Source organism: Saccopteryx bilineata, chromosome 2, assembly GCF_036850765.1.
Source record: "Saccopteryx bilineata isolate mSacBil1 chromosome 2, mSacBil1_pri_phased_curated, whole genome shotgun sequence".
Taxonomy (NCBI): Eukaryota; Metazoa; Chordata; class Mammalia; order Chiroptera; family Emballonuridae; genus Saccopteryx; species Saccopteryx bilineata.
Window position 1 is genome coordinate 350,196,371 of NC_089491.1, and position 129,467 is coordinate 350,325,837.

General features: G+C 44.3%; 2 protein-coding genes and 1 pseudogene across 5 annotated transcripts; all 3 read left to right on the forward strand.

Moving 5' to 3' along the window:
- Positions 1–12,872: 12,872 nt before the first annotated feature.
- On the forward strand, positions 12,873–34,458 carry GOSR2 (golgi SNAP receptor complex member 2). The gene is made up of 6 exons (XM_066262708.1): positions 12,873–12,967; positions 22,137–22,201; positions 23,920–24,028; positions 24,882–25,014; positions 28,099–28,239; positions 31,775–34,458. The coding sequence occupies exons 1-6, from the start codon at positions 12,939–12,941 to the stop codon at positions 31,934–31,936; spliced, it is 639 nt and encodes a 212-aa protein (XP_066118805.1). The 5' UTR covers positions 12,873–12,938; the 3' UTR covers positions 31,937–34,458.
- A 25,747-nt stretch (positions 34,459–60,205) lies between these two features.
- Positions 60,206–117,099, forward strand: GDPD1 (glycerophosphodiester phosphodiesterase domain containing 1). 4 transcript variants are annotated; one of them, XM_066262712.1, is made up of 10 exons: positions 60,206–60,456; positions 74,393–74,435; positions 91,810–91,945; positions 100,447–100,492; positions 104,610–104,728; positions 105,265–105,354; positions 109,344–109,477; positions 112,984–113,043; positions 115,343–115,394; positions 115,799–117,099. In XM_066262712.1, the coding sequence occupies exons 2-10, from the start codon at positions 74,419–74,421 to the stop codon at positions 115,919–115,921; spliced, it is 777 nt and encodes a 258-aa protein (XP_066118809.1). In that variant the 5' UTR covers positions 60,206–60,456; positions 74,393–74,418; the 3' UTR covers positions 115,922–117,099. The 4 variants fall into 4 exon arrangements, with proteins under 4 accessions (XP_066118809.1, XP_066118807.1, XP_066118806.1 ...); XM_066262709.1 differs by lacking the exon at positions 60,206–60,456 and adding an exon at positions 60,468–60,731; XM_066262710.1 differs by lacking the exons at positions 60,206–60,456; positions 112,984–113,043 and adding an exon at positions 60,467–60,731.
- Positions 92,061–95,557, forward strand: LOC136324691 (tropomyosin alpha-3 chain-like; annotated as a pseudogene).
- Positions 117,100–129,467: the final 12,368 nt, after the last annotated feature.

Here is a 129,467-nt window from a genome sequence, read left to right on the forward strand (position 1 = left end):
AGCCGGCCAGGCCCAGCCCAGCCCCCACTCCTGGGGAAGGAGCTGCAGCATTGGTTTCTGACCAGTTCTGATGGGCGGGGTGGGAGGCAAGGACCAGAAGCCAAGCCAAGGCCTTCCCTGGGCCTCTTCTGCAGTTTGGCTCCCTCCCTTCTCCCATAAGAAAATAGACACAGGGTCAGAAAGGACTTCCCTGAACTAACAGGACAAAGCCTGCAAAAGGCCTGAGCTAGGGCCAGAAGGTGGATGGTGAACATCTCTCGGCAGGGAAGCTCGTCAATAAATTTCATTTAACAGAACACTCCTGTAGCAGGTAGCACGTGCCCTTTGTAATTATGACCTTATTCAAAGCCCACAATAACCCTATGAGGAAGGCGCTATCATTGTGTCCATTTTACAGATGAGTGGGTTGAGGCACAGAGAAGTTAAGCAGCCAGCTTGAGATTGCCTAGCCAGAAAGTGGCAGAGCCCACATTTGAATTCAGGCTGCAGAGTTGATGCTCTTAACAAATAAGCAACCCAAACAAGAAATAAGAGCACTGCATGAGTGTGTGTTAGGCATTGTCACAGGGTCCTGTCACTTGGGAGATCAGCCTATAACTATGCCACAGCTACACTGTGATTAGAGCTGTTAGGGTAATCAGAGCTACATGGTAAAGGTACCAAGGGCAGCTGTATTGTGAAATGAGAGGACAGGAGACAGAAGGAGGAACTCTATCTGATAGCAGCATACTATGTATTGTGCCAGGTGATTTCATTTATTATTTTTTGATTTATTGGTTGATTTTATAGAGAGAAGAAAAGAGAGATAGGAATATCGATCTGTTTCTGTATGTGCCCTGACAGGGGATTGAACTGGTAACCTCTGCGCTTCTGCATGATGCTCTAGTCAACCAAAACACCCAGCCCAGGCCAGGTGATTTCATTTAATCCTTGCAAAAACCTCATATGGAAAATGAAGGTCAGTGCTGTCAAGTAATTTACCCAAAAAAATGCACAGCCATCCACTAGGCCCAACCTAGATATCTCTGCTAGCAAGGCCGGATGGCTTTCCACTACATCCGGAGTATATGAGGGGCACTTGACAGTTAAGGAAACGGGGCTCAGAGAATTCAGGTAACCTGCCGAGGCCAACAGGCAGCAGGGAGCTGAGACAGGATTTGAACACAGGTCTTTTGGATGCCTAGATGAGCGAGGTTTTTGGTGCATCTTTGCCCTATTCTCAGGACTTCAGGCCCCGGGTGGGCACCCCCTGGGAGGGAAGTAGAGAAGAGAAGCCCATGTTCTTGTCCTACCTGGCAGGGAGGGCCTGACCGTGACTGTGAACACTTAGGGCACCTGGTGCTTCAGAAGGGCGAGCCAGGCGCAGGCGTTAAGCTCCCCGGGGAGGACAGAGGGTCCTCTGCTCTTAGCTGAGGGACTCTTCCATGCTCCAGCCCAGCTCTTGGCATAAACAAGAACTTTGGAGACTCCTACTGCAACCCAGATCTCCTGATTTAAAAAAAGAAAATTTAGTAAAGATAGCTTCTCAAATTGTATACTATTTTCTTAAAAGCAGGCCCCACCAATTTCTGTCTTGCCCTGGGCCCCTTAACCACAGCTCCAGTTGGGAGGGGAGGGGTGTAGGGAAGTTCAGTCTCAGCACTGTGAGTGAGCAGGCTTGGGGGGGCATCCAGCTTGGGTTGCAAACCCCTAATCCCCCACCAATGGAATGTGCTTGATTCCAGCAGCCTAAAGTTTGGGGGGTGGGAGAGCTGCAGAAGTCCCCTTTAAAAAGCCCAGTGTTCAGACAGGCCTGTGGGCCTGCTGTTTGATGGTTCTTGATGGATGAGCCTCCGACCCTCCTCACGCGCCCCCCTCACTCTGTGAGGTCTGGCTTGTGCAAGGGAGCCTGTCAGTGTTGGGACACGTTGGCCCCATGGCCTGCAGCAGGATGGAGGCCTCTAAGGGATGCCTACTGTCTGGCCCTCTCCTCGGAGGGCTCCTCTAGTCCCATGCCTCAGGGTCTTGGGCGCTTCCCCTTCAAAGCTGCAAAATGATCGCCATTAATACAGCTTGTCTCCTGAAGGCACTGACAGTGTGGCGAGGAGGCCTTAGCAGCAGATCTGGTTATTTGGGGCTGGCTTGGTGGGTGTTGAGTAAGGTTTTATCCTGTGGGAGGCAGGGGCTATTAAGACCACCCTGGGACTATGGGAAGTTCATCTATGAACCTCTGTAGAGATGTGGCCCCTGCCCAGTCCCGCTGAAGAAACCATATTCAAATTGGAGGCAAGGGGAGCGGCAGGCAAAATTCCTTGGGTCAGCCCGCATGTCCTGATAGTAAGTGCCTCCTTAAATGTGCCCTGGGAACCTGGATTGCCTTATTCTTGTCCTGGCCTCATTCACCTTCCACAGAAAGCCTGCCTTGATTGCCCTCGTATAGCACTCTGCATGTCCGGATCCGAGGGACCTCAGGGGAGTCTGCAGGGAGGGACCGTTCCATCTGGAGAACTGGGGATCCAATCTGTGCATCTACATGTGCCAGACCTGGTATCTTAGGCTGAGACAGGGAGAGCAGGGGAAGGAAGTACTATCCAGTTCCACCCTCTGCCCTCAGGAGCCTGCAGCCTCATAGGGGAGCGACAGGGTATAGTCTAGACCAGCACTGCCCCATAAAAATACAGCACAACTACAATGTGATCCCATAGTTAATATTAAATTTCTAGATGTTAACTTAAAAAAAAGGAAAAGAGCCTGACCAGTGGTGACACAGTAAATAGAGCGTCAGCCTGGGATGCTGAGGTTACAAGTTCAAAGCCCTGAGGTCGCCAGTTTGAGCGCAGGCCCATATGGCTTGAATGCAGGCTCACCAGCTTGAGCATAGGGTCACCAGCTTGAACCTAGGATCATAGACATGACCCCATGGTCGCTGGCTTGAGCCTAAAGGTTTCTGGCTTGAAACCCAGGGTAACTGGCTTGAGCCCAAGTCGTGGACTGGCAGACCAGGGTAACTGACTTGAACCCAAGGTCACTGGCTGAAGCAAGGGGTCACTGGCTTGGCTTGAGTCCCCTGGTCAAGGCACATATGAGAAAGTAATCAATGAACAACTAAAGTTCTGCAGTTAATAGTTAATGCTTCTCATCTCTCCCCTTTCCTGTCTCTCTCTGTCTCTCCCTCTCTCTCTCACACACACACACACAAAGAAAAAGAAATAGGTGCAATTATTTCAATAACATGATTTCAACATGAATCAATGTAAAAAAGCATTGAGATATTTCATGTATTTTTTATACTAAGTTTTTGAAAGCCAGAGTGTAGCTTACACTTACAGTACAAGTCCATTCTCACTCCCCACACTTCAAGTGCTCAATAGCTAGTGTGGCTAGCAGTAAGCATACTGGACAGTGGAGCCTGAGACCAAGTGGCTTGGGCCGGGGTCTGGGGGGCAGCACCTTCATTTCAAGGACAGAAAAGCACAGATAGGATGCACCAAAGCACGGCAGATTTGGGGGCCTTGGAGGTGGCTGAGAGATTCCTTCTCAGGGACTTTTCAGTCTGAGTGGGCTTCTTCACCTCCCCGCGGGTCAAAGGCAATCTGAACGCAGGGGTGGTTCCTGAGCAGGGATGGTTCCCGAGCGGTGCTCCCAGAATCCCTGTACGCAAGGCACTGCTGTGTGTGTCAACCAAGAGGCAGTGTGAGATAGGGAGCTGAGCACCGGACTGGGAGGCATGTCATTCCAACCCCAGGTGGGCTTTGAACTGTGTGATGTGGTATGGGCAGGTCACATCCCCTCTTCGGGCCTCAGTTTCTCCATGGAGAAATGAGCAGGCTGATTGGTTCTCAGCTCATTGGTTATCAAGGGCATGGAATTAAACTATTCAACATCCCTGCCTTCCACACATACCTAAAACCCCAAGGATTCATTGAATGGCGGAGATGAAGGGGGGTGAGGCAGGACTCCTGCATGCTCCAGGGAAGCTCTATAAGGCTACAGAATAGGGGCTTCTAGGCTCGCACTCTTCTCCAGGTCCTATAAAGTAGCCACCTACCAAAACCAATCCCCCCTTCACACCAGCCTTCCACAGCTTGAGTCAATTCACGGATGTATACTGATCTCTCCAGTAAGCCAGATCCTCAAAGTACCACTGCTTCAGGGGCTCACGTGGTAAGACGCCCCCTTCAGACATGCAGGGATTCCTGACGACATCCCTGTAAGCCCACTGCCTCTCCAGCCTAGAGTAGTTGAGTAGATTTGTTGAAAGACACAATGTCTTCCTCCTCAAGAAGCTTGTGATCTAACCTGGAGAGGGATTATACAAGGAGAGCACCAACATTCCCAGGAGGTGAATGCTGAGGCACAGGAGTGATAGACAGGAAGGTGGAGAGGCTGTGACAGGATGGGGGGGGGGGTCAGGAATCCGGCTGCAGGAGGGTTTGGGATCTGAGCCAGCTTCATAGAGGGGACAGATCATTTCAAGGAGCCGGCACAGGCCCACAGGTGTGAGAACGCTCAGTGTATGGACACCCTGAGTAGGATCGTGACTTGAGCCCATGGTTGGGCGAGGAAGCAGAGGCTCCAGGTTTGGGAGTGGGAGGCAGACCAGTCCAGGAAAGGTGAGTTCTAGGATGAAGAAGCATTAGCAAGGATAATGGTTCCTGAGCAGAAGACATACATAAGGTGATGTTTTAGGCAAGTGAAGGCAATGTGCCTAGAGAGACAAGCGAGCCAGAGGGCAAAAACTGAAGGCAAGAAACTCACTCAGCATGTCCCACAATCATTGTGACGATAACTAACACTCAAATCTTGTGCCCAGCTCTTCATTCCCCTTCTCATTTAATCCTCCTTTGACATGGTGAAACACATAGAGTGGGTATTAGTGTCCCCACATAACAGATAAAGAAACTAAGGCTCGGAAGAATTCATTGATTTGGCCAAAAGGACCAAGTTGAAAAGTCAAATTCAGGCCCTGTGTAGCAAATCCTGAACTCGGTCACTACCGCATGCCTCAGCGGCCCAGGAAAATGGGGGCCTAAAAGGAAGAGACAGAGACAACCAAGGAAGTCTCCTTGCTGTGTGTGGGCAGAGAGGTTAACTACACTGCTCACAAAAATTAGGGGATCAGGGAACGTGCAGATGCTCCAGTGCTTTCAGACTTTTGTGCAGTGCATTTCCACCAATGAAATCAAAGTTGGTTTTGAATCTCATTTGCATAACTGAACGATTTTCTTTGACTTGTCGGTTGCTTTTCTGATGTTTTTGGTTAATAATAATAATAAAAATCAAATGCTTCTTTTTACCGCTTCATATTCATTTTGAAATATTCCCTAATTTTTGTGAGCAGTATATATTTAGAGGAAAGTAGAACTCACTTGACCAAACATTCCTCAGAAGTTTTCACACTAAAATACTGATCTGATGCATCTGGTCCAACTGACACTGAAATGCCCCAGCTAGGAGTCAGCAAGGCCTGAGTTCGGGTCTCAGCTGGCCATTTAGCCATTGTGTAACATAGGGTACACATCAGAGAGATTTTACTTAATCTCTCTGAGCCCCAGTTTTCTCATCTATAAATTAAATACACAAGGGGTTTGTAAGGAATAATGAGATCATTAGGAGAACACAAAGAAACCAATTTCCCAATAAGTCCCACGAGTACAAATTAAGCCAACCATTGCTCCATGTGCTGGTCCACAAGACTCCTTCTTCCCTATGATTAACCAGAAGACCACCACCCTCTGCTTGCAACTGCCCCAGCCTCATGTTACCTCTGCCTTCCTCAGATCTTCTCTCCTTCCAAGGATGCCCACACACCCGCCCTGATCCATGTGGCCCCAAGGACCAGGGAGCTCAGAGGCATTTCTCTAGCCTGGCAGAGGGCTTCCTAAGAAACTGTGCTGAGCCCCATGAGTGCCTAATGACCATGAGAATCACTTAGCAAGAGGGAGAGCCAGACCTTTGCCCTGGCCCTGCTCACAGGCCATGGGGTTAGATGGGGTTAATCGGAAATTCTCTTTCCCTGCTCAGGGATGCTGGTGGGGGTCTGCTCCCCGATGACCTGGGGACACATTAGTCAGTGATAAGTGGGGCTTTCCAGCCCCTTTTATCATGTTTACAATACACTGGCTCTTTTTGGACAAAACCCTGCTCCCCTACCTTGCTCCTGGCTGTTATGGCTACATGAGACAATTTGCTGATGGACTCTCTGTGGAGGGCAGCTTCTTGGGAAACCCCACCCCACCTCCTGTAGCACCCGGGGCAGCATCACCTCCACCTGGTGGGTCTGGGCAGGGGCCACCGATGCTTGTTTTTCTCAGCTCATTGCAGCCTCTGAGTTCAGAAATGTCATCCTGTCTGCTCAGCTTTAATCGAAGAGGCTGGGGAGCAAACCCAGAGGCAGTGAGATTATGTTTCTCTGGCTTTGGTGGTGGTGGTGGGGGGGACTAGGGTTTTGTTGCTGTTCAAAGTGGAAGCTGTCAGAGGTGTCTTACTTATCTGTGGCAAGGCTCTCCTTGGTCCTAAGAGGAAGGAAGATATAGGAGCTACCCGGAAGGGCAGCCTGGACCTAGTTTCCCCTCTCCCGCTGTCAGCTTGGGAAAGCAAGTTAATTTCTCTGAAGCTCAGCATGGATGAGTGGTGCCTGTCCTGCCTCCCACCAGGTGGTCATGAGCACAGAATGAGCAGGGAATGGTTGTGAAAGTGCTTTAAAAGGAGGAGATTTGTTTAGCACTCTGCACTGATTTTAAGTGACAGCTCTTTCAGGAATGGCTCTGCTGATCAGGCAGTTTGCCTAAAAGTCAGCTTTCAAATAATCCTGAGCTTCCTTCAGGAAGGCAAAATATTTAGGAGAGTGAATTGAGTAAATGGAGTCCATTTCAAGCCAGCAGCTATTTAACAAGGACCTACCATGTACCAGTCACTCACTGAACTAGATGCTAAGGAAATGCAAGAATGAAAGATACACCTCCTTCCCTCAGGTTAGTGAACAGAGACTTGTGACACCTGTGACAAATGCTGAGGGAGCACCAGGTGCCAGAGGAGCGTGGGGAGGAGTTCCAACCCAGCCTGGGTGTCAGGGAGGTGAGACCAGAGCTGAGACTCCAAAGAGTGGGAGTTGATTAGACTTGAGGCAGAGAGGTGTGTGTCTGAAGCGCAGGGCACAGTGCATGCAAAGGCCAGAGGACACAAAGACCCTGTGAAAAGAGCTGCAGTTGCTCTAGTTAGGACAGGGGAAATGGCCAGGGATGCGGCCAGTAAAGAGGGCTTTGACTGCCAAGTGTGTTTCTTAGGCACCAGGGAGCTATTAAAAAAGGCTTGACGTATATATATGACATCAACTCTCTTTCTCAGATCTTCTGGGCAATACTGAAGAGGATGATTGGAAAGGGAAGGGAGTGGTTGAGAGATGACGAAGGCCTTTCAATAGGTTCTCAAGGTTTGGTAGAGGAAGTGGAACATATTCGCAGCTGGCACCCGTTGTTTCGGATGGCGTTTGAGCATTGGCACAGGTGGGATAGACATTAGGGCAGGGTGGGAGGTGGTCAGGAGGAGACAAGAACAGAAGGTGTGTGGAAAGGGGTGGAGCCCTGGGGAGGGGAGGGAGCACTAATGGTTTGGAGGAAAGGGTAACAGAATTACTGTACCGTATTCAATTTGCTCAAGATGGTCAGAGAGACAGAACATATTAATGTACGTAGTTTCAGACAAGAATTGTTTCATCAAATTATTATAGACAGACCAAAAAGACTCTTCCGAGGGATGTGTTCCCAATTTATCAGACTATTAAGGAAACAAACAGGCTGACTACGGATTGGTTTGTCAAATCCTGGAACTGTAGAACTGTGGGGCATCTCTTGAAGTTCAAGTAAAAGGAAAGAACATGAAGTTATGATAGTGATTTCCCTGAAATATTTTTGATTCCATTGCCAAAGGCTCAAAGCCCTCCAGACAGTCCCCAAGGCCACAGACAGAGGCAAAGCATCTTTCCTATCTGCAATACGACTTTACTTCACCATTCCGGCTTCACCTTCCTCTACAGCAGAAAGCCTGTGCTCTGGCCAAGGGGGGCCACACAGACTGCCTCTTGCGACCATCTATACCTTCCCAACTTTACCTCTCTGCTTGCTAGAAATGCAATGTGTCTGCCTCTCTATATGTCGTTTTTAATGTTTTTTAAAAATGTTTATTTTATTGATTTTTAGAGAGGGAGGGTGGGAGGGAGAGAAAGAGAGAGAGAAGAACATCCGTCTGTTCCTGTATGTGCCCTGAATGGGGATTGAACTGGCAACCTCTGCACTTTGGGACAATACTCTAACTAGCCTATCTCGCAAGGGTCTTAATCCTTCTTGTATTTTAAGGTTCAGCTGAAATCCCATCTCTTCTGGAAAGTTTTTATCATCCAAATTCAAGTGGATCTCTTCTTCCTTTTCTGCATTCTGACAGAAGTTAATTGTCTTTACTACTCATTACACATTCATATAGTCTCTTGCATTGTTCATAGGTCCTGAATCCTATTTCCCCAAGTAGAGGATAATCATTTTGATGTCAGGTATCAATTGCTGCATAACTACCCCAAAATTCAGTGGCTTAAAATAAAATCCATTTTACTATCTTTTAATTTTGTGGGATAGGAACTCAGGCAGAGGCTCAGCTGAGCAATTCTTCTGTTTCGTGTGGAATCTGCAGAGGTCACCTGGTGGGATTTAGCAGGTAGATAGACTAGTACAGAGGGTACAGAATGTCTTCACTTACATTTGTGGTGCCTTGGAGGGAAGACTGGGCTCATCTTGGCATGTCACTGGCGAACCTTCAGATGTGCCCTATTCAGCATGATGGCCTCAGGACAGTCAGGTTTTGTCCAGGATAACTCAGGGCTACAAGAAGGAGTGCCCCAAGAGGCTCAGTAGAAGCTGTAAAACTTCTTATGACTTGGTATTGGAAATCCCAGAATTTCACTTTTGCCACATTCTATTGGTCATGCAAGTCATTAAGGCAGGCCAGCTCAGATTCCAAGGAAATGGAATTAGATTCTACCTCTTAATGGGAGCCATAGCAAAGAACATGAGACCATCTTTATTCTATCCAATATTGTCCTGAGACTGAGGCAAGCAGAGTCTCTGGTCCCAGGCTCTAAGCCTCAGGGAGGTCCCACACTTTGAAATGCTGCTTTTTTCCTTTTTTAAGTCCCCTTCAATAGTTGGGATCGCCCCAGTTTGTTTCTTCTCTTCACGGTACTCTCCAACCCTCTGCCTCATGTGTGGGGTTGACCAGGTGTCCTGAAAGCTTTCAGGGATCATGTCTATGGGTTGTCTAGGGCAAGCTAGCAAGCAGATTGTTTCTTTTGGTCAGCCCAGTATTTCTACTGCGGCACTGCACAAGATCAGGCCGCCAGAATGGTACTGACTTGCTAATTTGGAGGTAATTGCTATTCACATTGGATATAGAATAAGTTCAGAACTCTGGGCTACTGACAATCCACTACTGACCCTTGGGGTTGAACCACCTGTATTGGGTCCATGCCATGGCTCTAGGCAACTTGTGTTCTGACCTCCACAGGGCTGCCTTCAGTTTATAGCACACCAGAATAATGGAAGTGGTAACATTCTTTGCCCGGTGTGGGCTCCCCACTACCCTCTAGTAAGGTTGATCACTCCACTCCACCCCCTCCACAGGCTTTGCACCACATGTTAGGCAGTCCTCCAGAGGTGACCATGCCTATCTAAACTCCACTTGAGACCACTGCTTTGTAATATCAACTTGACTTTACAGTCAATGTCCTTTCTTTCTTATGATCAATGTAGTGACCCCATGAGCCACCAGGTCAGTCTTAAGCTGGTCCAGGTGAGGATCAGATATTTCTTGCATAAATGGTACTTCTCTTCTTGCTCCACCCATTGACCCCTAACCTATCCACTGCTTCCTCTCTGCCAACTGGTTACAGTGTATGGAAGGGAGGGGTATAGTCAACACTGAAAGAGACCATAGTCTAGGAATGCAGCGATTAAGACCTACAGAATTAAAGAAAAGACATGGTTGGAAGATATATATATTTTGTACATTTGCACTACAAAACTCTGAACAATTATGATTCATATTTTCCTGCATACTCGAGGCAAAAGTTGCCATTTCCTCTACCCCACACTCATCACATAGTATTCTAATTAACTGTGTGGATCCCTCCAAGTATATTAAAGAACTTCAATGACAAGCTGATGTCTTACTCATCTTTGTAACCCAGCCCTTGCATTGTATTGTATGAACTCAGTGAGTATATGTAGGATGATTCATGAAAAGAGACCACTGGACTAAGTCAAGTGGACTCTGGTGAATCTAGAAAAATAGTTCTAGTAGAAGAAACGAGAAGTTGGAGGGCAAGTCTCTCATAGAAAAATGTCAGTAATGTAAATAAATTGATTGATCAAGTGATTTAGTCATAAAAGAAGAAAAAAATGGGATAGAAGTTAAAAGTGCAGCAAGATGGAAGGATGGAGTTTTCTTCTCTTTAGAGGAAGGACTAACCACATATAAAGCCCTAACAGACTTAGAGGTGGAGGGGAGGACCTCCGGACTTCAATTTCTTCATCTGCTTTCCCTACATCACAGGGAAACTGTGAGGTCCAAAGAACAAGATATAGGCATAAACATTCTTTGCGAAAATTTAAAATTTCTATCCAACTTCTGATAGCTTCCAACTACTATAGAATAAAAACCTATAAATTAAAATCTAAGCATAACATCTAAAATCCCCTATGATCCAGCTCCAACTTTTCTTCTATTATTGCCCCAAGCGCCCTAAACCTAGCCACAGGAGATCCATGTTCATTTCCCTTTTTGCCTTTGTTCAAGCTATTCTCTCAGCCTCGAATTCCCTGCCCTTCATCTCCACCAGGTCAATACAATAAACATTTACAAAGTGGTAGTCTGTGCAAGACACTGTTAAAATTCTATTGGTTCAGCCTGACCAGGCGGTGGTGCAGTGGATAGAGTGTTGGACTGGGATGCAGGGGACCCAGGTTTGAGACTCCAAGGTCGCCAGCTTGAGCGCGGGCTCATCTGGTTTGAGCAAAAGCTCACCAGCTTGGACCCAAGGCCTCTGGCTTGAGCAAGGGGTTACTTGGTCTGCTGAAGGCTCACGGTCAAGGCACATATGAGAAAGCAATCAATGAACAATAAGGTGTGGCAACGAAAAACTGATGATTTATGCTTCTCATTTCTCTCCGTTCCTGTCTGTCCCTATCCCTCTCTTTGACTCTCTCTCTCTGTCCCTGTAAAAATAAATAAATAAATAAATAAAAATTCTATTGGTTCATGAAGGTTCTATTCAAGTTATTTAAAAGTCCATGAATACTTGCTCTTCTCCAGAGAAATAGTTCCTTGTATCAATAATAGCACTTGCCTGACCTGTGGTGGCGCAGTGGATAAAGCGTCGACCTGGAAATGCTGAGGTCACCGGTTCGAACCCCTGGGCTTGCCTGGTCAAAGCACATATGGGAGTTGATGCTTCCAGCTCCTCCCTCCTTCTCTCTCTCTGTCTCTCTCTCACCCTTTCTCTCTCCTCTCTAAAATGAATAAATAAAATAAAAAAATTAAAAATTAAAAAAAAATAATAGCACTTATTCTACCTGATAATATCCATACCTTTAGGGCATGGAATAGCCCTCTCACCAGATAATGAGAAATTTGAGGGCTGTGTCTTACTTGTATTCCTATTCCTAATATCTGTGCCTTGTAAGAGTAGGTGCTCATTAATAAATATTAGCATAAATGGAAAAATGCTAGAAAAAGAATAAACAGATGGTCTCTAGAGACACAAAAATGGGTGGGATCCAGGATACAGGAAAATAGTAGCATCAACTTGTCAAAGGAAGAGGAATGTCTCCTCCCTAGGGAGGAACCACAGATAAGCCTAGCTGGATGGAAATGGGTTATTAAGCCTATGTGGGGAGGCTCAAGTGTCCAAGTTCTTCAAGTCCTAATTCAAATGGCACCTCTTACATTGTCTTCCCTGAATCTCCTACCAGAGCCAACTCCAGCTCATCTCAATATATTTGGACTTTATACTTTGTAGACGTGTATTTGTATACATATCTTATTTCCTTCCCTAGACTTTGACCACTTTTTGTTTTTTTTTTTACTTATTGATTTTACTGAAAGAGGGAGAAAGAGACACACAGAAACATTGAGGTGTTCATGTATGTGCCCTGACCAGGGATCGAACTGACAACCTCTGTGCTTCTAGAAGATGCTCTAACCAACTGAGCTATCCGGCCAGAGCTGACTTTGACCTCTTTGAGGCAGAAACGAACCTGGTCCCCCACCCCCACCCCCACCCCGACACACACACACACACACACACACACCCATTCAATGTGGGTTCATTTGATGGATACACACACACACCACATGACATATAGTAACCACCATTCAATGTGGGTTCATTGGATGGATGGATAAATAGTATGGGGGTGGGGTAGGTGAGCTGACAAATTTGAGATAGTAGAAGCTTGTATCAGAGCCTCCAGTGAAGAGCTAAATCTCCAGACCCACAATTACGGTAAACAGTTTACGGAGAAACCTAGCAGCAACTCTCCCTAGCGTCCTCCAGCAGGTACGAGCAGGTATCCGCCCATTCGCCTCCAACCTTGCTCTGAGGACCTCACGTCAATACTCTGAGACTGCCATTGCCAGTGCCTGACTCAATGCTGAATCCAGCCTCCCGCCAAAACCTATACCTCCTACTCTTTCATCTGAGTCCGAACCTCTACGACAGTTAACCTTCTTCTCCAGGCCTCTTTTCTTGTTCCTCTTTCTTCTCTCGTAACCGCCACCAGTACGGCATACGAAGGGGCAGTCCCGGCCGGTTAGGGGCAGGGAGGGTCCTGAGACCGGAAACCGAGAGCCGGAAGGAGGGCTGTGAGGACGTGTTCCATCGAAGCTGGAACCGGACCGGCTTGGCCGGCGACATGGAACAGCTCTACCAGCAAACGCACAAGTGAGGGCCGCGTCGGGGCATGGGCAGGGCAAAGCCGGCCGGGTGAGGCCGGCCTCCCGGCCTGGGGCTTCAGCCGTTGTGGAGGCCGAGCCCTTCCGCCGGGCGCTGCTGGGGGCAGCTCGGAAGTGCTCAGTTTTTGGCGGGATGTCCAGATCAACGGCGAACGGAGCGTCTGACCCGGGCTGAGGATGGCTCTTGGGATCTTTGAGGCCGTCAACACTTGCTGGGTAGACTAGGTGAAGGGAAAGTCGCACCTACAGGTTACAGTACTTTGTCTCGCACCTGCCAAGTCAGTACTCCAGCTTGGAAGAGCTCGTGGAGAGACAGAGCCCTACACATAGGACTTGACCGTTTAGTTGGAGAGTCAGGGAACGTACGAAAAAAGGCAATTAACAAGGACCTATCACTGGGCCAATGCAGAAATATTCCATTATAGCTCGCAGCAACTAACTGACGTCAGTCTCCACTCTTGCTTGACCCTAATCTTGTTGCTACATTGTGATTTTTTTCTTTTCTTTTGGTTTGGTTTATGCTGAAGATCATGTTTTTATGGTACAAAGAACTTGCTCTACAAATGGCATTCAGTATTACTACTTGTTATTCAAATCTAGTTACAGGTTACCATAAGGAGATCAGATTTTGATTTAGCTTCTCATAATCTAAGTTCCTTGATGGTATCTCTTATTTATATTGTCCTACAATTTTTTTTTTAAATTTGCTGAGATATGTAGTTGAGTACAATAATAGGGACCATACCTATCCTGTTATTTTGGAAAGAACTTTTATGATTTATTTCATTTTTGCTGTGGTAAAATATACATAACAAAATTTACCACTTTATCCATTTCTAAGTGTTTTTCAGTGACATTTTTTAATTTTTAAATTTTATTTTCAGTTTTTATTTATTGATTTTTAGAGAGAGGAAGGAGGAGAGAGAAATACAAACATTGATTTAATGTCCGACTTAATTTATGCATTAATGGTTGATTTTTGTATGAGCCCTGACTGGGGATGGAACCCACAACCCTGGAGTATCAGGATGATGCTCCAACCAACTGAGCTACAGGCTAAGGCTTTAGTGACATTAAGTATATTCACAGTGTTCGGTAACCATCACCACTATTCATTTCCCTAATTTTTTCATCAGCCCAAACAAACTCCATGTACCCATTAAGCAGTACCTTCCCATTCTTTTCTCCCCAGGCTCCTGGGAACCTCTTTCTACTTTCTGTCTCTGAATTTACCTATCCTAGGTATCTCAGATAAGTAGAATCATACAGTATATGTCCTTTTGTGTCTGGTTTATTTCACTTAACATGTTTTCAAGGTTCATCTATGTAGCATGTATCAGAATATCATCATCCCTTTTATGGTTGAATAATTTTCCAGTGTGTGTACAAAAACCACTCCTTGTTACCCATTCATCTGCTGATGTATGCTTGGGTTGTTTCCATCGTGAAGCTAATATGAACATTGGTGTAAACTATTTGAGTCCCTGTTTTCAATTTTTTTGGAGTATATATTTATACCAATTCTATTCAAACAATATTCAAATTTATGCTGTAGTATTATTCTGATAAAAAATTTAAAATCACACTACTACAGCTTGCAAATGAAATAAAATAGGGACCTGCCTCCCTGATGAATTCACAACAAAGGAAGTGCTCTGGAGCATTAGGAATAAGGATGGTAACCCTCTATTTTGTTTCAGTACTACTATGTGTTCCGTACCATTTTCAGTGCTGGTGGTGCAGCCCTGCCTCAAGTTCCCTTTCTTTCATGCTGCAGTAGATTCTAATTTGCCTTTCTCCTCACATATATACTAAACCAGTGGGAATCCTATTTCAAAACCTGTTTGCCTTACTTTTCCTCATCTATAAAATGATAGTTTTGGACCGGTTAAACTGTAAGGCTCCTTTCAGCTCCATAGCACTTGTGATTGAGTGTCTTTAAAAGGAAATATGCAGAGTCCTTATGAGCATCAGAAACTAGCTTCTGCAGTTGCAGAAATTAATGATTGTAGCTGAATAACACACAGTAACTAAACATATTAATTTTATCAGAACTTTGAACCCAATTTGTGGTTATCTTTTGCCATGTCTCTGAAAGTACATTGGAATTAGATAAACATTTTAAAGTTATATATCTTAAAAACTCCTGAACTGCCTGAACAATAAATGGGGAAATAATGAAAAACAGAATAAATATTTTATATTTAATGTATTAGAATGAACTTGAAAGAGGGGCCAGTAGCCAGGCTTCTAATTCTGAGATCCCAGTGTTGTAAAGTGCCCCATCTGCCCTCTCTGTAGTCCTCAAAATTTTGAGCCAGTAGGTCCGGACTACAAGGAGCTCTATTTCTTCCCTATCTATGAGTCTGCTTCTGTTTTCTCATTAGATTCCACATATGAATGAAATCATATGGTACTTCTTTCTCTGACTAGCTTATTTCACTTAGCATAATACTTTCTAGGTCCATCCATACTTTCACAAAGGGTAAAGATTTCCTTTTTTGTTTTTAATGGCCAAGTAAATTCCATTGTGTGAATGTACCACAGCTTTTTTATTCATTCAGTTACTGATGGACACTTAGGCTGCTTCCAGATCTTGGCTATTGTAAATAATGCTGCAGTGAACATAGGGGTGCATATATTCTTTTGAATTAGTGATGCGGTTTCTTTAGATATATTCCCAGAAGTGGAATCACTAGGTCATAAGGCAGTTCCATTTTTAATTTTGGGAGGTAACTCCATACTGCTTTCCACAGTGGCTGCAATCCCACCAACAGTGCACGAGGGTTCCCTTTCTCCACACCCTTGCCAGCACTTGTTTGTTGATTTATTAATGATAGGCATTCTGATAGGTGAAGTAATATCTCATTATGGTTTTATTTTGTATTTCTCTAATGATTAGTGATGTTGAGCATCTTTTCATATGTGTATTGCCCATTAGCATGTCCTCAGGAAAAGTATTCAGGTTATTTACCCATTTTTAAATGGGATTGTTTGTTATTTTGGTGTTGAGTTTAAGAATCTCTATTTTTAAATAAGCTCTTCAGGTGATTTTCATGAGCAGCTGGGTTTGAGAACTTTACCTTATGTCAAGACCAGTTTTTCCTTTTTTAATTTTTTTATTTTGCCTTTTGATAAGAAGAGGCAAAGTGGACAGGTGAAAATGACCAGACATCTGGTTTTACTTTTTTTAGGTGAAGTTAAAACAAACTTTATGGTGTTGTATAGGTTACATAGCATTTTCATACTGCATTTGAATCTGCCACCCTTTAAATAATTGTGGTTATTAGTATCCCTATTTTACAGTGGAGGAAACAGGCATCACAGAGCTAACTGACTTATTCATTGTCCCCTTAGGTACATAGTGGAACTAGAACTTCAACCCAGACCTTTTAACTCCAGCCCCTTGTTTCCATGATCTGGTGGTCAGAGGCAGCATGGATGGACTTTTAAAAAGCAATTCTGTTTTAAAATGTTTCCCAAATCTTCTACTGACCCTTTTTTAAAAGTCAGCAATAGTGACCCCTACTTACTTGCCTCTAGGTTTTTGCTTAGTTATGTTATTAGCCACGCCCACCACAGACCCCATCCTGGACAGGGCTAGGACTTTTGACTTCTAGTGTCCGCACTCCCAGTAAGACTACTGTATCATCTGTTCCTTACTGGCTTTGAGTGTGCTGCCTGCATTTCCAGTTCAGTTTAAAACAGATTTTCCACTTGGCACATAGTAGTTCCCACCATGCCATGCATACTTGCTTTGTTGTTCTGCATATAGTTCCTCTCAGGCATGAAATGTAGAGATTGGAATCACTTTATTGGCTTTATTTTTTCTAGTTCATTCGAAGCAAAAAGAGATTGGTGGGAAAAGTCAGTAATGTTTCCCTACAGCTTCTTAAAGTTTATCCTTTTTTGAGCTTAGAAAATAGTAAAAGCCAGCCGAAGAGAGTTACAGGGTTTTGTGGATATTGGCCTCATCTCCCCCGCTGTCCTCATCGAATTGAAAGAGACTAGCAGGATCTTCTATTCCACCCCCTCTGGTCAGGTCCCTTTGTAAAACCCAAGACAGTCCATGTACCCTGTGCTTAAACATGCAGAAGCTCTTTTCTTTTTTCTTTTTTTTGAAGAGATAGTTCATAATTGATTTTCTTTTTCTTGTGTTGAGCCAAAATCTGTTGAAATTTATATACCTTTAGTCCTGGTTCTCCCTTAGGAGCAGCAGCACAGAGAAGGCCCATTCCTCTTCCTATAGGGCCACTCTAGACAGTGAAGAGCACCAGCTGCTCCAGCTTTTGTTTTTTCCAAAGGACTTATTATCACAAGCTTTTTTTGACGATTTTTCTTCATGACTTGACTTCTAAATGCTTTCCCAGTCATCCTGTTCATCGCCCTTTGGAGAAAACCTTTCATGGATGGGGTTTCTTTAACAGATGGCTCCCAGAATTGAATACCATTCAATAGTATGCGTTTGACATTTTTTTCTTAATCTAAAGTCAGAATACTTTTTAATCCTTGTTTTAGCCTAAATGGAAAATGTTACATATTCATTTTGTTGCAAACCCCTCATTCTAGCACAAAATCATGTGCAAATGATTCTTTTTAAACACTGACTCTTAACATTTGAAAAAAACTTAGTTATTCTATCTATGAAATACTTTAAACATAAAAATAGAGAATAACTCCCGACCAGGCAGTGGCACAGTGGGTAGAGCGTTGGACTAGGACACAGAGGACCCAGGTTCAGAACCCCAAGGTTGCCAGCTTGAGCACGGGCTCATCTGGCTTGAGTGCAGACTCACCAGCTTGACTGTGGGTCGCTGGCTTGAGCAGGGGGTCACTCAGTTTGCTGTAGACCCCCAGTCAAGGCACATATGAGAAAGCGATCAATGAACAGCTAAGGTGCCACAACAAAGAATTGATGCTTCATCTCTGTCTCCCTTCCTGTTTGTCCTTATCTGTCCCTCTCTCTCTCTCTGTCACAACAACAACAACAAAAAATAGAGAATAATGTACCATGTATTAGCACTCATATTTAGTACAAATGCTTCAGGTCATTGATTCAAAAACTGAAGTGGAACTGAATCCAACATCCATCCTCTTCCCTTTTGAGGTCATATTTCTAAGTGGAATGCTGGGTTGTAGGATATGCACATATTTGACTCACCAGTTATTACTAAAAAGCTATTAAAAGTGTTTCTACCAGTTTATAATCCTATCAGCCATATATGAGACTTCTAGTTTCCCCACATCCTTATCAGACTTTAAAATATTTGCCAGTCTAATGGGAGAAATACGATATCGCCGTATTTTAATTTACATTTTTCTGATTACTAGTAAAGTTGAGTGTCTCTTCGTATGTTTATTGACCATTTGGGTTTCCTTTTTGTCGGTTGCTCTTTGTTTATTTTTTAAAAATTGCTTTGTTTGACTTTTTCTATTTGTAGCAGTTTGTTATATACTCTGGACCAGTGGTGGGATTTAAATAATTTTAACAGCTGGTTCTCTGCCCTAATGACCATTTTAAGTATAAAGAAACAATATATTGAAAGGTAGTTTATTATTTCATGCATTTAATACTTAAATTAGAGCCTGACTAGGTGGTGGTGCAGTGGATAGAGCCTCAGACTGGGACGCAGAGGATCCAAGTTTGAAACCCCGAGATCACCTGCTTGAGCATGGGCTCATCTGGTTTGAACAAGGCTCATCAGCTTGAGCCCAAGGTCGCTGGCTTGAGCAATGGGTCACTTGACCTGCTGTAGCCCCCCAGTCAAGGCACATATGAGAAAGCAATCAGTGAACAACTAAGGTGCCGCAACGAAGAATTGATGCTTCTCATCTCTCTCCCTTCCTGTCTCTCTGTCTCTGTCACAAAAGAAAAAACTTAAATAAGAACAATAGAAGAGGTACACAAAACTAGATTGTGAGAGTTTTAAATATTAATGAAAAAATATTAAATAACACCTGACAAAAAATAATAAAACTATTATTTAAGGTATTTTCATATTGGTTCTTTTTTTTTCTTTTGCAACAGAGAGAGAGATAAGAGAAGACAGGAAGGGAGAGAGACGAGAAGCATTAGGTCTTTGTTGCGGCTCCTTAGTTCATTGATTGCTTTCTCATATGTGCCAGACAGGGTGGGAGTGGGGCTACAGCAGAGCTAGCGACCTTGGGCTCAAGCCAGCAACCTTGCACTCAAGCCCTGTGGGTTTCGAACCTGGGTCCTCTGCATCCCAGTCCTACACGCTATCTACTACTGTGCCACTGCCTAGGCAGGCCATATTGCTTCTTGATTGATGTCCTCACTTGCAATTTTTTTCACTTATGGATGGAATGAACATTACTACAGGCACTTAGAATACACTGTTGTATGGATGAATGTTAAAAAAGAATAAGAATGTAATTTATGATTTCCACATTGGGTGGCTGTCCAGGCACCCACCTTAGATTACAAGCGCCATTTTAACAACTGGTTCACTGAACTTAACAGAAAGTTAGGTATCGATTCTGCCGAACTGGTGCGACCGGCTAAATCCCACCACGGCTTGGTACGGTTCTCCTTGTTGTCTGTGGCAGATATCTTCTAGTCTCTGCCTGTCTTTTTATATTTTATGGTGCCTTTGATGTAAAAAAAATTGTTTTGGCCCTGGCGGGTTGGCTCAGCGGTAGAGCGTCAGCCTGGCGTGCAGGAGTCCTGGGTTCGATTCCCAGCCAGGGCACACAGAGAAGCACCCATCTGCTTCTCCACCCCTCCCCCTCTCCTTCCTCTCTGTCTCTTTCTTCTCCTCCCACAGCAGCCGAGGCTCCATTGGAGTGAAGATGGCCCGGGCACTGGGGATGGCTCCTTGGCCTCTGCCCCAGGCGCTAGAATGGCTCTGGATGCAACAGAGCGATGCCCCAGAGGGGCAGAACATCGCCCCCTGGTGGGCATGCCGGGTGGATCCTGGTCAGGCGCATGCGGGAGTCTGTCTGACTGCCTCCCCGTTTCCAGCTTCGGAAAAATGAAAAAAAATAAAAGAAAAAAAATTTTTTTTGTTTTAATGTAGTTGATTGAATCAGTCTTTTTTTCTTCTGTGGTGTGTGGGGTTTGTGAGAGTAGTTTTGCTTTTTTCTTGTTTAAGAAATTTTCTTTTACAAAGTCATCGTATGCAAGCTTTTATTTTTAGAAAGTTTTAAAAGCCTTTTTATATCTAGGTTTTAAACCATCTTGAGTTTATTTTTGTATATTACGTGTGGTGTCTTTTTTCCATAGAGATAATAAACTGAGCTGTCAGCATTTATTATAGTGCATTGTTTTCCCACTGATTTATGTCACCACGTCCCCTAATACGTAGGACTGTTTCTACCTTTATTCTTCTTGAGCCAGGTTTAGGCTTTGCATCTGTTTGTCTATCTCTCCCTGCATACTACCATGTTGTTTTAATTTTTATGTCTTTGTAATAAGCTTTACTAGCAGGTAGAACAGGTCATCCCTTTCATACCTATTCAGAGTGTCTTGGCTATTTTCCACTCCCTCCCACTTTATTTTTTAATTTTGTTCATGTTCTTGTCAATAATGTCATCAATTTTCAGATTTGCTCTATTAAGCTACCATTAAAAATTTACCTCACTGCCTACATCCACGTCTTCAGTAAAGTCCTGGTTCTTCCTTTGGTTGGCATTACCATCCAGTCCTCTAGAGCTGTTTCCAGTTACCTTGATACAGATGTTCATTACTTCAAACTGCATTCCTACATTTGCCTCCATGTCTCTATGTGCCCCATTTGGAAAGTCTGGACCTAACTTCACTGAAGTAGCAGTCTGGTGTCTCACACTCTAGTAGTGATTTCTGGGGGACATGGGTGTTGCCCAGAAGCACTCTGGGAATCATTAGAAGGCTGGTCTTGCTCTGGTGCCATGGGTCATGTTTAGAAGCCACAGAAAAGACTAGAGAGACCATATTCGGGCCCCTGGCTCACATTGGTACATTTGGGGTCACAGTTTGTGGTACTCATGGTGGAGATGGTTGCTGACCTTACCCTCAAGAGTTGGGGGTAATATAAGAGCTCAGCAGGTCCTTTTCATGTGGCTCTAATGGGAGAGATTAAGTACCAGGAGGTGGTTGTTCCGGTAGCACAAAAACAATTCCAAGGACTAATCCCAGGGACCACTAGGAAGGGTTCTGAGGGTGACATTGATCAAGCCTTGGGAAGCCTCCAGAGAGTGCTCTAGCGCCCAATGTCTGGGGCCATGCCAGAGGTTCAGGGTACAGTGTTGCATTTCCAAATGAGATGGCATTTGCCTCATATTGCCAGGGAAGGATATTTACCAAACAGGAGATCCCTTTCTTTGAGGGCCTTTCTCTAGTGATTCAACTCTTGCCTTATTGCCCTCACTCTGCCTCAGCTCTCCATCAGGCAAGCCAGCCTGCCTGTGTTCCACATGACATCCTTGCATGCCTTTCTGCATGTTATTTTCTTCATATCTTCCTTCACCAAATAATGTCTCCCTTCAAAATGATGTTGAGAACTCCCTTTACCCACAAAATGTCTGCGGCGTACTCTTTCTCAGCCCTGCTCTTTGGTTCGCTGGTCTTTGCTTGGCAACACTGTGCCTAGCTCCTCAGCTTTCTGTTTGTTTATACTTACATGTGTAAGTTTTCTCTTAAATCTTCTCGGGACTCTTTTGTCCCTCTGGCCTGTCATTTCTAAGTACATTGTTTCTCAGGGACAAGGATTATATCTCTGGCCCTTTTCCTCCCTGCTGTACAGACCAGTGCTCAGCACATTGGGTCAGGTAACAGAGTGGTATTGGCTGGGTCCAGATCGAGGTTTATTACTTGCTGTGTGACCTTGAACAAGTTACATAACCTTTCTGGGCTTCAGTTGTCTTATTTATAAAATGAGAATGGTAATACTTTTCTCTAGGGTTATTGACTTTGCAGAATGTCTCAGATGTGGTAAGCACTTAATAAATACTGCCTGTCAGTATTATTAATATTAATGTTAAAATATTATAAACCATTTCAAAACATGTGGACTAAAATGCCACATACAAACATTACAGTCCAGTGATGCTGTCAATTTTAATCAGTTACATGCTGGCATCAGAAAAATTGTCTTTCCTGACTGAAGCACTATTGATTGCTCCTATCTCACCCATTTCCTCCCTCTTCCTTTGATTAGGCAGGTCCACCAGATCCAGTCTCACATGGGACGCCTGGAGACGGCAGACAAGCAGTCTGTGCACTGTGAGTAATTAACTATGGAGACCAGAGTCCTTTCTCTGATGACACGGTGCTAATGGGCTTGGTTTCCTGCCTGCATTTTTGCCTCAGGGGCTTAAAGATCGGGGGTGGAGTGAGTTTTGTTGTTAGGGTGCAGAAAACCCTAGGACACAGTCTCTGATTTCCCAGATTGTGCCCTTTGGAATCCCGCAACTCTCATTCCCCATGACCCCTCCACCTGAGATGGCCCTATGGGAGTGGACGTTCTTCCCTCCATCTGTCTCTTTTTTCTCCTTTTTTCTTTTTTTCTTCTGGAACACTGAGGTCGCCAGTTCGAAAGCCTGGGCTTGCCTGGTCAAGGCACATGTGAGAGTTGATGCTTCCTGCTCCTCTTCCCTCCATCTGTCTTAATCTAATTAACTAGCTCTAAGAGGAATGTGCTCCATAAAAGTCAGACATGTTTAACGGGAATTGGTCATTTCTTCTGAGCTGAGAACTGGCTTTTTAGGAGGATTATTCAGAAATGAATAGTAATATTAATTTGTTTAGTTCCCATACCATGATTTCGTTTGAGAAGAGGGCTGCTTTGTGTTTTTTAGTTTCTTTTCTGTCTATTGTAAGAAAAAGTCCTTTTTCTAAGTCGGTCACGCAGACACTACTGATTACGCACACACTGCAGAAGCTACTCCTCACTGCTCAGCTCTGCCCGTGCCCTTTCCTCCTGTCTCCTTTCCGCAGCTGCAAAAGCATCTCTTCTCTGGGTTCTCTGCCCCACCTTGTTCTGATCTGTATTTGTCAGCTAACCTAAAAGAGGACATTATGGGACGAAGCCATCTGGATGCCTGCTTTTGTGCACACTTTAGTTTCTGCCCATCAACTTTGTTTGCCTTCCCAGCAATCTTCGTGTTGCATGATTAGAAGTGGAAAAGAGGTCATTTAGACAGTTTATCACAGAGGAGAAGGAAAATGACTGTGTTTATCATATCTTTACCTCTGTGGATTCTTTCCTGGGCCTTTTCTACTGATATTTGGTCTATTTTGGGGACTCCAGCATCAGCCCACCATTCTTACAGTAAGCCTTAAGGGAGCTCTTCTCTGTTTCAATACTAATCTTCCCCTATGTGCTTTTTTTTAAAATTGATATTAGTGAATGAGGAAGGGGGAGAGAGAGAGAGACAGGAACATTGATCTCTTTCTGTATGTGCCCTGACCAAGGATCGAACCGGCAACCTTATGTACTTTGGGACAACACTCTAACTAATCGAGTTCTTTAGCCAGGGCTGTGCTTTTTTTTTTTAAACTTTATTACTATAGGGAATTCATTTGGCAGTTTTTTACTAGATGTTTATAATCTGTATCAGAATAATCTCAAAGGGAAAGAGACCTCATTCTGTATCAGAAAATACTGCCTTTTGCTTATAAAATTTACTTGGACAACCTTTAAATAAATACTCATTTTATTTTCTAAAGGCAGGAAATTTATTTCTATAGATTTATCTTCAGCTTTTAAAAAAATTGGCATTGTGGCATTAATAGCCATATATATATATTTGAAACAAAATTTACAGAGTCCCTTAGTATAACTTGAACTTTTTTTCATTATTCAATAGAGTATGCATTTTTCTTCTTTTGAAATACGTATTTTTGAGTCTGTTGGGTATGGAAAAAAGATATGTTTTATCATTCTAATTTAAGTTCACTATCTCTTTTCCAGCAATTATTCTTTTTTCTCTTTTGTGCAGTAGTAGAAAACGAAATCCAAGCAAGCATAGACCAGATATTTAGCCATCTAGAACGTCTGGAGATTCTGTCCAGCAAGGAGCCCCCTAACAAGAGACAGAATGCCAAACTGTGAGTGCTGTGCCACCCAAGCCCTCAATACTGGCCTTTCTCCCGGGGGGGGGGGGGGGGCTATTGAATAGTCTGAAAATCCATGTACACATTGGAAAATTGGGACTATACAAAGATAAAGTCCCCATCACAAAGGGCACAATTCTATTCGAATGATACTCTCTCCAAATAAAAATTCTGTGACATTAGTGGCTTAGGAGTTTTGTGTCTACTTACCTCATTGATGTCATTTTGAAATTCGGCTCCAGTACCATTTTTCTGTCCGAGCCCTTGGCTACTTGAAGCCTAGTGCTGCCAGGGAGTTTACCTTTGGTTCCCACTGCATTCTTGGGTTGAAATGAATCTTGCTTTAAATCACTTCAATCAGTCTAATTACAATGAAATACCGATCTAATGTTTGATAGTCCCCCATGAAATTAAAATGAAACCACTCTCACCACCTCCACCCCAGCCCCTGCTCCCAAAAGTTTTATGAAACTTTGTTGATGCTTTACTCCAAAGATGCCCTTAGGCTTCTTCCAGGAGAGTGATATAATCCGTAGAAGGTCAGGAAGAGGTCATCGAGCCTGTTTCCTGTCACCTGTTCCCTGTCATGCATCCAGAATCAGAGACCAGCAGGTATTTAAGTAAAGCTGCTGGAATCTCGTGTGCTACAACCCTACTTTAACCACAAGCTACTTCTATATTTTCAATATCATTGATCAGAGTCATATTATTTGGGGTGAGGGTGGTGGTAGCATGGAGTATAGGGAGAGATAAGGAAATGTCTTCTTTCCTGAATACCAAGTCTGGTGATCTCAAATCCTGTCACCATGGGTTCCCGGAATGTAATATCTCCCTCTATCAATTCCAGTCGTGTTGACCAGTTAAAGTATGATGTCCAGCACCTGCAGACTGCTCTCAGAAACTTCCAGCATCGGCGCTACACGAGGGAGCAGCAGGAGAGACAGCGAGAGGAGCTTCTGTCTCGCACCTTCACCGCCAACGTAAGCCAGGCGTCCGGGTGGGAGTCTGCAGGTGCTTGACAGCTTGTTGGAGGTAGAGCTCAGCTCCCTGGGCATCTTATTTTCAGGTGGTGTTTAAAGCAGACTGATGAGGAAGAGCCCAGTTGGAAATGACAGTGGACTTTATATATATATTGCCACAGAGACTATACATAGACAGGGTCCTGTTTTTCTAACACAGGAACCTGAAGAGGAAGCAGTTAACTAGAGGGAAAGGGCAGAGGTGAAAATTACCTGGTTTGACTGGTCCAGTGCAGAGAGGTCGTGGTTGACATGGTGGAAATGCTTTTTCTAATCAGATAGAGACAGATGATTACAACTGAGACCACTTCTAATGCGGGCAGTGTTTCAAAGCTGCCTTCAGGCAGTTGCCATTGTGCTGTGTCTGTGTGTGGTTCCACTGTTGGGTGCATTAAAATGTTTTTATCCCTACTCTGAGCAGCAATTTTGGAGGAATTTGTTAACAGATATTTTGTTTTAGATGGATTGCTTGACTGGAGCCTGTTTGAAAGTGGCCTGTTGGCTTGCGTGTTTGATTTTGTAGAACCCCCTTGTCCCTGCCCTTTGGTCTCAGTAGGATCGTTTTGTGCACATGGCTATAGAACATGCTGGCCTTTTTCGTGTTCTACATAATACAATATAGCCCACCAAATGGGGTGGGTTTCTTTTTATATTTTAATGGAATGTTTATTTTCTAAAGAGGTCTTAGCTTTCTAATCCTGCCATCAGAACTCACATCAGTTCACACTTTGCAGATGTTTAATTCTCTTTGCAGCGTTCACACTTGCAGCCAATTTCCCTAAGTGTTTCAGAATGCACCTCTATAGTTTCTGTTTCTCTAGAGTAAGCAGTCAAGTAACAATGATTAACAATTCAAAAATGTGATGAAGATGTGATGGTGGTATAGTAGTAAGCATAGCCTTTTTGAAAAGTGTTATGAACTATATGACACTGTGAAAGATGTTACATGGGCTTTTGATTGTTATGCAGGCATTTTTTAGGCTGGGGAGGATGGCTCAGAGTTATTTTGCATCTTCACAGCCTGATGTGATGCTGTGTGTACAGAGGGCCCTTAATAAGAACTGACTTGCTGAATGAACATTTTTTTTTTTGTATTTTTCTGAAGTTGGAAACAGAAGGCAGTCAGACAGACTCCTGCATGCGCCCGACCAGGATCCACCCGGCATGCACACCAGGGGGCAATGCTCTGCCCATCTGGGGCATTGCTCTGTTGCAACCAGAGCCATTCTAGTGCCTGAGGCAGAGGCCATGGAGCCATCCTCAGCGCCCGGGCCAACTTTGCTCCAGTGGAGCCTTGGCTGCGGGAGAGGAAGGAGAGGGAGAGGGGTGGAGAAGCAGATGGGTGCTTCTCCTGTGTGCCCTGGCCAGGAATCGAACCCGGGACTCCTGCACGCCAGGCTGACGCTCTACCACTGAGCAAACTGGCCAGGGCCTGAATGAACTTCTTCCTGGTTACTCTATGATCCAGACTAATATACATTTTTCTAAGAGATAGTGGCTCATCAGCTATACCCTTTCAGGTGGGAAAGTCTTTTTTTTTTTTTTACAGAGACAGAGAGTCAGAGAGAGGAATAGATAGGGACAGACAGACAGGAATGGAGAGAGATGAGCAGCATCAATCATCAGTTTCTCGTTGTGGTACTTTAGTTGTTCAGTGATTGCTTTCTTATATATGCCTTGACCGTGGGGCTACAGCAGACCGAGTAACCCCTTGCTCAAGCCAGCGACCTTGGGTCCAAGCTGGTGAGCTTTGCTCAAACCAGATGAGCCCGCGCTCAAGCTGGCAACCTCGGAGTCTCGAACCTGGGTCCTCCGCATCCCAGTCCGACACTCTATCCACTGCACCACCGCCTGGTCAGGCGGGAAAGCCTTTAAGAAAGATTTGTACATAAAAGGTATTCAGTAAATACTTGCCAAATAAATAAAGTGAAGTCTCTAATTGATTCAAACACTACAAGCTTTTGACCCATTGATTATTAGCTATATGTAGAACACTAAGGCGCTAAGAATCAAGTGTGTGAGAAACTGTGTGTTAGCAAGGGGGATTGAAAATACATGCATGGAAAATGATTTTGAACTTGAGCATTAAAGAAAAGGTGGTTTAACCTCTTTGTGATGATTAAAAGTGGTAAAAATGGCCCTGGTTGGCAGAAGAGTTTGTGATCACCAGGAGGCAGGAAAGAGAACAGTGTTATGTCTGGTGACAACCTGCTTCTGTGTACAGTTTACTTTTAGTGTAAAGTTAGAGCCTAGGATTGGTCTTGCTGTTCCTCCTGACAGGGTGGTTAAGAGAACAGGCTCTGCACTCAGCACTGGGATTCATGTCCTGTTGGACTTCTTACCAGTTCCGAGAGATCTCGAACAAGTTATTCCACCTGTCTAAGCTTCAGTTTCCTCGTCTCTAAAATGGAGATAATAACATTAACTACATCATAAGGTTAGGATGAGGATTAAGTGAGTTTAGGATATTGAGCATGCAAAGTGGAGAGTACTTGCTCAGTATAGTTTTGGTCTCCCTTTTTGTGCAGGCTTGTCTTGCCTGCTCAGGAGAAGAGTCCCATCTGAATACCTTTGGCCATCAATAGGAAGCACAGTCTTTTCTATGTTAGGCAGTCTCAGACTAGTTAGAGCGATAAGCTATATATAAAGTAGCTAAGGAACAAAAGCAAACATTTAGAACTGTATTAAAGGGAAGCCAAGTAAAGGAACATTTGGAACAAAATAGGTTAGTGAGTATAGTCAGAGAAAGACTTTTAGAGAAGCCTATCGAGGTCTAAAAGGAATAGAGTTTTTCCTAAGTAGGGAAGAGTAAGAGGTAGGAATTAACAACACTTGCATAGTGGAAGTCTGAGGAAAGTGAACAGAGGTCACCCCAGATCTTTGCTTTGCTTTTTCTTCTCTATCTGGTTCCTCTCATTCTTGAATGAATCCCTCTGACTCTTCTGCTGGCTTGGCCTTGGCTGAAAGGCGGAGTAGTCAGACACGGTGGACCACAGGAGCTGACCAGCAAGCAAAGTTAATCAAGTGCCTGCGTTTCTTTCACAGGACTCTGACACCACCATACCAATGGATGAATCACTGCAGTTTAACTCCTCCCTCCAGAAAATTCACCACGGCATGGATGACCTCATTGGAGGCGGGCACAGTATTCTGGAGGGACTGAGGGCCCAGAGACTGACCTTGAAGGTGAGGGCCATTCTGGGGGACAGGGAAAGGCCTCTTCTTTTGGCCTCATCCAAAAGTTTGGTACCTGCATTTACATTTTGATTATATATCCCCAAATTGTGATACTGTGATGGTGAGACAGAGCCCTTTAGTTTGGGATCCTTCCTGTTAGCATTGAATTATTATGAGTCCAGCAGGTATTTCTTGTGCTTGCAATGAATCATAAGGTGGCATCATTTGGTATCCAAGTCTTTTCCCACATACTGAACTTATGACAGTGACTACTGCTCTGAGAAGAACCACTAATAGACTAAGAATAAGAAATTTTATTATAGAATCCACTTTTGCCTGACCTGTGGTGGTGCAGTGGATAAAGCACCGACCTGGAATGGTGAGGTCGCCAGTTTGAATCCCTGGGCTTGCCTGGTCAAGGCACATACAGGAAGCAACTATGTACTATGAGTAGATGCTTCCTGCTCCTCCTCCATCTTTTTCACTCTCATTCTGTTTCTCTCTATCTCTCTTTCTCTCCCCCTCTTCAAAAATCAATAAATAAAATCTAAAACAAAAAAAATGTTTAAAAAAGAGAGAAAGGAAGAAAGGAAGAAAGAAAGAAAGAAAGAAAGAAAGAAAGAAAGAAAGAAAGAAAGAAAGAAAGAAAGAAAGGGAAGAAAGAGAGAGAGAGGAAGGAAGGAAGGAAGGAAGGAAGGGAAAGAAAGAAAGGAAGGAAGAAAAAGAAAGAAGAGAAAGGAAGGAAGGAAAGAAAGAGAAAGAAAGAGAAAGGAGAGAAAGAAAAAGAGATAGAGAAAGAGAAAGAAGAAAGAAAGACTCCACTCATGAAAAGGAAGACGTGACTGTACTTTGGCAAGTCACTCTCTGGTGTTTTCTCATAGAGCCTCTACCCTGGACTGCCTTGTAACCTAGACCTCTCTGTAATGCAGTGACTGAACCCCTAGGGTGGGGTCTTAGGGCTGCCCTGATTGTTTAGTAGCAGGGAGCCTCTAGAGCACATGCTGGTGATCCCCAGCAACTCTCACTCTCTCCTCAGTCCCAGGTATTGCTAGAAGCCCCGCCACATTGGCTGACACTCCAACCCCCCAGGAGTAGTTTACAGAAACATTACACAGACTGATGTCAGTCGTGATGTTTCAGCCTCAGCCCTTTTCCTGTATCAACCCTGATGGATAATGGGGTGTTGACTGTGTGTATTATCAGGGTGTGGTTCCCTGTGAACGAAGCACTCCCAGCTACTGAGCTATGAGAAACAGTCACTGGGAAGCGTGAGCTTTATCTGAGTTTTTTTTGGACCATGTTGAGCCAGTCAGCTCCGTGAGACTTTGGTACATTTCTGCCACCTTTACCAGGGTGGAGGTCAGGCGAGCCACAAGTGACACTTAAGCTCCTGCTGACAGCTGCAGTGCTTTAGATGGACTGAAGTGTGGTCTCTGACAGCTTCATGGAGCCCCCTTTCAGAAGGGCCACCTGCAGTGTTCTAAACTTGTTGATTAGTCCGCCCTTTCTGTAGAAAGCCGCTGCTCTTACTCCCATATCTCAGAAAAAACAGTAAAACCCTTTTAGGACACGACTCACTGTCACACTAACGTCGATCAGTGGGGGTTAGAGCTTATTGCTAAATCAAATGTTGGCTTCCTACTGAAGTCTGGTATCACTGAGGGGTGCAGGCAACTCCTGCCCCTACACGGTAACCAGAAGGGAAGTGCCAAGGAGCCTGCGGGGCAGTTGGAGGCTGGGACAGGAGGTTCTGATCTTGCGGCCTCTGCACACACTTCTCCCTGTTTTCTGCCACTTGAGTCCTGCCACCTGCCTCCCACCCTGCTCTCTCAGGGAGCTTTTCTTAACTGTTTGAAATTAGCATGGGCAAAAACATGAAGAAACTGGGCCATGGTTTGGTTGAAAATGTCTATATATTTTTTTAATTTATGGTAACTTTTAGGTGATTTTAGAAGCTTGATAGGTGAACTTCAGACAGTGAGGAAATAATCTGCACTTTCAGAGCTGAGTGGGATCTTTAGTGAGAGTCTAATATTTATCACCCCCATTGTGGACAACCAAGTCTCTGGTCTCCTCTGGCAATAATCAAGTTTGACTTGAGATGTCTCTCTTCGTGAGGCTTTTAAATTCTTGTCTGGGTGGAACATGGGTTTGACTTCCTGTCCGTGGTGCCTTGAGTCACTCCTGCTTCTCCTGCCTCTTCTCTCAGCTGCTCGCTAACACAGTGTTCATTTAGAAGTGGGTGTAGGGCCTTCGGTTAGATGCCATCCATACAGTACAGTTGCTAATGTGTGTAGAAGTAACTTGGGGTCTGCCAAACATTCATTTGTATTAGTTACTTTGTAAGAATTTGAATGTACTTAAAAATGAAAATTAGAAGGCAGAAAGGAAGGGTGGTTTGAGCTGTTGGTTTAGAAATAAAATACTCTTGTTTTTGGTGGTGGTTGGTGACATTTATATACGAGGTTTTAGGTCACTGTGTTGGTGTCTGTGAATTGTGTTTCCTTCCATCTTGTCCACTTCTATCCTTGTAAATCTGAACACTGACCCATGTGGTATACTCAGCAGAATCCTCATGATAACCCCCCACCCCACCCCCCGTCTGAAAGCTAAGACAAGGATTTTGTAACTAGGGAGAAGAGACTAAGTTTTAATATAAAATACTCTAATTTAAAATATTTGAGGTATCATGTATATACAGGGAGGTATACAGATCTTATTTGTACAGGTCATTGAGTTTTAACAAATGCATGCACCTTTGTCACTCACACTGCTATCCAGACATAAACCATTTCCTCACCCCTGAAAGATCCCTGGGGCCTAAGTCAGTCTCCCCCTCCCATCAGGCTCTGATTTATTTCACCATAAATTAATTTTGCCTGTTACTGAACTTCATATAAATGTACGTATTCATATTACCAATTTGTGTGTAGCTTCTTCCTCTCAGGAATGTTTTCCTGGTTCGTTCACACTGTTACATGTTAGTAATTATATCCTTTTCATTGCCACACAGTGTCCCATTGTCAGATATATTCTAAATTTTTTATCCATCCTCTAGTGATAAACACCTGGATTCTTTCCAGTTTTAAGATAGTCTCTTGTGTTTTCTTCTAGAAACTTTATTATAGATTTAGCTTTTATGTTTAATTCTATAATCCAGATTAATTTTTGTATATTGTATGAATTGAGGATCATTTCTTACACACAAATTATTTGCATATATATAGATACTTACATGTGATTTATACAGGACATGTATATGTGTGTGATACATATATGTGATATTTATTATATAGCCAGTTATTCCAGCACATTTGTGGAAATATTTTTCTGTCCATCTTGTGTTGCTCTAGTACCTGGATCAGAAAATCATTTGACCATATGAGAGTGATCTATTTCTGGTTAGTGCTGCCTTGTATAAATATATGCTTTAGGCATGACCAAGAGACGTATTGTTGGTAAAGCCGCATCTCATAATGACATTTGCCCACCTTTGGCAAAATGAGTTGATTTTTGTTTTGCTTTCTCTTCTTGTCTGTCTCAGGGGACTCAGAAGAAGATCCTTGACATTGCCAACATGCTGGGCTTGTCCAACACAGTGATGCGGCTCATTGAAAAGCGGGCTTTCCAGGACAAGTACTTTATGATCGGTGGGATGCTGCTCACCTGTGTGGTCATGTTCCTCGTGGTGCAGTACCTGACATGAGCCTGCTAAGCCTGGCAGCTGAACAGCATTCCCACTGCATGAGCGTGTGTGTGAGTGTGTGTGTGTGAAAGAGGGGGGTGCCTAGAGGCCATTTTTGAAATGTACGTCCATCTTAACTGTGAAAACCACTCAGAAGTAATTGTGATCTGTAACCCAGTGAGAGTTTCAAACCTGCTTTGTTTTTTATGGCATCTTGGAGGGGAAGCTAGTGTTACCAAGATTCATGGTATGTAGGAAATGAAAGAAGTACCTGTTCTCACTCTCACTGGGGGAGGAAGTGATGTAGGGTAAGGGATGAAAAAGGAAGAGAAAGGAAAAGGTGGCTTAGGTGGTTTTATCCATATAGCTAATGTGTGCCCTGGGAACGCTTTCACAGTGACCCTTGCAGACAGGACTATCCACACTTGGTCATCATCCAGCCTTTCTGGCTCCTAATGGATAGGCCGGAGCAGAAGCGAAGAGAGGAAGGAGAAGAGGTCTTTTTTTCCTGCGCCCATTATATCAAGTGGATTCACATGCTCTTGTTACTAGCCATCTCCCCCACCCCAAAATGACAAGCAGATGACTGACTGCCCATACTTGTCACCCTTCCCTGCAAGCAGCTACCTAGAGGAAACAGGCATTGGTGCTGGTGCTGACAAGCAAGATTTTCCATATTACAGCTGTTGGGTGTTTCTCCTTTGTATGGTGAAGTCACTGTTATTCTCGGGGCATTTATAGTCTTGACACTAAAGACCCTACTTACTGATTTTTTTGGTAATTAATAGAATGGTTGGCTTTTAAACTTCCAAGATTGCAGCCTGATACCCATGCCCAGGCTTTGTTGGGCCTTTGCCCCTTAGAAGGTAACTATAAGCAAAGGTTAGTGATTTGTCAAGTACACTCTCATCTCTAGTTTTAGCATTTCTAATTCTTTGGCTCTCTTCCCTTCCTTTGAAATATATTAGCAACTGCCAGCCAAGCCCCCATTCTGCTAGCCAGTGTGGGCAGACGCCACCCTAAAACCATCTCTGGTGTCCTTGTGAGCCTCTTTCCAGGGACCAGCGCCTTTCTCCTTTCCTGACTAACCCTGGATTAAGACTGTAGACCACCCGGCGTATTGTGGAATTATAAAGCCACTCTGCCTATTGATTATTGCTGAAAGTACCAGAAAGACCTGGTTAGCATATTTTTTCATCAATCACGGGCCCTCCCAATTCTGTGCTCAGTAGCCATATGGCAAGATATATCACTCACAATTTTCCAGGAAAACTGGAAACCTGGTCAGTATTACCCCCACCTTTGATTGTCTTGTCCCACCTACTGTCTTTATTTCCTGTCCCATTTCCTCTTCTGTGTGTTCCATTCTACCTCCCTGTTCACGTCCTACCTGTGTCTACAGTAGTATTGATCTTTTAGCCACATCAGTGGCATACAAAAGATCCCCTTTTGGTAAATGTTTCTTAATAGTCACAGATTTTTAATATGAGTTTCCTGAGTTCTGATTTCACACTTGGTAGGATCTCTATTGCTCTGGGCCCTGAGTGCCCAAGGAACGGGGGGGGGGGGGGGGGGGGGGGAAGGCAACACTCTTTGACCCTATCATAAAAGGATCGCGGACCCTGATAGAAAGAAAATGGTTGCCTGGAGTGTGGAGAAGGGGGCTGTGGCATCTTCAGACCTAGGTCTAACTTTGGGGAGATGCCATTTGAAATTCCCCTCACACCCAGCACCCCTGCCATCCTTGGGACCCAGCACAGGGCTCTTAGCAGTCATAAAATGAGTTTTTAAATTGAAGAGACCTGGCTGTCGTATTTACTGGGTGCCTGAAAACCCTGCCAGACAGTGCACTAGAGGAAGGTGTACCAGGAGCAGCTAAGCCGTTTGGACTTGACCTCCGGGAGACCAAAACTCCCCCAACTGTATTTCCACACTTGCCTTTATAGAGATTGTTGGCCTTGATAAGCCAGGAGTAACGCCTTCCCCTACTTTGAAAGAAAGCTTCAGAGCCTTTCTCCCTACTTTGTAATAAAAATTGTGGAGGCATTTTGTGGATCTTTACCATCCTGGGCTGGGGAACAGCAGACCCAGTATGTCTGTGAGGAACACACCTTAGCCTACCTAGGTGGGTCCTTCTGTCTCTACATTCCCTAGTGCAGGGAAGGGTCATGGGCCAGGAAAGGAGCACCTCCTAGTGGAGTCAGTGAATTATGTTGAGCTGGTGCAAGAATCTCTAGTTGACAGCCTGTCTTTGTACAGGCTTTTGGTACAAGGTTTGCCTGTTATGATTTAAGACAAGTAGGTTGTCAAGGAACTCAGGAATATCTTTCCATGGAATTTACTCATGTGGCCACCTTAAGAAAAGCCAAATTCAAGGACCAACTAAATAGAATCTTGATCTTTTTTTTTTATAGGCTTCATTGTTGGATTTTTTTTTCCTAAGTCCTTTGCCCTAATGAATTTAAAAGGGTTTGATTTGCAAATTTGGACTTAAATCCATTGTTTTTGAAACACATTGTGAAATAAAGTTGAGATTTATTTTATTTTGTATATTATGTTTTATAAAGAAATCGGACATTCATTGGCATAACTAATGACCCCCTTTTTATGTTTCCAGGCCAGATATTCTCAAACATGGCTCTGAGGCTCGAGGCTGGCCTGGCTGCCTTGGAGCAGCCGGGAAACTTAATTATAGATTCTTGGGGCCTACCCAAACCTGGATCAGAATGTTTGTCCTAATCAAAGATGACAGCATTTGAAAATGTTTGCTGAACTAGCTCAGCATATGTGTATGAAGAACAAAACATAAAGTCCCCAAAAAGTTTTGTTTATATCCTATCTTATTTCAGAAGATGTTTGAGGAGACTTATAGAAAATAACTAAAACAGTGAAATATAAAGAAGGAAGGGCCCAGAAAAATCAGTACAAGGGCAGTACCAAGAAAAAGACACTAAAAAATGAGTCATAAAGCCCTCCTGAAGTGCTCTGGGGAGCCCCTAATTTAGCTTTGAGCCCCCGCACCCAAAGTGAAGAAGGAAGCATGACCTCTTAGAGTGGGGATATTTTATTTGATATGGGGAAATTTCATACCTAGACCTTAAATACTGCTAGCTTGCCTGGAGTCCTTACTGGTAGCTAGGCATGGTGTTTTTTTCTGGGTAGCCCGTCTAATCTTCACGAGTCCTCTGCGTTAGGTGCTGTAGTATATCTCCATTGTGCAGATGAGGAGGCTGAGCTTTCGTTACTGCCAGGGTCCCACGAGTCCAGGAGGAGCTAGCCTTTCTCCTGTATGATTTTATAGCCCCTGCTCATAATCACTGTGCTGACCTGACTCCATGCTTGGGCTGAGATGCAGGATTGGGCATAGGGCTACATGGCCCTCTTTGCATTTTATATGGCAGATCATCTGTCCTAAAATGTTTTCCTAATGGATAGGGGAGAGGCTGTTTAGGTGGTGAACTTCTCAAGTGGAGAATGGGAACTGTGGTCAGGCTTTGCCACTAGGGGGCGGCAGAACCCTATCTGGTTGGTCTGCCTGGAACCCCCTGTCAGGCCTGGTGTTGGAAAAGGAGGAAACAACTGCAGATTTGGTTTGGTTCTTTTTAGGTCCAAAATTCCATGCTCAGTAGCAGTTCTGAGCTGTTCTTGGAGCAGTCAGGGTATGACCAAAAGACCTCTCATATTACAGTTCTAACTTTGAAGAATCCCAGTCCCCTCAGCACAGAGGCAGATGAATAATTGCAAACAAGCTTGGAAACCATTTCTTAAAGTGTGTTTATTCCTTCTTTCCTTGTTGTGTCCTTCCATTTTATATGACACACGGGAGAAGAGGAAAATGAGACGGGGTGGGGAGTCTGACAGGTCTGTGGCCCCCTTAGGTGCAGCTGGCAAGCCCCGTGCCACAGGGCTTCTGAGCGGGCCCTCCCCACCACCCCGTGTTCCTCTGGCACAGGTTCTCAGCCGCAGTTCTGCATTGGGCCCAGCGAGGAAGCCCTCTCACCGCCTCAGTCCTTCAGCTCCCAGCTGCCAGAGCTCTGGCATATGCCTGGCACCATGTTAGCTGTTTCAGGGCAGACAGGTTGGAAGCAACTTCTGCCCTCTGCACCTGGCAGTAATTAGAGGCAGCATTGAAAGCCCCGGATCCAGGATGCAGACACTTGTCTTCAAGTCCCAGCCAGCTCTGCTGGTGGCAGTCATGGCAGGCATCACCGAGCCTCATTTTACTCTTAGAATAGGGCAACACCTGTCCGGCAACCATCCCCTCCCAGGGTGGGCAGGGGACCCAAAAGGCTGACTGCAGCAAACTCTAGAGGTCTGCAGCATGAGTCTCAGCCTTGGTCGCACAGCATTCACCTGAAGAGCTTAATCAGTTCCCATTCTCAGTGGTTGGTTGGTTGGTTGGTTTGGGGTAGGGGTGGGGGAAGATGAGAAGCATCAACTTGTAGTTGCGTCACTTTATTTGTTTGATTGCTTCTTATATGTTCCTTGGTCAGGGGAGGGGGAGGACGCTCAAACCTAGCCAGCAGCACCTTGCTCAGGCCAGCGACCATGGGATCATGTCAGTAATCCCACACTCAACACTGCACTTAAGCTGGTGCACCTGCACTCAAACCAGATCGACCGATGCTCAAGCTGGAGACCTTGGGGTTTCTAACTAACTGAGGACCTAGGTCCACGCTGGATCCACTGCACCATCCCTGGTCAGGTGTCCCCAGAGGTTTTGAGCTACTTGGTCTGGGGTGTGGCCTAGGTTTCAGGAATTTTTTTTTTTAACTTTCCAGGAGATTCTCGTGCTGTCTGGGTTGAGAACCACTGAAGTGCCCTCCAGGCACGATGGGTTATTATTCCTGTTTAACTGGAAAGGCAAGAACTGTTCACATGGAACAACCAGAGGAAGACACAGCATGAGAATCTCCAGGGCTGAGGGACAAGAGTTAAGAGCGGCCGTGGCAGTGGGGGCTTCAACTAGGAGGGGCTTTCTGGAAGAGAGCTAGTGATCAGGGTGATTGAAGAAGAAGAGTTGGAGAAATTGTGGGGGAAGCACGGGGAAATTAATAAGCTCTAATCAGCCTTTAACTGCCATGGGCTGGGAGGGCTGCTAGCTGTTGGCTGTTTGGCTTATAGCTCCTCACACCAGTTTAGCCCATCCAAGCACTAGTTGCTTGCTGCTCAGAGGCCCGAGAAACCTAATATGGGGCTGAATCCTCAGTGGGCCATAACTCAGGGTGGGCTACAGAAGGGAGGCAGTTTCACCCCCTTTTCTTTTCCAGCCCAGACAATGGGTTCCACATCCTTTCACCCAAGACAGCTTAGGCGGAGTCCGCCGTCTGGCCCCGCTCACCTCCTGACACCTTTCGGCATGCTCTGCTCAGTTGCTCACGCTCAGGGCATGCTCAGGGACAGAGGCAAGGGGTCAGGGAGTTGGGATCTCTGTAGGAGGGGAGAATAATCACATTGTCCCTCAGACCTCTCGACCAGTGGTGGGATTCAGCTGGTTCGCACCAGTTCGGTAGAACCAATACCTAATTTTTTGTTGAGTTAGGCGAACCAGTTGTTAAAATGGCACTTGTAATCAGAGTTCTATCTTAAGTAAGTGCCTGAGCAGCTTCCCAATGTAGGGGTCACAAATTTACATTCCTTACTCTTTTTAACATTTATCTGCGCAACGGCGTATTTTAAGCGCCCATAGTAATGTTTATTATGTCCATAGGTGAAAAAAATTGCAAATAAGGATGCCAATCAAGATGCTATATGGAAATATCTTAAATAAGTTTTATTGTTTTTGTCAGGTATTATTTAATATTTTTTCATTAATATTTTAAAATTCTTTCTTATAACAATCTAGTTTTGTGTACCTCTTTTATTCGTATTTAAATGTTAAATGCATATAGGCACTGGCCGGTTGGCCTAGTGGTAGAGTGTCGCCGGGCGTGTGGATGTCCTGGGTTCGATTCTGGTCAGGGCACACAGGAGAAGGGACCATCTGCTTCTCCACACACACACACCCCTTCCTCTCCCACAGCCTTGGCTTAATTGGTTCCAGCAAGTTGGCCTCAGGCGCTGAGGATGGCTAGGTGGCCTCTACCACAAGCATTAAAAAAAAAAAAAGGCTTGGTTGCTGAGCAACAGAGCACTGGCCCAGGATGGGCTGAGCACCACCCCCTGCTGGGCTTGGTGGGGTGGGTTCCAGTTGGGGTGCATGCGGGAGTCTGTCTGCCTCCCCTCCTCTCACTAAAATTAAAAAAAAATTTTAAAGAGAGGCCCTGGCTGGTTTGCTCAGTGGTAGAGCGTCGGCCTGGCGTGCAGGAGTCCCGGGTTCGATTCCTGGCCAGGGCACACAGGAGAAGCACCCATCTGCTTCTCCACCCCTCCCCCTCTCCTTCCTTTCTATCTCTCTCTTCCCCTCCTGCAGCCAAGGCTCCATTGGAGCAAAGATGGCCCGGGCGCTGAGGATGGCTCTATGGCCTCTGCCTCAGGCACTAGAGTGGCTCTGGTCACAACAGAGCAACGCTCCAGATGGGCAGAGCATCGCCCCCTGGTGTGCATGCCGGGTGGATCCCGGTTGGGCTCATGCAGGAGTCTGTCTGACTACCTCCCCATTTCCAACTTCAGAAAAATACAAAAAAAAAAAGTTTTAAAAAGAGAAAAAAGAAAACATATTAAATGCATGAAATAATAAACTACCTTTCAGTATATAGTTTTTTAGTACTTAAAATGGTCATTAGGGCAGAGAGCCACTTGTTAAATTGTTTGAATCCCACCACTGCTCTCAACATTGTGAAAATCGAAAGATAAAACTGAACACTCTGGGATGTTGTCCAAGTTATTGTTGCTGTATGCATGGGGTGGGCGTAAACTCAGTGGCCATGGTGGTTTCTTCCAGGAAACCTTTTTCCTGCTCCCTCCTGTACCCCTGTGGCAGAGGCAGCCCCTAGAGCAGAATTTCAGAATGGAGCTATGGCCACCCCCTCAATGAGAAAACACTTTGGAATAAATTTTCTGAGGTCACTCATTTGGAGAGAATGGCACTTGATTAAAGATGTAGAGGCCTAGGATACTCACTCAAGGGGGAAAAAGCTCAACTCCAGTATTGTGTACCCTTTTAGCATAAAATATCAATTTAATAATTAGATGAGATGTTATGGGGGAATGATAGGTGTCATGCCAGTAGGGTAGATAGCAGAGACTGCACTCAGACAGAGAGGTTATCTAGACAGGGTGGGGGTCATGACAGTATTTCTTGGAGGAGGGGACCTGAGTCAGGTAGTGGCTGGATTAGTGGCACTGGAGGGTGGCACTGGCTTGAACGTGGAGAATCAGAGAGGGGAGCTGGTTTGAAGGTCAGGAATATGAGCTCAGTTCTCAGCTGGCTAGGTTGGGGAGGGGGTCTGTGGAAAGAGTGGGGAGGTATTGGGTGGGAAGCTGGACAAGGTGATGGAGGAAGTTCAGGAGGCCCTGGCAGTTATCCGGAACCTTAGCTGTCATCCTGAAATGCTGGGAAGGATCCCCCAACTCCCCCAGCCCCACATGCCCTGGACTGTGGATCCAGGAGTCCCTGCTCAGGAGGAGGATGTAGGGGCATTCCTAACCAGCCCCACCTCGGTCTGGTTCCCAGCCCTCCTCAGGATAAGTGTGCCTGGAAAGCGGGTGTGCTGGCGCTTTGGGCAGCCAGTCCCAGGAGCACCCAGCAACCCGGACTCCACAGGCCAGGTGACACCACCGAACAGGTGTGAGGGCTGGCGTTGCCACATGCTCTGAGAGCCCCCACACCTCATTTTCTTGCTGTTGACATACTAACAAGGCCTAGTGGAGACACTCAGCTCTCCTGGAGGGCCCTTAGTGAATGGAATCAAGCAAGCCTGATGAGCAGCCCTCTCCAAGTTTCTGTTCTCTTACCTTCTAGGGAATAAGTGATGCCCATTTCATGGGGTGGCTGAGAGCCAGTGAATACTGCAGTGTATTGAAAGTGTTTAGTGCACAGCCTGGGACATAAAAAGATGGCAGCTGAAGTTTTGTTAATTAGCACTGCATAAGTCAGGGGTCTCAAACTCAACTCAGCATGTGGGCCGCAGAGCAAGATCACAGCCGTTTGGCGGGCCACACTAGGTCTACAAAAGGCAACTTACGCAACACTTTTCTCACTGCAGTTGAAAACAAAAAAAAATCAGGACAACAAGCACAATCGTACATGCAGTTTACTCTGTCACAAAACGACCAGAAACTGTAGTTCGCATCACAACTGCTGTTAACTAAGCTAATATCTAGCTAGGATGCTAGAGAAATGAAAAATACAAGTAGGCCCCTAGGCTTACTTAATTTTATCCAAAATATTTTGAACTTCGTGGATTAGTCTGCGGGCCGCACAAAATTGTTCGGCAGGCCGCATGCGGCCCATGGGCCGCAAGTTTGAGGCCACTGGCATAAGTCCTGGGTCATCCTTTCTTATTCATCTGAGGTGGTTGTTAATGAAGGGCCAGCCAACATTCACTAGTTAGACTTTATGTGGGGACCGGTGTAGTGTCGTGGACATAATACTGAATTTGGCATCAGAAGACCTGAATTCAGTTCCCACTTTATTATTTACTCCCACTTGCTCCCTCACTTTCGCTTAGCCTCCGTGTCCTTATCTGTGAAATGGGCATGGCAATAGGACCTCCTTCACAGAACTGCAGTGAGGACGGAACAATCAAGTATGTGGATCAGGCCCTGGCCAGTTTGCTCAGTGGTAGAGCGTCAGCCTGGCATGCAGAAGTCCCGGGTTCGATTCCCGGCCAGGGCACATAGGAGAAGCGCCCATCTGCTTCTCCACCCCTCCCCCTCTCCTTCCTCTCTGTCTCTCTCTTCCCTTCCCGCAGCGAAGCTCCATTGGAGCAAAGATGGCCCAGGCGCTGGGGATGGCTCCTTGGCCTCTGCCCCAAGCGCTGGAGTGGCTCTGGTTGCAACAGAGCAACGCCCCAGAGAGGCAGAGCATCGCCCCCTAGTGGGCAGAGCGTCGCCCCCTGGTGGGCATGCCGGGTGGATCCCAGTCAGGCGCATGCGGGAGTCTGTCTGACTGTCTCTCCCCGTTTCCAGCTTCAGAAAAATACAAAAACAAACAAAAAAAGTATGTGGATCAATGAGAAAGCTCTAGGCTGCAAGTACCAGCAACCCCCAACTCCAAGTGGCTTAAGCAGTAAGAACTTGTGGAGCTCGGGCAGGTGGCAGGGTTGGTTGATTCAGGGCTCAGTGCCCTCACTCATCAAGGGCAGACTTGTAACTGCCTAGGTTCCCTGAGGGCCCTGGACTCTCAGGAGGGGATGTAGGAGAAGCAAGAGTGATTGATGGTTGCAAGTTCAGACTGGAATTGTCACCTGCTAAAGCTCATTCATTCATTTATCTAGTAAATACTAATCAAGCACCTTCTGTGTGCCAGTGATGGGGCTGGGCCTGAGAGTACAAACCTGATTCAGTGAGGCCCCCTCATGGATTCTGGAGATCTAGAATGAGAACAGGGCTGGCTGGGATGGCTTGTTCCTGCTCCATGGTATCTGGGGCCTCAGCTGGAAGATGCCAAGGCTGGGAGGGAGAATCATCTGGAGGTTCACTCAGAGGCTCGATGTTGACTGAGCTTGGCCGGGGCTTGCACAAGGCCCCTGTGGCAAGGGCTTCCCCAGAGCATGGTGGCTGGGTTCCCAGGGTGAGTGGCTTGAGGGAGAGAGCCAGGTGGGAGCTGTATCCTTTTTACAACCAGGTCTCAGAAATCTCAAGGCATCAGTTCTGCCATATTCCTTGAGCTCTGGCTGTCACAAGCCCCTGTCATCTCTCACCAGTAGTGTTGGCCACAGTGTTAAGAGCACTTGGGATGGGATAACCCCCCAGGTGCAGTCATCTTTGGCAAGTACAGTCTGCCACACTCCCTTTGATACTGCACACATCTAGCTCACAAAAATAAAATGCAGTAATTCCATCACCACAGGTACCAGGTAGCATCTAATTCACCTGAGACACTGGGGAAGGCTTTAGAGTAGAGTCTCAGCTGAGTCAGAGTTAACCAGGTGCAGCTTGGGAGGAAGGAAGGTCTCAGCAGAGGAAATAGTGTGAGCAAAGGGCTGTGTCCCGGAAGGAGCAGCTCAGGCTCGTTACTCTCTCTCTTCCTGCATCCCCTGCCCTTCTGCACAAGGTAGGCACTTAAATACTGATTGAAATGTGTGAAAATAGTGTGTCAAAGAAAGGAAGCCGTGTCCCAGAGCGATGCAATGGGGCCTTGTGGAGGTGGCGTGGGATGAAGACAGGCAAGTGGTCACTTTCTTACTGTGGAAACTTGAGATCTGTTTTCTTAGTTGCTGGCTTTCCAGTATTTTTCAGGTTTTCTGAAAGAGTCCACAGGAGCTAGTCTGTGAATCACTTCTCTCCCATCCCTCACCCCCAGCAGGATTTCGGGGTCATCTTCCCCACCCACTACAGACCACCCGCACTCAGCTGCCCCACACGGGGAGGAGGAGGCAGCTGGCCAAGGGGACAGGGATGGAGGTAACAGAGAAGAAGTGAAAGGGCCAGGAGGGAAGGGAAGAAAAGTAGGAGAGGAGAGAAAATTGAAACAGTATGTGTGCTCAGTGCCAGAGCCAAAATCCCGCAGTGTGAATTACTTTTTCCTTTGTAGTTGTCTCAGGGAAAAGCCCAATTAAAATAGCACCTAGCCTGACCAGGTAGATGGAAGTGCAGTGGATAGAGGGACAGACTAGGACACTGAAGGACCCAGGTTTGAAACTTCGAGGTCACAGGCTTTAGCATGGGCTCATTCTGCTTTAGCGTGGGCTCACCAGCTTGAGCGTGGGGTTGCTGGCTTGAGTATAGGATATAGACGGGACCCCATGGTTGCTGGCTTAAGCCCAAGGTTGCGGGCTTGAGCAAGGGGTCAGTGGTTTGGCTGGAGCCCCCAGGTCAAGGCACATATGAGAAAGCAATCAGTGAACAAGTAAGGTGCGCAACTGAGTCAGTGCTTCTCATCTCTTCCCCCTTCCTGTCTGTCCCTGTCTATCCCTCCCCCCTTCTAAAATAAATTGAAATAAAATTGTGCTTATTGGAAATGGAAGAGTAATTGCAACAGGCAGCTTATTAAGCCTTTCCAGGAGTGGAGGGGGGCAGCCCTCTGTGTGCTCAGACACCCCTGAGCTCAGGGGCAGGATGATCCTGAGCAGCAAAGGCCTGTGGGATGGGGACTGCCCTAGCATCCTGCCTATCTCAGACCCTGCTTAGCAGTCTGGACCAGTCTCTATGTGGGAACCCTGTACCATGGGGGAGAGTTCAGTGGGCTGAGGTGTGGGGCTAATGAGAGTCAAACTGTCAGGTTCTGAATCCCAGAACACAGGAAAAGTGGAGCTCGAAGGGGTCTTAAGGATTACCAAGCCTGACCTTCTGGAGGAGAATGACTTGCCAAGAGTCACTCAGCCAATTGGTAATAACAGATGGAATCAAAATAAAAGTCACCTACACCCAATCCAGTGCTTCTGCCATTTCATCCTGCTGCCTATGGTCATTGTCATCATGCCAGCTTGTCCTATCCCTAGTCTGTGGCTCTTGCCCCAGCTACAGTCCCATGGCTTGGCACTGTACCATGTTCCTGCCAGACACAGCTAACTCAGTGCGGTAGGAGCCATGCCAAAGGCTTTTCTGGTTTGGGAGCATCTCCCCAGGTCCCTCAGATATTGACGTCGACTGGCATGCACATTGCCAGAATGTGATGTTCCTAAGAGGTGGACAGAGCCTAAACATGTTTGGAACAGTGGGTTCTAGAGGTGCCCGCTTGCTGCCCATAGCAAAGCCTGGTGGTGGGTGAATTTCTCCACACAGGTTACCAGTTGGATCGTGTCTCATCCACCCAGATAGTTTCCATGGCAACAACAAGCTCTTTACTCACCATTTTCATCCTTAAAGATTCCCACCCTAGCTGTCTGAGCTTGGGCTCCTTGCCCAACTGCCACACCAGCCCATGGCTCTAGATCTCAGGTTTCATGGTGAACTAAACCACCAGTAGCTAGAGCCTCCTGTGAGGTGCCTGCTACTGGCATAGCCCTTGAAAATGACATAATTGCATCTTAATTGGATAAGGAACTTGCTCCCAGAGGCTCCACCTTGCTCCCATGTCAGATGTCAGAGCCACCTCCTGTGGCTTGTGTGCCAGCAGGGAGCATGGAGGAGAGGGGTGGTAACAGGTTCAGTACGTACCCCACCTGGAGGGGGCGGTAACAGGGTCAGTACGTACCCCACCTGGAGGGGGCGGTAACAGGGTCAGTACGTACCCCACCTGGAGGGGGCGGTAACAGGGTCAGTACGTACCCCACCTGGAGGGGGCGGTAACAGGGTCAGTACGTACCCCACCTGGAGGGGGCGGTAACAGGGTCAGTACGTACCCCACCTGGAGAGGGCGGTAACAGGGTCAGTACGTACCCCACCTGGAGGGGCGGTAACAGGGTCAGTATGTACCCCACCCTTGCCACTCTGAGGAGGCAGGGCCCCCATGGAGTCAGATTTCAGGGCTTTGGGGAGGTTTACTCACATGTACTCATGTAACAACTGAAGCTGATGCCGGATATTCTACCACAACTATTACTTTCCTGTACCTAAAATATCAAAGCACAGGCTTCGGACACTGGAACCCATGAAACCTCAGTCCTGTATTTCCCACTGGATTAAGAGAGAATGGGCTCGGGAAGGACAAGCTGTTTGAGCAGGGCCCCTGATTCAGGGCTCACGGTTTCAAGGCTCACAGTGGCTTTTACTTGGCTGCAGACCTTCCTCTAAAGTTCCAGGAGAAGCCCAGGGGCCCCTGTAGGGGGAAGCCCACCACTGCCCACTGTAAGGACAGAAGAAAGAACACTAACTTTTAGGGATATCAGGTTGTAGGAAAATGGGACTGGAAAAGACATTTAGGTCTTCAGTCTCCTGTCTCTTTAGCTCACAAAGGAACACCCTCTGCCCATCCCATGAGCCCAGCTGCTTTCAAGGGCCTCACCTCACTCTAGGTTCAGGTGGTGGTCTCCGGGAAGAAAGAGGAACCTGGTGAGGGCTGGAGGCAGGCAGGCCCACCTGAGGCCCAGGGGTAAGTGACCTGCCTTGCCTCTGGACTCAGCACCTTCATCCTCAGCAAAGTGCCTCAGAGGATGCTTGTTTCTCCCCTGCCCCTCCTGCCTCAAGGAGGATAGGTTTGGAGACCTCAATCCATCTGCAAATAGGAGGATGGCTCATCTCATTATAGAGGTAGTGGTAGTCATAACTAGTGTATTGTGTGTTCTTATAGTAATAATGTGATGATAAGCCTGACCTGTGGCGGCACAGTGGATAGGTTGTCAGTCCAAAGCCCTGGGCTTGCCAGATCAAAGCACACATGGGAAGCAACTACGATGAGTTGATGCTTCCCACTCCTCTCCCCCTTTCTCTCTCTCTCAAAATCAGTAAATAAAATCTTGTAAACAAATAATGTGATTACAACATACTGTTTCATCTTCCCAGCAATCCTACAAAGTGTTACTGTCCCCAGTGTACAGAAAGAAAACATGCCGCGATAAGGTGAGGACCTTGAGCTCAGCCCCAGGAGGTTGCTCTGATCTGACCCTAGAAACAGATTGGAGAGTGGGCCCCTGACAAGGATCAAGGAAGAGGTGGAGACCAAGCAGTGAAGGGAAATCTGGCTGCAAGTTGGGGAGGAGGCTCTTTATCCCACCATCCCGCCGTCCTGGTCTTGCTGCCTCCACCTCCCGGAAGACAGTCAGGTGTGCTTGGTTTCCATTGAGGTGCAGGAGGAGAGAGTGGCGGCCCTGCTCCTGGGGCGCTGGCTGGGCCCAGAGCAGACAGGAAGCCGGGACAGCATGTGTCTCTCACAGCCGCAGCCCAGCCCCAGCCCGGGAAGTTCTGCTTGATGCTCTCGGCTGGTACCTCCTCGCTTTATTGTTGAGCAGGAAACCCGCAGCGCGGGAACTGGGTGGTAGAGGAATTAGCGCCCGACGCCTGTCTGGACAAGGGGAGGCATGCTAGCGAGTGGACATCCCAAGGTGCCAAAGCCCGGCCAAAGACCCGGCGGGCGATGCTGACCTGCGTGGGGGGAGGGGGAGAGGGCGGAGCTGCGCGGGCCCAGGAGGAGGCCTTGCGGGACGGTATGCTACCCCCACCACCACCACCACAGAGGGAGAAGAGCAGCCTTACGTCCGGGGCAGGAGGGGCCCAGGCCCAGGGCCCCAGCCCCGACACAGGCATTGTGGATCGCGTCGCCAGGACACTGCGGACACTGCATATCCGGGACACTGGATACAGGGCAACCCCTGACCACGAGTTTGCCCTCGCGCTCCAGAGATCCTCCCCAGTCCCTGCATTCTTCCCTCTGTGCTCCCCCTGGGTCAGGAAAGGAGCCAAGACCCAGGTGCTTTCACCCCCCGCCCCCCAGCCCGAAACCCTGCGCTCCGGTAGGTGCCCCTGCATGGGCACCCTGCTCAGACCCTGCTGAGCTGCGCTGGGAAAGGGTCTGGGGAGGGCAGAGGTGGGTCCGGAGCGGGTATGCCTGCAGTCCGGCTGGAAAGGGCTTGTAGTTGGTGATCCAGGGTGCAAGTGGCCTCACTCGGACTAGGAACGCCCTGGGCAAGACAAGAGCCCCGGCCCAGGAGTCGCTGGGACGCGGAGTATCTGGAATAACAGACTCGGTGTGGGAGGGGCGAGGGCAGGGCGAGAGCAGGACTCTAACTTCCAGAGGCTCACTTGGGACCCTCCCTGCACCTGTCCCTACCTCATTTTTTTTCTTCTGCCGGACCAGACAAATTCATTCAGGCTCCCTGTCAACCCTCCCAGACACAGCTGCTTTGGGCTGGGGACAGCCCTCCAGAGTGTCCCTCTCCCTCTTTGCTCCCCTTACCAGCTCGTGCTACCCAGTCTCTCCAGCCTAGCCCTTGAAGCCCAGTCCAATGAGATGGCAGAGCCTAACCCAGGGGTCCTCAAACTATGGCCCTCGGGCCACATGCGGCCCCCTGAGGCCATTTATCCCGCCCCCACCGCACTTCCGGAAGGGGCACCTCTTTCATTGGTGGTCAGTGAGAGGAGCATAGTTCCCATTGAAATACTGGTCAGTTTGTTGATTTAAATTTACTTGTTCTTTATTTTAAATGTTGTATTTGTTCCCGTTTTGTTTTTTTACTTTAAAATAAGATATGTGCAGTGTGCATAAGGATTTGTTCATAGTTATTTTTATAGTCCAGCCCTCCAACGGTCTGAGGGACAGTGAACTGACCCCCTGTGTAAAAAGTTTGGGACCTGACCTGTGGTGGCGCAGTGGGATAAGGCGTCGACCTGGAACACTGAGGTTGCCGGTTCGAAACCCTGGGCTTGCCTGGTCAAGGCACATATGGGAGTTGATGCTTCCTGCTCCTCCCCTTTCTCTCCCTCTCTCTCTCTTTCTCTCTCCCCTCTCTCTAAAAATCAATAAATAAAATATTTAAAATTGTTTCTTTAAAAAAAAAAAAAAAAAAGTTTGGGGACCCCTGGTCTAAAGGTTGACTGGGCCTCCGTTTCCCTGTCTGTGACGTGGGAAGAACAGCCTATTCCAGGGCTCCCCAAACTTTTTACACAGGGGGCCAGTTCACTGTCCCTCAGACCGTTGGAGGGCCGGACTATAAAAAAAACTATGAACAAATCCCTATGCACACTGCACATATCTTATTTTAAAGTAAAAAAACAAAACGGGAACAAATACAACATTTAAAATAAAGAACAAGTAAATTTAAATCAACAAACTGACCAGTATTTCAATGGGAACTATGGGCCTGCTTTTGGCTAATGAGATGGTCAATGTCTGGTTCCATATTTGTCACTGCTAGCTGTAACAAGTGATATGACGCGCTTCCGGAGCCGTGAGGCGTGCATCTCGCGTCACCGGAAGTAGTACTGTATGTGAGCGATGCTGCCAATGACCACCAATAAAAGAGGTGCCCCTTCCGGAAGTGCGGCGGGGGGCGGATAAATGGCCTCAGGGGGCTGCATGTGGCCCGCGGGCGTAGTTTGGGGACCCCTGCTTTAGGCAAATTGTGGTGTCAGCTTGATTTCAGACATTCACCCCGTTTCTTTGAACTGAGGCTTCAGTGGCTGTAAAGTTTAACCAGTATTACCCACAGTCTCCCCCCGCCCACAAGGGATTAAAGCGAGACAAATGTTATAATCAACACCATAGAGTTAAAGTGTTATCATAACTCTATCACTGGGTGTAAGAATGAGAAGCTAAGAGATTATTTTATCCAAGTCTCCCGTTTTAGAGATAGGAAAACTTGAGGCCTGAACGCATGCAATGTGCACAGCATTTGGAGCCAAACCCAGATCTTCTGTTCCGCTGGTGAGGTGCCCTGACCCTCCCGCCTCTCCTCTTTGAGATCTACAGATAAAGGCTGCAGCCGTGATGGCGATGGCGGTGGATGTCGAGGGGGACGTGTACGAGCTAGAGGAGCACGCCTTCCAGTACAAGCGCAGCGATGCGGGCCGCGTCCTATCCGGCCTAAAGAACGCTATCGGTTGCTGTGCCGCAGAACCGAGCACTGGTGGCCCATGCAGCGCGAGCCCAAACGATGCCCCTTCTACCTTCTCGTGTAGTACGTTTGCCAGCTATTTGCTATCGGCAACCCCGAGACCACCCCCGCAGTCCCGGCAGCTGGTGACAGCTACTGCTTGGTGAGTGCGCCAGTGCCCGCCGAGCCCCGGGGACAGGCAGGCTCCCTGTCAGGTCCTTCGCTGCGCAGCGCTGCGACCCAGCGCAGCAGTCTGGCACCGCCTGTGTGCACACGCGCGCGTGAGGCCGGCGCAGTCTTGAAGAGCGAGCCACCGCCAAGCCCCCTGGCAGCCTCCTCCCGACCGCCCACCACTTCAAGGCCTGCAGTGCGGCGGGCTCCTGGCTGTGCCCACGGCCCCTGGGGCTCAGCGAGTACGGCCATCGGGGACCTGCGCGGACCGCAGCAAGAGGAGCGTCCACAGCAGGTCTGACGCAGGAAGCCGGGAGGCTGGCGTGAGGCTGCGCCCGCTCCGAGCTGGGGCGCCAGGAGGACCCACTCGGCTTAGCGTCCGGCAGTGTCAGCCAGCTTTGAATGAGCTCCCTCACACTGAACCTCACTTTCCTCAACCACGAAACCAGGGATACAGGTTCACAATCTTATCTGCAATTCTAAAATGCCAACGCTTCCTGAAGGCCAATGGTTTTTTGGTAACAAAATTGATAGCAAAATCTGACTTGAACCAATGTGAAGACATTTGTGGTCTTTATCCCATTTAGGGCGAACATTCGGGTTTTGCTAGGGATGAACTGATTACCGGGTGCTGATCCAAACCTTGCTGGGAGCGCTAGGTCACCTATGGCAGCAGGTGTGTGTGCCTTATTCCCATTCTAAAATGCGAACCATTCAGAAATGCATCTGGCATGAAATGGGAGGTTGTGGGCCTGTCGCCTTTCTCACAGGAGCTGGGGTCGCGGCAGTCAGGCGAGATAATGGATATGAAGGTCAGGGGTCTGTTTCCCTTGTTGGCTGCTTCTGAAACAATATATATTTATTTCAGAAAGAAGTACACTTATAGTTTTATGTTTTTTTTGTGGGGGGGGTTGTTTGTTTTTAATTTTTAGCTTTAGAATCCAGTTATGATAATTTGGGAAATTGAAAACAGAACACTTTTTAAAACTCTCACATCCTTGAAATTCTGTTGACACACCTTGCACATTAGGAACTTTTCAGGGAGGGGAGAGGAGGGTATGCACAGATATGTGCCACCAGCTGTGTAATGATGGTCAATTTGCTTCCTCTTTTGGGGTCAGTTTGTCCTTTAGCCCAAAGAGGGGCGGGGAAAATGGATGGATGACCCCTGAAGATTGTGCAGCTGATTTCTTTCTTTGTACTTGATATAATTACAATAAACATTGATCCCTGCCAGGGGCCAGGACTGAGTCTGGGATGCCCAGAGGAAGGAGGCACTATCCTAGTCAGCAAGCTCCTGGGTCTTCCTTCCAACCCATCTGGTTACAGTGCAAGGAGCTCAGAATCTGAGGCTAGAGAGACTCGAATTTGACTCTGCTGAGGAGCCACTTAATTCCCCCAGCCCCAGTGTCGGTGTGTGTAAATGTAGGACAATACCTAAACATGAAGGTTTTTGAAAACCTTCAAGGAGGTGAGGCATGGACTCGCCGGCCCTGTAGTAGGCGGTCTACCAAAACTGGATGGGGTCCCACTTAGTGTCTTTTACTCCAGGCCTGCACCGTCTTCGATCCAGTTTCTGCAAGGGGCAGCCCACCCCCTTGTGGCCAGTGTGGAGAACAGCATCCGGAGAGTGGAGATCAGACCCTGACTGGCTGTGGAAATGGGGGGGGGGGGGGGGTAGCGGAGGAAGAGGAAATCGGTAGGGATCATTCCTGGTGCCCGAAGCCCTTGCCAGACAGCTTCTCTGGAATAGATAGCTGATGCCAGATCTCCTTCTCTCGTAGCCCCTGCATTTCCTAGGCAGACTCCTGGCTGCATGCTCCGTGGCCTCTCTCCACATTCTCTGTCTTGGTGATGGTGAGGTGTCTGTCTGTCCCTCTGAGGTGCACATCTCCTCTAGGTAAACTGGCCTTGCCCTCTAACCCTCACGTCTGTCTGCACAGCTCCGTTCCAGAGCATGTGCAAGACTGTTGAAAGGGAGGAGTAGTGACACCGCCCTTTCCCATGAGCCTGGGCTCTGCAGGTCTGTCCAAGGGACACCACCCCATAGCCCAGGACATAGCTGGAAAAAGGAGGGAGAGAAGACCTCAAATCTGCGTACCTCCTGAGAAATCACCCCAGCAGCCAGTCACTGCAGGGTGGTATCTTTGACCCTCCTTCCTCAGGCTCCCTACCCTTGCAGTGGTATTTGGAGAAGGGTGGGGGTGGGGGAGTGCTTCTTTATGGCGGAACTGGGACATGTACCAGAGACCCGGATTTTGGCAGAGAGGCTCTGCCTGGTTCCACTTCTGGCCCCAACTCACTGTGTGACCTCAACAAATTGCTTAAAATCTCTGTAAAAAATTGTTTATCATATTTTTAAGTTTGGGGGAACTTAAAACTTATTGCTCCCCCCCCCCCAGGGGTGACAAATCTGACAGAAGGACTGGGACTAGTGGGGCTGGAGTACTCAGGGAGGCTTTATGAGGAAAGATGAACTTGAGCTGGCTTTTCAGAAATCCATAGGACTTCCACACGCAGAGCAAAAGAAGAGAATTTTAGATGGCCAAAGGCACAAACAAAAGTAGGAATGGGCATGGTGTGGCTAGGTTATGGTGAGGGGCTGCTTTGACTGGCATGGAGGGCTGCCTTGACCACTGAAAAGGTAAACAAGGTAAATTAGGTTGGAATAAGATTGTCAGCTTATTCTACCACTGTTTAGATGTTAGAACCTACATGCTGGGAAAATAAACCATTATGAAATTGAACATCCAAGCAAGAAAGAAAAATGCCTGGCAGGCAGTATGAAATAGCAGCTCAAAACACACTAACTCTGCTACTGAAAACATTCACTGGTCAAATTGCCTTTCAACATCTAATTAGACCAATGTTTAGTTTCCCAAATCCAAAATATTTAGAGTTGTGGCACCCACTGAAGAATCATCAAATTCTTCATTTATTACAAGTTCTCACCTACTAACAATCACTTATCCAACCAAACTTTGATGAGCATCTGCTACTGCTACAAGAAAGACACTTTGCTAGGAAATGCAAGGGATGTGAGAACAATATAAGGATATATTGTCCTTAATTTCATATAAACATAGAACAAGTATACACAAGGTACACTGAGTATCATTAAGAAAAACAAAATAGCATGTAAGTACATAAATATATGAATATTTCTTTTAAAAAAGGAAACCCAACCACAAATTGTAAAATTTTTTTTTTTTTGGTATTTTTCTGAAGTTGGAAATGGGGAGGCAGCCAGACAGACTCCCGCATGCGCCCAACCAGGATCCACCCAGCATGCCCACCAGGGGGCGATGCTGTGCTGCAACCAGAGCCATTCCAGCGCCTGAGGCAGAGGCCATAGAGCCATCCTCAGCGCCCCGGGCCAACTTTGCTCCAATGGAGCCTTGGCTGCGGGAGAGGAAGAGAGAGACAGAGAGGAAGGAGAGGGGGAGGGGTGGAGAAGCAGATGGGCGCTTCTCCTGTGTGCCCTGGCCAGGAATCGAACCCGGGACTCCTGCTCGCCAGGCCAACACTCTACCACTGAGCCAACCAGCCAGGGCCTACAAATTGTAATTTAACTCAGCATATACACAGCTATCAATTCTAAATATTATTTGCTAGGCCTTCAAAGAGAAGTTAATGTTAGCTGAAGAGTCCTGCCAAAATGCCCTGGGATATTTCAAATCTCCATGGATCTTTCAATTCTGGGCTCTTGGTAGAAAGGACCACATGTGATTTCTTAAAGTAAAAACTATAACTATAAAAGTTGTACTAAAATCAAGTTGGCAAGAAATGAAAAGTTTTGGCTTAGTCCCCTCTATATACAAGACAAACACTATTTCTAGCCCATAGCTTAGTTGGTTAGAGCCTTATCCCTATACAACAAATTAACATTTTTCTTTCTCTCCCTTCCTCTCTAAAATAAATTTTTTAAAAATTTAAAAATTTAAATACCTAAACACTTGTCACAATTCATTCCTTCATTCTCTAGCCAACTTCCCTCCACCTGCACCCCTACAAGACAGGCAGATGTTCTTACAGTCAGGCAGAAGTTGCCTTTTTCATCTGCTATTAGAACATTCTAAATGGGGTTACACTTGGTTTGGTACTCATACTCCAATAAGTATTTAAGCATTTAGAAAAAGCAAGCATTTAAATTTATAATCACTTCTACTCTAGTCTCCTGAAAAAACAAGTGACACACCTTACTTTTTTAAGATCCTATTTCCTCATATGCCTTACTTTTTAAGTGCTCTAAAAACTAGATTCTAATTTAGTTAATCCAGATTAACAAATGTATAAAGAAAAAAATCTTGTAGGTTATTGCTACAAATTATCCTTTTTTCCCAGTTTAGTAAGATGCAATATGTATATAATACAAAACAGCAATTGTATGCTTTAAAAAAAAATGTCTCTCGCCCTGGCCAGTTGGCTCAGCGGTAGAGCGTCGGCCTGGCGTGCGGGGGACCCGGGTTCGATTCCCGGCCAGGGCACATAGGAGAAGCGCCCATTTGCTTCTCCATCCCCCCCCCCCTCCTTCCTCTCTGTCTCTCTCTTCCCCTCCCGCAGCCAAGGCTCCATTGGAACAAACATGGCCCGGGGCGCTGGGGATGGCTCTGTGGCCTCTCCCCCAGGCGCTAGAGTGGCTCTGGTCTTGGCAGAGCGACGCCCCGGAGGGGCAGAGCATCGCCCCCTGGTGGGCAGAGCATAGCCCCTGGTGGGCGTGCCGGGTGGATCCCGGTCGGGCGCATGCGGGAGTCTGTCTGACTGTCTCTCCCCGTTTCCAGCTTCAGAAAAATACAAAAAAAAAAAAAAAAATGTCTCTCAGCACTGGTTTAAAGACACTTTGTGAGAAAATTGGAGAGGAGTCACCATGGAGAAATTCATTACAGATCCAAGAAGGACTTTTACCCTTCAAAATGAAATAAAAAGTTACTTTCTAATAAATCCCCTTATACCAGCAATTTTCTTCCCCTCCCCACTCATTTATTTTTTAAAATTAATTTTAATGGGGTGACATTGATAAATCAGGGTACATATGTTCAGAGAAAACATCTCTAGGTTATTTTGACATTTGATTATGCTGCATTCCCATCACCCAAAGTCCAATTGTCTTCCGTCACCTTCTAACTGGTCTTCTTTGTGCCCCTCCCCTCCCCCAACCGCCTCCCTCTCCTGCCCCCACCCCGCAACCCCCACACTCTTGTCCATGTCTCTGAGTCTCATTTTTATGTCCCACCTATGTATGGAATCATATAGTTCTTAGTTTTTTCTGATTTACTTATTTTGCTCAGTATAATGTTATCAAGGTCCATCCATGTTGTGTTGTAAATGATCCAATGTCATCATTTCTTATGGCTGAGTAGTATTCCATAGTATATATGTACCAAAGCTTTTTTTTTTTTTTTTCTGAAGCTGGAAACGGGGAGGCAGTCAGACAGACTCCCGCATGTGCTTGACCAGGATCCACCTGGCATGCCCACCAGGGGGCAATGCTCTGCCCAGCCGAGGCGTCGCTCTGTTGCGACCAGAGCCACTCTAGCGCCTGAGGCAGAGACCATGGTGCCATCCTCAGCACCCGGGCCATCTTTGCTCCAATGGAGTCTTGGCTGCGGGAGGGGAAGAGAGAGACAGAGAGTAAGGAGAGGGGGAGGGGTGGAGAAGCAGATGGGTGCTTCTCCTGTGTGCCCTGGCCGGGAATCGAACCCGGGACTTTCACACGCCAGGCCGACGCTCTACCACTGAGCCAACTGGCCAGGGCCTGTACCAAAGCTTTTTAATCCACTTGTCCACTGACGGACACTTGGGCTATTTCCAGATCTTCGCTATTGTGAACGATGCTGCCATAAACATGGGATGCATTTTTTCTTTTCAAACAGTGCTATGGTGTTCTTGGGATATATTCCTAAAAGTGGTATAGCTAGGTCAAAAGGAAGTTCGATTTTTAATTTAGCAATTTTCAACTGAAGATTTTTTCTTTTTCTAGTGAGAGAGAGAGGGACAGACAGACAGAAACAGATACAGGGAGAGAGATGAGAAGCATTAACTCATAGTTGCTGCACTTTAGTTGTTCACTGATTGCTTTCTCATATATACCTTGACCCCAGGGGCTGCAGCAGAGCCAGTGACCACTTGCTCAAACCAGTGACTTTGGGCTTCAAGCTAGCAACCATGGATAATGTCTGTGATCCCACACGCTCAAGCTGGTGACCTCGGGCTTCAAACCTGTGTCCTCAGCTCCCAGGCTGATGCTCTCTCCACTGCACCACCACCTGGTCAGGTTTGACTGAAGATTTTTTTTAAATTTATTTATTTATTATTTTTTACAGAGACAGGGAGTGAGTCAGAGAGAGGGATAGACAGGGACAAGACAGACAGGAACGGAGAGAGATGAGAAGCATCAGTCATTAGTTTCCCATTGCGCGTTGCAACACCTTAGTTGTTCATTGATTGCTTTCTCATATGTGCCTTGACCGTGGGCCTTCAGCAGACCGAGTAACCCCTTGCTGGAGCCAGCGACATTGGATTCAAACTGGTGGGCTTTTGCTCAAACCAGATGAGCCTGCGCTCATGCTGGTGACCTCAGGGTCTCAAACCTGGGTCCTCTGCATCCCATCGACTGAAGATTTTTAAAGATAGGCAATACCTCTTTAGTCAGGGGCAACACAATAGCTAACACAGTAGCCATCCTGTGTAACTGAATCAAAATTATACTTAACTTTCTGTCAGATTTTCAACAATTATTTTTGGTGTGCCACAGAATTTCAGTAATTAGTTTGTGTGTGTGCCATGAGATGAAAAAGGTTGAAAATCACATGACTGTGTGATTTAGAAGTTGGTCCAAAAGTTCATCTTCAGCAATTATGTCTGCATGATCAACTGTACTTCTCCTGCAACAGGTGACAAGAAACTGCGTTTCTCAGGTAAAGCAAAGGAATCAAACTCGTAAGACCTGTGTTCCTAGGACTTACTACTTTTCTTTTGAATTTTGCCAAATGACTTTGAATCGGATGAATTACGACGTTTGTTTTGGCTTTGTTTGGCTTTCCGCTTTGCTTTTTAACCAGATAAGGCTCCCGGACTAACCCAAACTGATCCATTCCCTCAACACAATTTTAAGACCACACGGCTATATGAAGAGAAGAGAAGCGTGGGTGTGTGCCAGCCACAACCTGCTGGGGCACGGGAGGAGGGCAGCGGCTTGCTCGGCTACTGCTGCCCGCCCTGGGTCAGCTCAGCCACGTCTTGACACCACCTCAGCCCAGGCGGCAGCCCATGTGCCCCAGCTGCTGCCCGGTGCCCAGAGCAGAGTAGCGGTGGGTCCAGACGTGGGTGGTGGCGAAGAGCCGAGGGCAGGGTGGCGGGGGGGGGGGGGGGGGGGGGGGGGGGGGGAGGGGGCACCTGGGGGAGGGGGCGTCCGGGTTGCAGGGGCGGGGGCAGACCGAGCGGAGGAGCCCGGCTGGCGGAAGTGAGTGGACCCATTCGAATAGCTGGGGCCCCACTCTGGATCGCCTTTAGCTGCCTTCTTCTGGCTTTTGCCGTTTCGCTAGGTGACTGGGGGAACCCTAACGGCCGGAGCGCGGTCACGTGAGCTGCCCCGCTCCCGAGCCGGGAGGAGCGAGGCCGCGGGCGGCCGCTAGGGGGAGCACGAGGACGCTGGTTTGGGGAGCGGGGCGTCCAGGGAGCCGCCGGGCAGGCGCCGGTGGGCTTCACACACGGGCAGCGGGGTCCAGAGGGGAACAGAGGGGCGCTTCCCCTTCCCAAAGTGCCCCGGACCGAAGGCCTCCGGTGATAGCTGTCTCCGCGAAGCCCACGCTGGAGCCAAACTCAACAGGGCCTCCTTCTCGCATCTTCCTTTCCCCAACTCGGGGAGGAAGGCAGGGGAGCTCCCAAATGTATCCCCCTCCTGGCTCCTGTGGGGAACTGATACTGCAAGGGCCAGAGGGTATCGCGGAGGGGAGCCGGGCACCTTTTCCTCGGGGGAAGAGAAAGGGAAAAGTTTTTTATCATACAGATGACCTCGTCTTTCTATGGGAGCCCATGTGACCGACTGCCTGCCTTACGGGTGCTTGACCAGAAAATTCCATACTGATTATGCCTCTGGGAGAGGCTGAAACTGCAGTTAGATTAGGCACTAAATCTAGGTTCTTGGGAGTAGGGGAGGAATAAAGAGGGACAAATACACGGTGATGGAAAATGATTTGACTTTGGGTGATGGGCACACAACACAATCAACAGTTGAAATGATATCGAGATGTTCACTTGAAACCTATGTACTGTACTCTTTTTTTTTTTTTAAGATTTTATTTATTGATCTTAACAGAAAGGAGAGGGGTGGGGAGCAAGAAGTATCAATTAATAATTGCTTCAGTTTAGTTGTTCCCTGCTTGCATGTGCCTTGGCTGGACAAACTCAGGGTTTCGAACCCATGACCTCAGCGTTCTAGGTGAGAACTCTATCCACTGCACTACCACAGGCCAGGCAAAACCCATGTACTCTTGTTGATCAATGTCAATTTTCAAATTGTGGTCCTGTGTTTGTTTTTATTCTTGAATGCTAAGGGGCTCGTGCCACACTTGTTGGTGAAAGGCTGATTAAAAAGCAAAGCAGAAAGCCAAACAAAACCAAAATTTTCAAAAAAATTTTTAAAAAAGAGCTAGGTTTCTTATCTTAGGCTTTTACCATGAGTGGTGCCATTTAGGCCTATGGTTTTTCTCTTTAACACTCCCTATCTACCACTTCCAGTTCAGATTAATAGAACATCGGCCTGGAATACTGAGGTCCCAGGTTTGAAACCCAAGGTCTCTGACTTGAGCATGGGTTCATCTGTCTTGAGCACAGGGTCCCCAGCTTGGGCATGGAATCAGAGATGTGATTCCATGGTCACTGACTTGAGCCCAAAGGTCGCTGGCTTAAGCAAGGGGTCACTGGCTCAGCTGGAGTTCCCTGGTCAAGGCACATATGAGAAAGCAATCAATGAACAACTAAGGTGCTGCAACTATGAGTTCATGCTTCTCATCTCTCTCCCTTCCTGTCTCTCTCTCTCTCTAAAAATAAATAAAAATTAAAAATAAAATGACATTGTCCTACAGATCGCCTGTAGATTCTTTCTGAGCCTTCTGGGGTCTTCATCATTTTCACATCCAAATAATCTGCATACCCGAGTAGCACATCTTGGAGTGGTTTGTTCTGAACAACTACAGTTATATTTAACATTTTTTATACTTATTTTTTTTCCTACAAAGTCTTTATCATTTCTTTGGGTATTTTGGTGTTAGATTAAGAAATAGCCTGACCTGTGGTGGCACAGTGGATAAAGCGTCCACTTGGAAATGCTGAGGTTGCCGGTTCGAAACCCTGGGCTTGCCTAGTCAAGGCACATGTGGGAGTTGATGCTTCCAGCTCCTCCCCTCATCTCTCTCTGTCTCTCCTCTCTCTCTCTCTGTCTCTCCCTCTCCTCTCTAAAATGAATAAATAAAAAATTAAAAAAAAAAAGAAATAGATGACTACTGATGATAAACTGATGTAAAAATCTTTTTCAGCTACCTTTTTTTTTTTTTTTTTTTTTTTTTGTATTTTTCTGAAGCTGGAAACGGGGAGGCAGACAGACTCCCACATGTGCCCTACCAGGATCCACCCAGCACGCCCACCAGGGGGCGATGCTCTGCCCCTCCGGGGCGTCGCTCTACCACAACCAGAGCCACTCTAGCGCCTGGGGCAGAGGCCAAGGAGCCATCCCCAGAGCCTGGGGCCATCTTTGCTCCAATGGAGCCTTGGCTGCGGGAGGGGAAGAGAGAGACAGAGAGGAAGGAGGGGGTGGGGTGGAGAAGCAAATGGGCGCTTCTCCTATGTGCCCTGGCCGGGAATCGGACCCGGGTCCCCCGCACGCCAGGCTGACGCTCTACCGCTGAGCCAACCGGCCAGGGCCGTTTTCTGCTACTTTTTAAGATCTAATGAAAGCCTTTATTTCAACAATCTTCTAAATTTTATATACTCCTCTTTTAAAAAGCTAGAACATGAGAGTTGGAGGTTTTTATTTAGTAAAAAAAAATTTTTTTCATTTTACAGATTAAGAAGCAGAACAGAGTCACAGATGTTTAAAAGGCGAAAGTTATGCAATCGGAAGAGAAACCAAAGTATGAACCACAGGATTTTTTTTTCCGTATTTTTCTGAAGTTGGAAACGGGGAGGCAGTCAGACAGACTCCCACATGCACCCAACCGGGATCCACCCGGCATGCCCACTAGGGGGTGATGCTCTGTTGCAACCAGAGCCATTCTAGCGCCTGAGGCAGAGGCCATAGAGCAGGGGTCCCCAAACTTTTTACACAGGGGGCCAGTTCACTGTCCCTCAGACCGTTGGAGGGCCGGACTATAAAAAAAACTATGAACAAATCCCTATGCACACTGCACATATCTTATTTTAAAGTAAAAAAATAAAACGGGAACAAATACAATATTTAAAATAAAGAACAAATAAATTTAAATCAACAAACTGACCAGTATTTCAATGGGAACTATGGGTTTGCTTCTGGCTAATGAGATGGTCAATGTGCTCCTCTCTATGACCACCAGTGAAAGAGGTGCTTCTTCCAGAAGTGCGGCGGGGGCTGGATAAATGGCCTCAAGGGCCCGTGGCCCGCGGGCCGTAGTTTGGGGACCCCTGCCATAGAGCCATCCTCAGTGCTCGGGCCAACTTTGCTCCAGTGGAGCCTTGGCTGCAGGAGGGGAAGAGAGAGACAGAGAGGAAGGAGAGGGGGAGGGGTAGAGAAGCAGATGGGCGCTTCTCCTGTGTGCCCTGTCCGGGAATCGAACCCGGGACTCCTGCACACCAGGCCGACGCTCTACCACTGAGCCAACCGGCCAGGGCAAACCACAGGATTTTAAATAATCATTTTATCTGGCCTGGTAGCTTAGCTGTTTAGAGTGTGATCCTGATACCCCAAGGTTATGAGCTTGATTTCTGGTCAGGTCACATACAAGACAACCAATGGATGCATAAATATCATAAATAGAACAACAAATCAATGTTTCTGCCTCTCTCTCCCTCTCCCCATTCCTCTCTTTTTAAAGCATTTTTCAGCTTTCTACTTCTGTGGAAGACTTGCTCTTGCCAAATTCTCTCCCTTGGCCCTGGGTTCGTTTGCATTTAAACTTTTGGAGTAGTTTGGAATGTGTGGGGGTGAAGAAGGTACTAGTTGAGGCTTCTGGAATTCAGTTTCTGGTCTTCCTAAGACTTTTAAGTAATAACCTAAGCCTTTCAACGTTTCTGTATTTTTTAAAAATGTTTCCATATTTTAAATGGACTTGTAAATCAACAAATATTTCCTGACTGCCTATCATGTACAAAGCACGGTGATTGTATTTTCATAATATAATGAGAGAAGCGTCCATTCCTCAAATATGATATTTTATTGATATATTGGTACCTTTCATGGGTATGTGTTACAATAGGGAAAGTTCTCCCTTAGCTAGCTAGACAAATGGTTGGGTTTATTATTTGGTTTAGCAGGCTTTAACTCCATCTGTAAGAGTTCTTTGCATTTCCAAGGGCTAAGTCACACGCTGGAGTCTTCCCTTTTTGATGTGGATTTTCTAATCCTGTCAGGCCTTCCTGCAGGCTGTCCTTGAACTGCTGTTTCTGCCCGAGTGATGGCGAAGGCGCTGGCACATTTTCAAGCTTTAGCCTCAGTTTGGAGCCTTTTCGAAGCGCCGCGGGCTAGACCACAAAGATAGGTGACAAAAGCTCATTACAGGTCCTCTGTGGGCTCCTACCCAGCAGCCGCAGCGCGCCTGCGTGCGGAAGCCCCTTTGTTGCTCCGGCACCGGGGTCTGGCTGCGCCTGCGTGGTGGGCCGGCGCGGGTAAGTGCGCTGCTCCGCTGGCACCGGCTGGGGGCGAGTAGACTTGGAGCAGCCGGCGCCGCCGCAGTCGTTGCGACCGCCGCTGCAGAGTTCAGAGGGCCCGGAGTGGGAGACTTCCCACACAGTGGCTGAGATGTCGTCCACTGCGGCTTTTTACCTTCTCTCCACCCTGGGAGGGTATTTGGTGACCTCATTTTTGTTGCTCAAGTACCCGACCTTGCTGCACCAAAGAAAGAAGCAGCGATTCCTCAGTAAACACATCTCTCACCGCGGAGGTGAGAGGGGTCCCCAGAACCCGATGGCGGGGATGGGGGGTAGGCTTTGGGGGAGGCCCTTTGGAGCTCCGCAGAAGGCTGGAGGGTGAAAATACGTGAGAGTCTGAGGAAGAATGGGGATGTGTGAATAGAGAGCTCCCCCGGAGGTGAAGGAGATGTGAAGGGAGGTCTCCTGTGAGAAAGGAAGGGGTCTTCAGACAAAGCCAAGGTGAGGATTTCTTGAGTGCAGCCGTGCCAGGGATTCTCAGAAGAAGGAGGACCAGGGTGAAAATGAAGGGTAGATGGAGAGTTTCTCGGCGGACGGAATAATGACCGCGCAGCGAGGCTCCAGGCGGGGAGTCCGGGGTGGGGGGTACCCGGCTGGGGAACCGGGGACAGGCTGCTCGCAGTGAGCCAGTGACTGAGCTTGTGGGGAGATCCTGGGCCGTAGTTTTCCGGAGCTGAAGAACTGCGTGCACCTGGAGCGTGCACCTGGAGCGTGCTGCAGCCCAGGTATCTGCAGTCGCTGGGGCCCGGCCCCACGCTTTCTCCCCACTGCCCCCACTCTTAGCATGAAAATTGATAAGAAAGGGAAACCGAGTCTCTGAGACAGGTACACTTTCCAAGGTCGCAATTAGAACTTAGACTGGGCTGGGACAGAAATTGAAACGTCCAGGTTCCCAAGTCTGCAAACTTTGCACCCGTTTATTTTTTTTAAAGCCCCACCCTGCACCCCAGCAATGACACGTGGATTTCCAAAAGACAGAAAGATGATTTAGTTTGTGACAGGACAGTATTGTTTAAAGAAAAAAAATAGTTTCTTTTGGAAATATGTCCTGCTAAAAGGAAACTGGATAATCTACCCTCTAATTTCCCAGACTGCAGGCCAGATCTTTGCCTCTTCATTATTGAATAAGTGTCTGTTTCATTCAAGCATGATGTATAAAATGTGAAATTGTATTATTTCAATCAACATTATTCTTTAGAGTTGAATAGTAACCAGGATAAAATTGCTTGGAATTTGCAGACTAATACTTGAAATGCTAAATTTCTAAATTTATAGCCTAAAACGTGACTTTGTACTGTAACTCCTTTTCTAACAAGAATTGGCTGGGAATAAGGGTTTAAATATCACAGAAATAATTAGCATTCTTCTGTTTAATTTTACCAGTTACACATAGTACTAAACGTGACTTCAGTGGTTACGCTAGTCTCCAACTCAGGAAAAGCATCAAAGGTTTTCAGTTGTCACCTGCTATATGCCATGTTATTTCTTATTTGGTTTATCTGTATTTTAGTAGATAGTTAAACATAGTAGGACGTACATATGACTAATGTACTAATAATATGCCTTCAACCATTAAACTCTCAAACCAACTTTTAGTGTTTCAGTTGTTACTGTAGAAGCACTTTTCAGTGGTGATGGCCTAGTCCTGAGACAGTCAGTACACACTACAGTTGTGTTTCCTGAGTTTTAAAAAGAAAAGCATTTACTAAAAACCCAAACCATACCAAGAGTCTCTAAAAAGCTATCTAAACTGTCATTATGGATGCTCTAAATTTTATTTTAGTAGAAATAATCTTGTTAAATATCTCAAAATCTGTTTTACTTCTATAATGGGCTAAAGCAGTGGTCCCCAACCTTTTTTGGGCCATGGACTGGTTTAATGTCAGAAAATATTTTCACAGACCGGCCTTTAGGGTGGGACGGATAAATGTATCACGTGACCGAGATAAGCGTCAAGAGTGAGTCTTAGACAGATGTAACAGAGGGAATCTGGTCATTTTTAAAAAATAAAACATCGTTCAGACTTAAATATAAATAAAACGGAAATAATGTAAGTTATTTATTCTTTCTCTGCGGACCGGTACCAAATGGCCCACAGACTGCTACCAGTCCGCGGCCCGGGGGTTGGTGACCATTGGGCTACAGCATTGTAGAAAGTTTCAGTGTGTTAGTGTTTACTACACTTTTGCAGAGTGTGTACACCAAATAATACAGTTGAATTCAGAGTGATAGAGGAGATATATATATATATATTTTAAAAAACCATTTTGTAATTCAAGGTACTGTTTTTTGGAAAATAATAGACTTAAGGAGTCACCTCCTTGCTTGCTTTTTATTTTTTTTCTTGGCCACTGATAACAGCAATCACTAGTCTGTGTATCACTAACATTTGGACTCTAATTGTCATAACTGATATTTCACATAAACCAGATGTATGACCATTCTAAGATTGAAACATTGATTGCTATTTGTGTTTAAAGTATATGCACTTGAATTGCTATAACTTGAAACTCTTAACGGGTACTATATTATGTCTTGCTATAAAAGCGTTATCACCTGAGTCAGCCACTGGACCTACCCAGGCCTTGGGAATAAGCCTGAGTTTTCCTTATCTATAAATGGAGAGCATTTGCCTTCTCTTTGAGTTGTTAGAGAATTAGTTGTACAGAAAATTGTAAAAATTGAAAATATAAGCATGGATACAGGGAATCCACATTTGTATTAACATTGACTGTCCTTGAAAATGGAAAATATTCTGTTTCAAAAGTTAAATGCTGTAGGTTTGCTTTGTTCTTACCCCTTTAATGCATATATTGTATTGCATTATATTGTAATAGGATATATTAATACATCTGCTTCCATTAGTAGCCTGTGAATTCCTCAAAGCCAAGTTTTAGGTTTTATTAATTATTTCATCTCCAGCCTCTAGTATAGATATTAACAAATAATTAAAATAATAGCTAATTTTCTGCTGCATGATAGATACTATACATGTGTTACTTAAATTTATTTGATCAAGAACATATAACTACAGTGCATTGATGAAATACCAATAGGACCAAAGATATACCCTTTGGATTAAATGGGGAATAGGCAATTCTCTCAAAGGCCATTTTCTTAATTTCTGTATGAAATTGTGAATTTTATTAATATATTCCCAATTGCACAAATAACTCATATTCATTGTAGAAAATTTGGAAAATACGAAAATGAGAAAAGAAAAAATGGTTCCTAAACTTTACTATCTGGACATAATCTCTGTTAACATTTTGAAGTATCTCCTCTAACTATATATTGTCCTGTATTTGGAATTATACTGTATATACATTTATTTCAGGTAGAGATAGGATAGCAAGGAAATAACTTATTTTAATACTCCCTAACCTGTCTCTGTGGACCAATTGAATTAAGCAACAGGTTTTAAAAAAGAGATCTATTTATTAGGGCTTAGTGGTCAAAGAATTGAAAAAAATTACCAACTGATCCAATCTTACCCTTCCCTTCTAATCTTTCACCCTTGGAATCAAGGCAGGGTACTGTCACAATCTGGGCGTCCTGCCGCAGGTTGATTTGGCAGATGATAAGTTTGAGGGTAAAGCTTGCTCTTGGATACTGACTGCTCCTGGGTCCTAAACTTGACTTAGTTGTTCAAGGAGGAAATTGAGGCCTCAGTTTGCGTCTCCAAGTGTCACTGGAAGTAGCAATTCTGCAGTTGCAACATGTTCCACGTCAGGGTATTGATTCTGTCTTTTCAGCTCTTGTTCCCTCTTTCTTATTTTTAAGGAACTCTTCCTCACTTCTCACTGAAAACACTTCCAGCTGCCTTGCTCATTCCTACTGATACCTTAGCAATGTAATCACTTATTTGTTTAACAGTGTTTTCCAACTTAATAAAAAAACCTCAAATGTGCTGATTTTCAGCAATGAAGATATGTATGTGTGTGTGTATATACATATATATATACATATATCTCTTAAACTGTGTACAAGTTTAGAAAAATTATTATAGAAACATTTTTTTTTTTTCTGAAGCTAGAAACGGGGAGGCAGTCAGACATACTCCCGCATGCGCCCGACCGGGATCCACCCGGCTCGTCCACCAGGGGGCAATGCTCTGCCCCTCCGGGGCATCGCTCTGCCGCGACCAGAGCCACTCTAGCGCCTGGGGCAGAGGCCAAGGAGCCATTCCCAGCACCCGGGCCATCTTTTGCTCCAATGGAGCCTCGGCTGCGGGAGGGGAAGAGAGAGACAGAGAGGAAGGAGAGGGGGAGGGGTGGAGAAGCAGATGGACTCCTCTCCTATGTGCCCTGGCCGGGAATCGAACCCGGGACTTCCACACGCCAGGCTGACGCTCTACCACTGAGCCAACCGGCCAGGACCTAGAAACATTATTGAAGTTATGACAAGATACATGATAAACCATTTACTATTAAAGAGAGCATACATGTGATGGTTAGTTGCTAAATTCTGTTTGTGTATCAATACACAGTTTGAATATCATCCTGTGCTTCTGTGCTATTGATGTGTTTAATTTTTTTCTTATATATGCAAATATAAATTTTAAAAGGTTTTTTCCCCTTGAAAGAAACAATTCTGCACTGTTCCAGGGGACCCATATCTTTTGCATATGCTAACTGTAGTTCTTACAAACTCTTTATGACCCTAAATAAATTACATACACTATTTCTAAGGCATACTGTAAATGTTGAATGAACAAATGAATTTAGAAATGAAGAAGGGCCTGACCAGGCGGTGGCACAGTGGACAGAGCGTCGGACTGGGATGTGGAAGACCCAGGTTCGAGACCCCGAGGTAGCCAGCTTGAGCGCGGGCTCATCTGGCTTGAGCAAAAAGCTCACCAGCTTGAGCCCCAGGTCGCTGGCTCGAGCAAGAGGTTACTCGGTCTGCTGAAGCCTCAGGGTCAAGGCACGTATGAGAGAGCAATCAATGAACAACTAAGGTGTTGCAACGAAAAACTGATGATTGATGCTTCTCATCTCCCTTCATTCCTGTCTGTCTATCCCTCTCTCTGACTCTCTGTCCCTATAAAAACAAAACAAAAACAAAAACAAACAACAAAAAAAAAGAAATGAAGAAGGTACTTACTTTGTTATTTGATTTTGTAAATAACTTCATTTTGAGTTGAGATAGGATATTCAAATGTTAAGATATGTTTTATTTGCACTAAATTGTTTTCCAATTTCAGAAAATATTTAATTTGGAAGGTTGTTCTTGGGCCCTGGCTAGTTGGTTCAGCAGTAGAGCATCGGCCTGGCGTGTGGAAATCTTGGGTTTGATTCCCAGTCAGGGCACATAGGAGAAGTGACCATCTGCCTCTCCACCCCTCCCCTTCCTCTCTCTTTTTCTCTCTTCCTTTCCCATAGCCATGGCTCAATTCAAGCAGGTTGACCCCAGGCGCTAAGGATGGCTCCATGGCCTCACATCAGGTGCTGAAATAGCTCCATTCAGAGCAATGGAGCAGTGGCTCCAGATGGGCAGAACATTACCTCTAGTGGGCTTGTTGGGTGGATCCCGGTTGGGGCGCATGCAGGAGTCTGTCTCTTCTGCCTCTCTGCCTCTAAATAAAAAGAAAAAGAAATAGAATGTTGTTCTTTTGTGTTTGGTGCACATTGTCATATTTGTCATTGGTTTTTAAACATCATACATGCATATATCATGTATTCAAACATGTAAATGATGGTGGTTGGGCCATACCTGTAAAACAAGCCTACAATGTTTATTTTTTTATTTTTGTTATTTTGGTTTTTTTTAAACTTTATTCATTTTAGAGGAGAGAGAGAAGAGGGGAGGAGCAGGTAGCACCGACTCCCATATGTGCCTTGACCAGGCAAACCTAGGGTTTAGAAACAGAGACTTCAGCATTCCAGGTCGCTGCTTTATCCACTGGGCCACCATAGGTCCGGCCTGTTTTTCTTTTTAGCAAGCAAGAGAGGGATATACAGACAGATGGGAAAGGAGAGAGATGAGAAGTATCAACTCATAGTTGCAGCACTTTTAGTTGTTTGTTGATTGCTTATCATATGTGCCTTGATTGGGGGCTCCAGCCAAGCCAGTGACCTTTGAGCTCAAGCCAGTGACCATGGGATCATGTCTATGATCCCATGCTCAGGCCAGCAACCCGCACTCAAGCTGGTGAGCCAGCACTCAAGCCGGTGACCTAGGGGTTTTGAACCTGGGACCTCAGTGTCCCAGGTCAACATTCTATCCACTGTGTCACCACCAGTCATGCAAGTCTACAATGTTTATGGAAAGTTTATTGATATATAAAACATTTGGGAGGTCAAAAGGACAATGAACAGATGTTTCTTTCCTTTAAATCTAATTAAAGATATAAAAAAGAATGTTTTTGTTTTTTATTTATTTATTTTATATTTTTTTATGTGCCTTGACCGTGGGCCTTCAGCAGACCAAGTAACCCCTTGCTTGAGCCAGCAACGTTGGGCTAAAGCTGGTGAGCTTTTTGCTCAAACCAGATGAGCCCTCGCTCAAGCTGGCAACCTCGGGGTCTCGAACCTGGGTCTTCCGCATCCCAGTCCGACGCTCTATCCACTGCGTCACCGCCTGGTCAGGCAAGAATGTTTTCTTTATTTTCCTATCTTATAAGAAATTAGCCAATCACAAAGTAATTGTGAAGCACTGTCTAAAACTCCATCCTAACTTTTCCCTAACTCCTTTCCCCCAAAGAGCCGACACACAAAAAAAGATGTATATTACAAAGCCCTTGCTATTGGGATTGAGAAGGCTTATAAAGAACATGGCTCACTTTCCTTTTGCAAGTTTGGAACTAATTTTAAAACAAAAGACCAGCATCAGAAAATACTAATAGAGCTGAATTTGGACTCTAATGTCCTCTCTAAATTGAACTTTACACTAAAACTGGAGGCCTTGTCCTTACACGAGTAGGGCCTGCCTTGACAAACTTTCTGTATAGATGAGCAGAAATTTTGTGCCTGCTGACGGTGGGCCACTGCAAATGAAGTGGATTACAGGGGGACAGCCAACTCTGTCTCCTAGTCAGTTCTGCTCCCATGGGGAGAACTGTGATGGAGTAAAGAAGAATTAAAAGTGTTCCTTCCATTCTTTCCCTTTTTGGGGACTAGAGTAGAATTTCCCTTCACTAGGTGGAAACAGGCCATGGGGGATAGATGTTCCCCTCAATACTTGCCTTCAAAAAGCCTTCTTAGGGTTTAGTTGAATATACCAGATGATAAAAATTATAAGACTTAGAACTAATTAAAAAAAGGTTGGCTCAGCCTGACCTGTGGTGGCACAGTGGATAAAGCGTCAACCTGGAAATGCTGAGGTCACCGGTTCGAAACCCTGGGCTTGCCTGGTCAAGGCACATATGGGAGTCGATGCTTCCAGCTCCTCCCCCCCCTTCTCTCTCTCTGTCTCTCCTCTCTCTCTCTGTCTCTCCCTCTCCTCTCTAAAATGAATAAATAAATAAATAATACATAAAAAAAAAAAAAAAAAAAAAAGGTTGGCTCAGTGTGTAGAGCATTGGCCTGGCGTATGGACACCCCAAGGTTGATTCCTGGTCAGTGCACACAAGAGAAGCGATCATCTGCTTCTCTCCCCCTCCTTCTCCTCCCTTTCTCTTCCCCTCCCACAGCCAGTGGCTTCATTAGTCTGAGCCTTGGCACAGGGTGCTGAGGATAGCTCGGTTGATTCAAGCATCGGCCCCAGATGGGTTGCCCTGTGGATCCCAGTCAGGGTGCATGCAGGAGTCTGTCTCACTGTCTCCCCTTTTCTCACTAAAAAAAAAAAAAAAAAAAGGTATAACATATGTAGTTAGTAGCACTCATCTTGAATTTTCAGCTTAATTAAAAAAAATTATATATATAGGTACACATCCAGGTAGCCACCACTTAGATGAAGATATAGAACATTTCTAGAATCATATAAGATTCCTTTGTGTTCCCTCCTCCATCCCCAGAAGTAAGCACTCCTGTTACTTTTATCATCATTGATTATTTAAGACAATGGCTTTTAAAATGTGGTCTGTGGGCTCCAGGGAGTCCCCAAGACCCTTTTGTGGTTCTGGAAGGTTAAAACTATTTTCATAAGACGTTATTTATTTATCTTTTTCACTTTGTTGGCATTTTCTCCGATGGTGCAAAAGCAATAGTGGGTCAACCTGCTGTCTCCTTAACGAGAAGGAAAGCCGCGGTGCCAAGTATGCCAGTAGCCATTGTATTCTGCACCTGCACTCACAGTTTAAAAAACAGCCAGCTGCTCTTAAGAATATCTTTGATGTGTTATTAAAAATTACTGATTTTATTCAACTTCAACCCTTGAATACACATAACTTTCAATGTTCTATGTGACACAATTGCAGAACAGTTGCTGCAACCAAAGGGGGGTGACGGCTATCTTCGGAAAAGGTCTTGTGCAGTCATTTGAGTTGTGAGCCGAATTAACCCTTTTTCCCACCGAACACCGTTTTTACTTACAAAACTGATAAACTGGTTATTCATACTTGAATATACAGCAGATCTGTACTTGAAAATGAAAGCATATCTCTCATTAGGGGGAAAAGACCTAGCTGCCTTCTTGAAGGCAGTGCCAATGATTAAATTTGAGCTTTTAAGTAAAATTTAGAATGTTGAAAGCTTGCATCCTTCGCTGTGAGCTTGATAGCTTTCCAATCTCAAAGATTCCCCTGGTGAGATTTTAAAAAAATATTGTATAATGAAACGTGTCAGCATTTACAGCTTAGCATAATTCAGTGAATCAGTATTTTCCAAAAGACTAGTGCCTGCAATTATCTAACCGTGCACAGGTGAAAGATCTGTTCGAAGTTCACAATGGACCAATGCATTTCTAGACAACAGTATAAAAAGGTTATTGATATGGTTCATATTCCATTTTAACTTTGAAAAAACTACCTCTTGTTGAATTTTGTTGCAGTATCAAAGAAGAGTCTTTTCTAACTACATATCTGTTGATATGTATGTATGAAGCAGACATGAGAATCTAGCTGCCTTCTACATATTTAGCCAGACATTAAAGAGATTTGCAAAGACGTCAAACAATGCTCCTCATTAAATTTTTTGGAAGATAGTTACTTATTATAAAATGTATGTTAACTTGGCCCTGGCCAGTTGGCTCAGTGGTAGAGTGTCGGCCTGGCGTGCAGAAGTCCCGGGTTTGATTCCCGGCCAGGGCACACAGGAGAAGCGCCCATTTGCTTCTCCAGCCCCCCCCCTCCTTCCTCTCTGTCTCTCTCTTCCCCTCCCACAACCGAGGCTCCATTGGAGCAAAAGATGGCCCGGGCGCTGGGGATGGCTCCTTGGCCTATGCCCCAGGCGCTAGAGTGGCTCTGGTCGCGGCAGAGCGACGCCCCTGATGGGCAGAGCATCGCCCCCTGGTGGGCGTGCCGTGTGGATCCCGGTCGGGCGCATGCAGGAGTCTGTCTCTCCCCGTTTCTAGCTTCAGAAAAATACAAAACAAAACAAACAAACAAACAAAAAATGTATGTTAACTTGAAATAGGTTTACTGTTATTTTTAAATAAATAAATTAATAAGTTTTAGAAGTCGATTTCTGAGGCTCTTTGAGGTAGTCAGTAAAAGTCCTTAGACCAACATAGCCGGGAACTGCCAGTTTAACTAACTCTTGTCTGTAATAAGAATCACTGTAATTTGAAGTGATAAGAAAGTACTTTTGTGGAGGAGTTGAGAAGTGAATTCATTCTGAATTAACATTAAGAGACATTGGGAGGAGGCCTGACCAGGCGATGACACAGTGGACAGAGCGTTGACCTGGAATGCTGAAGACCCAGGTTCAAAACCCCAAGGTCACTGGATTGAGCGTGGGATCATAGATATGACCCCATGGCTGCTGGCTTGAAGCCCAAGGTTTCTGGCTCACCCAGAGGCCCCCAGTCAAGACACATGTGACAGAGCAATCAATGAAGAACTAAAGTGCTGCAACCACCAGTTGATACTTATCTTTCTCCTTTCCTACTCCCTTTTCTCTCTCTCTCTCTCTCTTAAAAAAGAAAGAAAAAGACAGAAAGAGAGAGAGAGAGAGAGAAAAAGAAAGAAAGAAAGAAAAGAAAAGAAAAGAAAAGAAAAGAAAAGAAAAAAGAAAAGAAAAGAAAAGAAAAATATTAGGAGGAAATGATGAAGAGAATGTTCCAGGCTTATGGCATGTGCTTAAGACTTGGATTCTCCTCTTCTTTAAAAGTAGTGCATATTCATTTGTAGAGGGTTTGTAAGAGTATAGAAGAATGCATATTAGAAAAAATCACTTGTATTCCAACCATCTGGAGATAACTGTGATTAATTCTATTTGTTAAACTACTCGCTGCTTATTGTGCCAAAAAGCAAGGAAATTAAAAGGACACAGCTGCTGCCAGCGTGAAGGGCTAATGATGTTGAGTTTGGTCGTCTGCTTAAGGTGGTTTCTGAGAGACGTTCTCACTGTGGAGTCATACCTTTACTCTTTGTAATCAGTAATTTTGTAGGGGAGTACTTTGAAGTTAGGCCTTTACTCTGTAATTAGTAAATTTTGTAGGGAAGTACTTTGAAACTACATAAATAGCACGTTCCTCATCAAACTTTCCATTTATTAAAATGGACTGGGAATTTCCTATTTTGTTCAATGGTCTGAAATCTGTTACTATCATTAGTTTGATACTAACATGGTGTTCAGGTTTGGCTGGTCAGAGCTCCTTCAAATTCTGTATCCCTTGTTTTTGTTTGTTTGTTTTATTTTTGGCACAATAAGCAGTCAGTAATTTAACTTAACCTATTAATAACCATTTTAGCACTCTTCTCTTTTTGATAATATTTTCGAGTGCTTTGTACTTGAAATATTGATTATCGGATTATAACATATTTCTATAGTTTTTGAGAAAAATAGGCACCAACTGGATTTTTAAGTCATTTTTAACCTCAAAACAGCACTTTCGAAAAAAGTTGTAATCTCCAGTTTACTTCATCTGTTTTCTGTTGTGTATCAACTCTAGTAATGAATGTGAACACAAAATCACAGCAGCTTTTTTCACAGGGGTATGCATCCTCCTCTCTGCTCAACTGATGTTAGAATATTAGATTAATATATTTGTTTCTTCATACCTAGAGTTTCTGTTGATGACTAGGTTGCCATAAAAATAAAATTTAATAATGTAAAAGAATAAGAACATTGGCCTGACCTGTGGTGGCACAGTGGATAAAGCGTCGACCTGGAACTCTGAGGTTACCGGTTCGAAACCCTGGGCTTGCCTGGTCAAGACACATATGGGAATTGAGGCTTCCTACTCCTCCCCCCTTCTCTCTCTCTCTCTCTCTCTCTCTCTCTCTCTCGCCCTCCTTTGTCTAAAATTGAATAAACAAATAAACATTTAAAAAAAAAGAATAAGAACATTTTAATATTCTCTTAAATATGTTCAGATGATATTGTATACAAAGTACTGTAATACTAATACTTGAATAGCCCCTTAAACTTGAAGTACCTCTTTTTGTTTAGAAGAAAGTAGCTGTTTTTCCAAAGTATTTGGAAACTTATTTCCAAAATGTTTTCCCTGTGCGTTCCGTGAATTATTTAGTTATACTAAAATATTTTAGGTTTAAGTATATTAAAACGTATGGCCTGCACATTGTGCTAATTGATTTTACTTAGTTTATAATAGTAGATAATATTAGATACTTTTGCCTGACTGGGCGGTGGCGCAGTGGATAGAGCATCGGACTGGGATGCGGAAGACCCAAGTTTGAGACCCCGAGGTTGCCAGCTTGAGCATGGGCTCATCTGGTTTGAGCAAAAGCTCACCAGCTTGAGCCCAAGATTGCTGGCTCGAGCAAGGGATTACTCTGTCTGCTGAAGGCCGGCGGTCAAGGCACGTATGAGAAAGCAATCAATGAACAATTAAGGTGTTGCAACGCACAAGGGAAAACTAACGATTGATGCTTCTTATCTCTCTCCATTCCTGTCTGTCTGTCCGTCCCTGTCTATCCCTCTCTCTGACTCTCTGTAAAAAAAAAAAATTAGATACTTTTTTATCTGTGTCCTTTTTTTTTTTTTTTGAGACAGAGAGAGGGATAGACAGGGACAGACAGACAGGAACGGAGAGATGAGAAGCATCAATAATTAGTTTTTCGTTGCACATTGCAACACCTTAGTTGTTCATTGATTGCTTTCTCATATGTGCCTTGACCGCGGGCCTTCAGCAGACCGAGTAACCCCTTACTCGAGCCAGCGACCTTCGGCTCAAGCAGTGAGCTTTTGCTTAAACCAGATGAGCCCGCGCTCAAGCTGGCAACCTCGGGGTCTCAAACCTGGGTCTTCCGCATCCCAGTCCGACACTCTATCCACTGCGCCACCACCTGGTCAGGCTATCTGTGTTCTTTTTGTTATTACAATATTATTTATTACTTTAGTCAATAGACAAACACTAGTCACCAAATACTAGTTACTATAATAATGGCATTAGTAATAATAATAGCAATAATTCTTTACTTTTACTGAATATTCACCATTAAATTGAATCTAATGCCATTAGTTATAAGATGCACAAATATTTATGTACTGCTAAGAGAAACTGTACCCATCCATTGTCAAATGCCCCCAAATTTCAGAGATGTTAAATAGTAAAAAGCTATCTCTTTTTGAATTGATGACATGGAATCTGGCATGTTAATTCATTTTGTTATACCAATGCAATGAGACAGATACCTTCATTATCCTCATATTTGTAGATAAGGAAGTTCTCAGCCTAACAGAGAGATTAGGTAACTTCTCCAAGGAGACACAAATATCAAATAGATTTTAGAGCAGAGGTCCTAACTCCAAGAGTCCCATTCTCAACTACTATACTAGACTTCCTTCAGCCATGGTGATTAAAACACAGTCATTGCCTGACCAGGCGGTGGCGCAGTGGATAGAGCATTGGACTGGGATACAGAGGACCCAGGTTTGAAACCCCGAGGTCACCAGATTGAGCGCGGGCTCATCTGGTTTGAGCAAAAAGCCCACCAACTTGAACCCAAGGCCGCTGGCTCCAGCAAGGGGTTACTCGGTCTGCTGAAGGCCCATGGTCAAGGCACATATGAGAAAGCAGTCAATGAACAACTAAGGTGTTGCAACGCGCAATGAAAAATCTAATGATTGATGCTTCTCATCTCTTTCCATTCCTGTCTGTCTGTCCCTGTCTATCCCTCTCTCTGTCTGAAAAAAACAAACAAACAAACAAACAAAAAAACCCACAGTCACTTATTTTAAGTAATTCATGGGAAAGGAAGGAGAGAGACAGGTAAATAATGTATGCTATAGTATGATAAATGCCTTAGAGAGATGCATAAGAGACTATGGGGATACAGAGTAAAGATAATTTAACTCCATCTGAGGAGGTGTATATGTACCAAGTCCTCTTCTGTCTTTTCTGTGACAAGCAGATATGTATTATAGGTTTTTTTTTTAGATTTTTTATTTATTGATTGTTTTTTGGAGAGTGGGGCAGAGAGGGAAAGTGAGAAGGGGGGGAGAAAGGGGAAACATCAACTCATAGTAGTTGCTTCCTGTATGTGCGTTGACCGGGCAAGCCCAGGGATTTGAACCTGTGACCTCAGCATTCCATGTCGTCGCTTTACCCACTGCGCCACCACAGGTCAGGAGATATTATAGTTTTAAAATCATCTTTAGGTTCTTCTAACCCTCATGCATTGCTGTGGCTGTGTTTTGATCTTTGATCCTTCACAGTGCAGCTTAAAAAAAATAAAGTACCATTATATTATTTAAAACACTTCTGATGTCTAGGTAATATCTGAACATCAGGATGCAGAAGATGTATTTTATCTAAATGAATTTATGGAAAAATAAAATATTCAGAGTATCTAAGTAAATGAAATTTAAATTTAATGTTTTTACAGGTGCTGGTGAAAATTTGGAGAATACAATGGCAGCCTTTCAGCAGTAAGTATATAAGAGTATTCTTTTCTTTTACAGTTTATCTTTAAAGTGATGGTGATTCACAAAGTGAAGATATATCCATGTAGCTTCCACTTGTGATAGTTGTTTTTATTTTATTAAAATTACTTTTTTATGTAGTCTGAAGTGTTCCAAACAGTGTTTGGCTTCTGTGTAACTGAGAAAAAAACAAACTAGATCAGAGTTTGGGGTAATCAAAAGATACTCAAAGTTGAAAGAAGACATTTGTAACAAGGAACATACTGTGTGTAATGCTAATTAGTCTTAGAGAGAAAGAGAAAAGGAGAAAATGAAACAACTGTTACACTGGCTGCTATTAACAATTAGGATTATGCATCTACCCAGTAACTCCTGTATAGACCTGAACCTGTAATTGGTCTAAGATAGGAAATGTGAAAAGTTAAACTCCATGAAAGACATTACCTATCCATATTGATTTCCTTATGTAATTTTAAAGCCACTTTTATGCACATAATGACAATTAAGAAATCAGGAGAATTTGGCTTATGTTTTTGTTCTGCTTCTCATCAGTCACACCTTAGAGATTATTTTTCCTGTTATCAAGTCCAAAGATACCACATCTCCCTATTTCAGTTTCATTTAAATCCTATCCCCCAGGATTGGTCATGGCTTACTATGATGCCTTTTGACTATAATCTCGAAAGTTTCTTTCTTTTTTTTTTTTCTCTGAAGTAAGAAGCGGGGAGGCAGAGACAGAATCCCACATGCACCTGACCAGGATCCACCCGGCAAGCCCATCTGGGGTGTCGCTCCATTGCAACTGGAGCCATTCTAGCGCTTGAGGCAGAAGCCATGGAGCCATTCTCATCACCTAGGCCAACTTTGCTCCAATGGAGCCTTGGCTGCGGGAGGGGAAGAGAGAGATAGAGAAAAAGGAGAGGGGAAAGTGTGGAGAAGCAGATGGGTGCTTCTCCTCTGTGCCCTGATCAAGAATTGAATCCGAGACTTCCACACGCCAGGCTGATGCTCTACCACTGAGCCAACCAGCCAGGGCCTCAGAAGTTTCTTAAAGCTTTAAAATGCAAATTCTTTTCTCCTGTCACAGACTTAAACAGAATAATTTAAATTACTTTTTTCTTCTCTACTGATATTATGTATCTAGCTAGCTAGCTATAGCTAAGTCAGTATAATTTCATGTATACAGTTTCCCCTGAGATACCCCCACACACATATATTTAGATACACATTTTGCAAAGCATGTATATTATGACATGGAGGTGAAGATGTGAAGATATTAGAGGAGGTATAAATAGTTGGTGTGGGAAAACTGGTTAAGATTAACCAGAAAATTGAAAAGATGCTAGGACTAGAAGAGCGATAACTTGGTAGAAAGAATGTGAAATGTTTGAGATTAAGATGTGAGGATATGTGGACCAAGTATGTCTAGGAAATTGAAAGGACCTTAAGAATTCATGAAAAACAGCCTGACCAGGCAGTGGGGCAGTGGATAGAGCATCGGACTGGGATGTGGAAAACCCAGGTTCGAGACCCCGAGGTCTTGAGCGCGGGCTCATCTGGCTTGAGCAAAAACCTCACCAGCTTGAGCCCAAGGTCGCTGGCTCAAGCAAGGGATTACTCGGTCTGCTGAAGGCCCGCGGTCAAGGCACATATGAGAAAGCAGTCAATGAACAACTAAGGCGTCGCAACAAAAAACTGATGATTGATACTTCTCATCTCTCTCTGTTCCTGTCTATCTATCCCTCTCTCTGACTCTCTTTCTGTCTCTCTAAAAAAAAAAAAATCCTTTAAAAAAAAAGAATTCATGAAAAATTAGCTCATTATATTATAGTGGGACTGAAGAAATAATTAGGACTGACTGAAAAATAATTACATCTCACAATTTATAAAAAGTCCTTTAATGTGGTTTGTAAAATGCTCTCAATAACATCTTATGTTATAAATATGGCTCTTAAGTGATTACTTGGGAACAAGAATCTTTCCTTATTGATCCGCAATTCCTAACACCTAGCTATAGTGCTAACGGGCTCTTACTAGTTACTTACTAAATGAGATACGGAATGGGGCAATCAAGAACAAAGCAGAGTTGGCCCTGACCGGTTGGCTCAGCGGTAGAGCGTCGGCCTAGCGTGCGGAGGACCCGGGTTCGATTCCCGGCCAGGGCACACAGGAGAAGCGCCTATTTGCTTCTCCACCCCTCTGCCGCGCTTTCCTCTCTGTCTCTCTCTTCCCCTCCCGCAGCCAAGGCTCCATTGGAGCAAACATGGCCTGGGCACTGGGGATGGCTCTGTGGCCTCTCCCCCAGGCGCTAGAGTGGCTCTGGTCGCAACATGGCGACACCCAGGATGGGCAGAGCATCCCCCCTGGTGGGCAGAGTGTTGCCCCATGGTGGGCGTGCCGGGTGGATCCCGGTCGGGCGCATGCGGGAGTCTGTCTGACTGTCTCTCCCTGTTTCCAGCTTCAGAAAAATGAAAAAAAAAAAAAAAAAAAAGAACAAAGCAGAGTCTTGTCGGGTAGTTCAGTTGCTTAGAGCATTGTCTCGATCTTAGGGGTTGCGGGTTCAATCCCCAGTCAGGGCACATACAGGAACAGATTGATATTTCTGTCTCTCTCTCCTTTCCTCTCTCTAAAATCAATAGATAAAAAAATTTAAAAACAAAACTGTTTCTTTAAAAAAAAAAGTAGATGGCCTGACCTGTGGTGGCGCAGTGGATAAAACGTCGACCTGGAAATGCTGAGGTCGCCGGTTCGAAACCCTAGGCTTGCCTGGTCAAGGCACATATGGGAGTTGATGCTTCCAGCTCCTCCCCCCTTCTCTCTCTCTCTCCCTCGCTCTGTCCTCTCTAAAAATGAATAAAAATTAAAAAAAAAAAGGTAGAATATTATCAGAAGACAGATGAAGGAGACAGAACCCCATCCATACTAAACATAGAACCTAAAACTATGCATGCGTGTGCGCGCGCACACACACACGGAGTCACTAAGCTCTTGAGTACATAAAATCTGGTTCTTAAGACCTAATAAAACTAGGTTATTAAACCAGGCCACCTTTGTAAATACCCGTAGGACAATTTGATCCCTGTGGTATTAACATGAATGGTAAGAGAAATAAATTGTATTAGCAGTAGCTGGAAGTATAAGTTGGCAGACAGTCAAAGTAATTAATCAGCAACCGGATTTTCATGATAAATTTTTTAGTCTATCTAATGCAGTGGTTTTCAACCACTGATCCACCGACCAGTTGAAAACACTGAAATCTAATACTAATTATCTCATCAGTGAAATGGGATGATAATACAACCTCAATGTTGTGAAGAGTAAATGAAATTCAAATAAATTTCTTAACATAAATTCCTGTTGTAAATTGAATGCATTATTTCCATGGAGTTTCAGGTAATTTTGCATCTTCTTTTAAAGCTAGAGTTTTAGTTTCTTTTTCCAGAAATGTTGAGGCCTGGCTTCCCTAACTTTTTTCAGTGTTTGTTATCAGGTTGTCAGAAATTTTGCTACAATTATCTGGTGCTTCAGTTGAAGTAGGTGCATATTGTTATTTATGGAAAATTTTGAAATCTACAGTGATAAAAACAAATTCATTTCTTGCTATGTTCTGGCTGCTTGTGTGTCAAATTTGGGGTAATTATATTAGGATAATTTACAAATTGTCCTAGATACACTTACTGCTGCTCTTAATTTTTATTTATTAGTTTGTTAATAAGAGGTAAGCATATAATAAATAATGTTTTGCATATAACTCTCAAACATTTAAAAAAAATAGCCAACATTTCAGCCAAACATAAACTTCTTTCTTAGATTTCCTAGGTAATACATCTAATATTTTTTTAATACAGGAAAATACAGATAGCCCCTGCTCTTGTTCTCCCTTTACACACTCATACAAAACAACGAAAAGAAAGTAAGACACGTGTGTGACCAAAAGTCAGCAGTACTATTTTTTTTTAACTATATAAAGGACCTTGGTTTCAAAACTGTTTGTTGGCTATATATGTTGCATATAGTTTCTACATTTTAAAAAGTTAAGACAGTATAACAATATTTAAGGAAGTTTTTAAATGCAGGAAATAATTCTACTAACCTAAAAACTGTTTTTGTTTGCTTATTCCTTTTTGGATTTCATTTTTACATATTTGTGGCTCTAACAGAGATAGAACTGGCAAACAAATACTCTCCTTTAAAGGTGGATAACCTTTAAAGGGGACACTTAAAGTTAACAACTTAATTATTTACATCTTAGTAAGAATTACATTAAGGAACCAGGTTGGTTGGTCTATTCCCTCGGACAGCTGGTAATCAGGACACGGAAGGGGGAGGGTTACTTAGGAGGAGTGAGGGAGCAGTATGAGACTTTGGCACAAGGCAGCAAGTAGCCATTGAGTCTTTTGAAATGGAATGCTAATGAGTGTGGATCATTAGAAGTAGGTGAAGCCTGACCAGGCAGGAGCGCAGTGGATAGAGCGTTGGACTGGGATGCGGAAGGACCCAGATTTGAGACCCCAAGGTCGCCAGCTTGAGCGCAGGCTTATCTGGTTTGAGCAAAAGCTCACTAGCGCTGGCTCAAGCAAAGGGTTACTCAGTCTGCTGAAGGCCCACGGTCAATGCACATATGAGAAAGCAATCAATGAACAACTAAGGTGTCGCCATGAAAAACTAATGATTGATGCTTCTCATCTCTCTCTGTTCCTGTCTGTCTGTCCCTATCTATCCCTCTCTCTGACTCTCTCTCTGTTAAAAAAGAAGTAGGTGAAGTAAGGGAAAATGAATAAGTGATTGGCACCACAGACAGATTTTGCCAGCTACACTTTTAGAATCATTAGATCTGGGATAGCCAAGGATCTTAAAAATCATCTAATCCAACTTGCATCATTGGATGCTTGCATTTCCCACCACTTCATTCTTTCTTTTTTAACCAATGAATTACCACATTTTTTTGAGAAATGCTAAATTTACTTAATTGTTAAAACTGGATGCTTTAATTGTAGAATATTTTAATTTCTTTTTTTTTAAGTGAGAGGAGGGGAGACAGAGACAGGCTCCTGCATGCGCCCCCACCAGGATCTACCTGGCAAACCCACTATGGGGCAATGCTCTGCCCATCTGGGGCCATTGCTCTGTTGCTCAGCAATGAAGCCATTTTTTTTTTAGTGCCTGAGGCAGAAGCCACAAAGCCATCCTCAGCACCTGAGGCAAACTTGCTTGAACCAATCGAGCCATGGCTGCGGGAAGGGAAGAGAGATGGAAGGGGAACAAGGAGAGTTGGAGAAGCAGATGGGCGCTTCTCCTGTGTGCCCTGACCAGGAATCAAACCTGGGATATCCACATACCAGGCGGACACTCTACCATTGAGCCAACTGGCAGGGCCTATTTTAATATTTTGTTTTAGGTTTAAGTATAGAACAAAAGGTACATTCACCCCATATTAAGAGATTCACAGGCAAAATAAGAATCATGAGTGCTTATATATTTAAAATGATGTTCTATTTTTGGGTTTTTTAAAAATTATTTATTTATTTATTCATTTTAGAGAGGAGAGGGAGAGACAGAGAGAGAGAGAGAGAGGAGAGACAGAGAGAGAGAGAAGGGGGGGAGGAGCTGGAAGCATCAACTCCCATATGTGCCTTGACTAGGCAAGCCCAGGGTTTCGAACCGGCGACCTCAGCATTTCCAGGTTGATGCATTATCCACTGTGCCACCACAGCTCAGGCTCTATTTTTCTTAAACTCCTGCTGTAATTCATTTTGCTGATGGTGGATAAATTGGTGTCCAAATGTTGTCCTTTAGATATAATATATTCATTAGGTAAGCATTCTTATTTTTCCATTATAAAAGTTTATATAGGCATACCTCATTTTATTGTGCTTTGCTTTGTTGTGTTTCACAGATACTGAATCTTTTTTATTTATTTATTTATTTATTTTTTGTATTTTTCTGAAGTTGGAAACAGGGAGGCAGTCAGACAGACTCCAGCATGCACCCTACCGGGATCCACCCAGCATGCCCACCAGGGGGCGATGCTCTGCCCATCTGGGGCGTCGCTCTGTTGCAACCAGAGCCATTCTAGCACCTGAGGCAGAGGCCACAGAGCCATCCTCAGCGCCCGGGCCAACTTTGCTCCAATGGAGCCTTGGCTGCGGGAGGGGAAAAAAAGATACAGAGAGGAAGGAGGGGGGAGGGGTGAAGAAGCAGATGGGTGCTTCTCCTGTGTGTCCAGGCTGGGAATTGAACCCGGGACTCCTGCACGCTAGGCTGACGCTCTACCACTGAGCCAACCGGCCAGGACCTTTTTTTTTTTTTTTTTTTTTTTTTTTTTAACAAATTGAAAGTTTGTGGCAACCCTGCATTGGGCAAGTCTGTTGGCTCTATTATTCCAATACTTTATATCTCTATATCACATTTTTGTAATTCTTGCAATATTTCAAATTATTTCATTGCTGTTATATTTCTTAAGAGGACCTCTGATCAGTGATCTTTGATGTTACTATTGAAGTTGTTTTAGAGTGCCATATAAGACAGTGAACTTAATTGATAAATGTTGTGCGTGTTCTGACTGCTCACTGGCGTTCCCCAGCTCTCTCCCTTTCCTTGGGTCTCCCTATTCCCAGAGACACAACAATATTGAAATTAGACCAGTTGATAACCTTACACTAGCCTCTAAGTATTGAAGTAAAAGGAAGACCAGCAAGCCTCTCACTTTAAATTAAAAGCAAGAAGTGATTAAGCTTAATGAGGAAGGCATCTCAAAAGTTGAGACAGGGCCTGACTTGTGGTGGCGCTGTGGATAAAGCGTCGACCTGGAAGTGCTGAGGTTGCCGGTTCGAAACCCTGGGCTTGCCTGGTCAAGGCACATATGGGAGTTGATGCTTCCAGCTCCTCCCCCTTCTCTCTCTCTCTGTCTCTCTCTCCTCTCCCTCTCTCTCTCCTTCCTAAAATGAATAAATTAAAAAAAAAAAGTTGAGACAGGCTGAAAGCTAGTCTATCAGCTCCAAGTAATTAACCAGTTGTAAATGCAGAGGAAACATTGAAGAAAATTAAAACACATAAGTGCAACCCAGTGAACACACAAGTGATTAAGAAAGTGAAACAAGGCCCTGGCTGGTTGGCTCAGTGGTAGAGCTTGGCCTGGCATGTGAATGTCCTGGGTTCGAGTTCTGGTCAGAGCACACAGGAAAAGCGACCATCTGCTTCTCCACCCCTCCCCCTTCTCTCTCTCCCTCTCTCTCTTTCTCTTTCTCTCTTTCTCTTTCCATCTTACAGCCGTGGCTCAGTTGGTTCGAGCATATCGGCCCTGGGCATTGAGGATGACTCTGTAAAGCCTCTGCCTCAGGTAATGAACATAGTTCGTTTGCAAGCATGGCCGCAGATGGGGTTGCTGAGTAGATCCCGATTGGGGCACATGCGGGAGTCTGTCCCACTATCGCTCCTCCTCTCGATTGGAAAAAGAAGCAAAAATTAAAGAAGTAAAAATTTAAAAAAAGAAAGTGAAACAATCTTGCTTATTTCTGATATGAAGAAAGTTTTAGTGGTCTAGATGGAAGATCAAACCAGCCACAACATTCCCTTAAGCCAAAGCCTAATCCAGCTCCTTCAATTAAGGCTGAGAGAAGTGAGAAAGCTGCAGAAGAAAAATTTGAAGCTAGCAGAACTAGGTTATGAGGTTTGAGGAAATAAGCCATTTCTATAACATAAAAGTGCAAGGTGAAGCTGCAAGTACTGATGTAGAAACTGTAGCAAGTTATTCAGAACATCTAGCTAAGATAATTGATGAAGGTGGCTACACTAAGCAGATTTCCACTGTATGTAGATAAAATAGCCTTATAATGTAAGAAGATGTTATCTGGGACTTTCATAGAAGTCAATGACTGGCTTCAAAGTTTCAAAGGACAGGCTGACTCTCTTGTTAGGGGCTAATGCAGCTGGTGAGTTTTTGTTGAAGCCAGTGCTTATTATTCTGAAAATCCCAGGGCCCTTAATGCTAAATCTACTCTGCCTGTGCTCTATAAATGGAGCAGAAAGCCTGGATGACAGCACATCTGTTTACAAATGGTTTACTGAATATTTTATACACACTGTTGAGACTTACTGCTCAGGAAAAAAATTTCTTTCAAAATAGTATTGCTCATTGATAATGTACCTGGTCACCCAAAGCCCTGATGGAGATGTACAATGAGATTAATGTTGTTTTCCTGCCTACTAACACAACATTATCCTGAAGCTCACAGATCAAGGCATAATTTCAATTTTCAAGTCTTATTATTAATGTTGCTTTTTTAAGATTTTATTCATTTTAGAGAGGAGAGAGAGAGAGAGAAGGGGGGAGGAGTAGGAAGCATTAACTCCCATGTGTGCCTTGACTAGGCAAGGCCAGGGTTTTGAACCGGCAACCTCAGTGTTTCTTTTTTTCTTTCTTTCTTTTTTTTTTTTTACAGAGACTGAGAGAGAGTCAGAGGGATAGACAGGGACAGACAGACAGGAATGGAGAGAGATGAGAAGCATCAATCATTAGTTTTTTGTTGCGACACCTTAGTTGTTCATTGATTGCTTTCTCATATGTGCCTTGACTGGGGGGCTACAGCAGACCGAGTAACCCCTTGCTCGAGCCAGCAACCTTGGGTCCAAGCTGGTGAGCTTTGCTCAAACCAGATGAACCTGCGCTCAAGCTGGTGACCTCGGGGTCTCAAACCTAGGTCCTCCGCATCCCAGTCTGACACTCTATCCACTGCGTCACCACCTGGTCAGGCACAACCTCAGTGTTTCAAGTTGATGCTTTATCCACTGCGACACCACAGGTCAGGCTCAAGTCTTATTAAGAAATATATTTTGGCCCTGGCCGGTTGGCTCAGCGGTAGAGCGTCGGCCTAGCGTGCGGAGGGCCCGGGTTCGATTCCCGGCCAGGGCACACAGGAGAAGCGCCCATTTGCTTCTCCACCCCTCCGCCGCGCTTTCCTCTCTGTCTCTCTCTTCCCCTCCTGCAGCCAAGGCTCCATTGGAGCAAAGATGGCCCGGGCGCTGGGGATGGCTCTGTGGCCTCTTCCTCAGGCGCTAGAGTGGCTCTGGTCCCAACATGGCGACGCCCAGGATGGGCAGAGCGTTGCCCCTTGTGGGCGTGCCGGGTGGATCCCGGTAGGGCGCATGCGGGAGTCTGTCTGACTGTCTCTCCCTGTTTCCAGCTTCAGAAAAGTGAAAAAAAAAAAAAAAAAGAAATATATTTTGTAAGGCTATAGCTGCCTTTAGGTAGTGATTCCTCTAATGGATCTGGGCACAGTAAGTTGAAGACCTTCTGTAAAAGAGTCACCATTCTATATGTTAAGAACATTCGTGATTCATGGGAAGAAGTCAAAATACCAACATTAATAGGAGTTTGGTGGCCCTGGCCGGTTGACTCAGTGGTAGAGCGTCGGCCTGGCGTGCAGGAGTCCCGGGTTCAATTCCCGGCCTGGGCACACAGGAGAAGCGCCCTTCTGCTTCTCCACCCCTCCCCCTCTCCTTCCTCTCGGTCTCTCTCTTCCTCTCACAGCCAAGGCTCCATTGGAGCGAAGTTGGCCCGGCCGCTGAGGATGGCTCCATGGCCTCTGCCTCAGGCGCTAGAATGGCTCTGGTTGCAACAGAGCAACGCCCCAGATGGGCAGAGCATCACCCCCTGGTGGGCATGCCGGGTAGATCCTGGTCGGGCGCATGCGGGAGTCTGTCTGACTGCCTCCCCATTTCCAACTTCAGAAAATACAAAAAAAAACCAAACAACCCCCCCAAAAAAGAAACCCCCCCAGGAGTTTGGAAGAACTTGATTCAATCCTCATGAATGACTTTGAGGGGCTCAAGAATTCAGTGGAGGAAGTAACTGTAGATGTGGTGGAAAGAGCAAGGCAACTAAACTTAGAAGTGGAGCTTGAAGGCATGACTGAATTGCTGCAGTATCATGATAAAACTTTATGTATGAGGAATTGCTTGTAATGGATGAGCAAAGAAAGTGGTTTCTTGAGATGGAATCTAATAAAGTCTGAAGTGGAAAAAAAGAAGGGAAAATAATTAAAATAGTGTTGTTATGGGATTATGATTTGTAGAGGCCCTGAATAGGAACATAGTAGAACAGGGACAGAGTTCAGTGCCCTGAGGCAAAAGTTATAGTGGCTTTACTGACAAAAGTACTCAATGCAGTACTGTGCTGAATGCAGCACAATAAGGATAGAATTAGCAATTCTGATTAATCAGGTTGGGACATTTGAGCTACTCCCTTTCTCATTTGTCTGCTCTAAAGAAGTTCTCCTTTGTTGGGCAGATAAAATATATTACGCTCACTTTGTTAAAGATGGCGCTGCCCACATGGAAGCCCAGGTGATATTAATGTGTGTTGGGGGCAGGCTGAGAGCAGGCAGGATCCTTGTAGCTTGGGGCTTGGTTTTAGGACTAAGCCTTTCCCACCCTTTTTGATGAGGGGTGGTACAATCCCATCATGCCTCAGATAAGTGACTTTGTATTAGAGACTTCCCTATTTTGTATATTGGATTAAAGGTTTTGATTTCTACACTATAAAATGGGGGCAGAATGGGGACTTGCTCTCTCAGTTCCTGAGATTAGCATTAGAGAGCAGAGAGAAGCCACGTGGAGTAGGCCAGAAGAAGTAGCCAACATGGTGGAGTGCTAAGTGAAAAGCCAGTTTGTGCAGGGAGAAGGAAGGAGATGGGGAACAGAGGTGAATACGTCTGGTGAGCTAGAAACCTTTGATTCTAGGAAACTCGGATAAGACAGTAGCTTTGTGAACACTGAATGTGAGTGGGTTTTGGAACCCAGTGTGTGTTTTTACTTGCCCACCAGGTGCAAGCTAGGATTAAAGATAATGGCCCACCAGTTTTTGGCTCCGTTGTTTCTTTACTGACTGTCCGAATCCAACGCGAACCTGCATGGGCCAGGCTACTGTTATGCTGGCCGTGGATACTGGCTTTACATCCTTCCTGACTTCCTTATTCTCTTCTGTCCTTCCTGATTTCTTCATTCTCTTCTCTGCTTCCTGACTTCCTCATTCTCACCCCTGCTCCTATTTGTGTGTATCAATAAATACCCATAAGGACTGGGGATTGGGGCTGTCTTGTGAAACCTGTATAGGGTACTGTGAGGTGGTCTCCCCTAGGTCCCCCGGTGCACTCCATGTGGTCTCTTGAGTAGTCTTTGTCTCGTGACAATGGTTAAATATTTTCATCGTAATGTTTTCAGATGTTCTTCATAATAGTGTTCTGATATGCATAAAGTCTAATATGAGGTGGAATGGACTCTAAAGCCAGTAGCCATGGCCACCATTATAGCCACCCGGCCTGTAAAGCCAGAAGCCGTGGCCACGGCCACTATCACAGCCACCCGGCCCATGCAGGTTCGCATTGGATTCGGACAGTCGGTAAAGAAACAACGGAGCCACAAACTGGTGGGCCATAGTTTTTAATTCTAGCTTGCACCCGGCGGGCAAGTAAAAATACACACTGGGCTCCAAAACCCAGTCACATCCAGTGCTCACAAAGCTACTGACTTATCCGAGTTTCCTAGAATCAAAGGTTTCTAGCTAACCAGACTTATTCTCCTCTGTTCCCCATCTCCTTCCTTATCCCAAATACAAACTCTACACAAACTGGCATCTCACTCAGCACTCCACCATCTTGGCTGCTTCTCCTGGCCTCCTCCACATGGCCTCCTTCCACTGCTGGCTCTACTCTCTCATGCTAATCATCCCAGGAACCAAGAGGCCAAACTCTCATTCCGTCCCCATTTTATAGTGTAGAAATCCAAACCCTTAATCCAATATACAAAACAGGGAAGTCTCTAATACAAAGTCACCCTCTGAGGCATGATAGGATTGTACCGCCCTACATCAAAAAGGGTAGGAAAGGCTTAATCCCAAAACCAAGCTTCAGGCTAAAGGATCTGCAGATAATACATTTTATCTGCCCAACACGGCCCATGCAGGTTCAGGTTTAATTTGGATAGACAGTAATGAAACAATGGAGCCAAGAACTGGTGGGCCATTACCTTTTTAATTCTAGCTCGCACCTGGTGGGCAAGAAAATACACAGTAAGAAAACACTTCCCTTTCCATTCAGGGCTTCCAAAGCCACTGACTTATCCGAGTTTCCTAGAATCAAAGATTTCTACCTCACCAGCCTTATTCACCTCTGCTCCCCATCTCCTCTTTGCATAAACTGGCTTCTCCTTCAGCACTCCACCATCTTGGCTGCCTCTCTCCTGCAATGCTAATTTCAGTAACTGCGAGAGCAAGCCCCTGGTCTGCCCCATTTTAAGATTATTTATTTATTTATTCATTTTTAGAGAGGAGAGAGAGACAGAGAAAGAGAAGGGGGGAGGAGCTGGAAGCATCAACTCCCATATGTGCCTTGACCAGGCAAGCCCAGGGTTTCGAACCGGCAACCTCAGCATTTCCAGGTTGACGCTTTATCCACTGCGCCACCACAGGTCAGGCCCCATTTTAAAGTGTAGAAATTAAAGCCTTTAAGCCAATATACAAATAAGGAAGTCTCTAATACAAAGTCACTTATCTGAGGCATAAATGGAATTTCTCATAAGAGTGCACCACCCCACATCATGCAACAACAGTCAAGGGTGTGGGGGAAAGCTTAGTTTTGAAAAGATCTTAGTATTAAAAGGACGGGAAAGGCTTAGTCTTAAAACTAAGCCTTAGGCTATAATGACTTTGCTGGCTTATAGCCTGTCTCCCACAACCAATGCAAACTATAAGTGAGCAAACATATATATCATATTACAAACCTTTTTTTTTTTAAAGAATTTTTTTAAAATTATTTATTTTTTACAGAGAGTCAGAGAGAGGGATAGAGAGGGACAGACAGGAACGGAGAGAGATGAGAAGCATCAATCATTAGTTTTTCATTGCGCGCTGCAACACCTTAGTTGTTCATTGATTGCTTTCTCATATGTGCCTTGACCGCGGGCCTTCAGCAGACTGAGTAACCCCTTGCTGGAGCCAGTGACCTTGGGTTCAAGCTGGTGGGATTTTGCTCAAACCAGATGAGCTTGCGCTCAAGCTGGTGACCTCCGGGTCTCAAACCTGGGTCCTCTGCATCCCAGTCCAATGCTCTATCCACTGCGCCACCACCTAGTCAGGCTACAAACTTTTTTTTTTTTTCCTGTATTTTTCTGAAGTCGGAAACGGGGAGAGACAGGCAGACAGACTCCTGCATGCGCCCGACCGGGATCCACCCGGCACGCCCACCAGGGGGCGATGCTCTGCCCACCAGGGGGCGATGCTCTGCCCCTCCGGGGCGGTGCTCTGTTGTGACCAGAGCCACTCTAGCGCCTGGGGCAGAGGCCGAGGAGCCATCCCCAGCGCCCGGCTGCGGGAGAGGAAGAGAGAGACAGAGAGGAAGGAGAGGGGGAGGGGTGGAGAAGCAGATGGGCACTTCTCCTGTGTGCCCTTGCCAGGAATTGAACCCGGGACTTCTGTACGCCAGGCCGATGCTCTACCACTGACCCAACCGGCCAGGGCCCAGGCTACAAACTTATTTGACCAACATTCCACCCCTTTTGCTCACTTCACAATCTAAAGCACAGGTATTTCTGTACAAGGAAAATAGGCACATTACACAAATTATAATACCATCAGGATATTTCACATTGTCCAAAATCCGTAAGTCTATCCAACAAAGGAGCCAGTGCCCACTCCAGTTGTAGTCTAGGAATCAGTCCACGCACATGGGGCGTCAGCCGCCCCCCTCATCCCTGCCGTCCTGGCAGGTCTTACACTGTCCCAAGGGAGGAACACGTGGCAATGGCAGTCAGCATTTCCATCTCTGCTCTGAGGGACTGAAAACATCAGCTCCCGCTGCCGGGCTTGAGCCCTGGGCTGTCGCCACCTGCTCTGCCCTGGTCTCACACAGCTGCTGGCTCTCCACAATGTCCAGGGCAATCTGCAACTCCCGAACCTGTGATTCCTTCTCCAGCCACTGCTCCATTTCCAAGCGGATCTTGCGAACCTGGTCAGTCTTCTCCAGTGCTTGCTCCAGCTCCAGGGTCAGCATCTGTTTCTCCCACATTTGCTCCAGCTCCTTCCACTGCTCTGTTTGCAGGTCTCGGGCAGTCTCTTCCACAGAGCTCTCAGTTTCCTCACGCATGGCTGTAAAAGTCAGCCAGCCTGTAGTCCCCAAAAGGACAGCCGTGGGGAGCCATAACAGCAGCCAGTTCTCTACTCCACTGCTCAAAGGTGGTGGTGGCTCTATACTGATCTGTATTGAATCCTGCCACAGACTACACCAAATGTAAAGCCAGTAGCCATGGCCACCATCACAGCCGCCTGGCCCATGCAAGTTCAGGTTTGATTTGGACAGACTGTAATGAAACAACAGAGCCAAGAACTGGTGGGCCATTACCATTTTAATTCTAGCTCTCACCCGGCAGGCTAGAAAATACAGTGGGAAAACACTTCCCTTTCCATTCAGAGCTCCCAAAGCCACTGACTTATCTGAGTTTCCTAGAATCAAAGGTTTCTATCTCACCAGACTTATTCACCTCTGCTCCCCATCTCCTTCTCTCTGCACAAACTCTGCACAAACTGGCTTTTCCTTCAGCACTCCACCATCTTGGCTGCCTCTCTCCTGCAATGCTAATTTCAGTAATCACGAGAGCAAGCCCCTGGTCTGCCCCATTTTAAAGTGTAGAAATTAAAGCCTTTAAGCCAGTATACAAATAAGGAAGTCTCTGATACAAAGTCACTCATCTGAGGTATACATGGAATTCCTCATAAGAGTGCACCACCCCACATCATGCAATAGTCAAGGGTGTGGGGAAAAGCTTAGTTTTAAAAAAATCTTAGTATTAAAAGGGTGAGAAAGCCTTAGGCTATAATGACTTTGCCGGCTTATAGCCTGTCTCCCATACCCAATACAAACTATAAGCGAGCAAACATATATATCATATTTACAAACTTATTTGACTGACAGGCTCCTAGTGAAGATGCTATAAGATAGTTGAAATGACAACAAAAGATTTAGAATATATAAACTTAGTTGATAAAGTAGTGGCAAGGTTTGAGAGGATTGATTACAATTTTGAAAGACTTCCACTGTGTGCCCTGGCTGGTTGGTTCAGTGGTAGAGCGTTGGCCTGGTGTGTGGATGTCCCAGGTTCAGTTCCTGGCCAGGGCACACAGGAGAAGCTCCCATCTGTTTTTCTACCCCTCCCCCTCTCGTTTTTCTCTCTCTCTCTTTTCCTCCCCTCCTGCAGCCATGGCTTGGTTGGAGGGAATTGGCCCTGGGCACTGAAGATGGCTCTATGGCCTCCATCTCAGGTGCTAAAAAATGGCTTCAGTTGCAACAGAGCAAAGGCCCCAGATGGGCAGAGCATCATGACCCCCTAGTGGGCTTGCTGAGTGGATCCTGGTTGGGGTGCATGTGAGAGTCTGTCTCTGCCTCAACCTCCTTTCACTAAAAAAAGAAAAGAAAAAGAGAAAGACTTTCCACTGTGGATAAAATCCTATCACATGCTATAGAGAAATTGTTCGTGAAAGGAAGAGTCAACTGCCTGGCCTGTGGTGGCGCAGTGGATAGAATGTTGACCTGGAGGAATGCTGAGGTTGCTGGTTTAAAATCCTGGGTTTGCCCGGTTAGGGCACATACAACAAGCAATTAATGAACATTTAAAGTGAAGCAACTATGAATTGATACTTCTGGCTCCCAACCCCTCTCTATATAAAATCAACAAATAAATAAATAATCTTTATAAAAAAGAAAAGGAAGAGTCAACTAATGTGGCAAACGTCACTGTTGTCTTATTTTAAGAATTTGCTACAGCCACCTCGTTCTTCAGTAACCACCATGCTGATTAGTCAGCAGCTATTAACATTGAGGCAAGAACCTCTATTGCCAAAAAGATTATGACTCACTGAAGGTTCAGATGATGGCTAGCAGTTTTAAAGTAGTTTTTAATAAGGCAAGTACATTTTTTTTTTTTTTTTGGCAAGTACATTTTTTTTTTAATTATTTTTATTTATTTATTCATTTTAGAGGAGAGAGAGAGAGAGAGAGAGAGAGAGAAAGAGAGAAGGGGGGAGGAGCAGGAAGCCTCAACTCCCATATGTGCCTTGACCAGGCAAGCCCAGGGTTTTGAACCAGCAACCTCAGCATTCCAGGTTGACGCTTTATCCACTGCACCACCACAGGTCAGGCGCAAGTACATTTTTTAAAGGACGTAATACTTTTGCAAACATCTTTGAAGTGGATGCCTTGGCAGGCAAAGCTTAAGTCAGTCATTTATATTACAAGAAAAAAATATCAGGGCTTCCACTACATTTTAACTTTGAAATCACGAAGTGTGAGTCTTCAAACTTTTTTTTTTCAAGATTATTTTGGCTCTTTGGGGTTCATTGAGGTACCATGTACATTTTAGGGTGGATTTTTCTACGTTTGCAAAAAATATCATTGAGATTTTGATAGGAATTGGATTGAATCTGTAGATCCGTGTGCATATTTGCATTTAACAATGTTAAGTATTCCAATGCATTAACATGGGATGTCTTTTCACTTATGTAGCTCTTTAAGCAATGTTTTGTATAGTTTTCATTGTACAAAGTCTTTCACCTCCTTGGTCAAGTTAATTTCTTTTATTTTTTAATTTTCCATTGATTTGAGAGAGAGAGGGAAAGGGAGAGAAAGAGAGAGAGAAGCATCAACTCATTGTTCTACTTAGTTCCATTTAGTTGTGCACATTGGTTGCTTCTCATATGTACCCTGACCAGGGATTGAACCTGTGACCTTGGTGCGCTGGGATGGTGCTCTAACCACTGAGAAACCCAGCCAAGGCTTCCTTGGTTGTTAATTTCTAAGTTTTTTATTCTTTTGATGCTATTGTAAATGGAATTGTTTTATGATTCCCTTTCCAAGTTGGACCCCCCCTTTTTTTTTCTCCTTGCTTAATTGCTCTGGCTAGAATTTCTGATCCTATGTTGAATTAAAGTGTCAAAAGCTTGCATCCTTTTCTTGTTTTTCACTCCTTTCATTTTAGAGATGTGCAAACATAGGCTCAAAGGGGCCATTTACTTGCCTAGTATTATGCAGCAAGTTTGTAGTAAAGCAGGAACTGACACCCAGATCTCTTAACTTCTGGTCCAGTGTGCTTTCCATTGTATTGGTGTGATAGAAATTGTAGGTGGTTATGGAAAGGAGCCAACAATGTTTTCTTATTCCAAATTCACTTAGAATATTTTCACATCAGTAAATCATAATAGATGACAGTGTTGAGAAATTTTAATATTATGGGATTTTTTGCTGTTTGATTTCTAATGCTGAATTTTACAGCTGATGCATGTAACCTCAATGTTCACTTAAGTTTCAGAATGTCATTATTCTTTGTGTTTCTTCAGTGCAGTTACAATTGGAACCGACATGCTGGAACTGGACTGTCATATCACAAAAGATGAGCAAGTTGTTGTGTCTCATGATGAGAATCTAAAGAGATCGACAGGGGTCAATGTAAACATCTCAGATCTCAAGTACTGTGTAAGTATAAAGATGCATGATAAATTAACATCTAGTAGATAATAAGACCTGTAAGAGTTTTAAAAACAGTGAATGCCAGATAGTGCTTCAATAAATAATTTTTAAAAATGAATAAATGATAAGAGTTAGATAATGAATGTCAAAGGAAATTTTAAAAAAAACTAGGGGTTTCAGGGAAGATGCACTCACTGCACACACTGAGACTTATTTTTATAAGTATTTTAACAAAATTACCAAAGTTCTCAAACATAAAACTACTAGAGTTCAACTTGCTTGAAGTGTCCTATATTTATTTTGATTCGGATTAAATATATTTTAGTCTTAAAGTATAGGAAAGAACCTTTTAAAAATCTGATTTTAGAGAAACAGTTGTAGCACTGAGGAAGGAAGCAGGAAACCGACCTTCCTCTGGAGCTGGGTGGGCACCGTGGCGGGAATCACCACTGTGGGGGCAGGGAGACACAAGTCCAAGTTCTGCAGCAGCAGGCGGATGATGCATAGGACAGGGCCAAGCGCCTCCCATGGGACGTGGAGGGAGAAAGGCTGCCGAGAACCCCTGAGGCTGAGGCGGCCTCCTGGAACTGCAGGATCCCACAGGTTGAAGAGGAGCTGGTCTGTGTTCAGGAGCACCTGGCCGCTGGCCTGTAACAGCTGGAGGAAACTAAGAAAGCTGCCAAAGAGAGTGAGGGAGGTAGGAAGATTATTGAAAACCCAGCTTTAAAAGATGAAGGTGGAACTACAGGAAATCCAACTCAAAGAAGCTGATCACATCACAGAAGAGGCAGAAGTTGGTGATTACTGAGGGAGACTTGGAACGCGCAAAGGAACAGCTGAGCTGGCAGAGTCCTGTAGTCAAGAAACGAGCAGATCAGACAGATGGGCCAGAACCAGAAGTGTCTACTCTCAAAAAGGAAGCGGTTCATTAAAATGTCTATATTACCAAAAACATTTTATAAATTCAATGCAATATCAATTAAAATACCAATGACCTACTTCAAAGATATAGAACACATATTCCAAAAATTTATATGGAACCAAAAAAGAACACAAATAGCCTCAGCAATCTTGAAAAAGAAGAATAAAGTGGGAGGTATCACACTTCTTGATATCAAGTTATACTACAAGGCCATTATACTCAAAACAGCTTGGTACTGGCATAAGAACAGGCATATAGATCAATGGAACAGAACAGAGAACCCAGAAATAAACCCACAGCTCTATGGACAACTGATATTTGACAAAGGAGGTAAGAGCATACAATGGAGTAAAGACAGTCTCTTTAACAAATGGTGTTGGGAAAATTGGACAGCTACCTGCAAAAAAATGAAACTAGACCGTCAACTTACACCACTCACAAAAATAAAGTCAAAATGGACAAAAGACTTAAATGTAAGTCGTGTAACCATAAGCATCTTAGAAGAAAACATAGGCAGTAAGCTCACCGACATCTCTTGCAGCAATATATTTACTGAATTATCTTCACAGGCAAATGAAATAAAAGACAAGATAAACAAATGGGACTATATCAAACTAAAAAGCTTTTGTACAGCTAAAGACAATATGAACAGAATAAAAAGACAAACCACACAATGGAAGAACATATTTGACAATACGTCTGATAAGGGGTTAATAACCAAAATTTATAAAGAACTTGTAAAACTCAACACCAGGAAGACAACAATCCAATCAAAAAATGGGCAAAGAAATGAATAGACACTTCTCCAGAGAGGACATACAGATGGCCAATAGATGAAAAAATGTTCAACATCACTAATCATTAGAGAAATGCAAATTAAAACCACAATGAGATACCACCTCCCACCAGTCAGAATGGCGCTCATCAACAAAACAACACAGAATAAGTGCTGGAGAGGATGTGGAGAAAAGGGAACCCTCCTGCACTGCTGATGGGAATGCAGACTGGTGCAGCCACTGTGGAAAACAGTATGGAGATTCCTCAAAAAATTGAAAATGGATCTTCCTTTTGACCCAGCCATCCCACTTTTAGGAATATATCCCAAGAACACAATATCACTGACTGAAAAAAAGAAATGCACCCCCATATTTATGGCAGCATTGTTCACAATAGCGAAGCTCTGGAAATAGCCCAAGGGTCCGTCAGTGGACAAGTGGATTAAAAAGCTGTGTTACATATACACAATGGAATACTAAGGGGCCATGAAAAAGAAGGAAATATTACCTTTTGCAACAACATGATGGACCTGTGTTGGACAGATAAAATGTATTATGCTCACTTTGTTAAAGTGGCGCTGCCCACGTGAGGCCATCGCCCAGGTGATATTAATGTGTGTTGAGAATCCTTGTAGCCTGGGGCTTGGTTTTGGGATTAAGCCTTTCCCACCCTTTTTGATGTGCGGTGGTACAATCCAATCATGCCTCAGAGAAGTGACTTTGTATTAGAGACTTCCCTATTTTGTATATTGGATTAAGGGTTTGGATTTCTACACTATAAAATGGGGATGGAGCGGGAGCTTGCGCTCTTGGTTCCTGAGATTATCATTAGAGGAGAGAGCAGAGCAGAGAGCAGAAGGGGGCCACGTGGAAGAGGCCAGGAGAAGCAGCCAAGATGGCGGAGTGTTGAGTGAGAGGCTAGTTTGTGCAGAGTTTGTATCTGGGATAAAGAAGGAGATGGGGAACTGAGGAGAATAAGGCTGGTGAGCTAGAAACCTTTGATTCTAGGAAACTCGGATAAGTCAGTGGCTTTGTGAGCACTGAATGTGAGTGGGTTTTGGAGCCCAGTGTGTGTTTTTACTTGCCCGCCGGGTGCAAGCTAGGATTAAAGACTATGGCCCATCAGTTTGTGGCTCCGTTGTTTCTTTACCGACTGTCCGAATCCAATGCGAAACTGCATGGGCCTGGCGGCTGCTGTGATGGTGGCCCTGGCCCTGGCCCTGGCTTCTGGCTCTACAACCTGGAAACTATTATGTTAAGTGAAAAAAGCCAGGCAGAGAAAGAAAAATATCATATGATCTCACTCATTTGAGGAATCCAAGGAACAGTGAGAACTGAGGAATGGAATGGAGACAGAAGAGGGATCAAAGGGACCAGAGGGAAAGAGGACAGAGGGAAAGGGGATGATAGGATGGGATAAACCTGAAGGGAAGGGGGGAGGGCAGTGTAGAGAGGAGGGCAAGGGAGATGTTGAGGGGAATATGGGAGAGGGGGATGCATTCGGGGTGACCCTAGAATCTATGTAAACACAATTAATTAAATATATATATATTTTTTTAAAAAAGGAAGAGGTAAAGATTCTTACTAATAAACTCAAGGAGGCAGAGACCTGACATGAGTTTGCAGAGGGATCAGAGCCTAGCTGGAAATGACAATTGATGGTTCGGAAGATAAACTGAAATGCACCAAAGAGGAACACCTCTGTACACAAAGGTTGCTGGACCAGATTGACCTGACTGAGACAGAGACCTGACTGAGCCACCCAGCCCCGCCCTGCCGCTGCTCCTCCCTCCGGCCCTGACTCTGCCTGAGGCCAGCCTGCCCCAAGCTGACCTTTACCCCCCCAGCCCCGCCCTGCCGCTGCTCCTCCCTCTGGCCCTGACTCTGCCTCAGGCCAGCCTGCCCCAAGCTGACCTTTAAACTGAGGGCTGATCTTTAATTGAAAGGCTGCTTTCTCCTTTCCCTGCTCCCCCCCCTCCCCCTGGTCTTTTTCACCAGGTTGTCTCTGCCTCTCCCCAGAGATTCTAGTTGGGCTGCAGGCTGAGCACCTTTGGGAACAACCTTGAAAGGAACGTGAGCACAATGCAAAGTATCTTTAAAAGCAGGTCATGATGTACACATTTTGTAATCACCTTTTTTGTTGTTGATGTAGCAACCATTTGCAAAACATTTCAAATAATTCCACAGTTCTCAAGCAGCAGTTTAATCCCTTTTTCACTTTTAGAAGGTAATTTTTCAGCTTAATCCATATTTGTCTTCCTAGAGGAGGGAAAGAGATATGGGTCTGCCTTATTCAGGGCCAAACAGAGCCCTGAGAAAGACTTCACTTAAGGGATTCATTGCTTTGTGCAGGGTACCAGCCAAACCAGAAAGGTGATTCCAGGAGGGATCACACCTCCCCCCTGCCAAAAAAGCGATGTTTCGCCCTGGCTGGTTGACTCAGTGGTAGAGCGTCAGCCTGGTGTGCAGGAGTCCCCGGTTTGATTCCCTGCCAGGGCACACAGAAGAAGCGCCCATCTGCTTCTCCACCCTTCCCCCTCTCCTTCCTCTCTGTCTCTCTCTTCTCCTCCCGCAGCCAAGGCTCCATTGGAGCAAAGTTGGCCCAGGCGCTGGAGATGGCTCCGTGGCCTCTGCCTCAGGCGCTAGAATGGCTCTGGTTGCAACAGAGCAACACCCCAGATGGGCAGAGTATCGCCCCCTGGTGGGCATGGCGGGTGGATCCTGGTCGGGCGCATGTGGGAGTCTGTCTGACTGCCTCCCCATTTCCAACTTCAGAAAAATACAAAAAAAAAAAAAAAAAAGAAAATTAAAAACAAAAAAGCGATGTTTCAGCTTTAAGGTATCTTTGGACAATTTTATATTTTCATCAGAAGTGACCAAACAAATTAAAATAGTGAGACCTCTCTATCTGAGACTGTAAAGCCAGTATCCATAACCACCATCACAGCTGCCTGGCCCATGCAGGTTCTCATTAGATTGGGACAGACGGTAATGAAACAATGGAGGCAAAAGCTGGTGGGCCATCAGCTTTAATCCTAGCTTGCACCCGGCGGGCAAGAAGAAACACACACTAGGCTCCAAAACCCACTCATTCAGTGCTCACAAAGCTACTGACTTATCCGAGTTTCCTAGAATCAAAGGTTTCTAGCTCACCAGCCTTATTCACCTCTGTTTCCCATCTCCTTCTCTCTGCACAAACTCTACACAAACTGGCTTCTTCAGCACTCTGCCATCTTGGCTGCTTCTCCTGGCCTCCACGTGGCCTTTCTCTGCTCTCCTCTCTAATACTAGTCTCAGGAACCAAACTGAGAGAGAGCAAGCTCCAGGTCTGCCCCACTTTATGATTCAAAACCTTTAATCCAATATACAAACAAGGAAGTCTCTGATACAAAGTCACTTATCTGGGGCATATGGGATTCCTCATGAGAGTACACCACCCTACATCAAAAAGGGTGGGAAAGGCTTAGTCTTAAAACTAAGCCTTAGGCTATAACAACCCTGCATGCTTACAGCCTGTCTCCCACACCCAATGCAAACTATAAGCGAGCAAACATATATATATTTACAAACTTTATTTGACCAACACTGGGCGACGGGCTTCTATGTGGACAGCACCATCTTTAACAAAGTGAGCATAATATATTTTATCTGCCCAACAGAGACCAAATCCTGTCCCATCTCGACCGGCTTCCCAGTGGTTCACAGAATGGATCATGTGCTCCTTATGTTGAAGTGACCAGTTATTTGTTCTGCCTCCTTGAAAGAAAAAAAATTATGTTTGTCACTGATGTAGCCAAATGAAACTCATTATGCTTTTCCGGGTCTGAAGCTAGGTTAACAGAATGCTATCTGTATGTATAACCTGTATGATTTTGATATAGCTGTGATCCTGACCTTTTTCTTTTTAATAGAATTTAGTTTTTAGAGAAATTATAGGTTTACAGCAAAATTGAGCAAGGAAATACAGAGAATTCGCACATAACCTCTTACTTCACATAGACACAGCCTCCCCCCCATCAGCATCCTACGCCAGAGTGCACATCTGTTACAACTGATGAGCCTACACTGACACATCGTCATCACCCAAAGTCCGTAGTTTACGTTAGAGTTCACTCTTGGTGTTGTACATTTCATAGGTTTTAGCATATGTATAATGACATATATCCATGTATGATAGTGTCATACAGAGTAATTTCATTGCCTAAAAATCCTCTATGCTTTGCCTTCCTGCCCCCTGAACCCCTGACCCCTGACAACCACTGTTCTTTTCACTGTCTCCATGGTTTTGCCTTCTCGAGAATGTCATCGAGTTAGAATTGTACAGTATTTAGGCTTTTCAGATTCCATGCTTATTTTCATAAACATTTCAAATGACTGAAGTTATTTCATTGAGTGGATATATAGGTTTTTTAAAAGATTTTATTTATTCATTTCCGGGGGGGGGGGGGAGAAACAGAGAGAGAGAAAGAAAGTTGGGGGAGGAGCAGGAAGTATCAACTTGTAATTGCTTCTCATATGTGCCTTGACTGGGCAAGCCGCAGCCCAGGGTTTCCACCTGGCAACCTCAGTGTTCCTGGGGGACGCCCTATCCACTGCGCACCACAGGTCAGGCTATATTGTTATTTTAAACTATGCCTCTATTGGACTTTTGAATTACAGTAGTTCCAAGTTTTTACCATTATAGATAGTACTACACTGAACATTTATTTATTTATTTATTTTTATTTCTGAAGCTGGAAACGGGGAGAGACAGTCAGACAGACTCCCGCATGCGCCCGACCGGTATCCACCCGGCACGCCCACCAGGGGCGATGCTCTGCCCACCAGGGGGCGATGCTCTGCGACCAGAGCCACTCTAGCGCCTGGGGCAGAGGCCAAGGAGCCATCCCCAGCGCCCGGGCCATCTTTGCTCCAGTGGAGCCTTGGCTGCGGGAGGGGAAGAGAGAGGGAGGAAGGAGGGGGGAGTGGAGAAGCAAATGGGCGCTTCTCCTATGTGCCCTGGCCGGGAATCGAACCCGGGTCCCCCGCACGCCAAGCCGACGCTCTACTGCTGAGCCAACTGGCCAGGGCCTACACTGAACATTTTTATGCATAAAAGTTTTCTCTATATTCATATGCTTATACAGTATAACATTATTTAAGAGATATAAATATATTTATAAAGATATTTATACTTAGTAAAAATATTTATTTAAGATAATCTCTATATTTAAAATTATTTTCCTAAATAAAATCCCAGCAGGGGCCCTGGCTGGTTGGCTCAGCGGTAGAGCGTCGGCCTGGCATGCGGGGGACCCGGGTTCGATTCCCGGCCAGGGCACATAGGAGAAGTGCCCATTTGCTTCTCCACCCCCACCCCCTCCTTCCTCTCTGTCTCTCTCTTCCCCTCCCGCAGCCAAGGCTCCATTGGAGCAAAGATGGCCCGGGCGCTGGGGATGGCTCCTTGGCCTCTGCCCCAGGCGCTAGAGTGGCTCTGGTAGCGGCAGAGCGACGCCCCGAAGGGGCAGAGCATCGCCCCCTGGTGGGCAGAGCTTCGCCCCTGGTGGGCGTGCCGGGTGGATCCCGGTCGGGCGCATGCGGGAGTCTGTCTGACTGTTTCTCCCCGTTTCCAGCTTCAGGAAAAAAAAAAAAAAATCCCAGCAGGGAAATTATTGGGTAAAAGACTAGGACTATTATAATGTCTTAATATATATTGAAAGTAGCTATTACCCTCTTGCTTTCTTAAAAGGGTTTAAAAGAGTTCTAAAATCTGATATTAGAAGAATTTCCATTTTGCTATACACTTAATCATTATTGGGTATTACAGTTATACCAAACATTTTCTAATTTGCTAGACTAAATTTTAATGAGCATTTATTTATTTATGAATTTCAGTATTTTTTTATGATTTTGTCATTTTTCTTTTTCTTTTTGAACTGTCTATTCTTGACATTTATCTACTGAGCTCTTTGTGTATTTATTATTGAGAAGAGGTGCATATTCAATAGTACATATATTTTGTAGGTTGTGAAAATAAGTAATTATATGATTAATTTGCTGTTGGGGATGTTCAGCTAAAGGGTGCTCTATGTAGCCTGACCTGTAGTGGCGCAGTGGATAAAGCGTTGACCTGGAAATGCTGAGGTCGCCGGTTTGAAACCCTGGGCTTGCCTGGTCAGGCACATGTGGGAGTTGATGCTTCCAGCTCCTCCCCCCTTCTCTCTCTCTCTGTCTCTCTCCCTCTCTCTCTCCTCTCTAAAAATGAATAAATAAAATTTAAAAAATGGAATTAAAAAAAACATTAAAGGGTGCTCTATGTAAACACATGTAATGTTTGTTTGTTTTTTAAGAAGCAAATCCTAGCCCTGGCTGGTTGGCTTAGCGGTAGAGCACTGGCCTAGCGTGTGGAAGTCCCGGGTTCAATTCCTGGCTAGGGCACTCAGGAGAAGTGCCCATCTGCTTCTCCACCCTTCCCCCTCTCCTTCCTCTCTATCTCTCTCTTCCCCTCCCACAGCCAAAGCTCCAATGGAGCAAAGTTGGCCCAGACACTGAGAATGGCTCTGTGGCCTCTCCCTCAGGCGCGCTAGAATGACTCTGGCCAAAACGGAGCAATGCCCCAGATGGGCAGAGCGTCGTACCCTGGTGGACATACTGGGTGGATCCTGGCCAGGTGCATGTGGGAGTCTGTCTTTCTGCTTCCCCATTTCTCACTTTGGAAAAATACAAAAAAAAAAAAAAAATTAAGAAGCAAATATTTATGTCTTAATATAAAACATTAAAATGCTTTTGATTTTTTGAGAGCTAACTTTTTTTAATTATATCTTTTAAAGGAACTCCCACCTTATCTTGGCAAACTGGATGTCACATTTCAAAGAGGTAATATTTCCCATTTGCAGCTTAAATGCTTACATTTAAGTATATTCATTTATCCTGAGAATTAGCTATTTGTGTGTATTCTCTTGTCATAGTAAGTTCCAGCTCAAAGTACTGTCCTCAGAGCTTATTTTCTCAGGCCTACAAATCTTCAAATCTTGTCCCTGAAATAATAAAGTTCAGATATTTAACTGGCTCATTCTATTAAATTTAAATACAGTTAATTTAAGCCCGAATACTAATGACCAGAAACCCAGATACTATTAGGGATGCTTTGTACCTCTAAAGCTTCCAATTCTAGAATATTACTAAAATTTACAGTAATTGTAAATGAAGTAAATGAATAAATGAAAGAAATTGAAGGGAACCTTGTCAGATCCTTACTGATTGCCTTACATTTGATTCTATGTCATGTGGGTGCTTTATATTTTAAAGAGAATTCTATTACTCCAATAAACCATCAATTTTCTAGTCGTCTTCACTTTTTTAATCACCAGCATAGCAATTTTCTTTTTTTTGAGGGAACATTTCTTACAAGGAAACATGTCCACCAGCCCTAGTTTGTTAGTTATGTCAGCATGGAACGTGTTGGAGTGGAACACGCCCCACCTTGAGGTACAGGTTGCCGAGCAGGTACAGGTCCCTCCCTGTCACAGTTCAGCCTTGCTCTGAATGAGTCAAATGAGTTCAGTAAAGCCAGGAGATGCTAGAATGTGTGGTCCACGATATGGCTTGCAGAGAGTAAAAGCTTTGGTTAAATGTCAAGGATCTTAGTTTTCAAAAAGGACTGTAAACTGCTCTGTGAATTAGATTTAAAATTGGCCAGTAAACTTTCTCTTTAATGGGGAAAGTAAATTGTTTAAGTTAGCTATCTCAAAGTGATATTTAGATCTGTTTGTTGACTTTTGCCTTCCAGGTAAGAATCATTGAGCTCTGCTGGTTTGAGGAAACACTTTTTTCATTCTTGTGATTAATAGGATCGTACTTGCTAAGCTTTTCTAATATCTGTGTCAGTTGTTGGCCTGTGAAGGTTAAGAAAATTTCTTAAGTGAAGTTTTTCCTGTTTTTTCCTTTGTAGAGCAAAGTCAGAGCCTCATGTAGAGAAAAAGATCTTTTGAGAAAAAAAATGTTTTGATTATTTTTTCTGGTTTTTATACCTCCCTTATAAAGTCATAAAACTTTTGAATGTGAAGAGACCTTTGATTCCATCTAGTTCTGCCTCTTCCTGTTACAGATAAGGAAACAGGCCTAAAAATGCAAATTGAGGTCAGATAGCCAGTAAATGACAGGGCTAGGACTTGAATCTCCTGACAAGGCCAGTATTCAGCTATACCAGTGGTAGTCAACCTGGTCCCTACCACCCACTAGTGGGTGTTCCAGCTTTCATGGTGGGTGGTAGCGGAGCAACCAAAGTATAAATAAAAAGATAGATTTAACTATAGTAAGTTGTTTTATAAAGATTTATTCTGGCCTGACCGGGCAGTGGCGCAGTGGATAGAGCGTCGGACTGCGATGGGGAGGACCCAGGTTCGAGACACTGAGGTCGCCAGCTTGAATGCAGGCTCATCTGGTTTGAGCAAAGCTCACCAGCTTGGACCCAAGGTTGCTGGCTTGAGCAATGGGTTACTTGGTCTGCTGTAGCCCCATGGTCAAGGCACATATGAGAAAGCAATCAATGAACAACTAAAGTGCCACAACAAAAAACTGATGATTGATGCTTCTCATCTCTTTCTGTTCCTGTCTGTCTATCCCTCTTTCTCTGACTCTCGCTCTGTCTCTGTAAAAAAAAAAAAAAAAAAAAAAAAAAAAAGATTTATTCTGCCAAACTTAGCAAAAATCTGACATAAAGTACTTGGTAAGTAATTATTATTATATGCTTTAACTTGCAGTAACTCTGCTTTATAAATTTTACAAAGTAAAGTTATTTCCCTACTTTATAAATTACCATTACTGTGGAACCGGTGGGCGGTTAGAAAATTTTACTACTAACAGAGATCCAAAAGTGGGCGGTAGGTATAAAAAGGTTGACTACCCCTGATACACCATACTGCTTCTCCATCTGGAGTTTCGTCAAATGCCTTAGTAATAACAATGCCAAGTACTCTCAAGTTTCAGACAACTGTAAAAAATAACTTTTGAAATAGTATACAGTATTTGAAACACATAGATCTCTGATAACATCAAAAGTACACAACCCATCCTGCTGAGGATTTCAGGAGACCTTGTGTTCATATTGTTATGCTTACAGAGTCATGTACTCTCTGTGTGGCCATGGAGACAGCCAAGTGATTGGCAATCCATCAGAATGACCCAGAGAAAAAGGCAATAGGAATAGGGTACAGAACAGACAAAACAGTAACAGATTATTTCCTTTTTTATTTTCCATTCACATGACTGAGCCTTTATTATAATTCATGTTCTAACAGGGATTTAATTTACTTTTGATAGGCTTCTTTGCTTTGATTTGCTGTATAATGATGAAGTAAAGGATCTTTCACTATTTGGTTATTCACAAATTAGTAGAATTAAAGTTTCAGATGGGAGGGTGAATTTTTATTATCGTTATATAGTATGTATAGTATATTATAGAAATGATTAGAAGCAAAAGGGAGTAGGGAAATTAAAAAAACACCCCTGAGGAAGTATAAAGAATGATTAAAATCTCCTTCATTTTTTTCATGAATTCTTTATATTGAGTTGCATTGACATATTCTGATCTTTTTTTTTTTTTTTTTTTTTTTGCATTTTTATTAAGCTGGAAACAGGGAGAGACAGTCAGACAGACTCCCGCATGCGCCCTACCGGGATCCACCCGGCACGCCCACCAGGGGGCGACGCTCTGCCCATCCTGGGCGTCGCCATGTTGCGACCCTCCTGGGTGTCGCCATGTTGCGACCAGAGCCACTCTAGCGCCTGGGGCAGAGGCCACAGAGCCATCCCCAGCGCCCGGGCCATCTTTGCTCCAATGGAGCCTTGGCTGCGGGAGGGGAAGAGAGAGACAGAGAGGAAGGCGCGGCGGAGGGGTGGAGAAGCAAATGGGCGCTTCTCCTATGTGCCCTGGCCGGGAATCGAACCCGGGTTCTCCGCACGCTAGGCCGACGCTCTACCGCTGAGCCAACCGGCCAGGGCGACATATTCTTTACTACATTACTGAATTAGTGTGTTTCTCTTGCCTGAACATATTATTCTCAATCTCTAAAAAATTCAATGATGATATCAGTGCAAAACTTTAGAAACAATCTTAGCATGCACTAGTAGGATATAGAGAAGGAAAAAATAGTCTCTTGGGAGAAACTCAGAGATGGCTAGAATCTGAGTTTAGATAGCTTCTTAACAAAGAAACCCAATAGATTTTTAGAGAAGTGACAAGACAAAGAAAAAGGAATCTGAGTTTCTAGGGTGGCAAATTGTGGAAAGGTAAATATGTTGGCGAATAATGGAAAATAAAAGGCTAGTCAGTAGTTATGTCGAGTCCTCTAGTGCTGATAGTGTCTAGGGTTGTTGGTGATTAATTTTTGTACAAAGTTAAGTCTTGTTTTAGGGCAAATAGGGGAGGGCAGAGAACCTTTTTTGTATCTACTTCTTAGTTGCCTTCAGCTTGATATACACTGCTAGCTTTCAAGGGGAGTGGTTAAACTAAAATAATTAATTGAATATTTTAAAAACTTTTAAAATGATAATTATAGAATAAGATTTGCAAGGTTACCCTTGGGAGTCTGGGTAAAAGGTGCACAGATCTCTGTGTATTATCTCTTACAACAGCATGTGAATCCACGGTTATATCAAAATGTGTAATGGAAAATCTTTTAAATCACGATTATAAATACAATGTCTTAACATACAATATTTATTTTTTACTTACATAAAAATATCAGGCTAAAATCTATAGGTACACTATAACTATTAAATTATGCATAGGGAAAAAATAGTAGAGAAAGTACACCAAATGGTCACATAGTTATATCTGAATTGTTGCATTTTAGATGATTTTTCTTTTCTTTTTTATGCTTTTCATCATTTTGTAAATGTCCTCTTATGACTACTATTTTATTTCTTCTAGTCATCAAAAAAACTAAAAAGTTATCTTTTAAAAATACATTTAAAAATCTTGCTTTCCCAGCATGCCAATGTGAAGGAAAAGATAACCGAATTCCATTACTGAAGGAAGTTTTTGAAGCCTTTCCTAACACTCCCATTAACATCGATATCAAAGTCAACAACAATGTGCTGATTAAGAAGGTACTTAAGGCTTTGCCTCCTCTGAGTATGTTGCATCCAATTTCACAAACTAATAAAGCTAGAGTAGGTGGCTGCATAGATTGATAATATTCAAGGAAATGTGATACTCTAGGGATCAGTATTGTTTTAAATAATGCCCTAGGAGAAGAGATCTCGTTACTGTAGGAGAGTCTATTTTCAGAGTTGTCATGTCTCCATCGTTGGTAAAAGTGAGCTCCAGTGAACCAATAATAGTTCTGGCATTCATATAATTAACTTCTACTGGCATTCATATAATTAACTTCTAGTTTAACTTTTATCATTTGTAGTTAGTGTATGTCTAATTACCACCTAGTTGTCTTCTATCAGATAAATCATATAATGATAAAATGTAAGTAATTTATTATATTTTATAAAATAGTCTGAATTTATACATTGGTTCTTCCAAAGTTTTGTACAATTCACTGACAGTCAATTATAACCCATTTTTAAAATGAAACAATGTAAGTGAATTTACAAATAGGCACATGCATAAATATTTGAATTTTCACTTGTAGGTTTCAGAGTTGGTGAAGCAGTACAGACGAGAACACATAACAGTGTGGGGTAATGCCAGTTATGAAATTGTAGAAAAGTGCTACAAAGAGGTAATTCTTCAACAATGATACAGAGTGATCTTTGTTGTTATTGTATGTCTATAACTGGTAAGCCATTATAGTAATACTGTTTTAAAAATTATCTTATTTCGTAGTCTTGATATGAAGACTGATGGTACTGGGTGAAAGCAACTAACCAGAAGTTTGCTAACAGACGTAATGGATTTATAGATAGTTGACTTAATAGAGATTATGGACCTTCTAACTAAAGTTCAATATAATTGGACTGGCTTACAGGATTTTGGGGGTTTTTTTGTTTGTTTTTTTACAGAGACAGAGAGTGAGTCAGAGAGAGGGATAGACAGGGACAGACAGACAGGAATGGAAAGAGATGAGAAGCATCAATCATTAGTTTTTCATTGCGCTTGCAATACCTTAGTTGTTCATTGATTGCTTTCTCATATGTGCCTTGACCGCGGGCCTTCAGCAGACTGAGTAGCCCCTTGTTGGAGCCAGCGACCTTGGGTCCAAGCTGGTGGGCTTTTGCTCAAACCAGATGAGCCCGCGCTCAAGCTGGCGACCTCGGGGTCTCGAACCTGGGTCCTCTGCATCCCAGTCCGACGCTCTTTCCACTGCGCCACCGCCTTGTCAGGCGGATTTTTATTTTTACATGCTAATATTAGTTGTTTATCAACATTTTATTATATACATCATAAAACAAAATATGACTCCAATCTTTTTTTGTATGTGTATGACAGAGACTGACAGATAGGGACAGGCAGACAGGAATGGAGAGAGATGAGAAGCATCAATTCTTCATTGCGGCTCCTTAGTTGTTCACTGATTGATTTCTCATATGTGCCTTGACCGGGGGGCTACAGCAGACCAAATGATCCCTTGCTCAAGCAACCTTGGGTTCAAGCTGGTGGGCTTTTTGCTCAAACCAGATGAGCCTGCGCTCAAGCTGGCGACCCCGGGGTTTAGAATCTGGGTCCTCCGCATCCCAGTCTGATGCTCTACCCACTGCGCCACAACCTGGTCAGGCTGATTCCTATCTTTTAATGTCTGTTATTTGTAAGGTAATTGAATTTTTTGTGTAATTTTGAATTAAAGAAAGTATTTAGTCCTTCAACTCTATAGCTCAAGCTTTTCTTTACCTCCCAACTAGAATCAATCAAAGTAAGCCAGAATCATGATTATCAGGGAGTATATATCATTATAAGCAGGGTCATCCAACCACTAAAAAGGCACATGTACAAATGAATGCAGGTTTAAAAAAGTGATGAAAACTGAGTAAGTTCTCTAGTGTAATTAACAGTAAAGTACCAACATTGATTCCTGGTTTTGATACATCTGGTCATATCAGGTGTCAGTCTCACCATTTGGTGCAACTGGGTTAAGGGTATATAGGACTCTGCTATGTTTTTACAACTTTATGAATGTATAACTATTTCAAAATAAAAAGTTTACTTTTGGCCTAGAATCACAGAACTTTTCCTTTGATTCACATACTTTTCTAGAAGCCTCTGGTTTTCTGTCATTTTAGAATTTAAAAACTTTCCACAGTAATTTTCAAACATCAGGTAAGAATGTTGCAATATGTCTGACTGGTGGTGGTGCAGTGGCTAGAACGTCGACCTGGGGTGCTGAGGTCCGAGGTTCGAAACCCTGAGGTCCCCGGCTTGAGCACAGGCTTATGCAGTTTGAGCATGGGGTCACTGGCTTGAATGTGGGATCATCAACACAACCCCGTGGTCTCTGGCTTGAGCCCAAAGGTCACTGGCTTGGAGGCCATGGTCTCTGGCTTGGAGCCCAGGGTTGCTGGCTTGAGCAAGGGGTCACTGGGGTCACTAGCTCAGCTGGAGCCCCACAGTCAAGGCACATGTGAGAAGCAATCAATGAACAACTCAAGTGCCACACTATGAGTTGATGCTTCTCATCTCTCTCCCTTCCTGCCTCTATTTCTCTCTCTTGCAAAAAAAAAGAGTTTCAGTATTATTTGTCATTCATACTATGAACATACCATGTAGTTAAGTCATGCATCATTTATAATTCTTAAAATGTGATTTATAAGAATTTTACATGAGCCCTTTAATTCCCAGATGTTAGAAACTAAAAATATAAAAATAAAAGAAAGTGGGCTACACACTGGTGATGGGAAAATGGGGCACTTGTTCTAACGTAATGACTTTTTATTTACTCCTACTTAATGCAGTGGTTCTTAACCTTGGCTCTTCGTGGAGATTACCAGAACAGTTACAAAAAAATACTGGTGCCTGGGTCCCATTTCAGATTTTCTAATTTAAAAGATATGGGGCAAATAAATAAATAAATACCTAAGTAAAAGATCTGGGTGTGGCCAGCTATTTGCCAGTCTGCTCCCCACCCACTCCCACCAGCCGCTTTGCATGACTGCCCAGAAGTGTTTTAGCTTTCTGCTTCCAAAATTGCCTAAGTGTTGAGGGCCAGCCCCTAACCCTGTTTCTTCCATAAGAGCTATAATTCTTAGGGTATGAGTTTTCAGGAATCAAGGTTTTCCAGGGACTTGTATATTGTGTTGCAGCTGAAACACATGTATATATATAAATAAGCTGAAAATCCCACAAAGCAGCATGTGAACATGGGAGAAAAGAAGCCCTCAAATTTACTTACTCTATATTTTAAAAAATAAAGAGGTGGGTAATTCAGAGCTAATATTTAAAATAAAGCACGTTTTTGCATGATTTTTCAATACATTACTTTTATACAGAAAATTTAAATCTATCATAATTTTTATGTGTTTTAGAGACAAATATAAGAGGGGCCAGGGAGAGAGAGTTGTTTAAACGGTCTAGAGTTTCAATTTGTAAGATGAAAGGGGAGTGTGTGTGTGTGTGTGTGTGTGTAGAGGGGGGGTGCTACCACTCTAAGGGCTTGGGGATCCTGAACGTTTTCAAATAGAAACTTTTTTTTTTTTTTTTTTTTTTAATTCATTTTAGAGAGGAGAGGGAGAGACAGAGAGAGAGAAGGGAGGGAGGAGCTGGAAGCTTCAACTCCCATATGTGCCTTGACCAGGCAAGCTCAGGGTTTTGAACCGGCGACCTCAGCACTTCCAGGTCAATGCTTTATCCCACTACACCACCACAGGTCAAGCTAGAAACTTTTTTTTATAAGAGTTTATTTAAGCCAGACTATTGACATATGCGAAGGAGCAAGATCTCAAATGCTCCTCCAATAGAAACTTAAAATGGTTAGATTCTTAGACTAGCTTACAAAATTCTATTTATATTTGATTTCTAGTGTAGCTGAAAGATGACATATTTACAACAGTATTAATAGACAGTATTTCTTTTTTGTGTGTGGCAGAGACAGAGAGAGTCAGAGAGAGGGACAGATAGGGACAGACAGAAAGGGAGAGAGTTGAGAAACATCAATTCTTCGTTGCAGTTCCTTAGTTGTCCATTGATTGATTTCTCATATGTGCCTTGACCGTGGGGCTACCGCAGACTGAGTGACCCCTTGCTCAAGCCAGCAACCTTGAGCTCAAGCTGGTGAGCCTTGCTCAAACCAGATGAGCCCGTGCTCAAGCTGGCAACCTTGAGGTCTCGAACCTGGGTCCTCCACATCCCAGTCCGACGCTCTATCCACTGAGCCACCGCCTGGTCAGGCAGGCTATACAGTATTTCTATATATAGATATAGTTATATACTTTTCAACAGGAGTAAGGTTAGTATTTCACATCTTCATTTCTTTGTCTTGTTCCATTAGATTTGGTATCTTTAATCTCTGGTGAAAAGCACTATCACCAACAGACAGAAGTGGTGTTACAAAAACAGAATAGTGAAGATAGTAACTTTAGTATCATCAATGAACACTCTAGGGTCCCAGATCGGTACTGACCCATTTGTCAAAGACGAGTCATTTCTAAGTGTGGTGTGTGATAATTCAGGGAGAACTGTTGATAGATGTCAAGATATAGTCTTGGGAAATTTTGAGGGTTGTCAAATAATTTTTATTTGAGCAGTCATAAAGTAACATACACTATTGTTTGTATCTTTTAGAATTCAGATATTCCCATACTCTTCAGTCTACAACGTGTTCTGCTCATTCTTGGCCTGTTCTTCACTGGTCTCCTGCCCTTTGTGCCCATTCGAGAACAGTTTTTTGAAATCCCAATGCCTTCTATCATATTAAAGTAAGTCATTGTTTTTACCCATTGCAAATTATAGGAGGACTAAGATAAAGTTCATTAATATCAATATTAATGGTAAAGAATAGATTGCTGTAGTTATTCCCATGTTTGATTAGCTGATCAATATAAACATTGCTTTTTTGAGGGGGTAAGAGGAGGGGAGATAATGAGACAGACTCCCACATGCACCCCGACCGGGATCCACCCAGCAACCCCTTCTTGGGCCCATGCTTGAATCAACTAAGCTATTCTCAGTGCCAGGGCCACACTCGAACCAGTCAAGCCACTGGCCGTGGGAGAGGGAAGCAGATGGTCACTTCTCCTGTGTGCCCTGATCGGGAGTCAAACCTGAAATGTCCCTACACCAGGCTGACGCTCTATCCACTGGGCCACTGGCCAGAGCCAAACAATACTTTTTGACCTAACTAAGGTACATGCTCTAAAATGAATAATAAAGGATTATAAGTATTTAGTCTGGACCCGTTTCGCATAACAGTGACTTTCTCTGCCTGTGTATCCAGAAGTAAGGTGGAAAGATTTTAGCTTAATTGTGGAAGTTTAGTAATTCTCTTATTCTAACATCTAATGACACTTGGCCTCTTAACTTCTTTTCTTCTTACTTCATTGACAACTATATGAGGCTGAAATCCCATTGAACTTCAAATTCATCACTAGTATTTAATACATTTAGGAAGAAAAACACCCACCACCACAATAATCCCCCAAAACCTCTGGAGTTGGGAGAAAGAAAAGGATAGAATTTGTTTATATGAGATACTTCTGTGTATGTGTAACTTCTCCACAAGGCTCAAAGCCTTGCTTTTCACACGCTAATTTACTACAAAGAAAAAAATAGCCTGACCAGGCAGTGGCGCAGTGGATAGAGCATTGGACTGGGATGCAGAGGACCCAGGTTCGAGACCCCGAGGTCATCAGCTTGAGTGCGGCCTCATCTGGTTTGAGCGAGGCTCACCAGCTTGCACCCAAGGTCGCTGGCTTGAGCAAGGGGTTACTTGGACTGCTGTAGCCCCATAGTCAAGGCACGTATGAGAAAGCAATCAATGAACAACTAAGGTGTCGCAATGAAAAACTGATGATTGATGCTTCTCATCTCTCTCTGTTCCTGTCTGTCTGTCCCTGTCTATCCCTCTCTCTGACTCTCTGTCTCTGTAAAAAATTTTAAAAAAGAAAATAATAAAACACTTAGCATTGTCTGGCAAACAATAAGCACTCAATAAATGATAGCTTTTATTGTTAAATTATCTTTATCATTATTACTATAGAAAGATGGCTTCATCTCATGATCCTGCACCCTCAGAAAGTGATTTCTAGCTATAAGTTTATAACAATAACTGGGTCATGACAAAAGAATTCAGAGTTCCTGGGGAGATCATCTAAATGTGATTTTGCTTACATGTAAATTTTTCATTCCCAAACAGAACTTTTAAAAAATCAAGCTGAGGCCCTGGCCTATTGGCTCAGTGATAGAGCATCAGCCCGGCATGTGTAAATCCGGGTTTGATTCCTGGCCAGGGCACACAGGAGAAGTACCCATTTCCGTCTCCACCCTTCCCCCTCTCCTTTCTCTCTTTCCCTCCTGCAGCCGAGGCTCCATTGGAGCAAAGTTGGCCCGGGTGCTGAGGATGGCTCCATGGTCTCCGCCTCAGGCGCTAGAATGGTCCCAGGTGCAGCAGAGCAACGCCCCAGATGGGCAGAGCCTCGCCCCCTGGTGGGCATGCTGGGTGGATCCTGGTTGGGCACATGCAGGAGTCTGTCTGTCTGCCCCCCCCCCCCCGTTTGGAAAAATACAAAAAAAAATAAATTGGTCATTAATCATTAGAAAATACTGTAAGAAAGGCAGTTTGGTCAGCACCTGTGTATTCAGCATCTATGCTTCATGCCAGTTTGAGTTTCTTAGTGATGAGCACTTTTATCTATTTCTAATCATATTTATTAGCAGTTTCTGTAGTTATTTCTCAGACAAAACAACCAAAATCACTTTCTGCTTGCTAAGAAAAAATTTTCATTTGCTGGATTAAAATGACTCCTAACCATGCTTCCCCGTGGCCTGGAATGACCATTGTGCTCTCTGGATTATCTTCATGTGTTCCTTTTAGAAGCTAATCTATTTGAAATACATCTGAACAAACTTTATAGAATTAACCTTTTCTCTAAAAAGTGATTATGGATTAAGACACAGGTAGAATATTATGTTTGTATGTTTTAGTGTTTGTTTGTTTTTATTTTTAATGGGAGATACTGAGTAATTCCTAAGACAATTTCATAGTAATTTGTGTTTAATGAGTTAATTAGTATTTGAGATACTAAATCAGTGGTCCCCAACCTTTTTTGGGCCACGGATCGGTTTAATGTCAGAAAATATTTTCATGGACCGGGTGGGATGGATAAATGCACAAAATAAAATTATGCAACCGGTGTAAAAACTGGTATTTTTAAATATAATTGTCGAACTTACGAGACAAGCATCAAGAGTGAGTCTTAGACGGATGTAACAGAGGGAATCTGGTCATTTTTTAAAAATAAAACATCATTCAGACTTAAATATAAATAAATCAGAAATAATGTAAGTTATTTATTCTTTCTCTGCGGACCGGTACCAAATGGCCCACGGACCGGTACTGGTCCACGGCATGGGGGTTGGGGACCACTGTACTAAATCCCTGAGATTCCTGAAATAGTCACTGAGATTTTTCCACCTTGGCTAGAATTAGGGAAAAAAGGATTTTATTTAGAGAGCTGCTTATAAAAACTGAATTCAGAGACAAGAAAAAAATGAAGTTAGGTGTGGATATTCAGGCCCAGACTAAGAATATAGATAGGCGGCTATAGAAAGAAAACAGATGAAGACCTGGGAAGACTGAGAATCCCGGAGTGTTGTTAAACTTAGAGAGGCTGAGACAGCCTCACCACAGAGTGGCTCCCCAGAGATCCCCTGTGGGCGCAGCCCAAAGTCAAGGCCAGGGGTGGCTGTGCTGCTTTGGGATCAGAGACTGAAGGAGAAACTCAGCAGAGGTCTAACAGTCATGTGCGCTTTCAATATCTAAGATAATTGAAGTCCAGGGCCTTCGTCTGCAAATAGTGAAAGGGAAAGAAAAAAATGCTTTTAGTTTTGTTTTGTTTTTTTGTCTCACTTTTACCCCAAATATCTTTTAATCCATAGTAAAGCTTGGTTGTGTGTGTAAATCTACTGTAGACTAAATTATAGCAGACAAGGCAAGAAAAAGAGGCTTCACCAAAAAAGAGAGGAGACACGAGCCCTGGGCACTCAGGGTCTCTAGAAAGATCCTTTTTTTTTAACCTTTGAATAGTGGTCATAAAAAGCCTGAAATCAATAGAAATAGAGAATTCAAATGGGCTTTATTTTAATTGATGTTTGTCCTCTTACGAATATATTTTGGGCACATATTAAGTACAAGGCACTTTTGAACTTGTTTTGTTTTTATCACACTGTGTTTCTAATTTATGATTTAATTTTTATTTTGTCTCAGGTTAAAAGAACCACATACAATGTCCAGAAGTCAGAAGTTTCTCATCTGGCTTTCTGATATGTAAGAATTTGAGTTTCTTGATGTACAAGTGATTGTTTTAGCTATACCTGTTAAATACATAGTGTTTAAACTTAGAGCAAGCTTCCTACATGTAATTTGTAACAAGGATGTGTTGAGTACCCACCATACAAATGGATGTGTACAAATCGTTTAGAACTAGCTTAATCACTAGTCACCAAGCCTCAGGAGGAATCTAGGAAATAAATCTTATTCAACTTCAGGAGAAAACTGAGCACCAACTCACCCAAAGGTGAATGATTGACTTGGGGTTATCTAGCTAGTTAGTAGAGAGCTGGGATATGGTATAACGATCCCCTTCTGCTCATTTGTTCCCACTAGCCTGCAGTCAAAAGCATGATGAAAAAGAAGTGTGAATAGCAATGCAGTGTGTGTAACTGTATATTGACTTATGGCACATTGCTCAGAAAAATCTGTACCAAGATTTACTACAAAGGAAGCCCTACCTATAGGGTGGGTATCTACCTTAAAGAAAATGCCTTCATTTCTAAGACTTTATTTTTAGGTAAAATCCACAAGGTTGTTATTGTGCTATATTTTGTTTTAAAACGGAACCTTGAGGGCTCTCCCTCTCCAGAGCAGCCCTGCCTCCGCCCACTTCTTTCCCAGCCAGCTCTCTAGAGCACGCCTGCGCCTTTCCCTTCCCCGCTTCTTCCCCCAGGCGCATTCCCTTTGACTTTCTTTCTCCTGAGCTCCAAGGGCCGGCCCTTCTTCTGCCTCTGTAACTTGTTTCCTGAGCCCACACAGCCCAGCTGGCTCACTTCCACAACCTCTGTAACTTTCTAAGTAAATTTCCTCTTTTTACCTTGATTGCTTAAATAATAATCCTTAGTCACAGCCTTTTTAATTTAGCTCCACTTTCAAAGAGGTGGGAAACTAGTTTTATCTTTTCTCTGTGCCACAGGGTTCATGGTTTTTTGCTTTATTCCTGATTTAATTTCTAGTTTTCAAGGACACATTTTTAATTTATGTTAAATACACAGTATTTTTTTTTTAAGTTAGAGCAGGAGAGATACAGAGACAGACTACTGCATTCATTCTGACTAGATCCATTCGGCAACCCCTGTCTGGGGCCATGCTCAACCAAGCTATTTTTAGCACCTGAGGCAGAGCCAGTGTGCATCCTCAGCACTCAGGCCAATGTGCTCAAATCAATTGAGCCATGGCTGTGGGAGGGGAAGAGAGTTGGAGAGAAGAGGGGAGGGAAGGGGAGAGAAGCAAATGGTCATCTCTCCTGAGTGTCCTGACCAGAATTGAACCCAGGACTTCCACACACCTGGTCAATGCTCTACTCCTGAGCCAACCAGCCAGGGCTATAATTTTTTTTTTTTTTAATTAAGTGAGAGGCAGGGAGACAGAGACAGACTCCTGCATGTGCCACAGCCTGGATCCACCCGGCAAGCCCCCTACCAAGTGATGCTCTGCCCATCTGGGCTGCTGCTCCGTTGCTTGCCAACTGAGCTATTTTAGCGCCTGAGGCAAGGCCCTGGAGGCATCCTCAGAGCCTGGGGCCTACTTTGCTCTAACCATTTGAGCCATGGTTGCGAGAGGGGAAGAAGAGCAGGGGAAGAATGGAAAAGCAGATGGTCGCTTCTCCTATGTGCCATGACCGGGAATCGAACCCGGGACTTCCACACGCTGGGCTGATGCTCTACTGCTGAGCCAACCAGCCATGGCCACGTGATTTTTAGTTAATGTTCTTTAACCATTCTAATAAACATAAACAGAATAGAAAGTATATAGATGTGTAATTTTTCAGTACAATTAGTTCCTGTCTTCTCCAAGTGATTTGTATTCTAAAAATTCGCTTTTGAGTTGGTTATTTGGAGGCTAAAAATTGCTTTTTTTACCTAAATATAAGTTATTATAATTAGTGGACGTGAGGTTTCTAAGAGAACTCACGAAACACTAATCTGTTCTGTGAATGAACTACGATATTACAGAACTTGAGCCGTGTTTACCATCTTATTTGAACTTGCAAACTTAGGAACACAGACCCATTGAGCTGCTCCAATAAGATCAGGTCTCTTGAGCATCTAGTGGCAGGAGGAGTAGAAAGAAGGTTCTGGTTGTTCACCAGCAAGCAGCCTGCAGTGAAAAGAGACCCAGCAGTTAAGATAGAAACGCATCCAGAGCAGCAGTTATTATTTGAGGCCATTTCTTGTATTGCTGAAGCATCGGGGTTCAATTCCGCTAACTTGACTAAGTTAGGACTCAGGACTAACTGTAGTCCTTTGTAGGGCTAAGAAGTACCTAAATCTGCTCTGCTTCTCTTTTCTAGTTTACTAATGAGAAAAGCTTTGTTTGACCACCTCACCGCCCGAGGCATTCAGGTACATTTCTGGAATAATGCATTTTGGAAACAGCAGAGTTTACCAGTTGAACACCTTTGTAGGGGCAGGAACTTTTAAGTGACTTAATTTGGTCCCAACTCTGATGGTGCTGCCTTACGGGTTGACACTGGAGACCTTAAGCTCTGCCTCACAGTGAACAAGATGGCATTCACGTCTCAGTCACTGATTCCCGTACGTAGAGATTTGAGTAGCCGAAGTCAGGGGGATGGGACAGTGCACATTTAACAAGCAAAGTGGCATTTTTTCCAGGGGTCAATGACTTCTTGAAATTGCAGGTTTAAAAGATTATTTCTAAGTATGCTGAGATTGTAGTGGATAAATGCTATGATAAACTTTTCTGTCTTAACATTCCTTCTCATACTTCTTATGCTTCTAATTTTCAGGTGTACATTTGGGTATTAAATGAAGAACAAGAATACAAAAGAGCTTTTGATTTGGGAGCAACTGGGGTGATGACAGACTATCCAACAAAGCTTAAGAATTTTTTATATAATCTTTCAGCATAGAAAAGGCAGTACTTGGAAGCATTCAAAGAAAACGTGAAAAGACCTAAGGAAAAAAACAATCTTTTACCATCATTTTCTTAAGCCATTTCCAGAATGGTTAAAAGGTTTAATCAGTTAAGTTTTCATTACCTCATTTTGAAGCCTGTCTGAGAATGTAGACACTATATATTATATATTTATTTTAAACAATATTGCATATTTTGCATTTGTAAATAGTTTGTTTAGAAAGATAACGGGTTATAAGATATAAGTAGGAGATTATTAAGGTTTCTGTATATGACTCTATTATTGTAAGTAATTCTGAGATCAAAGACTACTGAATGATTTGATAGTTTCACTGGACCAAGGTTGGCTAATTGGTAAAACAAAACAATTGAAGGCCACTGCCACTATTTTGAGTTGTCTTGTTATTTCTAGGTATAGCCTAGTTCCCGGGGGCGGGGGCAGGCGGGAAGACAGTGCACGTAGAGCTTTGAAATCATTGGTGTGGTTATCTGACAGGTTGTACGTGTTAGCAGAAAGCAAACTCAGAATAAACTGAAAGTTTATTACTTGATCTGAAATAAATTCTGGTTGCTATTGTTAATGGAAACATTCTATTTGGAATCTTCTTCAAATGTGTAACAATGCTACCATGTCTTTTTTTTGGTAAACATTAAAATTGGACTTACCAATTGTAAGTTAAGACAACATCCAAATAGTCATTTTTTTATGTTTCCTGTAAAGAAATCTAAATTTTCCATTTTGGGCTATGACTAAGTGTTTGGGCCTACATCTAGATTTTAAATAACATGTCGCATCCTAATAATCATATGAAACTGATAAAAGTGCATATCATTGTTTTTAATACTCATAGTACAAACTACCTGGTCCTAACCTTTAGGAATTTATTCTTCTGAGTGTTAACATGGGAACAGAATTTCCCAGAGCATTAGCCATGACTTTCTCAGTTCTTCTGATGTGACCTCATGTAAATCGGTTTCTAATCTATTTTGACTAATTTTCGTGATCTCTTTGGGAGGTAAATATAACCTGGATGAGTAAGTGTCTTTTACCTAGATCACATCTCTTATCTGGAGTTTGCTAGTTTACAGCTGTGAAGGGTGATCATACTCCCTCTTATCCGTGGATGACACAAGTAACATTTGTTTTTTTTGTTTGTACTCAAATAAAGTTTTCCAAGAACAAAATAAGAGTTCTTTGTTTTCATTTTTTGTTTGTTTTGTTTTAGTTATAAATTTACATATACTATGTAGTTTTTTGGTTTTGTTCTTGTTTTTGTTTGCAGAATTTGATGAGGTGATGAATTGGTGAGTGAATGCACCTGAGATTTTTCTCTAGAGTAAAAATAAAAACGTGACCGGTTGGCTCAGTGGTAGAGCGTCGGCCTGGTGTGCAGGAGTCCCGGGTTTGAGTCCCAGCCAGGGCACACAGGAGAAGCGCCCATCTGCTTCTCCACCCCTCCCCCTCTCCTTCCTCTCTGTCTCTCTCTTCCCCTCCCACAGCCAAGGCTCCATTGGAGCAAAGTTGGCCCGGGTGCTGAGGATGGCTCCATGGCCTCTGCCTCAGGCGCTAGAATGGCTCTGGTTGCAACAGAGCAATGGCCCAGATGGGCAGAGCATTGCCCCCTGGTGGGCATGCCAGATGGATCCCGGTTGGGCACATGCAGGAGTCTGTCTGACTGCCTCCCCGTTTCCAACTTCAGAAAAATACAAAAGAAAAAAAAAGAAAACGTGAGAACACACTTATGGTAAAGAAGTTGCTTCTTGGCATGTGCATAAATAACTTGTGCAGGTAATCCATTAAAGCAGTCATTTTCATTTTTATTATAATTTAAGGTTATAGTTGCTAGGGGTTGTTTTGATCATATTTGATACAATTCTTTTGGCTATTTCTCCTTACCAAATTTTGCTTTTGTTATGATTCAGAGCAGTTCATATTATAGAGCTAGCATATACTTTGTGTTAACCAGTAGAAGATAAAAGTCCCCAGAGTGGCAAAGATGTTTAGAAAGTCATGTTCTAAAAGTTAGATGATTTTATAGTCAAGGTGAATCAAAGTGATTTTGTATAACTCTCTAGCAAGAGAGTTGATATTATCAGAAAAGATCTGAATACTGCTTTTCTGGTTGGGGTATCATGTTTTAGAAGAAGCTAAATATCCTTTCATTTTGAGAGAGCTGTTGCTAGGCATGGCACACAGCATGGTGGGGAAGGCTAAAGAAGTGGTCAGAAGATGTGATTAGATCTTTCTGCTAGGGTGAGGCTGGCACTAGATTTGATAGAACCAGCCATAGGGCCTGACCTGTGGTGGCACAGTGGATAAAGCAATCAACCTGGAATGCTGAGGTCACTGGTTCGAAACCCTGGGCTTGCCTGGTCAAGGCACATATGGGAGTTGATGCTTCCTGCTCCTCCCCTCCTTCTCTCTCTCTCTTTCTCTCTCTCTCTCTCTCTCTCTAATGAATAAATTTTTTAAAAAATTTAATAATAAAAAAAAGAACCAGCCATAGGTTTAGTCCAGCATGTTAGTAGTATCCCAAGTACATGACAATTGGACAAGAGTTGGCAGGCATTTCAGTAAGCGATTGGCATGGGGGAGTTTTAACATGAAGTAATAAGAGGTTAAGACTAGAGTCCTGGGCATGTTACCACAGCAAAACAGGCCACAAGGTACCAGGCAGAACTAGGGCCCAGAGCGGGGAATGGAGCTCATTTAATAGAACTAAAGGACACAGTAGTAACACTGGGTTAATTATAGGAGCAAGTTCGTACTGAGTCCCAGAGCTATTACACCTCTCACTTCTGGTCAGGGTTGGCCCTAAAAATTGGGTGGAGCCCTGACAACAGGTGGCATCTGGCAGCCACACTGTAGAGAAAGAATGGCTGCAGTGAGTTGGGATAAGAGACCGTAAAGCTTAGTAAGTTCTGGTATGGGAAACCATTAACATGGAATACAAAGTGAATGGTTCTGCTTGGACTTGTGCCACATGGTGGCCCTGGAAAGGTACATTAAAAAAAAAAAGTCACGAGAGAATCTGCAGTAGATCAGAGTGCCGGGTTGAAGAGTTTGTTCTGAACTGGAAGTCTTAAGTCTTAAGTGGGCAGCTGAACTCAAGACACTAAAAACAAGAACCAAAACTACCAGGCAGTGATATGATCACTTCAGTGTCAAAGGCCAATGTGCACAGCAGCCTGAGGCACCAGAACAAGATCAGAACTAAAGCAGTCAGACCCAGGAGCCTGAGGCACCAGAACAAGATCAGAACTAAAGCAGTCAGACCCAGGAGTCCAAGAGGAGATCAGAATGCTGAGGGCAGTGGTCGGATGGGATGGGACATCTCGGGACCACTTTGTAAAGTATCATTGTCTAACCACTGTGCTGTACACCTGAAACCTATACAAAACAATATTGAAAGTAATCTATAATCAAAAAAAACTGATTGTACATCAACTGTAACTGACAAATTTAAAAAATACATATATAAAGTAAGGAAAAATTTAAAAATTAAAAATGCTGAGAGCATACCAAGACAATTCATAAAGTCACTAGTGATGTTTAACTTTTCTGCTTCTTTTAGACACAGGTGGACAAAAGTAGGTTTACCGTGTTCATATGGGAAAATAACAATAATTAATAACAAGACAAGAATAAACTGTTTTGCGTACTCGCAACCATGCACCCGCTTTTGCCCGCCCTTGTAGAGCACTGACAAACTAATGTCTGGAAAGCTGGATCATCTGTTGTAGGGGTTCAGGATGAGTCACCCCAAGAGAAACTTCTGTGCCCTCCTCACAGCTACCTAGAAGAATCTGAATTAGGGGCTTTGCCCTAATAAGACACTATCAAAGAGCCTGACCAGGTGGTGGTGCAGTGGATAGAGCGTCGGACTGGGATGCGGAAGGACTCAGGTTCGAGACCCTGAGGTCGCCAGCTTGAGCGCGGGCTCATCTGGCTTGAGCAAAGAGCTCACCAGCTTGGACCCAAGGTCCCTGGCTCCAGCAGGGGGTTATTCGGTCTGCTGAAGGCCCACGGTCAAGGCACATGTGAGAAAGCAATCAATGAACAACTAAAAAGTCGCAACGCGCAACGAGAAACTGATGATTGATGCTTCTCATCTCTCTCTGTTCCTGTCTGTCCCTGTCTATCTCTGCCTCTGTAAAAAAAAAAAAAAGACACTATCAAAGATAACCTTTTGTGACCTATCTATATGGCAGGACAAAATTTGCTCTTCTTGGCCTGACCAGGCGGTGGTGCAGTGAATAGAGCGTCAGACTGGGATGCCAAGGACCCAGGTTCGAGACCCCAAGGTTGCCAGTTTGAGCGCGAGCTCATCTGGTTTGAGCAAAAAGCTCACCAGCTTGAACCCAACTTTGTTGGCTTGAGCAAGGGGTTACTCAGTCTGCTGAAGGCCTGTGGTCAAGGCACATATGAGAAAGCAATCAATGAACAACTAAGGTGTCGCAATGCGCAACAAAAAACTAATGATTGATGCTTCTCATCTCTCCATTTCTGTCTGTCCCAATCTATCCCTCTCTCTTACTTTCTCTCTGTCTCTGTAAAAAAAAACAACACAAAAAACTTTGCTCTTTTTAATCACCCTGTGGTGACACTAAACCCCCAAGATGCCTTACTCATCCTTAGTTCAGAATGTCATATATACCTCATTATAACATCTTGTCCCTGAACCTCCCATGTATATGGTGTCTCTGACCCTCTCATGTAGGTGGGATTCCCATGCATACATACATATTAAACTTGGTTATTTTCTCTTGTTAATCTCTCACGTAGATTTAATTATTATACCAGCAGAACAAACCTTGAGGTTTGAGGAAGTTTCCTCCCTCCATCACACTATAATCTAAAATAAAGATAAAAGCCTAGATTAGAGAATACTCCAGAAACCAAGTCAGAAGGCAAAACAAATTCAACTAACATCAGATTGCATAAAAATTAATTGGGCAACACACTATAGGATGGGACACTTGCAGCAGTCCAGACATGTAGTAAGAGTCCAGATGAGAGGAGCGGCATGTCTCTGTAAGGGAGAATCCGTAGGAGCTGCTGACTAGATGAACTTAAAAGGAGAATTGAAAGCCCCGCTAACTACAAAGCTGTAGAAAATGCAGAACTGGGAGAGGGGAACCATTTTACCATTTGGTGTTAAAAATGATGAATATGGGTGATTTTTGAAATGACAGACATTGGAGTGGGTATGCTTTAGGTATATTAGCCCTTAGATGAAGGAATAAGTTTGGAGGAATAGATTTAGGAGTTTTGTCTACTTTATGAATTTGCAAAGCTAACCCTTAGAGGTGATGTTAGTTCCCTCTCTATACAGTCTTCTACTTGCAATTTGAGTAAGTTGCTATGCCACCAGATGCCTATGTTGTGAGGGGCATAGTTCATACCATAGTGAGATTGAATAGCAACATACTTTCCTGTTCATTTATGCCTTTTTCTCTGGAAAGCAGAGAACTCTTATCAAAACAGCCATAATTTAACCCATCGTATTGTTTATGAAAAGAACACAAATACATTGGTCTTGTTTGTCCCGTAGTTTTAAATTTAGTTTTTGAAGCCCTAAGATACAAGACAGGAAGTAGACAGCTTCTGCTGGGTGAGTGGGGATGATTATGCTAAGAGCAGACTGAGTGGGTTACCCATTCCCGATTTGACCAGAGCTACTCCAATTCTTTCTGTATAATATATGAATTCTATAAAGTTCGATTTTAAATAGGAGTTTTATGCAAAAATAAAGATTACTTTGCTTTATTATCTTTGATCTCTTTTTCTTCCTCCATTTCTTCTTTCCTCCCTCCTTTCCTTTCTAACTCACTGTTGGCCTTTTCATCCAATCAATTCCTCAAAGGTTTATGGTCCTTCTCTCTGGTCAGAACTTTTTAAGAACAATAAATGGTTGAGGAAGAGCATAAGATATGAACAAGTAACCCACAAAGGTAAACAGTCAACGAAGGCCTTTTCTGGGACAAAGGGACTCTTCTATTGTGAATGGAGACTCGTGACACAAATAAAAGCAGGGTTTTACAGCTTTGGTGGTGGGAAGTTTAGGGAATTTCCGTTTGAAGAGTTCTAATGTCTCCATGACCGGTGAACCAAGATCTTTTCTATAACTGAGGATACAGAAATGGCTATGATAGGTTTGAGGAAAAGAGAATGCTTATCCTGGTTACCTTAAGAAGTAGGAATATGGACTGATTAGAGAAACAAAGTGGGGGGCCTGGACTATTCTGAATGCTAATTTGAAGCTTTAGATTCAGTACTTAAAATGAAATCAATCGACTCAGTTGTGATTTCTTAAGCCTCATCAACAAAAGAGTTGATCATTTAAGGGGGGGGGGCACACTATTGAAGGAAGTGAGTGTGGAGAAAAGAGTGAATCAAAGCCTTAGAATTTACCCAAGGAAGACAGAGAAGGTGTGGTCTGAGAGAAGTAGGGAAGTGCAGTGCCTCCAACCTCCTGAAAGCAGAGAAGTTAGGAAAGAAGGTGGTTATCAGCAGTGTCCAAAATAGGACGTAAAGAAGGCGAGGGCTGGACAGGAAGGCTGCATCGGGTGCAGAAGGGGGCTGGCTCCCTAACTGTGGTTCACTTGTCTCCCTAGTTGATGGAACCGATACCAAATTGCAAAGGGCTGAAGAGGCCTGACTGGTTCTAAATGAGGCTAAAACAGCCACTTATTCAAAGGAATTGGAGAACCAGGACATTTGAAAAGGCGTGGTATCAAGTGAGTTGTGTTCTAAATGGGAAGGCTTACAAATGTGTGAAAGTGAGAAGGAGCCAGTGGAGAGAGATTAAAGGTACAGGAGAGAGGATGTGTGAGAAAAGATCTCTTTCAAGACCGAATAGGTTATCTTTATGGAAAAAATGTTCATGAATACCTGCTGTGGCAGCACTTGGGTCGCAGTGGTGAGCCGTGCAGAACAGCTCCTGCCCTCCTTAGGGCTGTGGGTCTAGTTAGTGGGTAATTAGGAGCTGGGAGAAGCGGAGGAAGCCGGATCTTTTTTCTTTCCTTTGTTTGTTTGTTTGTTTGTTTAAATTTTATTTATTGATTTTACAGAGAGAGGAGGGGGAAGCGAGAAGAATCAAGTTGTAGTTGCTTCACTTTAGTTGTTCATGCTTGTTTGTCATACGTGCCTTGATGGGGCAAGCCCAGGGTTTTGAACCGGCAACCTCAGCCTTCCAGGTCAACACTATCCACTGCACCACCACAGGTCAGGCAAGATCTTTTTTCTTATACTCCAGGGGAGAATGGGACTATAAAAAACGGGGATGTTTTGTATTTGAGAAGATAGAAGAGTTAAGTGTATGAGTCTGCTCAGGTTGCCATAGCAAAATACCACACACTGGGGGCCTTAAATTTTCTCAGTTATAGAGGCTGGAAGTCCAAGATCAAGATACAGAGTTGGTGTCTCTTCCTGGCTTGCAGACGGCACCTTCTGGCTGTCCCCTCACATGGCCTTTTCTCTTTGTGGCCTTCCTCTTCCTATAAGGCCATCAGTATTATCGGGTTAGGACCTTACCCTCATAACCTCCTTTAACCCGAATGACTTTTTTAAAGGCTTCAGCTCCAAACGTAGTCATACTGAGCATCAGGGCTTCGACATATGAATTGGGAGGGGACACAATTCAGTCCACACAGGTTGAGGTGGAGGTGGGAAGGCAAGTTGAGGAAATTTGAGGGAGCAGGAGAGGAGGCACCAGGAGCTGAGCAGGGAGGGCCTTGCATGGAGAGCAGTCCAGTGTGGCCAGGAATTGTCGGAAGCCAATATGTATTTCTTAGTTTCCTAGGATACTACTTGGGATACCAGACTAGCCCATAGATGGTTAGAGAAGAAACAACAATAAAGCCTTCCAAATGTTTAAATTCAAATTAAGCTGCAAATAACAGTGAGTTTGAAAGCTTGGGTATTGCTGAATAATAATAACATGTTACATTGATATAAATATTTAGATTTTAGTCACATTTATATGCATTCTCATGTGTTTCTTACAACAACCCGGTAGAGTAGTTGATATCACATTCTCATTTTGTAGGCGAAACTGAAATGAGGGGCTTGACAAGGCCACCTGGCTAGAACTGGTGTGGTTGGTCTTCGTAAACTTCTCACCGCTCTGGTTCTTCTAATATGTCTGCAGTTCACCATTCAGTGCAGAGAGGAACACCGAAAGCCAGATAGAAGGGAAAGTTGTAATGTGACCCTATGAAAATCGAACATTTCCAAATAAATGCTACAAAAGAGAAAATGCCCGCATGTCAGACAGACATCTCCCACTCTCTGACATCGCTTGAACGATGCTGATAGCACTGCAGAGGTGGGAACCGATGGTCGGTGTGCCATCAGTACCTGAAACCACTGACCAGGGGAGTAAATGAGAAACCACATCCCTTTTCAGATAAAATCTCAGATAAAAATCTCAGATAAAACCAAAGAGATATTAAACATCTATGAATCTGCCTGACCAGGTGGTGGTGCAGTGGATAGAGCGTCGGACTGGGATGCAGAGGACCCAGGTTCGAAACCCCGAGGTCGCCAGCTTGAGTGCGGGCTCATCTGGTTTGAGCAAAAGCTCACCAGCTTGGACCCAAGGCTACTGGCTCGAGCAAGGGGTTACTCGGTCTGCTGAAGGCCCGCAGTCAAGCACATATGAGAAAGCAATCAATGAACAACTAAGGTGTCGCAATGTGCAACGAAAAACTAATCATTGATGCTTCTCATCTCTGTTCCTGTCTGTCTGTCCCTGTCTATCCCTCTCTCTGTCTCTGTAAAAAAAAAAAATCTATGAATCTAACTCCAAGAATAGACCACTGTTAATATTTTATTTTATTTTTTAAAAAGCTACTATATTAAATATATATTTTAGTGAGAGAGAGGGAGATGGACAGACAGGAAGAGAGAAATGAGAAGCATCAGTTCTTCATTGCCGCACCTTAGTTGTTCATTGATTGCTTTCTCATATGTGCCTTGGCCAGGGGGCTCAAGCCAAGCCAATGACCCCTTGCTCAAGCCAGCAACCTTGGGCTTCAAACCAGTGACCTTTGGACTCAAACCAGTAACCATGGGGTCGTGTCTATGATCCCACGCTCAAGCTGGCAACCCTGAACTGAAGTTGGTAAGCCCACGCTCAAGCCGGTGACCTTGGGGTCTCAAACCTTGGGCCTTCAGCGTCCCAGGCCGATGCTCTATCCACTGCACCACTGCCTGGTCAGGCTATATTAGCTTTATTCTAATGGAAAAAGTGAAACCTTTCAAATAAAATGCCATCTCATCCCTAGTCCCAGTCCGTTTCTCCTTCCTGTTTGGCTAGTGGGGATCCACATGAGGTCAGAGAGAGGGAGGGCAGCGAGGTTGGTACCGATCGGTTCTTTCAGGTCCCTTTCTATAAAACCACTTTGGGCTGAGTCCCAGGACTGAAGGACAGGTCTGTTTCAATGTGGCTCTGTCTCCAGAACTTTCTCCTGGCTTCCAGTAACAGCTCCCAACTTCTGTGCATTCTGGCCTCTATGTAGGTGGTAAGAGCTCTGTCATTCCTTGTCCTCAGGCACTTCACTCTCCTTGCGGTTTCCTCGCACCCTTGGACATGAGCTCTTACTAAACATTAGAATAATTTGTGTGTTTGTTTCCTGCTCTTCCCTGACTGAGTCACCTGGGAAGTGAGTCCAAAAGCAGATTTTCAAACCTTCCCTCCCTTTCTTTTCATTAATTGACTTAGTTATTCTTTCAACAATTATTCAAGTGCCTCACATGCCAGGCGCTGGGCTCAGTGCTGTGGCTACAGTGGTAACGAGACACAGTTCCTGCCCTTGGGAGAGACGAGCAGTAAACAGGAAATAACTTACTGATGGCGAGTTTGGGTGTGACAGAGGTCAAGTGGGCAGGGAGCAGCTTTAGATTCAGTGGCCAGGAGGGCCTCTCTGAGGATGTGACATTTCAGCCTGAAGTATGACGCAGGAGGCAGTGCAGAGTACAGAAGGTGGGAGAGCACTGGTCATATTCAAGGAACAGACAGAAAACCATGTGTTTGGAGCAGAGTAGACTGGAGATGCAACATAAGGCTAGAGAGCTAGTTAGATCATGGGGGGCCTTTATGGCAGACCACGGTACAGAGTTTGCATTTTATTCTAAGTGCAAAGAGGAGCCATTAAAGGGCTTTAAGGCCCTGGCTGGTTAGCTCAGTCAGGTAGAACATCATCTTAAAACACCAATGTTGCCTGACCTATGGTGGCGCAGTGGATAAAGCATTGACCTGGAAATGCTGAGGTCACCGGTTCGAAACCCTGGGCTTGCCTGGTCAAGGCACATATGGGAGTTGATGCTTCCAGCTCCTCCCCCCCTTCTGTCTCTCCCTCTCCTCTCTAAAATGAATAAAAAATAAAAATAAATTAAAAAAAAAAAACACAAAAAAAACCCACCAATGTTGTGGGTTCAATCCCTGGTCAGGGCATATACGGGAAGTGACCAGTGAAGACACAACTAAGTGAAACAACAAAATGAATGCTATTCCCTCTCACTCTCTCTTTTTCTCTTTCTTTCTCCCTTTCTCCCCTTTCCTCTCTGTCTAAATTAATCAATAATTTTTAAAAAAATTAAAAGGGTTTTAAGCAGATGAGTGTCTTTTTTTAATTTTATTTTTCTTTCTTTTTTTTTTTTTTGTATTTTTCTGAAGCTGGAAACAGGGACAGTCAGACAGACTCCCGCATGTGCCCGACTGGGATCCACCCGGCATGCCCACCAGGGGGCAATGCTCTGCCCCTCCGGGCATAGCTCTGTTGCGACCAGAGCCACTTTAGCGCCTGGGGCAGAGGCCAAGGAGCCATCCCCAGCGCCCGAGCCATCCTTGCTCCAATGGAGCCTCGGCTGCGGGAGGGGAAGAGAGAGACAGAGAGGAAGGAGAGGGGGAGGGGTAGAGAAGCAGATGGGTGCTTCTCCTGTGTGCCCTGGCCGGGAATCGAACCCGGGACTTATGCACGCCAGGCCGACGCTCTACCACTGAGCCAACCGGCCAGGGCCTAATTTTATTTTTCAATTATAGTTTGTATTCAACACTATTTTATGTTAGTTTTAGGTGTACAGCATAGTGGTTAGACAGACAGTCATATACTTTACACAGTGATCCCCCTATTGACTCTATTCCTTGTGCTGTACTTTTGATGTATTATTTTTTTTTTACAGAGACAGAGAGTCAGAGAGAGGGATAGGTAGGGACAGACAGATAGGAACGGAGAGAGATAAGAAGCATCTTTCATCAGTTTTTTGTTGCGACACCTTAGTTGTTCATTGATTGCTTTCTCATATGTGCCTTGACCGTGGGCCTTCACCAAACTGAGTAACCCCTTGCTCAAGCCAGCGACCTTGGGTCCAAGCTAGTAAGCTTTGCTCAAACCAGATGAGCCCATGCTTAAGCTGGCGACCTCGAGGTCTTGAACCTGGGTCCTCCACATCCCAGTCCGACGCTCTATACACTGCACCACCGCCTGGTCAGGCCTTTTGATGTATTTTTTTTTTTTTTGTATTTTTTTGAAGCTGGAAACTGGGAGAGACAGACAGACTCCCGCATGCGCCCGACCAGGATCCATCCGGCACGCCCACCAGGGGGCAACGCTCTACCCTCCAGGGGGCGATGCTCTGCCCCTCCGGGGCGTCGCTCTGTCGCGACCAGAGCCACTCTAGTGCCTGGGGTAGAGGCCAAGGAGCCATCCCCAGCGCCCGGGCCATCTTTGCTCCAATGGAACCTCGCTGTGGGAGGGGAAGAAAGAGACAGAGAGGAAGGCGGGGGTGGAGAAGCAGATGGGAGCTTCTCTTGTGTGCCCTGGCCGGGAATCGAACCCGGGACTTCTGCACGCCAGGCCGATGCTCTACCACTGAGCCAACCGGCCAGGGCTTGATGTATTTTTTAAAATGATTCATGCTGCTGAGTAGAAATAGATTGGAAAAGGAAAGAACAGAAGTAGAGGTAGGGCAGGAAGTAGAGATGGAGAGATGGCTGGAGTTGAGGTCTATTTTAGAGGGAGAACCAAGGGACATGGTGGGTGAAGAAAGGGAGGAAATTCTAGGTTAATTGATAGATTTAGCTTAGACAACTGGAGAGTTGGATGGTGGAGCCAGTTACTGAGATGGGAAAGAAATGCATCTCTGGAGAGAATGCGAGAAATTCTGATTCAAGTCACTCTGAGAAACACTCTCCAGAGCCCAATTCTGCATGCTTTAAGCTCCACAAAATAACCGGATGACTCTGACCCTACCTTGGAGAGAGGACTAAAGGTAACATTTATCCAGCATCTTCTGTATGCCAGGTATTATCACACATATCATCTTAATTAATAGTTAACATAGTCTTGTGAAATAAGTGATATCTCTGATTTGTAGCTGAGGAAACTGAAGCTCAGATGGGCTGAGGAACTCACACAGATCGCACAGCTTGTACGGTGACAAACTTGTAATGCGAAACGTCATTCTTCGGAGACCAAGTTCAAATTGCTTTTGCCACACAACTCTGCTGGTCACAGGCTTGTTCCTTCTCCACAACCTTTGTCACTGAACTTCTTAAATATGATCATAGGGCAGTGGTTGGCAAAGTCATTAGTCAACAGAGCCAAATATCAACAGTACAACGATTGAAATTTCTTTTGAGAGTGAAAATTTTTAACTTAAACTATATAGGTAGGTACATTGTTATTAACTTAATTAGGGTACTCCTAAGCTGGCCTTTGCGCCACACACAACAGGCCAAAGAGCCGCATATGGCTCGCAAGCCGCAGTTTGCCGACCACTGTAGGGCCCTGGCTGGATAGCTTGGTTGGAGAATCATCCTGATGTGCAGAGGTTGTGGGTTCGATCCCTAGTCAGGGCTCATGCAGGAACAGATCAATGTTTCTGTCTCTCTCTCTCCCTTCCTCTCTCTCTAAAATCAATCAATAAATTAATATATCTATATACACACATATCATAGGAAGAGTATGTTAAAAGAAATCAAATAGCACTCATGTAATTGTTTTTCTTTTTCTTCCAAGTAAGACTTGATTGGCCCTGGCTGGTTGGTTCAGTGGTGGAGTGTTGGCCCAGCATGTGGATATCCCAGGTTCAATTCCTAGTCAGAGCACACAGAAAAGGCAACCATCTGCCTCTCCACCCCTCTCCTCTTTCTCTTTTCCCCTCCCGCAGCCATGGCTTGATTGGTTCAAACAAGCGCTGAGGATGACTCTGTGGCCTGTGCCTCAGGTGCTGAAAATAGCTCAGTTGCTGAGCAATGGAGCAACAGTCCCAGGTGGACAGAGCATTCCCGGTAGGGGGCTTGCTGGGTGGATACCGGTCAGGCCACATGCGAGAGTCTGTATCTCTGCCTCCCCTTCTCTCACTTAAAAAAAAAAAGACTTAATAAATACATGTCAGTGTATTAATTACATTAAATACACTATTTAATACACATCAGTTCTGGACTTCTCCCAACTCTTGGGCAGTGTTACACAGAGGGCCTTTTTTTTCACTTCTTATTTTAACCATTTCACCATTTTATGAAAAAAAATTT

Coding starts and splice junctions, on each gene's coding strand:
- GDPD1 (XM_066262709.1), top strand. CDS start 60,590: ATGTCGTCCACTGCGGCTTTTTACCTTCTCTCCACCCTGGGAGGGTAT. Junction 100,493..104,609: donor GGATGTCACATTTCAAAGAG/GTAATATTTCCC, acceptor TTGCTTTCCCAG/CATGCCAATGTGAAGGAAAA. Junction 105,355..109,343: donor TAGAAAAGTGCTACAAAGAG/GTAATTCTTCAA, acceptor TGTATCTTTTAG/AATTCAGATATTCCCATACT.
- GOSR2 (XM_066262708.1), top strand. CDS start 12,939: ATGGAACAGCTCTACCAGCAAACGCACAA. Junction 24,029..24,881: donor AAGAGACAGAATGCCAAACT/GTGAGTGCTGTG, acceptor TATCAATTCCAG/TCGTGTTGACCAGTTAAAGT. Junction 25,015..28,098: donor CTCGCACCTTCACCGCCAAC/GTAAGCCAGGCG, acceptor TTTCTTTCACAG/GACTCTGACACCACCATACC.